Raw genomic sequence first — 122,755 nt, 5'->3', positions numbered from 1 at the left:
ACTGGGAATTCTTCCATTTTACCTTTTTATATCTTTAGTGTTTGTTTTTTATTTTATTTTTTTAATGAAGGTGTCATACCTATTTCAGTGTTTGGTTTTGGTTGCACTAACAGTTGCAAATTTACTTTTATTAGGCATGTAAAAGAAAAATTAAATAGGATCCTAAATGCTTTTTCACTTAAAGGTACTGTACACATTCAAAATGATTTCTTACCCAATATTTATCAAGAGATACATTAATTTTCTACATAGTGTCTGAGAAAAGATCAGCCTACATATCTTCTTCATCCATGGACAGATCACTCTTTACTTCCTCATTTGAGATTAAACAAACCCACAAAAAACTTCCTCCTGGGTCCTGACCTCTGGGGATAATAGTCTTCTAATTAAAGTGACAACATTTTTACAATTCAGACTAACATAAATTAATTGTAATCTTCATTTCTCTTTACTGTTTCATTCATTTTTATATATAAGGGTGTTAGTTATCAAAACATTTCTTCTCAGTTCTTCATATCCAATGTTCAATTTTCATCTTTTTATCTTCTGTTTTACTATAGTTGTCAAATATTGTTTTAATATAAGTTAAACTTGTTGAAATGCTGAACTATGTTTGTAAGGTAACACAAATTCATGTTCCAATCTGTCATTGAAGAACTAGAAAATGTCATAGTTTTTGTTTTAGGAAAATATAACTATTTTAAAAAATGTATGCATACTGTATATACATTTAAATACAGTCTTAGTTATTTCTCATATCATATTTCAATTAAAGCAGTACTGTCTCCTCATATTCACAGAAAACAATTTAATAGACTTGCTGGCATTTTTCTTGGTTAAAAGAGAGGGATGCAGCCTTGAAAATTGGCACAATCTGTGAGATAGGATTGCATTTACTGTATCTTACACCCCTACACACTATTCATATTTGCAACCTTGACTGTATGTACAACCTTAACAGGCGGAGTGGTGGCTCCGAGGGTAGGGATCTGCCCTGGCAATCGGAAGGTTGCTGGTTCAAATCCCGTAAATGCCAATAAGGACTCTGCTCTGTTGGGCCCTTGAGCAAGGCCCTTAACCTGCAATTGCTGAGCGCTTTGAGCAGTGAGAAAAGCACTATATAAATGCAAAGAATTATTATTATTATTATGAACTGGAATATTTTTGACCCTACCCTACCCATTTATAATTTGTCTGTGCATCACATTTGTAACTCCACATCTCTTTTGCAAATGTCAGTCTTTCATTAGTGCTTCAAATCCAGAATGAGTGGCCACTAGAGGGCGTATTAGAGCCACAGACACCACTATACAACATTTTCAAGTGAGATTTAATTTTAACAATTACCTTCTCACAGGCTTCATCTCTGGCAGAACTTCAACCACGTCCCGAGGGAGGTGGGGGACATTGAGTCCCAATGGACCATGTTCCGTGCCTCTATTGTTGAGGCAGCTGACCGGAGCTGTGGTCGCAAGGTGGTCGGTGCCTGTCGTGGCGGCAATCCCCGAACCCGTTGGTGGACACCGACGGTGAGGAATGCCGTCAAGCTAAAGGAGGAGTCCTACTAGACCCTTTTGTCCTGTGGGACTCTGGAGGCAGCTAATAGGTACCGACAGGCCAAGCAGAATGCGGCTTCGGTGGTTGCTGAGGCAAAAACTTGGGCATGGGAGGAGTTTGGGGAGGCCATGGAGAACGATTTTCGGACGGCTTCGAGGAGATTCTGGTCCACCATCCAGCGTCTCAGGAGGGGGAAGCAGTGCAGTGTCAACACCGTATATGGTGGGGATGGTGCGCTGCTAACCCCGACTCGGGATGTTGTGGGTCGGTGGGGGGAGTACTTCGAAGACCTCCTCAATCCCACTAACATGCCTTCCAATGAGGAAGCAGATCCTGGGGACTCGGAGGTGGGCTCCCCCATCTCTGGGGCTGAGGTCACCGAGGTGGTCAAAAAACTTCTAGGTGGCAGGGCCCTGGGGGTATTCCTCAAGGCTCTGGATGTTGTAGGACTGTCTTGGTTGACATGTCTCTGCAACATGGCATGGACATCGGGGACAGTGGCTCTGGATTGGCAGACCAGGGTGGTGGTCCCCCTCTTTAAAAAGGGGGACCGGAGGGTGTGTTCCAACTACAGAGGGATCACACTCCTCAGCCTCCCTGGAAAAGTCTATCCGGGGGTTCTGGAGAGAAGGGTCCGTCGGATAGTCGAACCTCGGATTCAGGAGGAACAGTGTGGTTTTCGTCCTGGTCGCGGAACAGTGGACCAGCTCTACACCCTTAACAGAATCCTGGAGGGTGCATGGGAGTTTGCCCAACCAGTCTACATGTGTTTTGTGGACTTGGAAAAGGCGTTCGACCGTGTCCCTCGGGGAATCCTGTGGGGGTGCTCCGGGAGTATGGGGTACTGGACCCCCTGATAAGATCTGTTCGGCCCCTGTACAACCGGTGTCAGAGTTTGGTCCGTGTTGAGGGTGTCCGGTTTGGTGGACTCAGGATTGGGTCACTGCTTTGCAGATGATGTTGTCCTGTTTGCTTTATCAGGCCGTGATCTTCAACTCTCTCTGAATCGGTTCGCAGCTGAGTGTGAAGCAGCTGGGATGGGAATCAGCACCTCCAAATCTGAGAGCATGGTCCTCAGCCGGAAAAGGGTAGAGTGCCCTCTCAGGGTTGGGGGAGAGATCCTGCCCCAAGTGGAGGAGTTCAAGTATCTTAGGGTCTTGTTCACGAGTGAGGGAAGAATGGAACGTGAGATTAACAGGTGGATTGGTGCGGCTGAGCCGTAAGGCAAAGCTCTCAATTTACCAGTCGATCTATGTTCCTACCCTCACCTATGATCATGAGCTATGGGTAGTGACCGAAAGAACGAGATCGTGAATACAAGCGGCTGAAATGAGTTTCCTCCGCAGGGTGTCTGGGCTTTCCCTTAAAGATAAGGTGAGAAGCTCAGTCATCCGGGAGGGGCTCAGAGTAGAGCCGCTGCTCCTCCGCATCGAGAGGAGTCAGATGAGGTGGCTCGGGCATCTGATCAGGATGCCTCCTGGATGCCTCTCTGGTGAGGTGTTCCGGGCATGTCCAACCGGGAGGAGGCCCTGGGGAAGACCCAGGACATGCTGGAGGGACTATGTCTTCCGGCTGGCCTGGGAACGCCTCAGGATTCCCCCGGAAAAGCTAGAAGAAGTGTCCGGGGAGTGGGAAGTCTGGGCCTCTCTGCTCAAGCTGCTGCCCACACGACCCGACCTCGGATAAGCGGAAGAGGATGGATGGATGGATGGATGAGGCTTCTTAAGACAATGCAATGCAATACTTTCTCGTTTTCTCTCTCTCTCCCCTCCACTTCTCTCTTGTGAGCAATGTTCTTCTCCTCTCCTGACTCCGAATTTCCCTGGGAGAGGTAGAGCAGCTGCTTTTATACTAGAACTGGGAGTTTGGCCAGTTCAGGAAGAGCAGCCATGAAAAAAGGGAATCCTCCCCTGCCAGCACCCTCTGGTGGCTCTCCAGGAACCTAACAAGACTGTCTTCCCAGCCAACAGTTCCCAATAACTCCTGCAAAAGGCCATACCAGAGGCATTTCAGAGGAGCACTGACACCTGGAGCAGGGGTCGCCAACTCTGGTCCTGGAGGGCCACCTTGGCTGCAGGTTTTCATTCTAACCCTTTTCTCGATGAGCGACCTGTTTTTGATGCTAATTAACTTCTTTTGAACTCATTTTAATTGACTTGTTCTTGAAGACTCAGACCCCTTAATTGATTCTTTTTCCTTAATTAGCAGCCAAACAATAATGAGATACAAAATGAACCAAAACAACTGGTGTCCATCACACAATATCTGAAAATAAAGAAAGATGAAGGTATGTCGATCTGCTCAGGTCCCCAAAACATTTTAGTAGTTGCTCTTAGAAAACAGAAAATCAACAATTTCTGAAATGTCTGCTATTACACAATGAGAGCACAACAAGCCACAAAATTAAAGAACGGGTTTAATTAACGACAAGAATCGGCGCCTAATTAAACAGCTGGTTGGAGTGAAATTGGATGGCGTTTGAATCCCTGACTTATTTGGTCTTCTGGTGGCTCCCTCACTTCACATTTAATTTCTGTTTGGGTGCCATTTAAGGAAAGAAATTAAGCAATTCAGAGGAATGATGAAGAAATTCAGGAGAACAAATCTTAAGAAAGTAATTCAATTAAAATTAACTCACGAGAAATTAGTTAGCTGCACAAGCAGGGCACCCATTAAAAAAAAAAAGTTAGAATGAAAACCTGCAGCCATGGTGATCCTCCAGGACCGGAGATGGCGACCCCTAACCTGAACTACTGAAGGAAAATTTGCTCCTGACAGCCTATGTCCATACATTAATCCTGTGTTGCACCTGAGACAGTGAACAGCACCCTTCCTGACCTGGATGCCCCTGGTAAGCAGCCAGGTAAGACAATTCCTTCCATCCCAGCAGAAAGGGAAGTACATCTGTGTCCATCACACTCCCTACTAGTTATGAGTGAAACAGGGAAGTTTTGATGTTCATACAAGTTCATGAAACTGCCAATAATAATTTTGCTGGCAATTTCAAAATTGCAAAACAGAAACCCAATTAAAAAAATGGCTTTGGAAGGTTTACAAGGTTTTTTTATTATTATTATTATTGGAGATAGAAAACAAGGAAAATTGCTCCCAAAAGACTCATTCACGTGATTCATATTTTCCACACAAAGACGCACCATCAGGCACAACATTGCGTTTTCATCCATCCATTATCCAATCTGCTATATCCTAGTGCAGGGTCACGGGGGTCTGCTGGTGCCAATCCCAACCAGCACAGGGCAAGAACAAACCCTGGGCAGGGCATACACACAACATGGACAATTTAGGATCGCCAGTCCACCTAACCTGCATGTCTTTGGACTGTGGGAGGAAACCCACGCAGACATGGGGAGAACATGCAAACTCCACGCAGGGAGGACCCAGGAAGTGAACCCAGGTCTCCTAACTTTGAGGCAGCAGCGCTACCCACTGCGCCACCGTGCTGCCACATTGTGTTTTCACAACGGTAAAACTCGACTGTATGGAAAGCCATTTGCTAAGCTCTTCTCTGTTACCTAGCAGCTGCCCTTTCCTTTTTCTTGATTCCTGCAGATGAGGGTTTATATACTGTAGTACAAGTGATATGGAGGTGAGAGTTTGATTTTTTTGTCTCGCTAAGATTACCATCATAAGTGGCAAAATGGGTGCAGTCTTACCAGTACAAAACAACATTTGTTTGATGGCCAAACAGAATGTCTACATGTGACATAAAATCTTAATAAAAATACTAAATGACAGGCAGAGACATGCAGAATTATTATGCTTCCACACAGGGCATACACAGTCTTTTTTCTTTGTTTCAAAGGTACGTATTTTGGCGAAAGTGAAATGCCATTTATTACACTTTTTTTTTGAGAAGTGAAGCTCTGATTTTTGTTGTGAAGTCAGTTTTGTGCAGCTCAGTTTGCTCCTCAGTATTCCCTTCTATTACCAGAAGAATTTTACTTTGAAATTTTACCATTATCTTGGCGTAAGTTGTTACACAAGAATACCAAAAGTATTGATTTGTTTTCATTTCTATTAGACAGTGTATTTCAGTAAGTACTCAAAAAATATCTAAAAAAGAAAATACATGTTTATACATGATTAAAATGAAATGGGTTTTCTTTACAGTTAGGATTGCAAGAACAATTTTGTTTTTTTAGTGTAATATCAAACAACACAAAGAGGTCAATCAATCAATCACTGAATAAATCAACAAGAGAATGAACATTTACTTTCAACAATTTCACTATTACACAAATGACACAATCCCACAACTAAAATAACAAAGTTTACACCCTGTAAGCAGTGCAGTAACTGAACACTTTGAATTTCTGGCCTTTATAAATACGTTTTCACGTTTACTGCAAGTTGAGCTGGCTTTGTGGTCCTCTTTACAAGACAGAAGTTGCATCTCCCCCTCGTCTCTCCCTTTTAAGTGGTTTCCTGTGTGACTTCAGTTCACTCACGAACTGCTGGGCAGGCCTCAGATGGTATGTGGGAACTGTGTGGCCATCTTTCCATGACACATGTTACTTGTGTCTTACTGAAAAACTGCTTCCTCCTGTTCCTGTTGCTTCCTTTCGAAGCGAGATTTAGTTCACTTCAGATGACAAAGAAACTGGAGGTGGAAACATCAAATATGTTAGATTATGACAAGCAGATATGGCAGCAATATGAGTGCAGGCAGTTACTGTATGACATAATCTGTGTATCTCAATTGATTGGTTTCCATTGTTGTGCTGTCTGAGTGTGTAGGCGAGTAAGAATATTAAAGGGTGCTGCTCCAGAGCTCCACTCCAGTGAGGAGGTTGTTGTTTTATATTATATACACTATGGGCAAGATTGGGATTGGGGGAGCCAAGTCAAGTAAACTGAAAAAAACCTGCAATCCAATTGACTCTCCAGAGGAGCTATGGAGGGTCAGCAGCTGGACACATCTCAAAAAAGGGCCAAAATAAGAGAGGTAGTCGAAACAAAACCGTTGCTCATAACCCGGAAAGATCATAGAACTATCATCAAAATCAAATGTGAATCAAAAATTAAAGCTGGATTCTTGACCAGGAAAGTTTTTTAAGAATCGCTAAACAAAAGTTGCATTTTGTTTGCAATCTCAGATGAAGGAGAGATGCCAGTCCATCAAATTAAAATGGAACATATTGAATCATCTAGCCTTATGGTTATGAAAGAGTTAACCCATTAGAGGCTCATGACTGTGTTTTTCTTATTTTTTCTTAATGCATGGAAAGCCACCATTATCTACCAGCCCTAGTCCAGTAATGTGAGAAGTGATTTAGTGGACTTGGAGGGAAGGTCACTCGATGTCTTGGCTTCAAAAATAAAGGTGACAGGTGGGGTCAAAAAAATTCTGATAAAGCATAAGAAAATCACGTGGTATTGGTAAACTTTACGAATGAAGGATTTGTGTTTCTGGAGTCGGATAATGATGAAAATTTTTCTAGTGCAAAAGAGATACTGGTAAGAATTGTAATAAAAGTAAGATTCGCCCAATGAAGGGCACTCACTTCATTGAACTGAGACGGCTTGTGCTTCTTTGCAATAAAGTCTGTTCTGCTTGCCCATCTCGTGTCTCTTAAGTGTTTACTTTGAAGAGAGAGTGGAGTCCATTCTCCACAACAACAGCAGCATCCTTATAGCTTGTCATGTTGATGAGGTCAAACACCACAACCTCCTATGACAACACCCTTGGTAACCATTAGCTGCATCCTGATGATGGATTTCTAAAATAGTGACAGAAACAGAGCAAAATATTTGAAATCTCTTAATTCTCAATTCCAAAAAACAGTTTGCTGGATTTGAATTTGTCATGCTTGAAACTCCTAAATGAATGCAAAATATCAAAGCAAAGCATCACAAAAAGAAACATTAAGAATGAAGTTAATTCATAACAGATGTCTGTCGCTATGGGAACCAAGTTAGTTGTGATGACAGTGTCCAGCTCTGCAGTTTCGAGGAACCCTTTACCTTTTCATTGTTTACACAAGGTATGAGAAACTTTACTGTTTCAAGGGGTTTCCCATGACTTTACAGCTTTATTATTTTAACCCCTCTGGTTAGTATACTTCAAATGACATTTCTGGCATTTCCACTAACTAACTTGAAATTCAAATTGATCAAATTTGATCCAAACAGGATGTCAGAATTATATATATATATATATATATATATATATATATATATAATACTTTTAAAAGCCACGCTTATATAAAGTTAAAAATTGTACTAAAAAGTAAAAAATAAGCCTCTCACACATCACTCATAAAATAAAAGCGTGGGCGCTTTTGCTAAGATTTTAAGAAATGTTTTTTAAATGTTGATTGATGAAAAGTACACACGCTTTTATTTTATGAGTGATGTATGAGAGAGGGGCGCCACGGTGGCACAGTGGGTAGCGCTGCTGCCTTGCAGTTAGGAGACCCGGGTTCGCTTCCGGGTCCGCTTCCCGGGTCCTCCCTGCATGGAGTTTGCATGTTCTCCCCGTGTCTGCGTGGGTTTCCTCCCACAATCCATAGACATGCAGGTTAGGTGGATTGGCGATCCTAAATTGGCCCAAATGTGTGTGTCCTGCAGTGGGTTGGCGCCCTGCCCAGGATTGGTTCCTGCCTTGCACCCTGTGCTGGCTGGGATTGACTCTAGCAGACCCCCCATAACCCTGTGTTAGGATATAGTGGGTTGAATAATGGATGGATGTATGAGAGACTTATTTTTTACTTTTTAGTACACTTTTTAACTTAATAAAAGTGTGGTTTATAAAAAGCATTTTTTTATAAATATGTTATTTTCAACTTTTTAGTCTCGGTGTTTGTTTTAGTATAATTTTGTAATCAATATTTTAACACTTCCTTTAATATGTCAATCCATTACAAGCGCCATCTATTGGTTAAATCTTTAAGTTCTTCATATGAAAATTTCATTTCTTAATTAACATGGATTAATTTATCAGTAAATGAAACTGATTGTTGATTCATGTATTGTCAGTGGAAATGAGTAAGTACGCAAAATTATAAGTTATTTGGACAATAGGAAGTGGATAAAATATTGATTACAAGATTTGTACCACACAACAAACAGGTTAAGTTAAAAGAAGCGTGGTACTTAAAACAGGAATGAAAGAAGCCAACAGCTTAATACATTGAACTCCTTATATTTCATATGGAAGGAGAGTAAAAGAGTGATATTTGAATAGTCTCTTAGGATTACTTAAGCATACTCTGTGCAAAATGGTGAATTTCTCCCACAATGTCAACGTCTCCTAAGCCAATTTTGTATGTTGAAACATCATCACATTGAAAAGTCCTCGTCAATAATTTCTTGCCAAACACCTCATCAATCAGCCATTCTTCAAAGTCACTGCAAATTCTTTATTAAGGCAAACACTAAATGAGTGCAAAAATATCAAAGCAAAACAAGAAGAATAAAGTGGATGGGAACAGCAAGCTTTGTTGGGATGAATGGCTTGTTCTCATCTCCGTTGTTCTAATGTTCTACTAATAAAAAGAAAAAAATATGTTTACAGTATATGTTTGTATATATGTTCACAGTTATTTTACGTAACTGCATTAAAGTAGTACTGTTAGGAAATCTGCACAGCAAACACGTGGTAATGCTGTTTTCAGATCAAACGGTTTTTCATCTTTTTAGCTGAACTGGTAAACACCATTCAGTCTGAAGTGATGCTGTGCAGCCTGAACTTATGCAAAACCAGTGAAGATGGTAGTAAGGTGACTCGGATTAAAACAAAATCATCAACAGAGAGTTTTCGCTGAGACCAAAACAGCTGAAGATACCTAAGGAGAGATTGAAAACAAAAGATTACAAAAATGTGTGAAAGCAAAGTTAGATTGGTTTTCTTGATGGTTGCAGTGCTTTCCTTCTATCCTAAATGGAAGTGTCTTTCCATCAACAAGAAACTCTTCTCTAAATGTTATCAGTCTTCCCAAGACATGCAGCTAGAGAGAATCCAAACCGGTTCATGCAACAAAACAAAAACTTCCTGAAAAAGAAGCTCCTTAATGTGAGCTGGATGCAACCGAGGATGGAGTCTATTGTCATTTTACAGAGGAGCCTATAGTAGCATATGAGAGACTGAATATTTTGACCTAAAAAGGCAAAGGCAGTGTTCAAGATTTTTTTAAAGTGTTTTTTTTTTTCTGTATCTATTGAAAGAAATCTGACAGCTAAGGAATGTCTAAAAAGCTAGACTGAGAGAATGCTGTGATCGGTCAATGCTCACATTACTCAATTACTCTTAAAACCAGTTACAGGAATCAGAGTATGCAGTTACTTTTCATTTTTTTTTATAAGATACAGGAAATGTAAGGCAGGTGACTAACACCCCACCTCCTGCACAGAGTTGCTTGTGGTCATTTGAGCGAGGCGGACAATGAGAGCTGATCACAGATCTCTGAGCGGATGGGCAATCTTTATCACACGTAAGTGTCAAACGAATTCTATGGGGCCCTTTTGAAAATGTTTTTGTTTAATCTAATGAGAGGCCGTCTGAGGAAGATAATGTAAATTTACACTGGCACTTAGAGTACCTGAAAAGAAGAGAAAAGGAAAAATTAGTTTTGAAAATTAAACATGGTGCAGGTGTGACGATGTTTAACAAGCAATTCAGAGATGCATAAATTTTATTGTCACGGCAATGGTAGTTTTGTATGAATATATATATATATATATATATGTATATATATATATATATATATATGTATATATATATATATATGTATATATATATATATGTATATATATATATATATATATACTGTATATGTATATAGATAGATATATATAGATAGATATAGAGATAGATATATAGAGATATAGATATAGATAGATAGAGATATTGATATACAGTATAGAGATAGATATATAGAGATATAGATATAGATATATAGATAGAGATATAGATATAGATAGATATACAGATATAGACAGATATATAGATAGATAGATATAGATATAGATATATATATATATATATAGATAGATAGATAGATAGATATACTGTGTATATATATAGAGAGAGAGATATAGAGTTAGATAAAAATGTAAATAAAACATGGATACAAACTTATGATATAAAAACAGCAGCAATTAGCATTTCCCAACAGCATTCATAGTACCAAAACATCAAAAACACACACTGAGATGTTTATGAAAATTTAGACGACTTTCAAGTTCAAGATGATAAGTCTGGATTTTATAACTTGTGGAAAAAATCAATATGGTACTCTGAATAAGCAAACTACCCTTTTCTTATAAATATTCTGATACTTCTTTCAGTTACAAATGGTAATGGTTGTATTAACAATTTTTAAATTAGGAGTACATCACATCCTAAAAGACTGCACAGCATAACAGACGGAAGTAGATCTAAAAAAAAATATATGTATCATATGTAGATCTGTGTCATTTTCTGGTGTACAAATTGCAATGATGAATATGTCAATTGATCATGAAAAGTCAAATCATGTTTAGGTGTGTCTTTAATATTAAAATTAGAAATGAATTACTTTTTTTGTTTTAATTTATATTAAGATATTTAATAGGGATACAATAAAAGAAGAGCAGCAGCACAGTATACATTGTTTTATTATTAGTGTATTTCAGAAATCACACACTACAAAATTGACCAAAAGGAGAGTAAGCTAAATTGTTAACACTAAGATGATCATTTAAAAAAAATGTATATTGATGATGTGTACATTAAGATACTTATTACAAACTAGCTGTGTAAGCCTGTGCTGTAAAAAGCCCAGGGTCCTAGAAACTATTGAAATCGTCAGAAAATAAACTGAAATGTAGACATGTCAGGTAATTAAAAGGAACTACTCTGGGCATCTCTCTCCTAGGAGGATTCATTTAGCCGACGTGCTCGCCTCGCTTGTGTATTAGCAGCAGGAGGAAAAGTAAAAAGGATGCTGGTTTGTCCATGTTAGCGGCTAAGTGACTTTGTCTTTCTTCTGTGGTTTTGTTTTTCTGATATGCTCACCTCGCCGGTGTTATTAGCGGCTAAGCAAATTTTCTGTTTCCTCGGACGCGGAGCCATTACCCCAACTCCACCTCTCATTTCCAGGACGGACAGACACACACACTTCCATGCGTTGACGTTTATATGTAAGATACTATTTTAGTATTCTGGGTTCAAAGCTTGCGGCAGGATGTTGTGAGTGAGGAGCTTACATGTTTGTCTGTCATTTTCTTTCTCATCTCCTCAGACAACTCTCTCCTTTGCTTTCTCCGGTACATGTTCAGTGTGGGATACACAATGATACTGAACAGCAAAGTGACTGATTTTCTCCATTTAAATAAGCTGAATGACTAATTACATGATTGGAGACACGTGTGATACGAATTCAATTAAATCACTCTCTTAAAAAATTACTCAAATCCAATTATTTAGGATCTATGGATCATTTTAGACGATCTTTGTAGAATAAGCTGTACTTGATCTCTTTTCACACTTGCTTTGCTGTACTCAATGACATGTCAAAAGTATGCGGATACAAAGAGGACAATTTCTTTTCATTTTATCAGGAGGTATACAGCAATTTTTCAATTAGCTGAAAGGGGACCAACAAATTTGTCCACGTCCATAATCTGTTTGATATTTAATAGCTGAAGATTATGACCTTGTATCTGATCCAAACACGATGGTCTCTGGCTATCCAGAATTTAGAGCAGGTATAGTTTTTACCCTAAATATTCATAAATCAGGTCAAAAATGTGCTTAGGGACATAGTCTATGATCTTCACCTGATCAAATGAGAGAGTTGTGCAAATTATGGCAACGATTGGTCCAATGGTGCAGTTTGTATACCGGGCATATATATGCATATGTATGCAAAGAGTTGCCAGTTTATCAGGTAAATCCCCCACCTTCACAAAAATTCTCCTTTCCAAGATGCTATCCATCATATGATAGAGGTGTTTGGTTTAAACGGGCAGGCAAGCTTTTCTGTCATCTGTTAGTGTTCAATTGCGAGTTGGAATGTGTGTAAATAATTACCTTAGTAATTTTGTTTTAAGTGACATGATAATTGTTGGTTGGGTTCTACCATCTACCAAATGTCTGTTGTCGTGGACTTTTCACACTTAACTACTTTAATGGTTTAACCAAGAACGGCACACAAAGCATTATACAGTGTGTGATATATCCAAAAAAAAAATGGTGCACCAAGGTAATTGGTTTCACATGTGAGTACAGTAATCCCTCGCTACTTTGCGGTTCACTTTTCACGGATTCACGACTTTGCGGGTTTTTAAATATAGTAGTAGTATTTCCTAGTCTAAGAACAACAAAACAAGTTCGGTGACAAAGTGCGTTGTAACACGGGCTGTGATTGGTACATGGGAGGGAGACGACAAATCACAGCTTCCCGCTTTCTAATCAGGCCCGTGATTGGTGCTTTGACTGATGCCCAGATCCCACAGCACCTCCCTTTGTCTCTCTGTCGCGGCCATTTCACTTCAAGCTTTCTCGCCGAGCGGTTTACTTTACACTGTACTGTGTGTGATTTTTTTGTGGTTTCTTTGTGTTGAACTTCGCTTTAATTTTCACCCCCTGCAATGGCTCCCAAATGTGCTCCTTCTTCCAAGGCTGGTGCTGAGCCTAAACACCAACGAAGAATGATGACGATCGCTGAGAAGGTGAAACTTCTGCATATGTTGAAGGAAGGGAAAACGTTCGCAGCTGTGGCTGCAGACTGGCTAAGGATCTGCAAGAGCGGTCACAGGAATGGGACGACGATATGGTTCGATCGGTCCAATTTTGCAACAAGGTCGACGACGTCATGACCTCCTACAAGCTGCTCTTCGACCGGAAAAAGAAGCAGCGGCAGCAACTGCCGATCACAATGTTTTTGCAGCCTCGAAAAAAGAGCCAGTTCTTACTACTACTACGGATACACCTTCAGAAACCGTGGAAGAGGTGCCCCAGGAAATGGCACTGCTGTCTGAAGAGACGTAAAATACACTCATCGGCTGCGCAGTAAAAGTCATCATCACCTTCATCGTCATCATTTTTACTTCACAGCATATTCATCACCATCATCACGTCATATATAGGTACGTGTACTTCGCTATACAGTAACTGTAAACTTATCTACCGATTTCATATTGCTTAACAGTTGTCCCAGTTGTAAACAGTATAGGGAGGGTTTAAAAACGTTCAAATACACGTTAAATAATTAAATAAATATGGTGTCCCTACTTTGCAGAAATTCAGTTATTGCGGCCGGCCTTGGAACCTATCTCCCGCGATAAACGAAGGATTACTGTAATTGTAATTATTAGTTCAGCATTACAACGGCTATTCCTGGAGCATTCCAGTGCAATCAACTATGAGCGGCAAGTGGCGGAATGGCGCAAATTGTATTAGAAAGTGGATAGGCTATAACCAGGTAAATCACATCCAAATTCAACATCATTTTGCACAAAGCAATTATCAGACTTATGTTGAAAGGCCTACAACAGCCAAAGACCATGATGTTTTCCTTGAAAATGAAGAAAGCACATCTTCAGTGGCCATAGAAATATCAAAACTAGACTGACAAAGACCAGAAAAGAAAGTGACAAACTGTGTTTCTTTTACATTACACATTTGGTTTTGGTACAAGCAACATGAGTTTATAGGGTCATCTTGTTTATCATCAACAGTACAGACCTGTGGTGGTATTCTGATGGTGCGGCTGTGTTTTTATGGCACACATCGATGACCATGATACTCATTCAAGAACATCTGAATAGCAAGGTGCATATTCCTGTTTGGTTAATGTTTATTCACACTCTGATGGAACATTCCAGCATGATAGTGCACCATATCATAAGGTATGTGTTGTCACCAAATGATTCTGGAAACTTACTAAGTATCTCTGAGATGAGGTGGAAATGGCTATTCACAGAAAGACTCTGCAAACCGCTGGTGTCTAAAACACTGGTAGACAGATTAACCTCTATGCGCCCTGAATTGCCAGTTTATTAGAATATATACAGTATGTTAATACTTTTTCCATTTATCTATCATCCAACCTGCTTAATGGAATGAACTGAAAGGGGGCACAGGAAGAAGCTCTGGTCAGATTGTCAGCCCATCAAAGGCCCATGTGTAGTGAGTCAGTGAGTAAAAATAGTGCAGTTTTCTATTGTCTATGTATGAGAATGGGCAGCAAAGGGAAATGTCACTTTTGGTATGGGTGAGAAACACATCTACTTAAAGGTTCACGTGAACAAAGTGAAGTACTGCTAAGACAGAAAAAACGCTGTCGTCAAAACAAGCAAGAGTCAGAATATTAGTAGAGCCAAAGAAACCAGGTACAGTATTCAGAAACCAAAAGGCAAGAGGAAATTGAAAATCAAATACAAAAAGCGATCAAAACCAGAACACTATTTTTACAGCTGCGGCCTACTCGGTTGTTGTGATGTGAAATTTTGCATACAGGTTGATAAATATTTTGTATGTTGATATTTGTAACTTAGAGAAAGTTATGTAATATTAGTGTTATATTATAGATAATAACAGCAATGGTTTGATGGTTTAAGAACCCCTTCCCCCCTTTAAGGTCTGAGTCTCTTTGTAATTTTACGACAGGGTTGGGGGACGTGCCTCAAACAAGTTTGACTAATATTTCTCTGCTAAAGTCTCTCAGTCAACCCCCACAGGAAAGCCAGACTCCCTAACTGGCAAGCTTCGCAAAGGTAGGTGTGAAGGTGTTCTCTCCCCTATTGGTCTGAAGTATGGCTGTTTGGAATTGGCTTGTAACAGAAGCCTTTAAGTACCACAACACCCTATTGGCTGTAGGGGTTGGACAGAAAACATATAAATTTGTTTGCTTTACTTCACTTTCTCTCTCTTACCAAACTGACGAAAGACCATCTTACACCATGAACTGAAAAGGACAACACAATGAAGAGCACGGCTCGGCAGCCATATTGAGACAGGCATGCGGCCTGTTCTGAAGAAAGCTGACCACAAATGAGGACTTAACTAGAGACATTAAGTAACAAACAAGTCTGTGTGCTACCTGAAACTACACATCAGCATTTATCAGGTTGTATAGTTGCCAATATTCAAATGTACTTTGCATATTGTTATTATTTATGAATATTATCAATAATACATTATTTAAATTGTAACTTAACTCCTGTTTGTCTTTTACTACACCTAATTGCCTGAGATAATAAATGTAGAAGGGAAGGTCGGGAGAAGTTATATAGTACAATACCTTATAAACAGTGGTAATTCTGTGAGATCTGAGTCATTCTGACAAAGGCTACATATTAATAATACAAAAGGGGAAAGCAGAGTAAAATATTACTCTACCAACACAAAACATTAGTTTAAAGCTAACTACTTTTTAGAAGAATAAGGATTTTTTTTGTATCTCCTTAGTAATAAATCAGTGTTAGTTTGTTGCCTTTTTATTTTGCTCCTTCTTGTGATGCAGTAGTTCTCTCTTCTTTGGTGCAAGCGAAGAGTAGAGAAGCCATTTCTACTTTTAGAAAACAACAGAAACTGTTCAAGGTCGAATCTTTCCTACTGTGATCGCAGACCACACCATGTTTCCACATGTGCACAGGGGAAAGCTTCACAGTCGACCCAAATAAAATGATCATAAAAGTGCAGATAATTATTGACTTTCCCTCGTAAGATGAACAGAGAAGAGCTCTGTTTAAAAGGCTAATAATGAATCATGGTTGAAAATCCATTAAAAAACAAGTAATTCTGAAAATATGAAGCTCATTTTTAAGATGACTTCAAAATTAGGTGACATGAAGCACACTGACTCTTTTTTGAAGAAACTGGTGGACACTTGAGGACAAGTCATTACTTGGAATTAAAGAATAAAGCAAGGTTAGTGGGACTCCCTTATGTTTAGTCTTAATAAAGAAAGTTCACAGAAGATAATACAGTCACTGTTTGCATACTCCTTCATTGTCTTTTCTAAAATACACTTTAATTATAGCATGATTAACCCGTTGAATGATTTCTAATAAATATATGTGGTCACGAGGGTGAAATACTGGTTAACCTTCTAGCTCATTGATCTCCCGCCTAATCATTTCTGTGTGGAGGTTTGCACATTCATGCTGTGTTTGTCTGTGTTTTCCTTCCAAATCCTCAAAGGCATGCATGCTGGGCTTATCGTTGATTCCAAACTGGCCCTTTGTGAGTGTGAGTTACTTTGCACATGCACATAAGAATTCTGCTGTACTCTGTACAGTAATCACCTCAAGTCCATTTGAACCTAATGAGTGTCCTTTGTGAGGGACTAACATCTACTGTAGTGTGCCTTTCATCCTAAAATGGATTAAAGCAGTTGGACTGGGGAAATTGAAGGTTTTAAGAGTAAAGCAATGGAATGGTCAGGAAAACAGGTAAACATTGGTATCAGAAAAGAATAAGGGAGTCTAAGGATCAAACCCAAACTTTGGGGCAAATGCTGAAATCTAAGTGACAAAAACAAGAGTGTTGTGTTTAAGCCAGATTTTCTACCCTGATTTATCTTTAATTTCTTTTTTGTGTCTTTTTTGTTCATTTTTCATTCTCTAATTATGTTATTTTCAGTTAATATAGTTGTTGTCATTTAGAAGAAGACGACTAGCATTGCCAGGGTAAATAATTTTAAATTCTGTTTATTTTGTCTGCTAATCTGGCTACAGTCTGTTCTGGTGTTTCACTTGCTCTGAGCCAAGTGGAGTCATTAAAACTCCATCCATCCATTATCCAACCCGCTATATCCTAACTACAGGGTCACGGGGGTCTACTGGAGCCAATCCCAGCCAACACAGGGAACAAGGCAGGAAACAAACCCCGGGCAGGGTGCCAGCCCACAGCAGGGCACGCACTAGGGACAATGCCAATGCACCTAACCCGCATGTCTTTGGACTGTGGGAGGAAACCCATGCAGACACGGGGAGAACGTGCAAACTTCACGCAGGGAGGACCCGGGAAGCAAACCTGGGTCTCCTAACTCCTAATTTTGTGTACTTTGAATCACAACACAATGGTCAGAAACAGCAACAGAAAAGTTTGCCACACAAAAATTTTAAAGATTGAACTACCATTTTGATTTATTTTAGTGCAGAAACTTGGAACACAATGTTAGGACTGGAAGCCACAAATCAAGTAAGTCCCAAAAATTGCCTTTAGGACTCCCAGTCCTAACATATGAACCACAGGAAAATAAAAAAATGCTAACTTTGCTGCCATAATGAGCAGAAAAGACTACAGTTTTAGAAGAAATATCTCAATGAGCATTCCTGTGTGCATTGTGAGGCCTAGTTTGCTTGCCTGGATCTGATGATACATGAAACCTGAAAGATGCTGAGAGCACGCCAGTGTCCATCAGGATCACGGGTATGGTGATGTCGAAGAAGGTCGAGGATGTGGAAGAGCATCTGAAAGTTACTGAAGCTCCTCCAGGGAAGGCCAAACTGAAGCTGAAGATACAGAGCCAGCACAACAACCTGAGGCTACAGGTATGGAGCCAGTGGCTTGGAATGCTACTGCAGATACTCCAGAAGAACAGCACCTGACCTGCTGCCTCATTCCCATGTGGGGACAGTATGCTACCCTTGACATAAGGGGGAGAGGATGCACAAGGCAGGAACAACCCCCCGGACTGTCAGCAGGTGTTTTGCCCTTTCGGTTTGCTCCGTTGGCGTCACCAAGAGGTGGCCTTCTCATTCAGTCTACCCTGCCTAGCTCAAGTCTTCTCATCTCATCTGCCCCACCTGCCTTACATCTTCACACTTCACCTTGTGACATGGACTTTTTGGACATTGTGATGGGGTTTGACTTGGGGTATCTAGAAGCCACCCTTTGAGAAGGGAGTTATTTCATGTTTCAGCTAGGGATCCTCCACTTACTGGGTTTTAAATTCTTGTTTAAGGTCCCTTTTGTTTGTTTTTGATTGTTTTATTTATGTTAATATGCTGCCATTGTTATTCTCCATGTGTTTTGTGGATGGTCCCCCAAAAGGCAAGGCCACCTGGCAATCACTGCCAGAAATTGCCCTTCACCCTATAAATCCAGAGGGTCTTCGAGTTCATTTCAATTGTGCTAGGTAGCTGGTGAGTTTACTTGTTTTTTTCTGTGCTCATGCTTTTTGACTTACTGGATTTTTGACCTTTTCTTCTGTATTTGACTTTGTATCTGGATAAAGGTATAGGGACTTTCTTTATTTTGGATTGCTTTCTTGTTTTGGGCAAATCCTTTGCTTCCTGTGCTCCACAGTGCTTCACTGTTATTGAAGAGCATTTTTGTGTAAATAAAACCCTTTCCTTTTTACGAAGTCTCTCAACTTATGTGCTTTGGGTCTGCCAGTCGTGACACACAACTACTGGTTTGTGGCATGCCCTCAAATGCTCAGTTGCATTTTAGCATGTCCTATATTTGTCCATGAGACTTTTTTACTGTGTTGGTTTTATCTAGCAATATTTTAATAAAATACACACGTTTTGCACATTATGAAAATGTAACTGGATGATTTTACATGAAGAACGAGATATTTTTTTGATAGACATTTTTGTATATTGTTTGCTGTTGTTCTGCATTAGTCACTATTGATACCTTCTCTATGAAAACCTGAAACTGCATTTTTTTTATCAGCCCCACTAAATGGGATGAGCAACATATTAAAAAAATGTTATTTTTGGATGAAGTATCTTTTTCAGAACATGCGTATACAACACATACATAGCTATACACATACACACAGACCCTAACCACAACAGTGTCCCATGAATGACACACACACACACTCTAATTAACCTGTAGCACTTTAAACCACACAAGTGCCTGTCACTCTCTCAGCACTTCAAAAGATTTACTTATTATCGGCACGAACAACATACGATGTTTTAATGATATCTCTGACCTAAATATTACTTTTGGTCTACAAGAATACATTTAAACATACCAAGGATCAGCACACTTGACTATCGGCCATTTATCAGCCAAAAGTGCCGTACTTTACGTACTGTTCCAACTATTGGGTGGAGCTCTCACCCACAGCCTTAATAAACTTCGCAGCACAAAGGTAATGGCAAATCTCTGGCTGCACCAGGTGCTCAAAGAATATTATTACAGGAATAATAATAATACCATGGGAACAAAAAATAATAGAAAATAGGTACTAATAGGAAAGTCCGAATATATATAGTCTTTAGAAAAGCTTAAAAAAAGTAGAAATGACAAGGATGAATGTCACAGGTGACTTGTGATCTAGCAATTGATGTTCATGATGCTTTTAACTGATGATTGGATGAAAACTGGTAATACGTGTCTTTGTTGTCTTCTCTGACGTCGCTCTTCCGTTGTTGCTGTTTCTCTTCTTCTTCTTTGCTTTCAAATGAGGCATATTTATTATAAAGTTTCATGCCGTGGTTTCACAACACATGAATGTTCCATGCCACTGATTGGCTGGCTGTCAATATGATGGATGAATTTTCCTCAAACTCTTTAATCTATCTTTTCCCAGATAATAAAGTTTTTTGATATTGCCTCATGTCCTCCTTTCCCAGGATGTAAACCAAATTGTTGTCCCAGATGTCCATCCATAAAGTAATGAATAGCCTGAGGCATGGCTCAATCTTCCTTTCCCAGGTTATAAAGTAATTGAGCCACCAGCATGTCTTCCTTTCTATGTTGGAACAGCTGTTTTACAAGTGAGGTGTAAGGGAAGAAAACCTGCTTTGATTTGCCCTAAATGTAGTTCATCTGTTGTCTTGTCTCGAACAAAATATAATGGAAAATTAAACCAAAATGTACAGATTTTGTACCCCACGATAGTTATTCATAAAATTTAAGTACTCATATGCTGTAAGTGACCAAAACAGTTCTGCTCCAACTTATTTCCCCTAAGTACAGGCTTTCTAAAACTGATTCTTTCAAATAATTTAAGTACATTCCTTTACAGTATGGATTGTTACCTTTTTGGATTTTTATCCATTCCTTTCTTCCTCAGGTATAGCTCTTGCTTCATCAGCTCATCATGTCATAACTCCACCATCACTCACCATCCTGCCTGGACAAATGGCATACTTCAACTGCACTGTAGTGGAAAACAGCAATTGTGAAGAAGTCAGCTTGTATTGGCGTCATAAGCGCCTGTTCCAGAATGGCTCAGAAGGAGATTCGAAAGATATTAAAAATGGAGGGAGATATTCCATTATTTATGGAGTTTTATTCAGCTTTTTGCAAATTAAAAATGTGGTCTTCTCTGATGAGGGGTTTTATTTTTGCTCAAATTTCTGCTTTGGAAAAAGGACCCGGATTATTGAACAGAAGTCACAGCTCTTGCTTGAAGGTATTAGCTTATTTTCTGTAGTAAAACTTGATTTGAATAAATATACTTCTTCAGTTACCAAAGGCTTTAAAGTTAAAAATTCTTTGTAACACTTACCTTTTAATATCTAGAAGTTATACATGACATAAAGAATATTCTCAAATTTAAAGGTTAATATTCTCAAATTGTCATATCCAAGTTAGAGGCAAAGAGGGTCAAAATGTATCTTGGCAATACTGGGTTCAAGGTAGGATCTAAACCAGTATTGAGAGCGAGTCTATTGCAGGACCCACTCCAGCACAAGACAGATTTGTACTGACAAACTAAGGTGAAACATATACCATGATCCAATACATGCAAATGCATTATCGACCCATTATATGACCTGCAGAATCTTCACATTTCTTTTTAAAGCTTTTAGAGCTTGACTCCTTACAGTTTATTTTCAGATTTTTTTTTCATTATGTCCATTAGCCCAGCCCCAGGTAAGCATCACTTCTTCCATATCACTTGATGCACCTGATCTCCTGATCCTGACCTGCAGCGCTGTGAGTTTCTACCCTTCTAATGTGTTCTTCACCTGGAATCTCACCTTTGTTGAAGTGCCCCACATCATCCAGCAGGGGTCACCCAATCTCCTCCAGAATGGCAGCTACAGCAGCAGCTCCACTCTAAAGATCAGAACCTCCCAGTGGAGCTCAGAAGTGGTGATTGAATGTGTGGTGAATCACAGTTCTCTGACTCAGTCACAGATCAAATACATCAGACATTCAGGTAAGCTGCTCTCTTTACCACTCCTCTAATAAAAGGTCTTCTTCTTACATAACCTTACTCAGTGACATGAACCTGTGAAGCATATAAGTATACTGTAAATTGGAGGTTGCATACCAAGACAATCCCACTAATCAGATAAAATAAACTTAAGTCTATGTTATTTCTTGTAAATGCATTTAATGAAATATTTGAAAATAGATTGTTAAAAGAAAGAGGCAGAGAAGTTGTTTGATTTCAACGTATGTTGGTTCACTAAAGGCCAGCATTGCTACCTCACCACTCGTAGACTCTGGTTCAGTTTCTGGCTGTGGTGTCTTCTTTGTGATATTTCATTTGTGCTTTTTAAGTTTAGGTTGTACTATGCCTGTTATGTTGGAATATGGTTTTCTTCCATGAAAGGTGATTGGTCAGGTAATGAGATTTTGTAGTGGGCAGGACTCAATCAGGGAAGGGTCACATAATAAGCATGAACCAATCAGAGTGTGATTAAAGTCTATGTTTTTTTAAAAAAACAAAGCATTTTCCATCATTCACACTGAAATGCTGACCTTGTGTTTTCTGAAGTATACGGCCCTACAGAGCGTTTTCAAAAGTATTTATTTTTGTGGGTTGAAAATTCTGGTGAGGTGTGGACGAAAGGTGAAAACAGAAACTAATGTTGGAGGACAAGTGTTACAGGACAAGGCTGCAAAACTGACCATCACAAGTGAAGAGATCAAAACAAAAATGCAACATTTAGTAATTCCTCGATTGGAAAAAACTGGCACCTAATGCCTGTTAGATGTTCACCAAGAAAGAGTGTCTTCAAATATGTCTTAAACATCTTTAAGGGAGTCAGAATTTAAAATGTAACTGGGCCGCTTGTTCCAATAGCTACACATGAAAAAATACTGGAGTGAGATTTGATGCCACAGAGAGGGCATCACAACAACAACAACATTTATTTATATAGCACATTTTCATACAAATAATGTAGCTCAAAGTGCTTTTTTCATCAATACTTCTGAGTGGTCAAGAAGGAGCATAGTGCCTCACAACTGTTTCCATGTATGTGGGTACTGACCTGTTGACTACTCTGTATGCAGGTGGCAAGGATCTGAACTTAATATGTTCCACTACAGGGAGGAAATATAGTAATCTGGAAAGGGGGGGAATTACGGTCATATGAAAAAGTTTGGGAACCCCTCTTAATTCTTTGGATTTTTGTTTATCATTGGCTGAGCTTTCAAAGTAGCAACTTCCTTTTAATATCTGACATGCCTTATGGAAACAGTAGGATTTCAGCAGTGACATTAAGTTTATTGGATTAATAGAAAATATGCAGTATGCATCATATCAAAATTAGACAAGTGCATAAATTTGGGCACCCCAACAGAGATATGACATTAATACTTAGTTGAGCCTCCTTTTGCTCCTTTCAGCCTCTAGACGCCATTCTTCCATACAAAATCTCTCCAGTTCAGTTAAATTTGATGGCTGCTGAGCATGGACAGCCTACTTCAAATCATCCCATAGATTTTCGATGATATTCAAGTCAGGGGACTGTGATGGCCATTCCAGAACATGATGGAACCTCCACCAAATTTGACAGTAGGTAGCAGGTGTTTTTTCCTGGAATGCGGTGTTCTTCTTCCACCATGCAAAGCACTTTTTGTTATGACCAAATAACTCAATTTTTGTCTCATCATTCCAAAGCACTTTATTCCAAAATGAATCTGGCTTGTCTAAATAAGCATTGGCATGCATCAAGCGACTCTGTTTGTTGCGCAAGTGCAGAAAGGGCTTCTTTCTCATCACCCTGACATACAGATGTTCTTTGTGCAAATTGCGCTGAATTGTAGAACGATGTACAGATACACCATCTGCAGCGAGATGTTCTTGCAGGTCTTTGGAGGTGATCTGTGGGTTGTCTGTAACCATTCTCACAATCCTGCTCATATGTCGCTCCTGTATTTTTCTTGGCCTGCCAGACCTGCTGGGTTTAACCGTAACTGTGCCTGTGGCCTTTCATTTCCTGATTCCATTCCTTACAGTTGAAACTGACAGTTTAAACCTCTGAGATCGCTTTTTGTAGCCTTCCCCTAACCACGGGTGTCAAACTCCAGGCTTTGAGGGCCACAGTGGCTACAGGTTTTCATTCTAACCCTTTTCCTAATCAGTGTCCAGTTTTCACTGCTAATTAACTTCTTTCCCCTCTATTTTAATAGCCCTGTTTTTAAGGATTCAATCTTCTGAGTTGATTCTTTTCTTCATTAAATGACAGCCAAACAGAAATGAGACATGAAACGAGCCAACAGATGACCAGCTTAACTGGGGCTTCAAACTCCAACCAGTTCCTTAATGAGAAGCTGATTCTTGCTGTTAATTAAACCCGTTATTCAATTCCATGGCTTGTTGCTGCTCTCTTTTTGCCACAGCAGACCTTTCCAAAACTGTTGATATTCTGTTTTTTTCTAAGAACTCCTAAAATGTTTTGGTAACCTGAGGGATCAACCTTACTGAGACCTTCGTCTTTATTTTCAGATTTTGTTTGATGGGTACAGGTGAGCTGGTCATGTCCTGCTTGTTTTATGTCTCATTACTGTCCAGCTGCTATTTAAGGAAAAAACAACTAAGGGGCCTGAGTCAAGCTAATTAAAGCTAAGGCTATAAAAGGTAATTAGCATCAAAAACGGGTTACTAATTAAGAAGATGGCTTAAATGAAAACCTGCAGCCACTGTGGACCTCCAGGACTGGAGTTCGACACCCCTACAACAACAACAACATTTATTTATATAGCACATTTTCATACAAACAGTAGCTCAAAGTGCTTTACATATTAAAGAATAGAAAAACGAAAGACACAATTATAAAACAAAATAAATCAACATTAACATCGAATAAGAGTAAGGTTCAATGGCCAGGGGGGACAGAAAAACAAAAACTCCAGACGGCTGGAGAAAAAATAAAATCTGTAGGGATTCCAGACCATGAGACCACCCAGTCTCCTACCCTAAACCAGGATACTGAACGATCTTTGTTTTCAGATCTTTTGAGAGTTGCTGTCTGTTACTCTTCAGAGGAGAGTCAAAGGGAAGCACAACTTGCAATTGACCACCTTAAATGCCTTTTCTCGTGATTGGACACACCTGTCTATGAAGTTCAAGGCTTAACGAGCTAATCCCACCAATTTGGTGTTGCAAGTAATCAGCATTAAGCAGTGACAGGCATTCAAATCAGCACAATCACAAGGGGACTCACATTTTTGCACAGCCAGTTTTTCACATTTGATTTAATTTCATACAACTAAATACTGCTTCACTAAAAATCTTTGTTCGGAAAACACCGCAGTACTCAGATGTTCCTAGGAAATGAAAGACATACCACTGTTATCTTTTTTGTTAAAAGGAGAGTCAATTATTATACAGGCTTATTATACAGGCTAAGAGGGGTTCCCAAACTTTTTCATATGACTGTACATGTGCCTGCCTCAGCTACCTGAACACCAAACATGCAACGTGTTCATGTTCATGCAAATGCTAGTCATAAATCAAACTAGAGTGCAAATGCAGTAGCTAGTCATTTAACCAATATAAAATCCCTATTATTTAAAAAAAAATGGAAAACTATAACAGCCTCTTCTGCCTTTGCAGGTCCATCTTCAGGTGTGGGTCTCTGTCAGCTGAAAATGGTTCTGCTGTCTTTGGGTTTGGTGTTGATGATGTTGACTGTCATGGGGGTACATGTGAAGTCCTGCAAAGGAAACAGTTGAGTATCCAGTCCAGGTCTGGAACTTATATCGGAAGAGGAAAGTGAGATACCTCCAGTGTAAGCTGCTATTTAGTCAGATGTAGGAAGCAAAAATGAACATGGCCAGGATAGCTGGCTTTGAAGGTGTAGATAAAGCAGTGATAAATCAGAGAATCAGAGATCTGGATATGACTTTCGTCTTACATGATAATTCATTTGCTTATTTCAATGGTACATTTACTGTCATAGTTGTACACGTTCTAGAATATTAACACAGGGGTGAAGCGCAAAACTCTGGGCCCTATACATAAGTAGTCTCTGTGCGCCCCTTCCTCTCGATTCATGTCTGTCACGTGCCCTTTTCATTTTAGGTTTTAAGTCCCCGCATCCCCACTGGGCCCTGGGTAATCATCACCCCAAACAATGACACTCATGGTTAACAGCAGGGGCAGTTATGTGGTGGAGACTAAAGCATTAGTCTTTTATTTTATAGTCCACTGTCCTATCTATTTTTTTAAATTCACATTTATTCAAAATTGATACAATAAGGATGTGCATAATTTTAGCTGTATTGAGTCTAACTCCAAATGGTGAGGACAACTAATCTAAATGAATCTGCTTAGATCTCACAAGGGTTTCCATTCAAAAATATGCTGCCAGGTGAACTTGCCATGATTTGCTATTAGTGTCTCTGGGTAGCTTGAGCCTATCTGCTCTTGGATAATACAGGTTAATTATTTAAGTTTGCTTGCTTTCAGGGTCTAAAGGTGAAAGACATTTTGAGGAAAGACTGAAGAAAATCTGAGGACTGGAGTAAAATGCATTGGGATACAAACAATTATAATTTTGTGTATTTTTTTAACCTATAAACTGTGTACTTTTACAGAACACTTCCCTCTGTGCTTGCAAAATGCTTATTATTTGTGCTATGCAAGGTTTCTACATAAATATTATTTATTCATATACCATATCCACATATTGTCTGTGTGTCTTTTTTCATGGAAAGTTTCCCTATGCCAATATGAATTCTTCTCTGTGTGCTCCTATTATTTTTCCCACATCCTGAAGATGAGCAGGTTAATGAGGTTAATTGATGACTCTTAGGTGACCATGTGTAAATGCGAGTTAGATTGTGTATACGAGTGGATGGACTGACACCTGCTGCCTGCCTTGATTCTGAACTGGATTTAGCAGCTTTAAGATTGTAACTTATGATGGTCACAGAAGGACTGGCCCTTTCACCTGGACGGAAGGTCATGTCTTACCCAGCCACCACACTGCTGTTATGAGTAGATACCTGAGATGGATAGGCTTTAACTGTACAGTTACTGTGTGATTTAAGAGGCATTTAACACAAATTGTAGGCAGTGTGTCCTAAAAAGCCATGCAAATTGGCTTGGTCAGAGTGTTGTGTAGAGCGGAGTGCAGACGAGTCGTCTGTCACTCGTAAATAAAGCAGCCAGTGGGATGTTGGGGGCGGGAAATTGTAAAGGAAGTCTTTTTTTTTTTTTTTTGGCTAAGAAAAGTACGGAAGTGAAGCGTATTAGGGCCACTTTAAAGAAAAAAAAAACTACTCTATATGTCGAAAATAAAGTCGCCATGTTGACTTTATTCTCGACATTTCCACTTTAATCTTGACATTTATGACTAGATTAAAGTCGACATTTCCACTTTATTCTCATAGTTTATTTTGTCATTAAAGTAGAATGTCATAAACTAAACTTCATCTTAAATGAATGTTTAATTTACTAGATTTTCTCAAACCGTGTCATAAATTAATATAGCACATTAAATGCTTTATGTTAAGTGTCCCCCGACCCAGTTGTTAATCGCTACGCGCTTCTTACTGACATTCTCTTGCACTGAGGAGGCGCAGGCAGCGATCGTCGCACAGAATCCGTTCACTTCATGATATTCCTGCTCTCTGAACATTTAGAATGCTAAGATAAATACTTGATATCATTTTCATGCATTAAAAATACATTAAAGCAGGTATTAAACATGCACGGTGGTGTGGGGGTAGTGCTGCTCCCTCGCTAAAGGGTCCACAGGTGTATGTTCAGTGTAGAGAACTTTATGGCAGGTGTGACGAGGCTCCAAAAAATGCTGGGTATCACACAGGTTTAACTTAAATACAGTATTGTGTAAATATTGGGTTTGTGATCTGGTGGTCGGAGACACGAACACAGAATTCAATGGATGTTCTTCTGAGTGGACTTTCTTTATTGCATGCGTGCTGTCTGTCTGACCTACCAAACCCCCATTTCCTATCCTTCCATTTTCTTTCTCCACATAACCAATCACTACACGATAAACGTCTTTGTGAAATTAAAGCTAGTTACAAACTTAGACCACGGTGTGTTCAGAACTTTAAAAAAAAATCTTATATACATTTTTAATTATGCCATCCATTCAGGGTTGCGCCCATCCCAGCAAGCATCGTGTGCAAGGCAGGAGCAAATCCTGAACGCCAGCACATCGCAGGGTGAATACGAGCAACACGCTGAGTAAACCCACCAGAAATACATGCCAAGTCAAGGCAGGGAGCACCCCGGACCCCATTTGCTGCGAGGCAGCAGTGCAACCTCTACACCGCCGTGCCCCCACATATTTAATAATGCTTTAATGCATTTCATTATGAAAAATTTAGTGTTGTGCTCAGTTGTAGTTTCTGCCAGAAAGCTTGAGGAATTCTTATAAAATGTGTTACCTGGATGTTGAAGGGATAGAAAAGGAGTCTAAAATAAAAGTAAGTCTTCTTGATTGGTGATCGTGCGTGCCTGTCGTAAAATAAAGTGAGTTAATATTCTGAGTAATCCATGGCTGGCTAATTATTTCACCCTGCTCTGGACATAACAAAATTGGCGACGAGATTCTCCTATTTATATTGTGCATGCTTGCAGTGAAAATGGCTGTTGCTAATGTGCCTTTTCCAAGTTTTTTTTCTTCTGATTCCGGGCGAGCCTGCAGTGCCTTTCGCAACGTGGCTTCAGATGTTCAATAACTATCTGCTTGTAATTGACGCTACTGGGGATGCTTGGCCTGACGCTAAGAAGAGAGCTGTACTACTTCAATGTCTCGGGACCGACGGTCAGCGAATTTTCTACACCCTGCCAAACACAGGTACAACGTTCGATACCGCCGTAGAAGCTTTGAAAGTATACTTTATACCTAAAGCTAACGTGGTCGTTGAGCACCATGCATTTCGTAAGAGGACCCAGGGATCACAAGAGACCATTTTTACAATACGTGACGGCACTACGTGAGCTTGTCGCAACATGTGAATTTGCCGAACGCGCGGACGAAATGATTCGTTACCAATTGACTAAGCATGCATCCGTGAAAGATTGCTGTTGGAGCCAGACCTTACGTTGGATAAAGCAGTAACTCTTGCTACTCTGATAGAAGCGGCTACAGATCAAGCTAAAATCATTTCTAGGAACTCCAGCGTCATGCCAGTACAGACAGTGCTGCATAAACAGAGAAATAAACCCAGACAGCGACAGACACCTGCTACTACTATGTCTGCTAACCCTGCTAAGGGGAAAGCGTGCTTCCGATGTGGATCACAGTCACACCTGGCTAACTCAGTGAGCTGCCCTGCCGCAAAAGCAACTTGTAGGCATTGCAAAAAGACTGGGCATTTTGCTAAAGTGTGTCCCTCTGCCCAACCCTGTACACGGGAAGTACGTGAGGTTGAATTGCCAGAAGTTACTGTACTATATACAAAAAATACAATACATACACCTGCTAAAATTACTTGTGCTGTGGAAATCTCAGCTCCAGGCTCACGTTCCTGCTCACTGGACCTGATTGTTGACACTGGCACATCAGTCTCAATATTATGTATTTACACCTGTCACTTCAGCAACATTCCTCTGACAAAACCTACAGTGAGACTTGTGATGTATTCAAAATCTCATATCCCCGTACTTGGGTGCCTATCTATAACTGTGTGTTTACATGGCCATACATTTTTCATTGTGGAAAATGGAACCCCACTAATGGGTAGAGAATTAATGTCACTTTTACATGTGCATATCGTGAACAATAAAGCTATGCCTTCTGATGCTGCAGCTTCCACTTTGCCTGTGCCAGTCTTACAGTGCGCTGCTGTGCCCCTGTCCATTGGCTGTGTTAAAAACTTCATCCACCGCATCAAGATCGATGAGACAGTACCTCCTGCTGCGCCGCTTACCTCTGTCGGTTAGAGATGCTGTGTCTGAAGAACTTGATCGCCTACTCACAGCTGGTGTCATAGAATGAATTGATGCTTCTGCTTGGGTCTCACCTATTGTAGTCACTCAGCGCAAATCTGGTAACATTCGCATGTGTATTGATCTGCGAGAGCCCAATAAAGCAGTTAATGTAGACTCTTTTCCCTTGCCACATATGGATGAACTACTTTCTGTACTCAGAGGAACTACGGTATTTTCTACCATTGACTTAGCCAGTGCCTACTACCAAGTGCCACTGCATGAGGGCCTCTTCAGGTTTTGTCGGGTTCCTTATGGGTTGGCATCTGCACCTTCCACCTTCCACCTTCCAGAAAATGATGACTGCTGTTCTTGCTGGCTTACCTGGCGTGAAGAATTACTTGGATGATGTAATAGTACATGGACCTGACCAGACTACCCATGACAAGACCTTACATTTTGTGTTATGCCGACTGGAAGCTGCTGGCCTGCAGCTAAACAATGACAAGTGCACGTTTCGTCAGTCCAGCCTACCCTTCCTTGGGCATATAGTGTCTGACGATGGCCTGCTTCCTGATAAGGCCCATGTACAAGCCATCATGAATGCTCCTGCACCCACAGATACTGCTACTTTGCATTCTTTCCTTGGGCTGCTGTCTTGGTACTCTAAATTTCTACCAAACCATGCTACTGTCATTGAACCAATGTGCGCATGCTTGAGACAACCTGCAGGTGCATTCCAGTGGACGGCTGATGCACAGAAGAGCTTTGAGCAGGTAAAAACGTTGCTAGTGGATAGCCCTGTTTTGACACTTTTTGACCCTACACTGCATACTGTAGTTTCCACTGATGCTTCTGACTACGGTCTGGGAGCCATTCTTTCTCAACTCGGTTCTGACAACGTAGAAAGAACTGTGGCATTTGCTTTGCAGACTCTTTCCACTACAGAGCGTAAATATTCAATAGTGGAGAAAGAAGCAGTAGCTTGTGTGTGGGCGGTACAGAAGTGGCGAACATACCTGTGCGGACGTTGTTTCACCCTGCGCACGGACCATCAGGCATTGACAACGCTGTTGACCACCAAGGGGATTGGTCGTGCTGGGATGCACATTGCGAGATGGCCTGCATGTCTTCTGTCATTTAACTATGATGTAATATATCGCCCAGGTTCTCAGAATGCTCCTGCTGACTGTCTGTCTCGTCTGCCCTTACCTGTTGCTCCTGCAGTTGCTGACGATGCTGAACCAGAGTTTGTTGCTCTCCTGTCTGTGGCACGTAAGACATTGTCTCCTGCTGATTTGGAGTCTGCTTGTGCTGAATGTCCAGACCTCACTAAGCTACGTACACAGATTGTGCGGAGCTGGCCTCCTTCTCCAAAGGCTTTGGATGCTGATCTGCTGCCATACTACAAGCTCCATCTGGAACTTTCTGTCAGTGACAACTTTGTGGTTCATGGTTCATGTCTGATGGTGCCAACTAGCCTTCGTTCATCATTAATTGCAATAGCACACGAGAGTCACCAAGGTGTAGTACACACCAAACAACGACTCAGAGAACTTTACTGGTGGCCAAAGATGGACACTGATTTTTGTACTGCCATTAGTTCTTGTCAGACATGCCAGATGAATGACAAAACAGCTCATCCACACCCCACTCCCTTACAGCCTTCACCTTTTCCAGATGGCCCATGGGAAAAAGTGGCTTTGGACATTGTAGGACCCTTTGACACTGCTGCACCGGACTGTAGATATGCCTTGACTCTGATTGACTACCACAGCAAGTGGCCGGAAGTAGCTTTCACCCCTTCCATAACTACTGCTAATGTACTCACATTGCTGTCTTCTATTTTCAATCACCATGGTAACCCCGCTATTCTGGTGACAGATAATGGGGTTCAGTTTACCTCTGCTGCTTTTGCTGCTTTTCTGGAAGAAAGCACCGCTCCTCACTGTATTACCCTGCTGCCAATGGTGCTGTAGAGCGATTCAATCGTGTACTGAAACATCCGATTCAACTAGCTATTCAAGAACACCGTCCCTGGAAAGCTGCCATTACAGACTTTTGCATGTCTACCGTGCTCCATTTGAACTCCTTCATGGTCGACAGATGCGCACAAAATTGACCATACTACCACCTACTTCTTCAGGTTTACAGTCTGCCAGTGATGTCTGTACCACAGTTGAGCAATACCAGAACAGAATGAAAGTCTACACTGATGCCAAACGGGGTGCTCGCTTACCTAATTTCAAAACAGGGGATAAGGTGAGGATCAGAAATCATCTGCATGTTCCAAAAGGACACCAGAAGTTCAGCAACCCTGTCACTATCAATAAGAAACTGGGTGCTCATACATACATTCTGAGTGATGGAAAATCCTGGAATTCATCTCATTTGGTTGCTTTTCCAGACTGTGCATCTACACCGGTCCAGAAGGAAGTCAAACCACCAGAGCTTCCTCAGTCACCCAGACCCATATGCAGTACTCACCCACCAAACTGGAAGAAGATGTTACTTAAAATAATAGTGCTGACCCTGTGTAATAATATACTTGCATTTGCTTATTTTGGTTGTGGAATATACATATCAGGTTCTTTTAACTTTAATTATTTCATTGCTTGATTACATGGAAGTTCTGGGAATTTTTGTTGTGTTAATCTCATTAGCAGGCAGAAGTAAAGCCTTTCTTTTTTTTAAAAAACGGAAAATGTTGTGTTCACTTGTAGTTTCTGCCAGAATGCTAGGGGGAGTTCTTATAAAATGTGTTACCTGTTGAAGGGATAGAAAAGGAGTCTAAAATAAAAGAAAGTCTTCTTGATTGGTGATCGTGCGTGCCTGTCGTAAAATAAAGTGAGTTAATGTTCTGAGTAATCCATGGCTGGCTAATTATTTCACCCTGCTCTGGACATAACACTTAGCATTCTAAATGTTCAAGGAGCAGGAATATCATGAAATTAATGTATTGTGTGTGGTGATTGCTGCCTGTGCCTCCTCTTAGTGCAAGAGGAAATCAGTTGAAGAAGCGCGTACCGATTAACATGGCTCGGGGAACACTTAACACAAAGCATTTAATATGCTACATAACTTATGACGGGGTTTGAGAAAATCTAGTAAATTAAACGTTCATTTTAAGATTAAGTTTAGTTTACGATGTTCTACTTTAATGACAAACTATGAGAATAAAGTCAACATGTCGACTTCAATCTCAACATAAATGGTGAGATTAAAGTGGAAATGTTGAGAGTAAAGTCGACATGTCTACTTTATTCTCGACAAAGTTTTTTTTTTCTTCACATATATAGATAGATAGATAGGTGTATGTATATGTGTGTTTATATATGTAGAGATAGATAGATAGATAGACAGATATATATATATATATATATATACTCATAACAGTGACAAAACAATTACATTGTCAATCATCTTACGTTATTTTTAAAATGTTTCCTTTTCTTTTTCATAACTTCTTTAACACACTACTTCTCCGCTGCGAAGCGCGGGTATTTTGCTAGTACACTAATAATGGCAATTATTAAATAATAATCTATACTAATAAAAGGCAAAGCCCTCACTGACTCACTCATCACTAATTCTCCAACTTCCCGTGTAGGTAGAAGGCTGAAAAGTTATGTTACAAAAGTTAAGCAGGTTTCATTTTGAAATTCTACACGTAACGGTCATAATGGTTGACAACGTCCGCCATGTTAAACTTTCTTATTTATGGCCCCATCTTCACAAAATTTGGTAGGCGGCTTCCCTGTGCTAACCGAAACCGATGTACGTACTTATTTCGGTGGTATGACGCCACTGTTAGCCTCCATATTGAACTTTCCAACGAAAACGACATGTCATGGTTGAGGGAGAGAACTATCCTGACACCAAGAAATGACATGACTACGACTATAAACCACATTTTACTTCAAGAACTACCTTCACAACCGAAAACATATCAGTCTGTGGATTCAGTTGTAGAAGTGGAAGACGCGGTGCACCTATCCAGTAGAGTTTGTCCACACTCTGAATCCTCCAGGCACTCCTGAGCATAATCTAATTTTGAAGGTTGGGGCAGCAATAATGTTACTGAGAAACTTACATCCACCGAAACTTTGTAACGGCACGAGACTTCAGGTCACGTGTCTGCAAAAGAACCTAATTGAGGCAACTATTTTTACTAGCAGTGGCTCAGAGGAGAGAGTTTTTATTCCTCACATCCCCGTTGTACCCTCTGATCTCCCATTTCAATTCAAACGCCTCCAATTTCCAGTAAGGCTCTGCTTCGCAATGACAATTAATAAGTCTCAGGGACAGACCATACAAAAGGTTGTCATTGATTTGAGGCAAGATTGCTTTTCACATGGCCAACTGTACGTTGCACGCGAAAGAGTAAGCTTAGCACACAGCTTGGTCATATTATAACCAACCGGAGGGCCGAACTGACAATGTGGTATACAAAGAGATCATTAACAAATAATTATTGGTATATTTTCCCTCAGTTTAAAAAGGTTTACTTTTCTTCTTGATACAAATTTTAAGGCAGTACTTCGCTTACAACTTCTTTAAAATTCTGCTGCCAGGATAATAACCTGCTGTTCTTAATCCACTGAACATATTACACCTATTCTCTCTCAACTTCACTGGCTCCCTGTTAACTACAGAATACGATAAAAAATACCGCTCTTAACATTTAAAGCTCTCCACAACCTCACTGATCTCCTACAGACTGACACTCGTCTCGCTCACTCAGATCCTCATCTGCAGCTCGACTTTCTGTACCACAGATTAAACTCTGTTCTATGGGAGCTCGAGTGTCTCTCATTGTGCTCCTCAACTCGGGAATTCTCTTCTCTCTCATATATGTCAGCTCGCGTCAATAACACATTTTAAAACTGCCCTCTTATCTTTTCAAACTGGCATACCAATTGTGAATTTTGCACTGTTACTGCCAGTTATCTTTGTTTGTTTGATAATAATTGCTTTTTGATTTATCATTCTCTTGTTTTCATTTTAACTAATGTTGTTACATTTTATTGTAAGGTGACATTGAGTGCTAGATTATAAAACGGGATTTTCTAATGGCCAAATATAACCAAAACAATTGTTCAGCCTTACCTATGAAATGTAATCCCCCGTGATCTGGTTTGGAGCGTACAGCGGTTTGCACAATCCCAAGCAGCACATGTGTGAGGCATTACTTCACTCCACATCAGTGCCACTCGCAATATGGCGGCGACGTTGACGTACGATACTGCTGGTCATGCGGCGTCTAGTAATATGCTCAAAACCCCCCCATCCGGCCGACTTACGTTAGCGTCCAAACTGGTACCTAATTTGCATAAACAGGGACGGCGTTTAATACGGTGACCGAGAGGTGCTGTATGGCCATCGTTAGGTTGGCACTGAGACCTGAGACGCATTTCCTTTTCAGCAACGTCAAAAACAACCAATCTTTTAACAATTTTTTTCTAAGCAAAAAGCTATAGCGCCACAAAACCCGAGCAGACCATTTACAAACACCATGGTGAAATACAGTTAGTTCCCATGCGACACATATTTTTAATAAGATAATGTCACAAACGCATACACATATTTAATAATTGGCGGACCTGAGAGGGACACGGGGCCGTAATATCAGGAGAAGCCAGCTATGCATTCCTTGTGTATCGCGTGTGGGGTAAAGCGTAGACACGGCGCTCAATGTGAGCACTTCGATCACGTCTCCCGGCTGCTAAAGCCCATCGACCAAAATGTGTAACTATTGGCGATCCTTGGATGTATTCCCTGACTTAGGTAGTGCCGGGCGACTTGTATGAACGGATAAAATGAACAAAGCACCAGGGGCCCATGTCGCCGATTAAGATCAAAGCCACATGGCCGAAACGAAACCACAACGGGACGGGCCTTTTTAGGACCACTCGCCAGCAATCGGCAAGAAGAGGCAAATTCCATTTCTCCGTCTTCCGCATCCCCATTATTACAACAGTTTATTTATTTATTTATTTAATACGATGCCAATGTTTACGTGTTGATTAAAATACGGAAGTAAGAATTAATTCTCTGTACTAGCTGTACACGGGACAAGAACAACCTTGTAAACTGCATTCAAACAAGGAGTGTCACTTATTATACCACAGGCTTTAAGCTTCCAATTGTCTTAAATTGTTTCTATACCTTTAAATACACGTTTAAAATACATGTGCGTTAAACAATTTTTGCTTTACCCCATGTTTGCAAAATATAGTTCAAATAGCAGAGTTACCACAAAAAAATTGTTTACTGTAGTTTTATGTTTTACTGTTTTATGGCAGTTTGGATACTCCACCCTGTCCTCACTACCTGCATTCTCTTCTTCACTGTACAGAGAGAAATTCCCTCATTCCATTTATGTTAAATTCCATCCATTATCCAACCAGCTATATCTTAACACAGGGTCACAGGGGTCTGCCGGAGCCAATCCCAGCCAACACGGGGTGCAAGGCAAGAACAAATCCAGGGCAGGGCGCCAGCTCACTGCAGGACACACACACACACACACACCCACGCCAGGGACAATTTAGGATCGCCAATGCACCTAACCTGCATTTCTTTGGACTGTGGAGGGAAACACACGTAGACACAGGGAGATATGTTAAATTCTTTGTGCCAATTCTAAGTTTGTAATGAATTTTATTAGTTCCTTATATTTAACAGTACTGTTATCTTCTTCCTCTAGATGATCCTTTGATGATATTGTATTCACCTTAATTTTTCAGATACCTTTTAATTAGTGTACACCTTTGACTTTATACAGAACACAGTTAAGTAACACATTAGATTGTTTGCTTTGAGCCACATTTTGCACACTTTCCATCTCTGTGGCAATCTGTTAGATCCAGTCCTTGATTTAAGGTACTACGGCCTAGCCTTAGCCTACTTAATGTTACTTCTGTGCTCCTTCGAGCTTCTTTGTGCTACAAGGCATTTTTTTCTGCAGGGAACAAAAAAACTTTTAATTTTATAAAGATTCTTCGTTTATCCTTTTGTCATGTAAGCCAAAGCTTGACAGATCCTTCCACTTGTAACGCTTTTTATAACAGTTTTTTTGTTTTTGTTTAAAAGAACTTGTAAATTCACCTCAGAATCTACTGCCCTAAAACAAAAAATGCACAGAATAATGCAAATAATGACATAAATAACAATAACACAAATTAATCAAACATGAGCAAAAAAGACATAAAACTGAATTTTGAACACCAGACATGGTAAGACCCCTAGCTGAAACATAAAAATACTTGCTCAAAGCTATTATGTTATTACTGTACATTTTTTTACACTTATTTTTTAATTCAGGGCACTAGAAATTCTATAATTTCTAAATAGGTAACAAGAAAATGAATCAAAATGTTGTGTTATTTGCTCACTAAAAGGTTTATTTTAAAAGGTTTTGGTTGAAGATCAGCTAAATGTTAATGGAAAAATGGATTCTATTGATTTCCAAAGTGAAATTCACTCTAAAAAGATTAATGAACTTATTGTATTACATTCACTGTAAAAAAAATGTAATTATACAGATAAAACATTTTTTCCAAGAGTTACACAACTCACCTGGTTTTAAGTGATTTCATATTTTAAAAGTATATAGAGTGCATACTATAGCTATAGTGCATACTATAAATCCCCTATGACTCAATGTTATATAATAATAAAATTTAAAGACCTCCAAGAGGCTGAGTACTTTTTATATGCACTGTAATATGTCTCATTTCTTTATGTGTTCATTATCCAACCTGCTTAAACCAAGACAGCAAAAAAAAATATTTGTCTGCTCTCAATTTGAAAAGCAACAGCCACAGATCTCAGGGGGCACGATTGGAACAGAAGAGAAAGGGTGTCAAGATGTAAACAGGGTTGCCAAGTTAAGATGGCTGCTCCCATTTTTGAGGAGAAAACAAGGCTATTTGAAGGGACAAAAATATAACTTGCAATGATTACGGAGAAACCCAGCTTCCACCCCTCTTCATACCTTCCCCACCACTAAAAGCTTGACAAAAGCCTCATGTAGCAATAACCAACTTACTGCTCATTACAACAGCCCCTGTCATTGCTCTGCCTGCTAATTTTGTAGCTCATGTATAACTAATTGTTTAAGAGTCAGAGTGGTTTGGGATTGATAGGCCATCTGACAGTGGCATACTTATCCCACCCCAGCTTGCACTGTTCCTGTTAATAATAATAAGAATAAGAATAATAATAAGAAGAAGAATAAGGTAATGTGCCTCATTCGGGACTCCATGAGCAACACAAAGTCAAATCAACGGTACCCAAGGATTTTCCGGAGAGACACGGTACCAAAGGAGTCCAGTCTTCATCTCAGGTCACTGGATAGCGTCCATGTCTCACAACCATATAGCAAGACTGGAAGCACCAGGACTCTAAAGACTTGGACCTTCGTCCTTTTGTATAGATATCGGGAGCGCCAGACACCCCTTTCCAGCTCTCCCAATCCGTGTACTGACTTCACAGGAAGAGTCACCAAAGACATGAATGTCACTGCCTAGGTAAGTAAACCTCTCGATAAGGTCGACATTCTTTCCTCAGACAAACACACTGCTGATGGCCATGCCCAAGATGTCCTTAAAGGCCTGGCTGTTGGTTTTTATCAGGACACTCGCAAGCCCAGACACTCAGACTCCTCACTCAGTCTCTCGAGCGCCCCGATCAGAGCCTCCATTGACTCCATGAAGATCACAGCATCATCAGCAAAGTCAAGATCCATGAATCTTTCTTCACCAACAGATGCCTCACAGCCGCTGGACCTCATGACCTTGTCCAACACCCAGTCCATACAGAGTAGGAGCAGAACACACCCCTGACGAACCCCAGAATCAACTGGGAAAAACACAGAGGTACTTCCTCCACTCTGCACAGCACTCACACTACCAGCGTACAGGCCAGCCATGATATCCAGCAACCTCATGGGGATCCCATGAACCCTCAGGTTGTCTGACAGGGCAGCTCGATCAGCTGAGTCGAACGCTTTGCGAAAATCGACAAAACTCTGCCGATATTCGCGTTTGCACTCCATGAGAACCCTCAGTGTCAGCATGCGGTCGATGGTAGACTTCTTAGGTGTAAAACCAGACTGTTCCAGTCGCTGGTAGGTGAGCAAGTGATCACGGAAACTGTTGAGGATGACGCTAGCAAGGACCTTTACCCGGCACCGAGAGCAGTGTTATCCCCCTGTAGGTGTTGCAATCCAGGCAATCACTCTTCCCTTTCCAGATAGGGACAAGTCCCGTCTTCCAGTCAGTTGGGATGATGCCAGTCTCCCAAATGGAAGCAAAGATTGCTTGCAATGCCAGGAGGACAGCCTTACCACCAGCCTGGAGAAGTTCACCCCAGATACCACAGATCCCTGCAGCCTTTCCCCCCTCTGCTGGTTCACCACCTCTGCAATCTCAGTGAGATTGGGTGGTTCACAGCTAATTGGAGGATCAGCCTCAAGAACCGCGGACCCAGAGATAGCCAACCTCCTAGCCTGAGGATCAGCTTTGAACAACTGCTCAAAGTAGCCAGCCCAGCGGGTCACAACTCCAGTGTCATTCATAAATGAATACTATCTTAAGCTATTCCATTTTAAAATTAACCTGTCAGAGGACAGAACATTTGTAGGTTTATAAGATATTTATATGCAGTAAATTCATTATTGTAATTGTTTATCAAGGTAAATATTTTTGGGTAAAAAGTGCTTATCATTTGTTAATATTCTCTATGTTATAATAAATTAAAGTATTTTAGTGCAATTGTAGTTCGGGGTAATCAGATATGCCAGAGTCAGAAAACCAAACCTGTGAAAGGCTAGTTAAGATTTAATTTTAGATTTAAGATTAAAATTTGTAAATATACCTAAATTGAGGAAGTTAGAATATCAGGCGGAGTTTCCCTTCTCTCCAGCAAAAAATAATTAAACAGATTCCTAAACATATAGTATCTTAAGATTTAAGTTGGCATTATGTTTTTATTTCAACATACATACATTCGTTATCTTGATATCCGTAGATCCTCCACAGTAAGCTTGTGTAAAACGCGGTCACCAAAAAATCATCAACATAACCATCACAAAGTGACGATAATCTCCGCCTAACAGTATATTAATGACACTCGGAACACTAACAGCGAAAAAATAATTAGATTCCCATCGTGTATTTTCATTTTGCTTTCTTTGTTTTTATTTTCCTAGGCCGATAATTATGGCGGACCATGTAGTGACACCGACAGGGCGTTGGCTGAATATACTTTTATGCGATCCACTGGAATGCGTGCAACAAACGTTTTGCGCATGCGCCCAAGATTCGGGCAAGGAACGAACGAAAAAGTACGAGACACGACGCTCAGTTTCGATGTTGATGTTGACGAAGTTCTTTCGAAAAGAATGAACCAACAAAGGTACCGAAGAACAAATGTACAAAGACTGGCGATCACCTTGAGAAATAATGTATTGTCACAAGAACGAAAGAAAACTAATGGTATGGGGAGGAAAATCCGACGCAAAAAAAGAAAGCAAGCCATATCAGACTGTGAACTAATGAGATCAGCTGATGAAATCCAGCAGTTCGTAGCAAATTAAAAGAATGTTGCATTGAATAAGAAAGCTCGGAATGATGGCTACGTAAGAGCGAGCACACAATATGGTAATATTCTGTTTGGGTGACATTTGTTTTACTAACACGCAACTCTTAGTAGACAATGGAAGTGTCTCTCATTCATCAGAAGGCGGAGTTTGCTGGATGATATGCTCAAGAACAGAATGAACGGACTATTTAAAGTAGGAGGAATATTGAGGACTCGGAACCTGCACAGATCATGATAGGTAAGACAAAAAGTATTTTGAAGTAGCAGAATGTTTTGAACTGGTGTTATACAGACTGAAGATTTATTTTAAATAAAGATAATTCATATCACGAGTTTAATGAAGAGACAAGAATGCATGTATGCTTAAAATTAGTTTGAGTAGTAATTGAAAATGTTACATTTTTACGAGGGGCCAAAAAGTATATATTTTTGTACGAAAACTATTGGTTTATGTGTGAGCATTATTGTCTTATGGATAATTACTATCGGTTTGCGTATGAACAACTTGTTTCATTCATATGAACTATATTGGTTTGTGTCCGTATATCGGTTTGTGCGTGAACTATATCAGTTTGAATATGCATAGCACTGGTTTGTATATAAACTATATTGATTCGCGTGTGTATATAACTGGTTCCAGTACGTTTGTTATTGGTTTGTGAGTGAACTGCATCGGTTTACGCTCGCATGTTATGGGTTTGCGTATGAATTATATTGGTTTGCGGTCTGTGCCGGTCTAACAATAGATTTGTGTATGCACTACAGTATATTGGTTTCATGCACGTCTTATACTGGTTTCATGTGGGTAACATCTCGATTTTGCTTTTGAACTCTTGGTTGTATGTGTGTACCATGTCGATTTCTCGTACGAAACATATTGGTTATGCGTGCGCACCCTATCGCAACTTTGTGTATGAACTATATCAGTTTTCCGTACGAACTATATTGGTTGTTCAAGTGATCTGCAGCTGAAATGGGAGGGGCATAAAACCAGGAACTCCTGGGGCCCGGCCCGGTAGATTCATGGAGCGTGTAGAGAAATCCGACGGGAGACGCATCAGGGTTCATTTTAAACACTGCAGTGTTTTTTCCGCACAATAGGTTTGCGAAAGGACTTGGTGGTAACTTATTACTATTTAACAGAATCTGCCATTGAGTCTGTAATGAATACAAGGCTGAAGTTAAGTACGTATTTGGTCGTCTTTTTATTCGCTTCCAGCTAAATGCTCGGTTGCAACCCACGACTGTGCTTTTTTACACAACTTTTGCAAACTACAGTAGTTATTCTAAAGGCAGAATATTCTACATTTACGACTGACACCTTTATCCAACATAACATTTAGCTACTACTGGTTAACATTTCTTATACTCAGCGATCCCGCACCGTGCTGCCTAGACAGGTGAAGTGACATGCCCATGGTCACACAGTGTCACTATCAGGACTTGAACCGACAAATGCAGGGTTTAGGACAAAGCCCAATGCCCGCACATCTGCAACGTGTATATTATTTGACATAATATAATCAATCGTGTCCATTCTTTGAAAAGCTAAATATTCCACATTTAGGACCCGTATGAGTTACATCATACTGGGCCACCTTACCTTTCACAGTTTGTTGACAAGGCATATGCGTTTTTTAAGATGCAGCCGAGTTTTGCCCTGCCCGGTACCAGTACCTGCGTATTTCCACTGCAATATCTGATAAATAGGATTTACTGAAATATTTAATGGGCACTGTAAAGTGTTAAATCACGTTGGGCCACCTTAATTTTCACAGTTTTGTGACAAGACAGATTCCTTTGTTAAATTAAAGTTGTGTTTAACATTTTTGACCTGTGCAGAACCAAAATGTGGAGTATTTATTTTTTTCAAATAATGGATCAGTTTGTAATGATACTGATTGATGTACATGTTGTACAATATTTTGCCATGCTGTTAAAATAGAATAAGAAGCTGCCTTGTGCCCTGTGTTGACTGGGATTGGCTCCAGCAGACCCCCGTGACCCTGTGCTTAGGATATAGCGGGTTGGATAATGGATGGATGGCTGTGCAAAAGCTGTGTGAATAAGTAGCCGACTGCAAGCATATACTGGATGTAGCTAGGAGTGAATAAAAAGTCAGCAGAATGTGCACCTAACTTGGCCACACCAGAACATTCACCTTTCTGTTGTTGAGCTATCCCAGTGTCACATTGGCCTAATGCTTGTGGACATTATCATGTTGAAAGATGAATCTTCTCCCGAGTATTCATAGCAGACTTAAACAAGTTCTCTTGCAAAATTGTGCAGTATTTGTGTCCATCAATTGTCCTTTCAACTCTGACAAGATTCTCAGTCCCAGCACGTGAAAAACATCCCCATAGCATGACACTGCCACCGCCATATTCCACTGTAGGAATGTTGTTTCTTGAGGCCTTGGCAATGTTAGTGTTATGCTTCACATGCCTCTTAAGTCTGACCAAAAACTTCTATTTTGGTCTCATCTGACCATAAAACCTTCTCCCACATTTGAACTGGGTCTTTCACATGCTTTGTGGCAAACACCATACATTCTTTTATGTGGACCATCTTAAGGAATGGCTTTTTTCATGCTACCCTCCCATAGAGGCCTGTTTTATGGATAGCTCTTGAAATTGTGGACCCCTGCACCTATACTCCAGCTAAAGAGCATTGTAGACGTCTGAGAGTGATGGTTGGATTTCTAGTCTCCTCTCTCACCAGTCACTCTGATGTTGAGTTTTGAGGGACAGTCTGTTCTAGTCAGAGTCTATGTACTCTGATGAACTTTCCACTTTCTGATGATCCAACAGTGTGCAATGGGACATTCAACCTCTTGATATTTTTATAACCATTCCCTGCTTTGTGCATTTCAATAGCTTTGTTTCTCACATCAGTAGAATGCTCCTTTGTTTTCATTTTTGCAGTGAATGTCCACCAAAGATTACAGCCCTTACAAAGGGGACTGTTTATATCCAGAGATAGAAAGGACTCACAAGTAGCACCTCATCATGTTTAATTATGACTGTTAAATGACTGTCACCTTTGTAATTAATTTCTCATTGGTGTAAAGATGGAGGTTGCAAAGCACAGAGGTTTAAATAGGCCTACCTATGCAAACATTAATTTGGGTGTTTTTCTTCTTCAGTTAAATGTCTACAGAAAATGGTTCATTTTGACTTTGGAAATGTTTTGTCACATAAAATGCTGAATGAATAAATATGTGTATAAATCTTTTGTCTTGCAGAAAATTATGACTTTCAAGGGGATTGAATACTTTTGTATGCCGCTTAATGTTTGTAAAAGGGCTTGGTGGTGATTATTTTTAACATTTGAAATGATCACAGGACTAAAGTTAGGTACACATTCAGCTGGCTTTTTATTCACTCCCAGCTACACATATGCTTGTAGTCAGCTACTTATTCACAAACCAGCTTCTTCTTCCATGTTAAGAGCAAGGCAAAATATTCTACAGCGTGTGCATTAATCAGCAAACTGATACATTATTTGAAAGAATAAATATTCCAGATTTAGGACTTGAACGGGTTGAAAATGTTAAACTCAACTTTAACAAATTAATCTGTCCTGGTCAAGTTTATATTATGTCAAATAATATACACGTAGATGTGCAAGCATTGGAGCACTGTGGTTAGGGCTTTGTCCTCTAAACCCTGCATTTGTCGGTTCAAGTCCTGATAGTGACATTGTGTGACTGTGAGCATATCACTTTACCTGTCTAGGCGGCACGGTGCGGGATTGCTGGGCATAAGAAATGTAACCAGTAGTAACTAAATGTTATGTTGGATAAAGGTGTCCATCATAAATGTAGAATATTCTGCCTTAAGAATGAGTAACTAGTTTGCAAAAGCTGTGTGAAAAAGTACAGTCGTGGGTTGCAAGCGAGCATGTAGCTGGAAGCAAATAAAAAGACGACCAAATACGTACTTAACTTCAGCCTTGTGTTCATTACAGACTCAATGGCAGATTCTGTTAAATAGTAATCATTACCACCAAGTCCTTTCGCAAACCTATTGTGAGGAAAAAAATACAGCGCTGTTTAAACTAAACCCTGATGCATCTCCCGTCGGCTTCTCTACAAGCTCCATGACTCTACCGGCCCCTGAGTACCTGTTTTTTGCCCCTCCCATTTCCGCTGAAGATCACGTGAACAACTAATATAGTCATTGCTTGGGCACACTGTCCTTATATATATATATGGACATTAGGGGTTGCTGTTGCCCCTTAAACCCAACAGATAGATACACAGAACACAGGTTAAAAGCACCCAGATGATATTTATTAAATATCTTCTTTTCCAGTGCTCCCTAAGCACCACATCCACCAAAACACAATTAATAAACACAATTCTCTCTTTTTAACTCCTCCACACCTCCCAGCAAGTGTTATCCACCTCCTCCCGACTCTGGCTGGCTTACTCGGTGCTCCACCAGTCCTTTTAAATAGTCTTTGACCCGGAAGTGCTTCCTTCCATCTTTATGACTTGCCAGTGGTTCCAGGTCAGTTGGAGAACTTTAGTTTTCTTGTCAGCCCAGAAGTACTGCTGGGTTTCTGACCACATGATCCCCTTGTAATTCCGGGCAAAGTGAGCTCTTAGACTCCCACCATCTTCCCACAGCATCCCTTGCGGTACCCACAGATCCTAGCAGGGCTGTGTTACCGAACTCCATGCCTCCTAGTGTCCGGTGGGAACCTGGCACATCGCTGCAGTCCAGGGGATCTGCCATCTAGTGCCTTGGGGGAAGCAGTGTCTTAGGAAAGCTGCCTTCCCCCATCTTTTCCTTCTCAGCGCATCCCGGCCGGCTGTATATATGTATTATATTATGTATATTAATATATATGCATATGGCCTCCCTTAGTGAGTATTTGGTAGAACTATCTTCTGCTTTAGTTATAGCCTTGAGTCTATTGGGATGTTTCTCTGCTAACTTTGCACATTCAGACTGCATAATATTTGCCCACTTTTCTTTATAGAACTGTTCAAGTTCAGTCAAATTAGCTGGTGACCGTTGGTGGACTGCAAACTTCAAATCATACTACAAATTTTAAGAAGGGTTTTAAGTCTGGACTCTGACTAAGCCACACAAGGACATTCATATTTTTCTCCTTAAGCCACTGTGTGGTCAACTTTGCTTTATGCTTCGGGTCGTTGTTATGTTGAAAAATGAACTTTCTTCCTGTCTTCAATCTTCTGGCAGCGAGCAGCAGATTTTTGGTTAGAATAAACAGCAGCGGTAGTTTTAACAACAACAACATTTATTTCTATAGCACATTTTCATACAAAAAGTAGCTAAAAGTTCTTTACGTAATGAAGAAAAGAAAAATAAAAGACAAGATAAGAAATTAAAATAAGACAACATTAGTTAACATAGAAAAGGAGTAAGGTCCGATGGCCAGGGTGGACAGAAAAAAACAAAAAAACTCCAGACGGCTGGAGAAAAAAATAAAATCTGCAGGGGTTCCAGGCTACGAGACCACCCAGTCCCCTCTGGGCATTCTACCTAACATAAATGAAACAGTCCTCTTTGTATTTAGGGTTCTCACGGAGTCACTTGATGTTGATGGTCATACAGACTTCTGGCTTTTAATCCATTCATCATTGTTGGAACATCACGGTGCTTTGAGTAGATGGTGGTGGCGCAAGCCAGTGTAACCAGTGTAGTGACATCAAAACTGGAGAAATGTGCTCGGATTTTCTTTTTCTAGTTAGGGTTCTAGCAGCTCGTTGCAAATGATTTATGTCTTTTTTGGGTAGTCCTGAGAGGAGTGAGTTACAGTAATCTAGTCGACTGAAAACAAAGGTGTGAACTAATTTCTCAGCATCTTTCAGTGATATAAGAGGTCTAACCTTAGCTATGTTTCTTAAGTGAAAAAATGCCTTTTCAGGCATTGCATCAAATGCTTTAATAGATGTATGTGTGTCTGTGGTATCTAAGCACAAATAATACATAACTGCTAGTAGAGAGCATATATAAACATAAAACAATCACACTTTCAAAGCTACAACATTATAGATTACCCAAGAAGAGTAATAAGAACCATTAAGTTTCAGTTTCATTAAACTTGAAATCGTATCCTTCAAACCAAGGAACAAATGGCACTATTGCCACAATTTCCAAATATAGGCACTGTGTGAGGCCCGGAACAGTGTTCATATACAGAAGAAAATATGCGTAACATTTTACACTGTCTGCAATATATATATCTTTGTTTTCTTCCAATTATCAACCTGGCATTTAGAGGGCATCTTCTGATATGAACAAAGAATAATAACCAAAAAATCTGGACTTTTGAAAATGGGGAGAATCCTGTATTTCTTGTCAACTAATGTTACCAAAGGTTCTTGTCACCTCTCTATGTTTACAGTTTGTTGTATTTATTCTTCTCTCTCCGTTACGTTGCCTGAAGTGCATATTAAATGTCAGTGTGCTTATTCAGTTACCGTTGCAGCCAATTAAGAAGTGTAGTGGAAACGCTGAGAGCGAGCAGAGGGTTATGTGGAAGAAATGCTATAAGATGGATGGAACACTAACAAGAACCTTAACCAAATATTGCAGTTTTCAGTAGATCAGAATGCTTTACTGGATGCGAGGGAGGCAGGAAAACATCCATCCATTATCCAACCCGCTATATCCCAACTACAGGGTCATGGGGGTCTGCTGGAGCCAATCCCAGCCAACACAGGGCGCAAGGCATGAAACAAACCCCGTGCAGGGTGCCAGCCCACTGCAGGACATGTACACACACACACACACACCAAGCACACACTATGGACAATTTAGGATCGCCAATGCACCTAACCTGCATGTCTTTGAACTGAGGGAGGAAACTCACGCAGACACGGGGAGAACATGCAAACTCCATGCAGGGAGTACCCAGGAAGTGAACCTGGGTCTCCTAACCGCGAGGCAGCAGCGCAACCCACTGAGAGGCAGCAGTGCTACCCACTGTGCCACCATGCCGCTGAAACATATTACAAAATATGTCATTTCTTTTTTTTTTTTGTGTGTGTTTTTAAACAGCTTTGTCATGAAGATGTTTTTAAGTTACGAGCTGAACCTGACCTTGAAAACCATTTTCTGACCTATTTGATGTTTGGGTGGCTTTACTGACATCTCACAAGAGGAACGGTGACCTGATGCTATCCTGACATTTACAAGATAACAATGCCCAACAATTTTATCAAAAGGTATTAATGCTTCAGTTTGTAAATATTAAATTGTTGCAACTGCCTATTGATGGAAAGTGAAAAGCATCAATACTGGGGTAGTGAGGTAATATGGGATATTTTTGTGTTATATTCATACAATGTGTATCCTAGCTGTAAAGATCAATGTGTGACCAAAGTACAGAATGTCTGTTTTTTTCTGGGCAGTGTTCTATGTATAACATTTAACATTCATTATCCAACCCGCTATACAAGAGGCTGTATTTTTATCGGCTTGCCGTAACCGCTGTTTAATGTTGTAGTAGGCTGCACGTTTAGTAGTAGTTGCGGGAGAGAAATCAGGGAAGATACAAATGTGGTTATTTTCATATATAATCTGTTGCTTGTGTCTGAGGAGTGCTATCACCTCTATCTTAAATAATAATCCCTCGAAGCGAATAATAAAAGATCTAGGTCTAACGGTATTTGACCCGGCGTAAGCGATAAGCCGCTGCTATCTCAGAATCTGCTTTAAAATCCTCTCCAATTATTTTAGAAAATAGTTCAGCTGCGAATTTCGCTGGGTTTGGACTTTCTGGATTCTCAGGTAGACCTTCAATTCTAATATATTTCCTTCTGCTTCCATCTTCCAAAGCAGCAAGTCTGTCTCTTGAGTTTTTTGCATTCGGAGTTGGCAGTTGTTGCTTTTTCTTCAGCACTGGCAGTTAGATTTTTGGCTGTTTCAGTCCAAGTTGTGAATGTCTCCTTCACATCCTCCAGTTGATCAGCAAGTGTGCTCAGTTTAGACAAGGTTTCCTGAATGTACTCTTCAATTTTACCCAGCATATCTTTAAAGACTGCCTCAAAGCGAATACATATGCGTTTCTCCTAGTCTTAATTATCCTGTTGCCGCTCCTGTCGACGGTTCTCATTTGCCTTTTCCCTTGCCTTCTACCATTATATGAAAATTAATTGAAATTTAGTTGAAAAGAAAAACTTGGCATTTTTACTATGTAGCTCATATTTGCTGAATTGCCATAACCTGAGAGCAGTCTGGTTAAAATTGTTGGTGTGCTTACACAGCTATGCTTGCACATCAGCTTTCATTCATTTCTAGATAAGCAACTAAGTAAACTTAGTTGGTACAGTGTCAAGCAGGATGAGAAGTGAGCTGATGTCACGGTGGTTTGCTCGTGCCAGTCATGCAACTCTGCTGCTTTTTCACAACTTGGAGATTTGTTAGGAGCAGCTAGATGAGTTAAAGAATAAAATATACAAAACAAACAATTTAACCTCTCTCTAGTTTAATTTGAAATGTTTAACTAAACTATATTTTAATGTCATAACCAATGATACAATGCATCCAAATGGGGTTTTTTGAAATTCTAAAGTGTGTTTTTGTGAGATATGGCTAGATCCAGGATTGGACAGGGAGCCCGGCTGTTGCAAGGCCCACTTAAATATACACCAACTTCCACACTCGCACAGGGGCCATTTTGGAATTCAAATATAGTGTGTGTGTGTATATAAAATATACTTTTGCAAGTCACCTTGCAAAAAAAAAAAAAAATCCTGGAGTAGTTACAGTATGTCATTTTATTTGCAGGGTCCGTAAAGATGTACTGTACACAACAATGATGCATTTTTTTTAATATGTTATGTACCCCAGGTAGTTTATAGTGCTAGTCAAGAAAAAATTTTAAACTTATCTTTTCATACAGAACGAGAGAAAAAAAGTTTGATATAATACAGGCCAATTACTACTTATGATGTATGATGGAAAAAGATGTGCAAAACCTCCAGGAAAAAAAGAAAATTCATCTATTATCCATTTATATGATCAAAATATTCAAAACTCTTGCATATTTGGCTGAAATATTATTAGTAGTTACTTCCAGAATAGATAAAGTAGATAGATAGATACTTTATTAGTCCCCAAGGGGAAATTCACATACTCTAGCAGCAGCATACTGATAAAAAAGCAATATTAAAGACTGATAACAATGCAGGTATAACAGACAATAAATTTGTATAATATTAACGTTTAAGTGTGTGGAAGGAACAGTCTCCTCAGTCTGTCAGTGGAGCAGGACGGTGACAGCAGTCTGTCGCTGAAGCTGCTCCTCTGTCTGGAGATGATCCTGTTCAGTGGATGCAGTGGATTCTCAATGATTGACAGGAGTCTGCTCAGCGCCCGTCGCTCTGCCACAGATGTCAAACTGTCCAGCTCCGTGCCTACAATAGAGCCTGCCATCCTCACCAGTTTGTCCAGATGTGAGGCGTCCTTCTTCTTTATGCTGCCTCCCCAGCACACCACCGCATAGAAGAGGTATAATAATAGTTAATTGCTGCCTAATATGAACAGCAAAGGCCTTCCCATAATACTTTGCTTTTTCATTCATTTAAAAATTGTTCTCGGCCATCACTAAAACCTACATAGGGTAAGTGACCTATACAAATTCGTTTTTGGGTGGAGTATTCATTTAAAGTTCTTTACCTGGATGTACTTGTATGTTTCAGTTCTGCTTTTCTTGATGCTACAGCTATTGGTCACTATCTTGACTCTTCATTGCCAGGCTGGAACAAACCTGACCTTTGGAGTTTTCATGAGTATTAACCTTTCACAGCTGTTTAATATTTATATTACTTCTGAAATGGCCAAGGCAAAGGAGGGGTCAGCTTGGGTGTAATGTGAGCAAAATGAAAAGTCTAATGATTTCATCCTTTTTGTTTTTTCCCCCTTAATCAGGTTTGTGCTTCATGTCTCCCTCCTTATAGTTACTGCGTTATGTAAGTATTATTCTTTGTGTGTGTGTGAATGTTGTTTGTTTTATTTGGTTGGGTTTTTTAAATAATAGATTTATCTTTTTTGATTCAGTACTTATGTATTCACAAGTAACCATGCAATTTGTCTTTCAGCACAAACCTTGTGCAAGGGTGAGACTACAGTGACGACCAAGTTACAGAGCATCGCAATGCTTGAATGTTCAACAGCTAAGGCTGGTTCAATAAAACAGATAACTTGGACCTTGAATGGTGCTACAATACAGGATTCACAAAAGCCTCATCCTGACAATCATAGATATGAAATTATTAAAGAAGGATCTGACAAACAGACAATTTATCTTAAAATTTCTAATGTTCACTTGACAGACATTGGAACATATGTATGTTATTTAAAATTTGAAGAAGCAGTAAAAGAATATAACATTACACTAGTGTTGTCTAAGAATACACCAGTGAAAGGCGAGACAGCTGAAAGGAGTCTGAATTTGATTTGTTTAGGTGTGTGTGTGGTGGTTTTTTTTTTAATATTGATGCTTAAATGATGATACACCAGAATAAAAATGGAAAAAGCACACACGTGTACATAACCCTGCATAGCCTACTTACAATACAATACAATACAGTTTATTTTTGTATAGCCCAAAATCACACAGGAAGTGCCGCAATGGGCTTTAACAGGCCCTGCCTTTTGACAGCCCCCCAGCCTTGACTCTCTGAGAAGACAATGAAAAACTCCCAAAAAAACCTTGTAGGAAAATGGAAGAAACCTCGGGAAAGGCAGTTCAAAGAGAGACCCCTTTCCAGGTAGGTTGGGCGTGCAGTGGGTGTCAAAAGTAGGGGGTCAATACAATACAATACACAGAACAGATGTGTTTGTAACCTTTTTATTTATTTCAGTATGGAATTTAACTTTATTTTCCCCTTTTTCTAAATATACTAGTACCACTTAACTTGTGACACAGTTCGTTTTGTCTTAATCAGAATATGCCCACACTTAGTTGATATTATATGAACCAAAGCTACTCAAGTGCCTGAATGCTGCTCTGAGCAGTACAACATTTAAAGCATTATTTGTTATCTACACTAATGAAGAATAATAGTAATAAAATAAAAACATTCCATAAATTTATAAAGTGAAGTGGACTTGAATGAAGCCAGCTGACACTGAGCATTACTTGTGTTTATTTATTGAAAGCATTATTGAAAAGTAGATTGCTAGTTTTGCTATAAGTTACTTTCATATTAGTTTTAAGCATTAATGTGAAGTTTGCCCCCAGAAGGAGGTAAAAGAGCTGCTTTTCAGTGTTTTGTATTACTCAAAACACAACAGAAAACTGAAATATAGATTTTTAGATTCGTTTTAAGCACTTCAGGGACATCAGGTTATTTTTCTTTATTTTTTTCATCCTTCCCTCTGTGCCTTTTCAGCTCTTTATAATCATGGCTGTGAAGCAAAATCATTTATTTAGCTATTTTTTAACAGTTAGCTGGATTTTATGTATTCATTAAGGGTTAAATTAAGTTCCTGTGCAATTGTCAACACGGATTGTCTATTTTCAGTTTAGTCTTTTGGTGCAGTTGTGACAGTTTGATATTCATGCCCAAGCCTTAATTTCTAAAACTGTCCGTACTCCTTGTAAATCCTGTTAACCTCTTATTTTTGTGTGGTTTCCTCTTTTTTACAATATGAATTGTTCATTAAAACTGAACAGGTATATACTAAATTAATAATGATTAGATTTTGTTAAATGAAGGAATTTTGTCCATCTTCCTTCCTAAATGAAATCTGGTACTGTATGTGAAAAAAGTAAAGACTGGTGAGAAAACCATTTATTTCCACAGACATTGCTGTTTTCTTCTATAATATCTATCAAGACAAACTTAAATTCATTTTTAAAACCAAATTGTTTTTAAAGTATTCAGTAGGAAAAAGTGCAAAGAATATTAACATTATGAATAACCCTAATCAAATTTAAGACCTGTTTAAATCCATGATTGAATGTTTAAAACTACACTTTACAAATAATGAAACGGTTGTATCTGTGATATCAAATCTGTTTATGTAACGTCTGCAAAAAAAAAAAAATTCCTTACGAAGCAGATCCCCATCCCAACCAAATGCTGCTGCTGAGTTGTTTATCACATCAATACTTTGTAATAATGATCCTGTACACAGTAGTTTGAAAGTTTTGTTGTTAAGAAGGTTGTCTTTTTTTCTTTTTTTAATATTCTAATCATTGAAGGATACGTTTTTTGTAATTTTCAGGTCAAAGTTGTTTCTTCATAATCATGGCATATATTATTTTGCCACATTAAATTATGTTCTAAAGTGATAGATGTATATTTTATAAAATATATATATATATAACTAGGTTTCTCTTTTGCCCTTTTTATGAATGTATTTGTACAGAATTTAAGCTGTTGGCTTTTTAGTCTTTGATCTTTGCACAAGTCACTTGATATATTGACCTTTTATATTCCAAAGCATGGTGTTTATTCCTTTTTAGTAAAAGACATGGTAAAACAATTATTGCAAAATAATATTTTGTATATGGGGAAATTTAGTGCCTTTAAAGTAACATGAGAGAAATATCTTTCTAAATTCAGATTCAGCTGCAGAGACTCTTTGTATTTTGTCTTCAGTATGCGCACTTCTTCCTGTCGTACATAATGTGTATTAAATTTATAAGATACTTTATGCCTGTTGTGCAAGGTATTACATGAAACTGTCCTAAATTAAAACTGAATGAATTTTGATTTGTAATATGTAATTGGTACTGTTATAACTTCCACGCAACCATTAAATCTTTTGAAGGCTGCATTTTCTGTTTGGTGTGTTTTTATTTTGTTTGTCCTCTTATTCACAGACATGCATTGACTTGACGGGCCTGCTAGGAGTGACTGAACATAATTATGCACAGTGTCCTGTTAGCATCCTATAACTCCAAGGCTGATTTTCTGCTTCCTCTCTGCCCCTGCCTAGAAAAGCCTTAATTCTGATCACCATGGGCCTCATGTATAAACGGTACGTACGCACAGAAATGTTGCATAAGAACCTTTCCACGTTCAAATCGCGATGTATAAAACCTACACTTGGCATAAAGCCACGCACTTTTCCACGGTACCTCATGCCTTGTCGTACGCAAGTTCTCCGCTCGGTTTTGCAGACTGGCGGCACCCAGCGTCAAAGCAATGCTACCTTCCTGTGTGGTTACTCTTTATTTTCCTGACGCGGCTTTATAAATACACTGAAACTAACCGCATATTGTTTATTAGTGTAATGCATCTGATTGTAATTAACTTGTAACAATATAATGGTCCAGGGAACAGCCATAGTATTCTAAATACCATAACTGCTTTAGCGTTGTTACTCTCACTTCTTCTTCTTCTTCTTTTTCTTCTTTCAGCTCCTCCCGTTAGGAGTTGCCACAGCGGATCATCTTTTTCCATATTACGCTCACTGCACCACTCGGAGTATTTATATCATTGTATCTGAGTGTGAATCACAGCAGCAGCTGATTGGAAAGAGAATTATCGGTATTACAGCTTCAAGGACACGCTGTCTCAGCCACGGCAAAATGCTTCAGAGTCTTTCCTGTACAGACCTCGCGGTTCAGAAACAGTTTCATCCCAAGAACTTTAAACAATCAATCAGTCCATCAACTGCTCCTTGTAGAACTGTTTGTACTTATAAGTACAATTACCTCACTGTAAACTCACACTTCAGTTATAATATCGCACAACCTGAGCCACTTTATAAAGCGCGTATTTACATATGATGATGATATCATTTTTAAGATGAAATGCAGCAAAATATGTTGATTATATTATAAAGATAAAACTTTAACTTAATTTAAATAATCTTTATTGTTAATAATTAAACATGCGAGGACACAGTGTTGCAGCACTAGCTAGTTCATGGATTGATCCTGATTGATTGCTGTATGCTGGAAGGATAGATGAATAGAATAATTTAACACGTACTATGAAGATATTTCAATGTTCCTTAAAAGTTTTGAAGAATCGTCGTTATAAGCTTACAGATGGCTTAACGTCCATTACAGAGCTGATTGTGTGGCGATTGGTTATTTGGAGAAAGAAAAGTATGGACAGTACCGCCACCGTGTTCCCATGTTTAATAACGTGCTTTAACTCCTATCATCATGAAAAAGATATCACGTATACATCTCAGTATTTTAATTATTCAGAGAGCTGTAATATCACGACTGTAATGGATTCTGTGTCCTGTCGGAGGAAGAGAAAGCCGGTTTAAGAACCATGTAGTGATTCACACACATAGAGCACATAGAAGATCAAATACAAAACAAAGTATTTAATGTGTTACTTAAGTTACAATGGGATTTGAGAAACTAGTAAATGAATCGATTTTAAGATGAAGTTTATGATGATCTACTTTAATGACAGAATAAACTATGTGATTAAAGTGGAAATTTCAAGATTTAAGTTGTCATTTCCTGCTTTTTTCCCCACTGTGTGCTTATTTTTTTTTTCTCTGTACCCTAATAAGCTTTCATACGATACTCAGATAGTGGGCTACAACTCGCCTTTTCACGGCGACTTGGATATGTGACAACTTCTTTTTTATTTTGGGTACTGTGTGACTTGGTGGCGTTGAGCTTTCGAGTTTCTCCAACACTCTATGTCGCTCGATCAACTTCCTTTTGTTGTTTATGCCATTGTTTAAAGTCCAGGGGTCTCAAACTCCAGGCCTGGAGGGCCGCAGTGGCTGCAGGTTTTCATTCTGACCCTTTTTCTATTCATTGACCAGTTTTCACTGCTAATTAACTCCTTTTCCCTTCATTTTAATAGCCCTGTTTTTAAGGATTCAGGCCTCTGAATTTATTCCTTTCTTCATGAAATGGCAGCCAAACAGAAATGAGACGTGAAACGAGCCAACAAATGAGCAGCTAAACTGGGATTTCAAACTCCAACTAATCTATTAATGAAAAGCTGATTCTTGCTGTAAGCCCGTTATTTAACTTTGTGGTCTGTTGCTGCTCTCATTCTGCCACAGCAGACATTTCCAAAACTGTTGATTTTCTGTTCGTCAAAATGTTTTGGTGACCTGAGAGATCAACCTTAATGAGACCTTCACCTTTCTTTATTTTCAGATATTGTGTGACGGGCACAGGTGAGCTGGTTGTGTGGCAGCTCGTTTTGTGTCTCATTATTGTTTGGCTGCTAACTAAAAAAAGAGACAACTAAGGGGCCTGAGACAAGTTAATTAAAACTAAAGCAAAAGAAGTTAATTAACAGCAAAAACTGGTCACTAATGAAGAAGATGGTTAGAATGAAAACCTGTAGCCACTGCGACCCTCCAGGCCTGGAGTTCGACACCTGTGGTTTAAACCAACAAATACAGTGGAACCTCGGTTTACGAGTAACTTGGTTTACGAGTGTTTTGCAAGACGAGCAAAATTTATTAATAAATTTTGACTTGATAAACGAGCGATGTCTTGCAATACGAGCAGTATGGATACACTTTGTCTGCTGAGTGTCATGTGATCACAACTGAGCTGATGGTGGTTCTCTCTCTCTCTCTCTCCTTATCTCTCTTGCTCGCAAAGCGTCTTTTCTCCTTATCTCGCTCGCTCACAGTGCAGTCTCTCTCTCTCTCTCTCTCTTCTCTTGAGGGCATTTGTCTCCTATTCTCCGTCTGAGTCTGTTTGCCTCACTCATATAGTCATCATCTGTACGAGCGTATACTGTTTACTACAGCATTGTGACTGTGTGTGTGTGTGCACGCTGTGAAGTGCGAGTCCCCATCTTGCGCCCCAAAACAAGAAGCTGAGTCTCATTACTTTAACAACACCAGCCGCCTTCAGCTTGAAACAGCAACAGCGCTGTTATTTATTGCAGCAGGATCTTTATAATGTTTCATGTATCGCCCATTGACGGCAGGCGCTTATAGCATGTCTGTGATCTTTTTAAATGTGCTTATACGGCGAACTGCTACAGCGCTGGGAGACTGCGATTGCTTTGGGACGCTCTTCCGCGTGTCGTCCCGTTGGGTGGAATCCCACATGAGTTTAGAAACTCACTCACACCAGCCAAGATTCTTTTTAAAGGTAAAGTGCAGGTTAATTTGTTTTATGTGTTTTTACTTTATATTTTGTATTAATCATTTTTATATGAATAGTTTTGGGTTGTGGAGCGAATCATCTGAGTTTCCGTTATTTCTTATGGGAAATTCGCTTTGATATACGAGTGCTTTGGATTGCGAGCACGTTTCCGGAACGAATTATGCTCGCAAACCGAGGTTCCACTGTAGTAAGTTTTTCTTTGCCTCCACTTGGTATTCGCTGAAATTCTTATATTTTCCCCCGTATTTTTCCCATAGTCTTTTCACAGAAGGGTGAGCTTAAGGGCTATCTATATTGATTTGCATATTCATAGAAGCGTAATTCTGGGAGGAGTTGGGGCGGGACAGCCGGCGCGTGCACAAGCGTTACTTTTCACGCTGACCGGGATTTATGTATAGGAAGAATGTGGAAGTTGGAGTACGCACAGATTCCTGCATCTAGATTTTTCTGTGCATAAGCTTTTGTGCTTACGTCATGTTATAGTGCGAATTCTATATTATGCATGAGGCCCCTGGTACTTTTGAAAGCAACGTCTTTGGAACCATTTTTTTTGGCTACGTGGAGGTACAGATATGATCAATCCATGCTGATGCAATAAAGAGTACAAACAAACTACAAAAGAATAGTCTAAATAAAATATATATATATACTTTTATATATATATATATATATCCTTTTAAAACACACTTATATAAAGTTAAAAAGTGTGCTAAAAAGTAAAGTCTCTCATACATCACTCGTAAAAAAAAATTAAAGGTGGTTGCTTTTGCTAAGATTTTATGAAGTGTTTTTTGAATGTTGATTGATGAAAAGCACCCACGCTTTTATTTTAGGAGTGATGTATGAGAGACTTATTTTTTCACTTTTTGTACACTTTTTAATTTAATATAAGCATGGTTTTTAAAAGTATTTTTTTATATATATATATATATATACAGTATATGTTATTTTCAACTTTTTAGTCTTGGATTTGTTTTAGTGCCATCTATTGGTGAAATCTTGAACTATTCTTCATATGAAATTTCATTTCTTAATTAACATGGATTAATTGATCAATTAGTGAAACTGATTATTGATTCATGTATTGTCATTGGAAGTGAGTAAGTGTGCAAAAGTTCAAGTCATTTGGACAATAGGAAGTGGGTTAAATATTGATTAGTGTGGTAATAATAATAATAAATAAAAAGGCATGCAAAAGGTTAATGCTAGAAGGTTAAAAATGAATTAATTCTAAATTCTTTACATTTATATAGCCTTTTTCTAACTAGTCAAACCACTATTCATAATGAGTTGGGAGCCACTAATGTGCAGCATTTGCCTGGATGATGCAATGGTAGCCATTTTTGTGCTAGCACGCTCGTCACACTTGATTTATTAGGTGGTAAACTCTACAAAGAAAGCCTAGGTATCTTTCATGACCACGCAGAGTCAGGACCTCAGTTTTATGTGTAATCCAGGAGATAGCGCCATTTATAAACCATAGTATCCCCATACAGAGCAAGATGCAGAGGACAGAAAGATATGGAAGAAGATGATCCACTGTGGCAACCCCTAACGGGAGCAGCCGAAAGAAGAAGAAGTATCCCCATCAGTGCAATGGGGCATTGGATTCCAAATATGGACCATGGGGTAAGCACCCCCTGCTGCCCTCACCTACACTTCGTTCACTAGCAACCCAAGCTTTTTCCTAGTTGGACTCCCATCCAAGTACTGTTTGGGCCTGAGAATGCTTAGTTTCAGGCGGATGACCTGTTTTGAAGTGCATGTGGTATGGGTGCTGGCAAGAAATAAATAAAAAAAAAAATACTTTAACAGAAATAAAATCAAAATACTCTGTCTACCTTAAGTTCCTTACCAAAAAAAAAAAAAATTGCAAATCAAGAAAGACTAATTTAAGTATTTGGCCATAATCTTTGACTTTGAGTTTGCCATGCCATCATTTTTGCACAGATCACAAAGCCTCTTTGGAAAAAAAAAGAATATAATAATTTTGCTTGTGTCAAGAGTTGATTCTTAAAAGTCATCTGCCTGTGCAGCCAAAAAATAATTTTGGCAGGACTTCCTCTAAATAAGCAAAAAGAAATACCCATAAGAAATAATAAAAAGAAATCTCTTAATCAGAGAATTTCAACACAGATTAACAATAAGCAGCCTATGAAGGTTGGTTGTGTAGTCAAGACAATCTCAGATGGTCTGGTCCCAGACGCATGTGATTGTAGGTTTTTCCCTCTCATACTGGAATTTTTTTTTTTCCTTCCAAATTTTTCTTGAAATTAGACCTCACATAACTCAAGCAGTTGTCTTGGATTAAGAAAAGTAATCTTGAATACACAATGCTGTATGATATATTTTTACATTGCCTGTGGGGCAATGAGATCTATTCTCTCAAGATACATGTATGCTTGTTGAGGTATCACTGTTTACAGTGTGATAACATTGTGTGGTAGCCACAGGTCTTATTATATACAATATGGATAGAAAAATTGCAAGTAAGATGGCAATTCCTACAATTGAAAACAAACTAAAATGGCAGTGTGAGGCTGTCACCATCATAATGGTAAATAAACCAATAAAAAATTTGATCTTTAATGTGTTAAATTATTCTACAAAATCAGATATCATAAAAAATATTCATGGCAAAATCACAATGGCTACTTGGGTGTTGTTCAGCAACAATTAATATTTTTTAACAGAGTAATTCAACTTCATTTGAATTTCTGGCTATTTTCTGAGTGAAGTTTGCATTTTCTCCCCATGTTTATTGTAGGTTGTTCTGTGTTGTGTGTCTTCTTCTGCAGTCAAAGACAAAAGTCATTTTCATGCTAAACTGACATTTGACTGGTGAATTTGCGCATATGACAGGTCAGTCCTATAAAGGGATTGGTTCTTGATGGCTACTTTATGACTTCATACAAACTAGGGAATCCATAAAGAGTTGATGGGGAAACAGCAGCCATTTACTAAGTGTATGATGAACTTAAATTTCAAGAAGCTTTTGAACCAATACCTTCACTCCTCTCTAAATTAGAGCAATTCTGTCGCTGGATCATTCGATGACACTCCTGTTCTAGCAAATATCCCTTGCAGAGAAGGCAGCAAGGAACTTTATGATTTCCTTTTGTATATAAATTTATATATGTGAGGTAAGATCAAAACATTTTTAGCCTGACTAATTGAGAGAAACAAAACTAAAACTAAAGAAGTTTAATTTTTCAATATAATCCACTTTGACACTAAGTTGTTAAACTTTTAATAAAGCTTTCCTGTGTCACTGATGTAAACTTCTGGTTTTTGATTGGATGTCTTCCTCATTACCATATCATCGGTAATCCGTTAACTTCCATTCAGATAATGTACTCTTAAATGGCATTCTTCACTGAAGAAAAGGTCAAATTGTATGCATACTGCACCTCTGATGAAAGTGTAACAGAAAACTTAAAAGAACCTTGAAAATTGATCCCAATAGCGTCACATTGTAGCGTTGCCAAATGGGGAGTTTCATTTTTTGTAGGTTTTTGTCCCATTTGGTGATTGTTAAATGTTAATGACAACAGTGGTTGCTCAGATCCCTCATTGTACGTATTTGGTCTGTGTTTTTAAATGGATTTGTACGGATGCGGAAGGGCTTGTGAGATTTGTGGTTTATGGGCACGGTATACATAAACCCAGAAGAGAATGATGTGTTGGAACCTTTTGACTTATTCATTTTTCGATCCACTTCATCGGCAGTACCTAAAACCCTTTATGCACTGGACATTCGTGGCGGAGGAAGATTTTGCACGACCACTGGATAGGATTTTCCTATTCCTGTCTGTAGTTGCTCTTTGTGAAGAGGTGCACCTCAGAAGATCGTTCACCTCCTGGACTATGATGGTAGGACTGTGTTCTCTTTACATGTTCCGGGTAGGACTTGCCTTCATCGCCTACCGTAAAGACCACCAGGACTGTAATATTTCTTTGTCGTGTTTCTAAATAGTTATTATAGTTTATATGTGTGTGTGTGTGTTTGCTACTGAATATATTTAATCTATTTGGACATTGAAAATGATGCAGGGCTTAGGTGTTGGCCTGATTCTATCTGTCCCTCATTTTCGCTACGCAAATCTGGTGGCAACCTCCGTGCTTGTGTAGAAGTGGGGGGTTCGCTACAAATGTATCATATGGGTTAAAAGAGTAGCTGGCTGAAAATGTACATTCTGCACTACAAACTTTCTCATGTAGAAATGCTTCCCGAAGAACTATCTCCATAGTAATGTGCTCCTATGTTTACTATGTGGGATAAGTACCTTTGTCCCTCAAAGTAAAGTCTACTACAAGAGTTCCCAAACTTTTTTTGGCCGCAGACCCCTTTACCAAAAACATTTAAAACCATCGACCCCGTAGTCATTTACTTTACTTACTCAAATTAATAAATTTGTACAGTACTCGATATTAAATATTTCACTAGATATTAAACTTTTCATTTTAATCATTTGTAAATAATGATTGAAAAAGATAAAAGGACTATAGAATATGGCATTATCTTGTGCAACATTTACTACTGAAAACTTGCACTAATGAAAATTAAAGCAAAAAAATATGAGTTTTTTACATTTTTGACATTTATGAAATAAATATGTAAATTCAAAATAAGTACAAATAGTCCAAGCTGTACTGTCTGCATTTCTTTTTTGGTTCAGTCATATTATTATCTGAAGAAATAAAAACTTTTATTAATAAACAATTTCAACAGCCCCTGTGATAAAAAAAACCAAAAAAAACCAAACAATAAAGTAGAATACAGGCAGTCCCCAGGTTACGTACGAGATAGGGATTGTAGGTTTGCACTTAAGTTGAATTTGTACGTAAGTCTGAACAGGTACATTATTTTAATAAATGCTATTTTTGACCGACTGTAACCAAGTGCTTTGCCAATGAATGATGGAGTTTCAAATCTTTTTGACCGTTTTATTATTTCTTTATTTTCAATGGTGATGGTTTTTCTCTCCTTTACTGTATCACCAGCACTTGCATCAGAATTGTGTTTCAGAGACATTGTTGGTGAAGACAAAAGGTTAAGATGAGCTCTTCTTCACAGCACTGTACACGTTATCACAGCAGGAAGGCACCCGTCGTCAACACGTCTGATGTATAGGGTGGGCCAGATATAATTATGCAATTTTCATTACGCTATAACTTATTCAGTTTATTACCTAGAAAATCATCCGAAAAATCCCAGACCATTGAGAAGTGTGCGAACTGACGACATGAAGAATCGTCTTCGTGCTGAACTGGAATCGTCCCTGCATAAATCAAAGTCATTCAGACAATCTGGATCTGCATAATTAGATCTGGACCACCCTGTACTGACAAAAGACAACTTCCTGCTCTGTGCGTAACAGTACAAGCAGGCTTGCTATTGAGAATGAATGGGGGCAGCGACGGGCGGTTCATCAACAGCCCAGTTCACAGTCACCTCCACTACAGTATGCTGCCTGCAGTGTCCACTGCACCACCACCCCCATTCAAAACGCAGCCATCCGAGGCACACTACAATGCTACCCCCCACTGCCCTGTTCACCCTCAATGGCATCTGTTCAGCCACAACCGGGTCACTGCTTGCAGCATTACCAGCCACCCACCAAGAATGAATGGGCAGCCGTGTGTGGTGGGCAGGCACTGAAACTGCTTGCCACCGGGAGCCGCCTGAGGGACGCTACACTGCTCGAGCAGCGAAATCGCCCCCTCCAGCTACCGCTTGCAGAGTTCCCAGGCCGAAGATGATGGAGTGGCAGTTACTAAGGCGCATGCGTCACAGCTGCGGCCTTATTTGTATGTCGTAGGTTGGATGTCCATAAACAGAGGACTACCTGTACTTACTTGAAACAGAAGATTTTTGTTCAAACTCGAATAAATAAACTGTATCCTCTGATTTTCTTTTTCGTAGTACTGCTCCTCAATAAATAATTATATTCAAAGTTCAATCACAAATAAGTACATATCACATCAAATGAACCAATTTATAGTGTTTTATGAAAGCATGACCGTACAAGACTGATAGATTCTGCTAATATCGAATATCCGTCGTCTAGTCTCACCGCGAGCAAGTGCGGACATGCAACGGTTTTTCATGTCCGCACCTGCTTTGATACGTTCGATAAGACAATGCACAGACATGTTTGTGCTGCATGTATTTTCATGCATTCTTACATGTGACACTTTTGATGACACATGTTACCTTTTCGTTCGCAAGTTTGGTAGGTAATGTGTTTTTATCAAAAAAGTGTTTTTTTGAATTATTTTACTTCTTAATTAACCTATTGGAATCATAGATATTTTGAAGTAACAAACAAATAGCAGTAGTAAGGGGGTCTATTTTTGCTGTCGTCGACCCCCAAATTTTTTAATTGAAACTATTGACTCCTAGAAAGTTCAAATTGACCCCAGGGGTTCGATATCGACCACTTTGGGAACTGGGAACTCTTGGTCTACTACAATATAACACAAAACAGCAGGAATCAGGCTGGTTCCCAGTGTTAGTAGAAAAGCAACATTACTGTGGTCTTGATTGCTAAGAGAAAAGGAAGAACTGGCATGAATGTATTATTGCATTCATGTTTTTTTATGAGGTAAAATATGTTGGTTGTGCCTTATTTTTAACTGGGGTTGTGAGAAGGCCCTGCTTTGCATCAGTCCACCCACCGCATCAAGAACCACCTCACAATCCCAAATTAAGACAGCCGTGCAACTGGTGACACCTCAGCACCATACTAGTTTGAATGGAATGGAACCGTGTGAGGTTTTTCACAGTGGCTGGAGTGCCAATCTTGCCACCAACTCACAAATTTTCCCCTCCAAGTTGGAGGATCCGGATGCAGCTTAATGTCATACCCAGGACAGAGCAATTGCAGGTTAAAGGCCTTGCTCAAGAATCCCAACAGAGTGGATTCATTCATTTGTGGCATTTAGGAGCTGGCACAGATCCCTAGCCTCAGAGCTACCATTCCGCCTATTTTGCTATATTACTGATGATATTATTTGTGTTAAATGTCCTTTGACATAGTTTGTGGTAACACACCTACCCTGTTTTATGTAACATATGGAGCAAAGACTAAGCCAGTAGCCTCAGCTAAAAGGAAAGAGCCAACTGTTCATGAATAATTTGCAAAACTTTTCTTTATTTGTTTTAACAACTCCTTCTGTGAATCATATGAATTGATTCGTGACCACAAATGAATTAGTTCTTTAGAGCTCAACGGGAGTACTAAAGAGCATGTGTGTCCTGTGTGATGTTGTCTGTGTCTTTCATTTCAGACACGGATAGATAAATCTTCACTCTCGACTTACTTGATTCTCGATTCTAATGATTCTTGTTTATTTGGTTTCCAAACTAATCATTACAAGTTGCAAATTTTCATTCACTTGTGATTTTGTAACACAATTAAAATATATCTTCATTATGCATCTAAAATGTGTTATGATGCTTTCTGTACTGAAACTGGACAATGTCATATGAATTATTATGTTAAGTATATAGTTAATTATACATACATATTTACATATTTGTATACACATACATTCATAAATATCAAAATAATGCACAATTAATTAAACTATTTATTTGTGATGCGATTAGACTCCACATATACACCAGACTCTAAATAAATCAAGTGCATCATAAAAATCAATACATTTAAATGAGTAGTTCAATAGAATCAAATCAGTAAAGTGAATTGAAATGCCACTCACTAGGGCCAACCCTGTACTGGGCACCTTTTCATTGAAGGATACACTCACACTCATGGGCGTCATTTATAGCCTCTAATCAAATAAATACATGTCTTTGGGATATATGAGGAAAAGCAGAGTACCAAGAGAAAGACCAATGCAAACAAGAACAACTTGTAAATACTATGCCCCTGGGCTGTCCAAGTTTAATAACACAATACTAGTGATACTGAAAGGGCTAAGTATGTTTGTTACTTCATTGTTTTAAATCAAAAATGCCAAAGTAGTCGATATCGACCCCCTGGGGTCAATTTGAACTCTTTAGGGGTCGATAGTTTCAATAAAGAAATTTGGGGGTTGACGACAGCAAAAATAGACCCCCTTACTACTGCTAGTTGTTTGTTACTTTGAAATATCTATGTTTCCAATAGGTACCTAATTATGAAGTAAAATAATAAAAAAAAAAACACTTTTTTGATAAAAACGCATTACATACCAAACTTGCGAACGAAAAAATAAAATGTGTCATTAAAAGAGTCACACGTAAGAATGGATGAAAATACATGTAGCACAAACATGTCTGTGCATTGTCTTATTGAACGTATCAAAGCAACTGTGGACATGAAAAACCGTTGTATGTCCGCACTTGCTCGCGGTGGGACGAGACAACGGATATTCGATATTAGCAGAATCTATCAGTCTTGTACAGTCATGCTTTCATAAAACACTATAAATTGGTTCGTTTGATGTGATATGTACTTATTTATGATTTGAACTTTGAATATAATTATTTATTGAGGAGCAGTACTATGAAAAAGAAAATCACAGTTTACTTATTCGAGTTTGAACAAAAATCTTCTGTTTCAAGTAAGTACATACTTTATTTTATTTTTTTTTTATCACAGGAGCTGTCAAAATTGTTTGTTAATAAAAGTTTTTATTTCTTCAGATAATAATATGACTGAACCAATAAAGAAATGTAGACAGTACACCTTGGACTATTTGTACTTATTTTGAATTTACATATTTATTTCATAAACGTCAAAAATGTAAAAAACTCTGCTCATATTTTTTTGCTTTAATTTTCGTTAGTACAGGTTTTGATATTAAATGTTGCACAAGATAATGTCATATTCTGTAGTCCTTTTATCTTTTTCAATTATTAATTACAAGTGATTAAAATGAAATGTTTGATATCTAGTGAAATATTTACTATCGAGTACTGTACAAATCTATTAATTTGAGTAAGTAAAGTAAATAACTACGGGGTTGATGGTTTTAAAAGTTTTTGGTAAAGGAGTCTGTGGCTGAAAAAAGTTTGGGAACTCTTGTTTTACATGCTCACTAAGAGGGTTTGCCAATATAGCCCACCAAAAATATGATTTTTATTTTCCACCGAGGCTTTAAGTTAGTTTTTAGTTAAGTGACTTGTTCACCTTTTTGATGCTCAGGGTTAAGTCGTCTGGTGCATTGTATTCCTGGTAGGGTCTCCTTTGGCAAACAGGTTTGGGTTGAAAGGTCAGACAAAGAATGGTTGACAGTGACCCTCATGAAGATACAAAATAAAAAAGTGCTCCCTGCCTGGGTAAGGTTACAAGGACCCACTTGTGGAGCGAGGCCTTAGGGTGACATTCACTGGCAAGTACATGGTGGTCAAGCAGCCCACATAACCTGATGGGGCTCAGTCTAAAACTGTGATGTGGAGCCATCTTGTGGGCTGACCACCTGCAAGATAAAGGGTGATGGTCGGTTTTGATGCCAATTTAGTGGCAGGAATAAGCAGGAAAGACCTAGACCCTGGTAATGCAAACTGGTTTTGAAAACTTGGAACATTACCTTTCTGGTAAGGAAGGAACCTCAGCTGGTGTGGGATGTGGAAAAGTACCAGTTAGATGTTGTTGGTATCCCCTCCACACATAGCATGGGTTCTGGAACTAGACTTCTTGAACAGGTGTGGTGTCTCTCCAATTCTGGAGTTTCAATGTGGGCAGGTATGGGGATACTTACAAGTCCCCAACTGTGTATCTGGAGTTTTCTCCAGGACAAGAGTGATTGCCTCAATGTAGCTATGAGTTCCAGAGAATAAAAGTCTGACTGTTGTTTGTGCATTTGTGGTGGGTGAGGTGCTTGAAAGGGTGCCATTCACTGACTCGGTAGACTCTGTGAACTCAATTGTCACGTTGTGTATGACAGCAATACCAGGAGAGGCACGATTAGGAGAAATGGTATATAAAATTTGAACCAAGATGATGAGTTGTTATTGGATTTCTGTGCTAGTCATTGATTGTTCATAACAAACACCATGTTCAACAACAAGAAGGCTAATAAGTGTACCTGATACCAGAGCATCTTAGGCTGAAGGTCAATGATAGACTTTTTAGTTGTGTCATCTGACATGACGCCATATGCTATTAACTGATCACCACTTGGCAGTGAGTTGGATTCAAATTGAGAGGTTTAGGCTAGATGGACAGGGGAAGACTAGATTAGCAATTAGGGTTTCCTGGGAACATCTGGCTGAGGTTTCTGTTCAAAACTAGATCAGTTCCTATTAAGTTCTCCCATTGTAAAGAATGAGGGTGGGAGCATTGAGTCTTAATAGATGCAGTTCAAGACCTCGGATGTGGAAGTAGCTGCCGAAAGTTGTGGTATTAAGGCAGTCAGGACATCTCAAGAAGGCACCCCTAGGACCTTATATTGGACACCAGAGGTGAGGGAAACTATCACACCGAAAAGTGTGGCCTTCAAGGAAATGCTCTCGGTGGGATCTCTTGGCTCAGCTGAGAGGTACCAACAGCCTGAGAGGACTGCTGCAAAAGTAGTTGTGAAAGCAAAAGTTCCAGTATAGGTGTAGTTTGAAGAGGCCATGGAGAAAGACTGTTGGATGTCCTCATGGCTACTCTAGCAAACTGTTTGACACCTCAGGAGGGAGAGGCAAGATCTTATTCAGACTGTGTTAAGCAGGGATGGAGAAGTTCTGCCAAACAATGGAAAGAAAACTTTGAGGAACTACTCAACACAGTTGACATGTCCTCCTACCAAGCGGCAGCATAGGACACATCCAATGACTGGGATTCCATTACTGCTGCCAAAGTCATTATGGTGGTCCATAGACTCTGCCATGGTAAAGCTGCTGGTACTGGATATGTTAAAAGTGTTGAACATTTTTCTGACTGTGTTGTTACCATATTTTAAAAATGTTGAGTAGAAGATCTGTAAAGAATCCTTGGAATGGCAGACTGGTGTAGTGGTCCTCACATTTAAGAAAGGTGACCAAAGGGTTTGTTTGTTACAATTACAGAAGGATGCTGGATGGGAGAATCTGTCTGATAGTTAAGCCAAAGATGCAGAAGGAACAATGTGGATTGTATTCTGGCTGTAAAACAACAGACTAGCTCTTTTCCATGGCACGGTTTAATGCAGGGTGCATGGCAGTTTGATGACTCAGTCTAAGTGTGTTTTGTAGATTTGGGCAAAAGCATATGACCATGTCCCTCGGCCACTTTGCATAATAAAACTCAATTTTGTTACATATGTACTTATCCCAAAGCAGTGCAGACTGGCTTATCTGGCTGTGAGAAAATAAGCAGCAAATTTCAACCTCTTCATTCCTACAAAGACTACTGGATTTGCCTCCATTCTTTAGAAGTCTGAACTAGATGAAAACAAGTTAATTAACTGATGGAGAAGTGGATGGGAAGCCATGTCATGTGGTGGATGCTTAACATTTCTAAACCCAGCCCACACAATGTCTGCTTTTATCTGAGAATTCCATTTGCATTTTTATGTCCCAAACAGGTGAGTTCTTGGCTAATTGGTGGAATGAGATTTCCCAGTTATGAGCAAGTGTGCTGCACAATTTACAGGTGTCCTATCTAGGGATAACTTCTCTTTTGCCCCCGATATTGCTAGGATAGGCTGTGGCTCCACATGACACTAAACTACAATTAAATTGGATTTGAGGATGGATGGATGGGTTTTCTTTCTGGGTTATTTGTTAAACATTTGTAAGTATCAGAATGCCAGCTTTCACTATTGGAGCCTCCTGTGAGTGTGTTAAAATTTAGTAAAGTTGTGAAAGTGCCATGTTAAGCATAAGAGAGAGAGGCGGTTAGGAGCAGGCACTGATACAACACATTTCTGCACCCACCACACAACAAAACAAATCAGGATCCAGATTAGAACCCAAGTGCAGCCATGCAACGGGTGACACCTCAGTACCACACTAGTTTAGATGGAGTGGAACAGTGTGAGTTTTTTTTTATGGTGGCTGGAGTGCCAATTCTGCCACCAACCCCCAGGTTTTTCCCTGTAGGTTGAAGGGCCTACATGCCGGGCTGGATGCAGATTAACGTCATACCCAGGATGGAGCAATTGCAGGTCAACAAAAAAATAATAATAATAATTTTAAGTGGATTAGAAATTGGATGGGACTGTTAGATGGACCAAAGTTACCTTACCTCTGCAGGAAATTATGATGATTAATAATCAATAAGAAAGCTGCCCAGGAGGATACCATAATAATGTGGTATTAATCCAATAATTCAGCAAGGCTCCTACTTTATTTTTCTTACTTTTCTCCATTGTAGGAAGCAAGTCTCTGGCCTTTAGACTTATATCAAGGTAACTGAGGCACACTTGTTTCAAGAAACAGAATAATAGAATTTATTAATAAACATAATGATTATAGCTCTGCGGTGGACTGGCGCCCTGCCCGGGGATTGGTTCCTGCCTTGTGCCCTGTGCTGGCTGGGATTGGCTCCAGCAGACCCCCGTCACCCTGCGTTAGGATGTAGTGGGTTGGAAGATGAGATAATGAGAATGATTATAGAAGTTTCATAATTGCATATATATATATATATTGACATATAAGACTGGACACAGACACACAAACATAAAACATATAGGCTAGCTGCTTACTGGTATTTATAGTTATACTTTATCTTGGCACAGATCAATAGTTTTACAATACTAAGTCTTTATGGATGATGTCCAATGTTGTATGGAGTCAATGCTCCGGGTTCAAGTGGAGGATTCTTCATGCATTGGAGTGCACTCATTCTTTTTGCTGAATGATCCCTGCAAGTGGTGTGCTGTGCTGCTGCTTCATCAGTCTGTCTTCTGTTGTCATTTGCCACTTCTTTGATAAAAGGCATTACTGTACTCATTCTGGCCTGAGAATTTAGGTGCTGAAGTTCCCTTCTCAAGTAATAATATCTCAGCCTTGTCAGACTTCTGGTTCACAGCTTTGGCTTGACAGCCTGGGTCTCAGCTTATGGTCCACAAAAATAAGCATTTGTCGAATTCATCACCCCAAGAAGAGGCTCATCTTTGTTGTCATCCCTTGAATTATAGGTCTTTGCTCTTGCTTGAGTCCATTTTGTGCCTTCCGGCTCAAGAGGTCTGCAGAAGGACCACTCTGTGCAACTCCTGATTTACACCTTTGTTATCAGATGAAGTCCAGGCAGACCCTGGTGCAAGATGAAGTTCAGTCACTTAGTTTGGAATGCAAGTGGGGGTTTTGTGCAGCTGGATGCCTGGATTCCGCTAAAATTTCCATTCTAAGCAGGCCTGGTGTGCCATAAAAGCCTAGGAGAATGGGCAATGCCAACTTTGTCTTACACCTTTTATCTGCACCCAGGGTTCCTTTTTCACCCTGTTGAGATGACAGTGTTCTGTCTTTCCTTTCTGTTTTTGTTGATTTTGTTTTCTTGTTCTATTTTTATTTTGTAACTTTTGTTTATTAATCATATTTTTTGTTATATGTTGTCTTCATTTTGGTTACATTTTCTGTTCCTTGTACACTTCCTTGTACTCACATGCACTGATTCTTTAATTTCTTTAAAAGACCCATCTTAAAACAAAGCTTTTTTGTAAGTCTTTTTTAATTAAAATCTTATTTGTGCATTGATTGTGTTCTTGTATGTTTCTTCTTATTATACTTATTCTTACTATACAATCTAAGCCTTCTAACTTTTTTGTTTATTACTTTTAATTACAGTTTAGATTACAGACTTGTGATGTTTTATTTATTATTTTGCTAATTTTTATCAGTGATTTTTTTCATGTTTTATCCCCTTTAATTCTGAATTATGTCCAATGATTGAAGCATTTTTTTGCCAATTAATCATACCCTGTCATCCACAAACAATACTCTAAAAAACAAAAATGGCAAAGTGATGCCTTTACCGTGTTTTTGTCATGTCCGCTACAATGGACACCACGACTGAGAAAGAGATTCATGTGGGCTGTTTCCTTTTGCTTATTGAGTAACCCTGTTTAATTTGAAAATTATATACAACTGGGCATACAAACTGATTAATTATTTAAAGAGTTGGTTGCATTAAAAAAAGAGAGTTTGTTTAATGTATTTATATTAAAATTTTTACCAGCTATTGCCACTGTTAGACCAGTGAATGTAAAATGCAAAAAAACAATGAAAATTTTTTTTTTTTTCATTCATTCCAACCAAATTGCAAGAAACAATTACACAGTACCCTCCATAATTTTGGGACAAAGACATATTTTTCCTTGATTTCCCTCTCTGCTCCACAGTTTAAATAATTAAACAATTCAGACCTGATTTTTTGATGCACATTGCAGACTTTCATTTTAGGGTCTTTGCAGACATTTCAGTCACACAACACTTTTTCTACATGGTCCCCATCCCATTTTAGGACACAATAATGTTTGGCACAGGTGTGATTCCTCAGGTGTGTTTAATGGCTTCATAAGGAACCTCGGCTTGCTTATACGTTTGGAGTCTGCAGTTGCCATTGTTCAACATGAGGACAAGAGCTGTGCTAATGAAAGTCAAAGAAGCCATTATGAGGCTGAAAAACAAGATTAGGGCAGTCCTGTGGTGCAGTGGTAGTGCTGCTGCCTTGCAGTAAGGAGACCTGGGTTCACTTCCCGGGTCCGAGTTTGCATGTTCTCCCCGTGACTGCGTGGGTTTCCTCCCACAGTCCAAAGACATGCAGGTTAGGTGCATTTACAGTCCTAAATTGTCCCTGATGTGTGCTTGGTGTGTGTGTGTGTGTGCCCTGTGGTGGGCTGGCACCCTGCCCGGGGATTTGTTCCTGCCTTGCACCCTGTGTTGGCTGGGATTGGCTCCAGCAGACCCTCGTGACCCTGTAGTTAGGATATAGCGGGTTGGGTAATGACTGACTGACTGAAAACAAGAATAAAACCTTTGGAGACATCAGCAAAACCTTAGGATGGCAGAAATCAACTGTCTGGAATACCATGAAGAAGAAAGAACACACTGGTGAGCTCACGAATCACAAAGGGATTGGTAGGCCAAGGAAGATCACCACTGCTGATGACAGAAGAATCCTCAATGTGGTGAAAAAAATTCCCCAAACGCCTGTCCAACAGATCAGAAACAGTCTTCAGGGGTCAGATATATGCGGAAGACTTCATGCACAGAAATACTGAGGCCACACTGCAAGATGCAAGCAACAAGTTATCCACAGAAACAGGATGGACTTATTACAGATTATGAAAAAGGACTACAAAGAAGTAGAATTCTATAAAAGGGTCTTGTGGATGGACGAGACAAAGATGAACCTGCATCAGAGTGATGACCAGCAAAGAATGGAGATGAAAAGGAATTACCCAAGATCCAAAGCAGACCACCTCATCTGTTAAACATGATGCTTGGGCATGTATGGGTGACAGAGGTCCTGGCACATTTCTCTTCATTGATGATGGAACTTCTGATGGCAGTGGTATAATGAATTCTGAGCTGTAGAGAAAAATCTGATCTGCTCAAGTTCCAGTAAATGCCTCCAAACTCATCAGATGGAGTTTTATCCTACATCAAGATGATGATCTAAACATACTACTGAGACAACACAGGAGTTGGTCAAAGCTGAAAAATGGAAAATTCTTGAATCGCCAATCCAGTCACACAATTTCAATCCAATTGACAAGCCCCCTAAACAAGCAGGAGCTGAAGATGGCTGCATTAGAGGCTTGGCAGAGCATCACCAGAGAAGAACTTCAGCACGTGGTGATGTCTATGAATCACAGACTTCAAATAGTCATTGCATGCAACAAAATCTTAATTATGACAACGGCTTTATTAGACCAGCCATTGCTGTGTGCCCTGAATTGGGGGGAACGAGTAGAAAAAGTGTTATGACTGAAATAAATGCAAATCCCTTTAAGTGAAGGTCTGCAATGTCTACTCTACTTTAATCACGTCTGAATTATTTGATTTGGAATTTTAAACTGTGGAGTAGACGTGTAAATCAATGAAAAATGTGTCTTTGTCCCATATGTTACGGAGGGCAATGTATATTTTTGAACTTTGAAATCATTTTATTGATTACTTTGAATTAAATACAATTTAGATAAACCTGAATGGTCTTTTTTTTCCAGGGGCATCCAAAGCAAACTTTATAATGGCCTATAAACCCTGACTGCCATCATTTAAATGGACAGGTTTTATGAGCTGTATCAATTTACAATGACATGTTTTGAAAAAGTTTCTGCTTGGCACAAAGCACAGGTTATGCTTTCTTTGTTGCATTAGACCTGCATCTTTCCTGAGTATAGTACTCTTTTGCATCTTGTTGCTTTTTTTGTCATCACAGTTGGGTATGTGGTACACCATGTCAAGCTGAACATCCTGCAAGGGCCTTATTTCCTGAAGATGTTAGTGCAAAGCCTGTTTCACCACAGCTTGTTCTGAATACCTGCTCGGTCTGCTTCATCTTGTCTGTGCTACTAGTTTCTGCATTCTCATCAGACCCTGAGCAACACTCATCTCGAAGAGGAGAAAATCCAAAACATTATTGTTTGGACATTGGCATCTTCTGCATCCTTTTTGTATTCAGGCCAGCTGTTAACAAGAGCAAGGTCACCAGTCAAACTTTTCTGAAAACATTTTTTCACTTTCTTAATATGGGTTACTGAGGGTAGATTAATGGGCAAACAATGCACATTTATCCATTTAAAAATAAAACTACATAATAAATTGTGCAGATGGTGAAGGGATCCAAAAAGTTTCTAAATCTCCAGTATTAACAATCAGAGCAGAGTCATTAGTCTGGTCACATTTAGACAAAACATTTACAAATGTTGGCATGAGGAGAAGAATGCTTTTGTGATGTCAGTTGTGTGACCAGATCACCAGTTTATCAATAACATCCCATAAGCACACAGAACAGAAACAAACTTGCTAATTATCTTTAACTTTCTTTCCTGCTTACCAGAATTGTGGGAATCACTAGAATAATTTTCATCTTTATCAAAAAGGGTGTATTTCCATATTGCAAAAACCATCTTTATGCAAATATAGAATTCTCTGCCAACACAATTACCCAATATATATAGCAATGTCCACAAACCTGCTCAATAGTCAAGAATAATCAGTCTGGAGTGTAAGGCAATTCATTCTATGTTACAGCAAGTTAATATGCCTGTGCCTTGGGAAAAGAGTCAAATAAAAAGTAAAGACTGAAAAACATTAAGCATTGTTGTCTTGGATGGAAGGAAAGGTTGCCTTTGTGATGTGCTGATTTCATTTCAAACTTGTTTATCTTCAGCTAAAACTTACATCTCCCAGGATGCACTGCATTTTCTCTCCAATTAGCTTACCATAAACATGCATAACTCTGGGTAATTTCCTAGAATGCATTGCAGCATCATCAAGGATGCCTCACACACCCTCCTTCCATCAGGGAGGCACTACAGGAGCCATCGGTCCTGCAACAGCAAGCTCAGGAACAGTTTCTTTTATAACACCATCACCATTCTGTATATATATATATATATATATATATATATATATATATATATATATACACACACATATATATATATATATATATATACACACACACACACATATATATATATATATATATACACACACACACACACATATATATATATATATACACACACACACACACATATATATATATATATATATATATATACACACACACATACATATATATATACACACACACATACATACATATATATTATACATATATATATATATATATATATGTACTCTTCCTTGTGTATACTACTACCAGTACAATCAAATGTCATAGATGGATATTCACATTTGTATGCTGCCTTCTTGCACCTTACTGTCTATGTAAACTTTAATGTACTATTTGCACTCCCTGCCTATTGCACCTTACTCTACTAATTACACTTTCTGGTTAGATGCATTTCATTGTACCTGTACAATAACAATAAACTTGAATCTAATTTAATGTAATCTAAAGAATGTATTGCATTTAACAGTAAAATACCATAAACTAATAAAACAGTACTTTTACTGTGAAAAATTTCTGTAAATTTATGGAATTGTTTTTTATATACTTGGGAGCTGTGCCCCCTAATTGCTTGGCTCGCCCACCCCACAACCCCCACCCCCGGGGGTGCGCTTCACACTAGCCACTTCACGTCTCTGCCACTTGCGTTGTGAATGCTTGCTGAACGCACACTAAGGAGATGCAGACGGATCAGCTGCTGGCTGTCTGCTAGCTGCTACTGAGCTTCATGATCTGCATGTCACGCTTTTGTCTCATTTCCATGTCTCACAGGACGTTAAAGTGTCTCCAAGAAAATGTTTGTAAGTAGGGCGTGACGTGCAAGAAGTCTCGCGGGACTTCAAAGTGTCTCCCTGAGATGATCATGTCTTGAGCCCAAAATTTTTTTTATATTGTAGATAGTTATATATATTACAGGTTGTCGCTAAAAGTAAAGGTGAGCCTGTGAACAACTTCTGCCATGGCCTGAGCTGGTGGTAAATGAGATGCCAACACAATTCAATGACAAGGATAGAAAGTAGTAATTTCCGTTGCCAGTGGAACAGCTCTATATTGGTCCATTATTTAATCCATTGGCAATCTGTTTTACAAGAGGTACAAAATGCTGCTGGACCCCAAACACAGTGGAGCACCAAAGCTGATGGTTGCTTGACACTGGAAAGTCTGTGTCCTGTATCCTTCCAAGCTCCAAAATGTCTGTTCCTCCAACCACATCTAGAGTAAACAATTTTTTTCCAGCACCATGATTAGTGATTATAATTACCATACCATGAAACTTCTGTCCTCCTCACCTGAAATAACTAAGTGAGCCAATAGTTGCAGCAGATTTTTCCCCTCAAAATGGATTAAGGTGTCTGATGATGTTAACATGCATCCTTTATTGCTTAGTTCTTTATTGTTTAATGCTTTTATTTAATTGTCTCAAAGGAATTAAAATTTAAAATTCTTGGCACTACTGCAAAAGCCAAAAAACCCAAAAAAACAAAAGAGTGTTCACAACTTGCAGCTCATGGAAACTAACTTAAGATTTTCTGTGACTATATGGTTGATGTTGTGGCTTTGAGGCTGCACATTTTCCACAGTGAACTTTTCCCAGCGCAGCAACTAACCCACCCATGGAGTGAATGCTCCCTGCCAGACACAACCCCTTCAACTCCATCCAGCCAAGTTAGATTTTGATAAAACATCACGACTGGTCTAACCTTGCAAGATGTTTCTCTATAGGTGTCATTTTATGCAGAGTATGCTACTTCGGTTTCTCTGCTTTAGGGGAAGTACAGGAAATCAAAGACCAGGCTAGCTGCATTTACACATCCCTCTCATTTCTGTTTTTAGTTTTTCGACAGTGAAGAACAATGAGACCGGATAAAAGACTCCAGTGCAGAAGTACCTTCTTCATCACATGTAAGTGTTAAAGTAACAGTTAAAAAGAGGGCCTCAACACTAGTAACTGTTATGTGTCCAGGTTTATAATGTCACGTGAGACCCTCAGAATAATAAAAAAACAGTTATTATCAAATAAATTTATATTACAAACTACAGTACAGCAATATAATCAGTTGCTGTACTGTAGTTTGTAATATAAATGTATTTGATAATAATTGTTTTTTTTTATTTTGGGTCAGATACGATGGACTACAAGTCAGAAATAGTGCTGAACGGTTTGCCATTTCTAAACTACACTCTGCAGCACCTGTTTCTCAAGAGTTGCTAAAATATACTTTTTCAAATATTCTAATGCATACTTTATTTCATTTTACATTTTATAGTTCTGTAATCAATGGTTACATGAAGTTTAGCATCATTTTAATATCAAGTATATTTCAATTTGGAGTAGATGGCAAAGATTTTAATTTAGAATAAACTCACTTTCTGGTTTGGTACAAAAATAAATGAATTATAATCATTTTTATTTTACTTTGCTCTTGAATTTGCTCAGCCAGTAAGTGTATAATGTGATCCGGAAATCATGTAGACAGAAACCACTAAAGTGAACCACATTTGAGTTTTACTAGTAAATGTTAATAGTTTTTTTAAAATTTAAAACAAAATTCTGAACCACAGTTCATTGTGGGCATAGACATTTTGTGTGCTTAATGAGGAATGTTACACTCTTTATTATTGGAGCATTTTTAAAGAACTGATAATTTATTGCCACTAGTGATAAACAATTAAAAAACTCTCATATTGCTTTTAGGAGACCTGAGTTTAAATACAGGCCAATATAAATTGTACTAAGTAGTAGTAGCAGTACATGTAGCGTTGTGTACAGTGAAATTAGTCAAGCCTCTTGTACGTACGCATGAAGTGTGCTGATTTTAGAGTCATATATTACAGAGGCTTCAGAATTACTTAAGGCAGGTAACATGAGCCTCAAGTAGTGGAGGTGTTATCCCAGACACCCAATGGCTTTTTCCAGAGTTTAATGTTGTGGATTGATGACTACTAACTATTTTCTGACTCTTCTGAACTTAGCTTATAGCCAAGTTGACTTCATTCAAATGCATTTTACATGCTGATGTTCACTTAAATTCTTGTACATGTGGAAAGGTGCTATAAAAAAAATGTCTTATTAGTAGTAGTAATGCATTCACTTGGGCAGAGCTCACTCTACACTTTTAAATATCTTGGTTCTTTAATCACACTTAATGGTTCTTTTCTGGGCTGTGTGGTTTCTCGTAGAACTATTGCTTGACAAAGCACCATTTCATTCAGGGAATAGTTCTTCACATATGATGTTGGTTCTTTGTGCTTTGAAAAAGTTTCTAATATGTAGAAAAAATAAAAACCAAATGAAATATTTAATGCATGATGGGTTACAGGAGGACACTAACAGATCTAGAAAACCTGGACTATCCATGACCCTTTGGTATTTCACATAGCTGTTATCATCTATTCATGCTTATTTACTGTCTGTTGCAGATCTAAATAAATACAGATTCTTTCTAGAACCTTCATATAGATGGGTCTTTTGGGAACCAAAGATAGTTCTTCAATGGCATCGCTCTGAAGAACCACTCTGGCACCTTCATTTTTGAAAGTGTAAATCAGTGCTTTCCAAACTCGATCCTGGGGACCCCCTGTGGCTGCAGGTTTTTGTTCCAACAAACTTCCGTTTTTCATTAAACTCTTAGCCTAATTAAGGGAGTCGTTATTTCCCAGTTGCGATGTTTTGGAATCAATGTAAAAATTACATACTAAGTTTGGTAGATTTTTATTAAAATGTAATAAGCAATTTTATGGGGAATATGTAGTTTTTTTTTTTTTTAAGTTGTTAACAGTATTTTCTACTTACTTTTCATTCTGCTTTTCGAGGGGTTCTGTTTTTTTAATTAATTATTTACTAATTAGAGAGTCTGACAATGAAGTCGTTGCTACTTTCATCATCCCGGGTGTCTGCTGTCTGCTGTGCTGGTTGTTAATTGTCACTATTAGGGTTAAATGAAGAGAGCAAACTACACAGGAAAAGGGGAGAATAACAGGAAACCAGGAAAAGAGAGTTAAGCATTTAAAGCTTTACAAAAACTAATACAAATGTTTCTAAATCTATAATAATAAAAGGCAAAGCCCTCACTGACTCACTCACTCACTCACTCACTCATCACTAATTCTTCAACTTCCCATGTAGGTAGAAAGCTGAAATTTGGCAGGCTCATTCCTTACAGCTTACTTACAAAAGTTAAACAGGTTTCATTTCAAAATTCTACACGTAACGGTCATAACGGTCGATAACGGTCGACAACGTCCGCCATGTTGAACTTTCTTATTTATGGCCCCATCTTCACGAAATTTGGTAGGCGGCTTACCTGTGCTAACCGAAACCGCTGTACTTACTTATTTTGATGGTATGACGCCACTGTCGGCCGCCATATTGAACTTTCCAATGTCACCAATTTTCAAACTTCCCTTGTAGGTAGAAGACTGACCCCATCTTCACGAAATTTGGTAGGTGGCTTCCCTGCGCTAACCAAAACTGATGTACGTACTTATTTCGGTGGTATGACGCCACTGTCGGCCGCCATATTGAATTTTCCAAACATCACTAATTCTCCAACTTCCCGTGTAGGTAGAAGGTTGAAATTTGGCAGGCTCATTTCTTACAGCTTACTTACAACAGTTAAGCAGGTTTCATTTCGAAATTCTACGCGTAACGGTCATAACGGTCAACAACGTTCGCCATGTTGAACTTTCTTATTTATGGCCCCATCTTCACGAAATTTGGTAGGTGGCTTCCCTGCGCTAACCGAAACCAATGTACATACTTATTTCGGTGGCATGACGCCACTGTCAGCCGCCATATTGAACTTTCCAACATCACTAATTCTCCAACTTCCCGTGTAGGTAGAAGGCTGAAATTTGGCAGGCTCATTCCTTACAGCTTACTCACAACAGTTAAGCAGGTTTCATTTCGAAATTCTACGCGTAATGGTCATAATGGTCAACAACGTACGCCATGTTGAACTTTCTTATTTATGGCCCCATCTTCTCGATATTTGGTAGGCGGCTTCCCTGAGCTAACCGAAACCAATGTACGTACTTATTTCGGTGGTATGACGCCACTGTCAGCCGACATATTGAACTTTCCAACGGTCTTTGTTACTTATAGGCCCATCTTTAAGAAATTTGGTACGCGGGTTCCCAGCGCTAACTGAATCCTACTTACGTACATATATGCGTCTATAGCCTGCAGCTCGGTCACTGTGTGAGGCGCCGTTGGGTCCCCCATCCCAATGCCTCCCACTTTGTTGGCTGCCTGCCTGTATAAGGCTGTCCGTCGCTTCAGTCTCTACATTCCCTTCCTTGCTTGCTTCGCCACGGGATTCACGTCTCCCTGCTGATAACTACAGCCTTTTTATTTAATCCATGGCTTCTCAGCTGTTTTATTGTTCATTTATTACAATTATAGTTATTGTGTAGGTATTTTAGACTTACTTTACATTGTTCAGGTACCCATTTCCTTTATCGTTCCAACCGTACCCCCATTACCATGTCTATCGAGATGATCACTATCGATCAAAGAACTGTCACTTACCAAGTGGTTTCCATGCCCGGAGATCGCACCTACCTTTTCCATTCTCTTTGTTACATATTGCACGGCCATATCAGGCTCACTCTTGATATCCGGAGGAACATTCTGTCTTATGTATTGAATGACTGGGACAGGTTCAAGGTGTGGACTGATGACGGTACAGGAGATAATTAGACTACAGAGGAGCACTAGAAGAGTGAAATGCTTAAGCCCTTCACCTATGGTCCTGCATGTGAGTTGATGGCTGCCGCTGAATTGTTCAGTTGTTGCTTTCAAGTGTACCGAAATTGCCAAATATTTTACACCTTTGGACAACCGCCAATGCCTCTTAAACATCTTAGATTGACAGGTGACGATTTGAGTAGTGGACTCTTTGATGTTTATGAATGTTTAAACTCTCAAAAGCTGGATGTGAAGTTATCGATGAAATCGGTTGTGTGCTTACAACGCTTGACAGATGCCGAATGTCACTTCAACACAAATCCTGCAAATACTGTCGTAATTGAAACAAACCATGAAACTCAAACCGATTATGACAGCAGCAATCCAAGCTGTGAGATTTGAGACAAGATTACTGTTCACATGGCCAACTGTACGTTGCATGCTCAAGAGTAAGCTCAGCGCACAGCTTGGTCATATTACAACCAGAAGGCCGAACTGACAATGTGGTATACAAAGAGATCCTTAACAAATAATTATTGGTATATTTTCCCTCAGTTTAAAAAGGTTTAATTTTCTTCTTAATAAAAATTTTAAGGCAGTACTTCGCCACTGCGAAGCGGTATTTTGCTAGTGTCTTATAAATGTAAAAACCATACTGTTGTGTTTTTCTGAATACAGAATAAGAGAAGAGTTAAAATTATCAGCTAATTAAATGGGATCAGTTGTTATCAATTATTACCACTGATTATGAATCTGGTTGGAACAAAAACCTGCAGCCACAGGGGGTCCCCAGGATCGAGTTTGGGAACCACTGGTGTAGATGATTGCATATGTTGAGGCATGATGCATGATGCAATGGGAATAATACACACCAAGCAGCAGTAAGCTAGCACATAGAATATATGCAGGATTTTTATACAGCAGTACCGGAGATAAACACCTTCTTAGAAAAAAAATATTTTTTGACTGTTAGGCAGCATTTGAGTTTGTTTCAATACCACCCTCTAAAGACCACAACTGACTTCTGTTGTACAGTATCTAACTGATAAGGAGGTGCTGGACGTACTTACTTTCCTTCTCAGTAAAACTGTCAGAATAGGTTCCTACATTTAGCCATGATGTCATGATAAACTGCATTTTATTAATTAGACTAAACAAATCAGCTTACCTGATGGTCAGTTATGCTCCTAATACATGAATCTCTTTTCTAAAAGACAAAATTTAGCAGGGCTCTGAAGTAGAACCTAAAGTGGTGACAAAGAGATAATACAAATAGTCTAAGATCATGGATATTCAACTCATTTGGGTCATCTTCTCAATTCATTGTTATTCAGCAGTTCATTAGGGTGACATGGCGATTGAACACTGCAACCTCACAACTCCAATGTTCTAGGTTTGTGTCCCAGACCAGTCACTGCTAGAGTTGATTGTTGAGATTCAGCAAAGTGTTTTTCTTAGCAAACTGTCTGGGTTCACCAGTGACCTTGTTTGTCAGTTTGTTTCCTGAAAATTTGCCATATGGCCAGCTTAGGGAAGCTTTTTTATTTTCCTCAGCACCCCCATGATGATTCATGAGGCATAACATCACAGAGTTGTAGCAGCCAATGCTGCCATGTAGTGCTGGGAGTTGAAGAAAATAACTGTTGATACTCCCTGTGGTGTCAGATTTTTTTATTTTCCTTGTGACGTGCTATACACAATACATACCTATATCTTTGCAAATTGTTGAGGAATTTCCTCCTTGGGGAATTGAGCATGTTGTGCTAATACACACCAGTACACATACATTAAGTGCAGATACTCTGAAGCTCAAACAAATCAATCATTGTTGCCAAGTATATAACACTGACCCCTTGAATCACAGGGTCTGTGGGTGTTAGTTGGTCACAGTGATTGGACATCACAAAATGCAGACAGAAATAAAGGATTCAGTATTGTTCTGTGCTATTGTGATTTCATTTTTTGTAGCTGTTAACAGTTGCTGTTTATTATATGTTATAAGGGATGGCCGGCATACTTACCCAGTTGGGGTACCCATGAGGTGGAAAGATGGGGGAAGGCAGCTTCTTTAGGGCACTGCCGCCCCAGGAATGCTAGATGGTAGACCGCCTGGGTTGCAGTGGTACCCCAGAATCCCACAGGTCATCATGGTCCATGGAGTTCTTCATCTCAGCATTGTTGGGTTCCGTGGGTGTCGCCAGACGGTGCTGTGGGAACTGGCGAGTCCTACCTTGTTGGGTTTTCATCTCACCCAGAAGTGCTCCCGGGCTAATTCTTTAGGACACTGGAATTAGTTCTGAGTAAGCTGTCTACCTCACATTGACGAGCCAGAGTCAGGAGGAGGGTGGACAATGCTTGCAAGGAGGAGTGGAGGAGGTATTGAGAGACGGAGAAAGGAAAACAAAGAGTTGTGTGTTACATAGTGCTTTATTATACTTGTGGCTGTGATGGTGGGAAACGCTTATTCAGAAGAGTTTTCCCACGAATAAAGACTCTGTACTTTTTCACTTGTGTTCGTGCCTGCTTGTGTTGGGTGTTTGGGGAGCTGGAGAGCCCCCTGGTGTCTATGATATATAAAAAGTACGTCCTCTGTGTTTATGGATACTAGTATGAAATTAAACTTTTTTTTTGTTTGAGGAATCTGTTTCTCTTATCAAAATTATGTTTTGTTTCATTTGTATTTTATATGTTTATCTTGAAGCATTTCTGCTATTATTTTGCCTTTCACGGGAGTTGCTATTCTGTGTACCCATTGTTTGGGATTCCATTGCTGTTACTGAGAGGTGGGGTTACATTATTCTTGACCCCTGTACTAATTCACAAAAGGTCCCATTTTCTATGCTTCCATATCTGTGTTGTGGATAAACTCTATCTTTGCATGCAGCTTTGCTATTTAAAAAATCCATTTGAAATTCCCGGTATTGATCTTGAGTTCTGAACTTTTTGACTTTGATTTTTGTCACTCCATTCAGCTTTGGTTGCCTATGTTCCAGTCTCTTGGTTTGTGTTATCTTCTGATCAGTCTCTGTCCCTGCTATTTAAAGGCAGAATGCTGCCTTCCAAAAATACTACAAAATAGTGACTATCACGGTAGAAAACCAAGGATACAAGGATAAAATCAACAAAGTAATGGGAAAAAAACAAACAAAAAAATGCCCAAATGACATGAATTTATACTACATTTTTTTTACTATTACATAAACAGTACTTACAGTGGTGCTTGAAAGTTTGTGAACCCTTTAGAATTTTCTATATTTCTGTATAAATATGACCTAAAACATCATCAGATTTTCACTCAAGTCCTAAAAGTAGATAAAGAGAAACCAGTTAAACAAATGAGACAAAAATATTATACTTGGTCATTTATTTATTGAGGAAAATGATCGAATATTACATATTTGTGAGTGGCAAAAGTATGTGAACCTTTGCTTTCAGTATCTGGTGTGACCCCCCAATAACTGCAACTAAACATTTCTGGTAACTTTTGATCATTCCTGCACACCGGCTTGGAGGAATTTGAGCCCATTCCTCCGTACAGAACAGCTTCAACTCTGGGATGTTGGTGGGTTTCCTCACATTAACTGCTCACTTCAGGTCCTTCCACAACATTTCGATTGGATTAAGGTCAGGACTTTGACTTGGCCATTCCAAAACATTAACTTTATTCTTCTTTAACCATTCTTTGGTAGAACGACTTGTGTGCTTAGGGTCGTTGTCTTGCTGCATGACCCACCTTCTCTTGAGATTCAGTTCATGGACAGATGTCCTGACATTTTCCTTTAGAATTCTCTGATATAATTCAGAATTCATTGTTCCATCAATGAAGGCAAGCCATCCTGGCCCAGATGCAGCAAAACAGGCCCAAACCATGATACTACCACCACCATGTTTCACAGATGGGATAAGGTTCTTATGCTGGAATGCAGTATTTTCCTTTCTCCAAACATAACGCTTTTCATTTAAACCAAAAGTTCTATTTTGGTCTCATCCGTCCACAAAACATTCTTCCAATAGCCTTCTGGTTTGTCCACGTGATCTTTAGCAAACTGCAGAGAGCAGCAATTTTTTTGGAGAGCAGTGGCTTTCTCCTGCAACCCTGCCATGCACACCATTGTTGTTCAGTGTTCTCCTGATGGTGGACTCATGAACATGAACATTAGCCAATGTGAGAGAGGCCTTCAGTTGCTTAGAAGTTACCCTGGGGTCCTTTGTGACCTCGCCGACTATTACACGTGTGCCTTGCTCTTGGAGTGATCTTTGTTGGTTGACCACTCCTGGGCAGGGTAACAATGGTCTTGAATTTCCTCCATTTGTACACAATCTGTGGATTGGTGGAGTCCAAACTCTTTAGAGATGGTTTTGTAACCTTTTCCAGCCTGATGAGCATCAACAACTCTTTTTCTGAGGTCCTCAGAAATCTCCTTTGTCTGTGCCATGATACACTTCCATAAACATGTGTTGTGAAGTGTTTTTTTAAATAACACAGGGTGCCCACTCACACCTGATTGGCATCCCATTGATTGAAAACACCGACTCGAATTTCACCTTCAAACTAACTGCTAATCTTAGAGGTTCACATACTTTTGCCACTCACAAATATGTAATATTTGATCATTTTCCTCAATAAATAAATGACCAAGTATAATATTTTTGTCTCATTTGTTTAACTGGTTTCTCTTTATCTACTTTTAGGACTTGAGTGAAAATCTGATGATGTTTTAGGTCATATTTACGCAGAAGTATAGAAAATTCTAAAGGGTTCACAAACTTTCAAGCACAACTGTATCTCTTAAATAGAACTAATAAAAAAAATAAAATTTCTGCAATTGCCTAAAGAAAGCATGATTAAAAGATTCAAAAATGAACTTCAAGAATGTAATCCTTTAGAAAGATTAATTGTCAAAGGATAAATCTAAACTCAATTCTAAATTATTTCAAAACTCCTGTGACAGAAGAATCATCAAATCAGATGTGCAACAATACAGTATAATAACCATTTAACCAGATGAAATTTGAAACAGATCCTAATGCATTAAGCTTAAACATAAACACCAATGAAGAAATCCTCACAACTTCCCATTTACACAACATCGTTTTGGAATATGAACAGACTTCATGTTTTTTAGGTTTGGCCCTCACTTCAGCAGCTCATCATGTCATAACGCCAGTGACTCTCACTCTACTGTTTGGACAGAGGGCACACTTCAACTGTACTCTGGTGGAGAAAGGCAACTGTGAGGAGGTGAACTTCTACTGGCGACACAAGTGTCTGTTCCAGAATGGCACAGAAGGAGACTGGAATGATATTAAAAATGGCGAGAAGCACCGCATTATTTACAACAAACTATGGAGCTCTCTGGAAATTACAGATGTGATTGTCTCAGATGAAGGCTGGTACATGTGCTACAACTTCTGCTTTGGGAAGAAGACTCGCTTAATTGAAGAGAAGGCGAAGCTCATTCTTGAAGGTATTGCTTATGTATTACAGTATATGAAAAATATATAGTAGATTTCAGAAAGTATTCCAATCCTTTCACTTTTTTGCACACTTTGTTTTAGACTGAAATTTGAATGGGTACTTCTGACATTTTTGCCCATCAATCTAGAGTCAATAACCCACAATTACATGTTTTTAGAAACATTTGCAAATTTGTTAGGCTCTAGTGCCCCTAAAATTTAATTAAGGAGTTTCAATATATAGATCCATTTTGTTAAAATTATGTACACTGTACATTCAATTGACCTAAGAGAGTCAGGCTACAGACCTCCACTAGCAGACCTGTTTGTTGCTGCTCCAGCCACAGGACCCTGTGACATCATTTGTGCCTGTGGCTGGAGGTGGAAGTGATGTAGTTTTGTAACACCTGCCTTCTGGTCATAGTGGAAGTGACATTCATGTCACTGCCTGATCTGGTGTCTACTGCTGGAGGTCTACAGTCAGACTCTTCTCAGTTGACTACCAAAATATACCGACAAGAGCTTTTCTGCAGAAATTCCAATATGTATATGAATCATAAATCCAGGTTTATATATCGTACAGTACTCTAAACTTGCTTTTACGTCCAATTTTCTAAGGAATTACGTTTCTGAGGTGTTGCAAAGTGTTGTTGAACTGAAAAGAGAGAGCCCATTGTATAATATGACACTCTCTTTGCCATAATTAGAAGGTAGAAGATCATTTGCCCACTTGGTGATTGCGAGAGGTGCTCCATTATAGCTCAACTCATTAAAATGGTCCTTTCTGTTTTCAAGGCCCCCAAGTTTTCAATGAATAATGGACTGGTACCCCATCCAGGGTTTGTTTCTTATCAATATTTCCAGATAGGCTTAATCTCCCCTTGACATTAACCTGGAGTAAGAGGGCTTGAGGATGTTTTATTTTATTCTTTTATGTCTTTTTTTTTTTGCTTCTATTAGCCCAGCCTACAGTGAGTGCCACTTCATCCACATCATCTGAAGCATCTGACCTCCTGCTCCTGACCTGTAGTGCTGTGGGTTTCTACCCTATCAGTGTGTCGTTTACTTGGCTTCACTCCTTTCCAGGGGGACTCCACACCAGTTCTGAGGTGATACCCACTGTCCTCGAGAATGGCACCTACAGCAGCAATTCCACTCTACAGATCAGCACCGCCCAATGGAACTCAGAGACGGAGATCAAATGTGTGGTGAATCACAGTTCTCTGACGAAACCACATATCGAATACTTCAAACAGTCGGGTAGGCCACTTTTTTTATGGTGCATCTTGTGCAAAGCCTTATGAGAAGTAAATAATTATATCAAAAGTAGCATGCTAAAAATATGACCCCACATGAAATAAACCAGACTTATTTGAACTGTGTCTTTCCAGGTTATGTATTTTTCACATCACTGCATTGAACATCTCCTTTGACAACAATCTGAGATAAAAGACCAAAGATAAAGTTGGTGTTTGTCAATAAATGGCTGTTTAGGCTTTAAATGAATTGACTCACTTAAGACCACCACAGTGCTCAATGAGTAGCACAGCATATGGAGGTGGGCTCAGTTAGAATAAAATTATCCTGGTGTGAGTGACTTTCTATTTGTGACAGTGGATTGGAATCACACCCAGGATTAGGTCCTGCCTTATGCCTGATGCTTCCTTGTGTGATCACCATGGGCCATAGCAGCACCCCAAACCTCTCAAACACAACTATACAGCACAATCCTGGGTTCAAATAATAGATCTTTATTTTTTTTACCTCCACCATTTTCCAAATTCTCTTCCGCAATAATACAATTATCAGAATATTTTTTTTCCTCTTTCCACACCTCCCTTAGTGTCACCTCTACACTCCTACTGGCTCTGACTGCCCATACAGGAAACTCTGCTGCTTTTAAGTTAGATGCTGATCTCAGAGCTGCTTTTGTGAGACTGGTTCATCTGCAGACCTCCGCAGCTGCAAGATTCAGTAGCTCCACTGGACAGCCAATTGGATAGCAGATTTTTGTCACTTGGCTTACTTGACTTGAGTCAGATAACCCCACCCCCAACCCTTTTTAGTGTAACCAGGTGTTATAATTCACATATAATATAAAGCAAAAACCTCCTCAATGGAGTGGAGCTCTGGAGGTCTGCAGCTCGAGTCTATTGGATTTTTAACCATCTTCTCTGATAGTCCTGCCCCATTGGACAGTTGAGCACGTGTATGAGATATAATGTGTGTGTGGTTAGTTAAACAGTGGTGTGCCTTGTGATGGCTTTGGTTACAAAAAGTGAGCCAACACAGAAAAACATTTGGGAGAAACTGGTCTAAGTGAAGGCAGCCTTGATTCATAACAAAATGTTGAGTGACCGATACAGAATTAGCTGACAGTTAACAACGGTACAGTGAGAGGCTTATAGTTATTAGAGACTGTATAAAAAATGTGATCCCTCTTGTGTCAGTGGTATAGTTATGGCCATTTAATATGACCTAAATAATTATAAAAATTGTGTTCTCTCTATTATGTAAAAAAAAATCCTGGGACGAGAAGTGACTTTATCAGAGACACTTTCAAGTCCTGCAAGACGAGACTTTGTGCCAAGAGATCTAACCAGGCCCGCAGCTGGAAATAAAAGACAAAGAGTAGATGACAAAGTAGAAAATCTTAAAGAGGTTTAAAAATGTTGACACATGGAAAGCAGGTTAGAGATAATGAAAGTGCTAAAATTCGTAAGTCTCAAAAAAATGATAGTAAAGATCACATTAGCGCAAACAAATGGAAATTATTACTCCGTAAAAAAACGGAACAGCAAAAAGAGAACGAATATATTGTTCAGATTTAAACTTTAAGTCAGAGACTTGTAGATTGTCTAATTCGTGTTGCCATCAGGGAAAAGTATTGTTTCTTCCCAATGAAGAGGCGTATCCACGAGAATTAAAAGATTTGTTGTTTGGTGAAAGTGAAATCCACATAGACGAGCGGCAGAGATGTGAAGTGGTTGGCGTGTAGCGCAGGCTGGGAGGTTGGCAAGCAAAGTGAGCAGGTGGTGAAGCCCCCTAGTATTTATATAATGAAGTAACTTAATACACCCTGCCACCTTTGTGTGTTTCTGGTTATTATGCATATTAATCAATAATCTTTTTATTTATATGACACATTTCTCGCTACTCAAATTGCTTTACATAGAGAATGTGGAACCACTTCAACCACCACCAATTTGTTGGACCCACCTGGAGGATATGACAGTATCATCCATTTTGCGGCAGTACGCTCACTGCATATTAACCTTTAGCGGGATAGACAAACATTTAGGGACAGGGGATGATTAGAGAACCAGAATAACTAGGTCTCGATGGGCAATTTAGCAGATTTTATAATACCACAGTAACCCAATCAGGTGCCTTTGGACTGTTCCTGTAAACCCCCCACACCATGTTTCATCTACATGGTTTAGTAAAACAACATAAATGTAGAAGAAAAATAATATCATGGAATAAAAAACACCAAATAAAAATCAAGTGAAGAACAGTGAATGCCACAAATCAAACCAAAATACAGTGACTGTCGAGCCCAAACCTGAAGGAAACAGAACAGATCTCACTTTGTAAGCACAACTATGAGAATAGAAGATTATCAAAGCAAGCAGAATCTCACAAATAACAAGCAGCTGGCAATGCATTGCTCCCTGGGTACCCCATCACATGACTAATGCTGTTTTTCACTTCCACACTGACCATGGCTTGTCATAGTTACATTTAGCTGAATTCCAATGTTACATGACTCCATCCATCCATCCATCCTCTTCCGCTTATCCGAGGTCGGATCGCGGGAGCAGCAGGTTGAGCAGAGAGGCCCAGACTTTCCTCTCCCCGGCCACTTCTTCTTGCTCTTCTGGGAGAATTACAAGGTGTTTCCAGGCCAGCCGGGAGACATAGTCCCTCCAGCGTGTCCTGGGTCTTCCCCGGGGCCTCCTCCCAGTTGGACGTGCCCGGAACACCTCACCAGGGAGGTGTCAAGGAGGCATCCTGATCAGATTTCCAAGCCCCCTTATCTGACTCCTCTCGATGTGGAGGAGCAGCGGCTCTACTCTGAGCCCCTCCCGGATGACTGAGCTTCTCACCTTATTTTTAAGGGAAAGCCCAGACACCCTGCGAAGGAAACTCATTTCAGTCGCTTATATTCGCAATCTCATTCTTTCAGTCATTACCCATAGCTCATGTCCATAGGTGAGGGTAGGAACGTAGATCGACTGGTAAATTGAGAGCTTTGCCTTACGGCTCAGCTCCTTTTTCACCACGACAGACCGATGCAGAGCATGCATCACCGCGGATGCCGCACCGATCCGCCTGTTGATCTCACGCTCCATTCTTCCCTCACTCGTGAACAAGACCCCAAGATACTTGAACTCCTCTACTTGGGGCAGGATCTCTCCCCCAACCCTGAGAGGACACTCCACCCATTTCTGGCTGAGGACCATGGTCTTGGATTTGGAGGTGCTGATTCCCATCCCAGCCGCTTCACACTCAGCTGTGAACCGATCCAGAGAGAGCTGAAGATCACGGCCTGATGAAGCAAACAGGACAACATCATCTGCAAAAAGCAGTGACCCAATCCTGAGTCCACCAAACCAGACCCTCTCAACACCCTGGCTGCACCTAGAAATTCTGTCCATAAAAGTTCTGAACAGAATCAGTGACAAAGGGCAGCCCTGGCGGAGTCCAACTCTCACTGGAAACGTGCTCGACTTACTGCCGGCAATGCGGACCAAGCTCTGACACCGGTTGTACAGAGACCGAACAGCTCTTATCAGGGGGTCCGGTACCCTATACTCCCAGAGCACCGCCCACAGGATTCCCCGAGGGACACGGTCAAACGCCTTTTCCAGATCCACACAACACATGTAGACTAGTTGGGCAAACTCCCATGCACCCTCCAGGATTCTGCTAAGGGTGTAGAGCTGGTCGACTGTTCCGTGACCAGGACGAAAACCACACTGTTCCTCCTGAATCTGAGGTTCGACTATCCGATGGACCCTCCTCTCCAGAACCCCCGAATAGACTTTTCCAGGGAGGCTGAGGAGTGTTACATGACTGACTTAACCAAATAAGTGTAATGGAACGCTGTTCTTGTTTTCACCTTCAAGACTCTCTGGCAGCAATTATGGTAGAATTGTACTGAATGAATGGCTGCCCCTCAGGACATGGTGAGTGGGTGCAGAAATGACAATAGAGAAGTACCCCTTGAGATAATAATTCTTAATTGTATTATAAGCCTTCTAATTAATGAGATGTTCAGCTGACAGAAGGAGATGACCTCAAATTAAGAAATGTGTTAAAATGAAATCTTGCCGCTGCTACAAGCCTCCTGGCCAAGGTCTGATAGCCATGTTCAAAACAAATCAGCCATACATTTTCTTAATTTATTTTTTCCAACACCAGGATCAGAACTACATCTAAGCAGCACTGAGGACAAGGAATGAAACAATTCTGAATTACGTCTATCAGAGGGCACATATTCACTCAGTTGATATTTGCTGGGATTGCTGAGGGAAGCCCACAAAAACACACACTAATGCATGTTAATTATATGTAACCTCTGTATTGTTACTTTTTGGTTTGATTACTTAATTAAAAATATGTTTAGATGAGCCAAAAATGCATTTAGGCAAGCATAGTGAGTTATGAAGCATAGTACATCCTAACAGCCCCTTTTCTTCCAGGAGGTCTGTCATCTGGTGTGTCTCGCTGTCAGCTGAAAATAATTCTTCTGTCTTTGGGTTTGATGCTGATGATCTCTGCTGTCACAGGAGTCCATGTGACGACACACAGAGGAAACAGTTGAGTATCAACTCCAAACTTTGAACGTCTGCTCCTTACCAGAACGGCAGGTATATCTATAACAGAATAAGGAGTGTAGTCAGAGAAATCCCAGGACAGCACATGTTTCCGTAGTTCTGCAGAATACTATTGAGGCTCTGACAGTTTAAAAGTAGGACCAACTGATGTGGTGGCAACTGAGTTGGTAGCCATGTGCTTTAAAATTCAGTTCTCTATCCAATTTAGTGGGCCATTGATTGAATTCATTCTGGTTTGTATTTATTACAAAAGGTTACTTTATGGCAGCATTCTATACTGTACATTAAATATTTCTGTGAACATAGACTTAAATGGACAGTGGATTGTGAACATTTTCAGACCACTTCACTTTCTGCATACTTTATAGTTCTGCACGTTGAAATTTAAGTGGATAAAAATAATAATCCATAATGACAAAATGAAAGTATGTTCAGAAATGGTTTGCCATTTCATTAAAAATCAAAAACAGAAATTTGTCAGTTATACTGTACATATGCAGAAAGTGAAGAGGTTGGAGTGCACTCTGAATTCGCTGTATCTGCTCAAACGTTACTACTCTTCCATTCATTATTATGGGTAGGTGCCCTGCCCAAAGAACACGCTGACAGGTTACTCAGTCACACTGTTTTGACTGTTTGACCTTGTCACACAATGCCATCTCATTCCAGGGGGGGATCCTGCCTCGAGCTCATTCCGCTTGGTGTACTTTCATACTCCTTGACAATGCTGCAACACAATAGGTTTATATTTTACATTTATTTAATTTCAGAATCTCATCAAGGCAAGTCTTTTGAAGAAAAAACTGAAGAAAGCTGAAGAAATGGAGTAAAATATGTAAGGATATACAGCGACAAGGAAGTTCATGTATTATACATTAATTTTGTGCCAGACTTTTGAATGGTGGAAAAAATATTTGAAGAGAGCAAACAATCTCTATTTTCTAGAATGCCATTTACAGCCTTGGTTTACAAAGCACTTTACATAATTAATCAGCCCGCGTTTACTTTTACAATGTTCTGCTATATATTGATATATAAAAAAATATATTTTAACTTACTGTGTAAATTTTAACATTCTTGTGTTTTATGTACACTTATGAGCCAAAACATTCTGAACACAGTCATATGAAGCAAATGACATCAACTCTCTCTTAACAAGAGCACATGTCAATGCCAGGGATATATTAGATGGCAAGCTGACATTAGGTACTTGTACATGTTGAATGAATAAGATATGGGCAATTGTGAAGACCTGAGTGACTAGTAAGAAAAGCGCTATATTAAAAATTAAAAGCAAAGAATATTATTAAATATATATATATATATTATATTAAAAGCAAAGAATTATTATTATTATTATTATTATTATTATTAATTCAATATGGCCAGTCAGCTGGGTCAGAGAATTTCTGAAATGGTGAGGCTGGCAGGGGGCTCATGGTCAGCCATGATGAATGCCTAACAACAGTGGCACAAGGAGGGGAAAACCAAGAATCACTCACAATGTGTTGGGTGGTCAAGACTCATCAATGCAAGAGGTCAACAAAGGCTATGATGTCCAGTACAAACTAACAAAAGGGCTACTGTAGCAAAAATCACAGCTCATTTTAATGATGGTTATGCAAGTGATGTGATGTGAAATATGGTGCATTGAACCCTGCTCTGTATGGGACTGAGTAGCTGGAGGCCGGTCAGAGTGCTTCATCTACTATCAAGAGCACCCACATGGGCATTTGAGTTTCAGAAATGGACCTTTACTTTGGATATGATCCTAGATTTGAATTCCAGACAGTAATATTTGGTTAATGTTCCAGTTTTAATGGTAGTTCTCTTGTCTTTTTGGTTTTGACTTGGTTTCTGACAATATATCATCTCCTGGTCCCTCTCTTGAAATGTTGCTACTTTCCATCTCTAGTACACAACAATAACATTCATGTAGAGGTGAAAGGGACACTTCTACCAATGTGCTTCAAGTGGATTGGCTGCCAAAAAGTGGTGACAGTGGTACTTTTAAGGTGCAATACAGGATTTGGATTCATGATGAAACGTTGTGAAGGGATTATGTAATCAGTCACTTTTGATAGATAGATAGATAGATAGATAGATAGATAGATAGATAGATAGATAGATAGATAGATAGATAGATAGATAGACAGACAGATACTTTCTGCCACATATTGAATGTTGGACACACATGCAAATGAAGGATCAGGAGATGAAATTGTAACCAAGAAGAATAGGTGAAGTCAAAACCAAAAGGACTGAAGAACCAAGTGACTAAATTCAATAAGGACCCAAAATCAGTGATTGAAGAACTTGGCAAAAAAGTCAGAAAGCTGAGGGATTTTTTATCTAATTATATGCAAAAGGTTTTGTTCAGGAATCCACAATTTGGGACAATGACTGACTCACAATGATGACGTCACACAACATGACTCCCGAGGACATACCAATGACAACAGATGAACAACATAAGAACACAAAATGGAGGTGCCTAATAAAAAAGCAAGATAGTGTCACGGTAAAACAAAAAACTAACATTCAATTGAAATTCTAAGTCTTAAACTACAAAATGATTATGTTAAACTTGGTTGAAGTAAAGGCTAGAAAGTAAAGCAGGCCCCAGTCATCAGGAAACTTGCTATAGGAGTCCCAAGGGTAGAATGTGTGAGGTAAAGCATGAAGAATGAGACAGGTAAGAGGTTACGGGCAACAGATACATACCTATTGTGACAGTTCTTCATATCACACCATCTAACAAAGAAACTGAGAGGTTAAATAAGGATAGATAGATAGATAGATAGATAGATAGATAGATAGATAGATAGATAGATAGATAGATAGATAGATAGATAGATAGATAGATAGATAGATAGATAGATAGATAGATAGATAGATAGATAGATAGATAGATAGATAGATAGATAGATAGTGTGAAAAAGGCTCTTGTGTCTTTAAGGCCCTGAGGCACATTCACGTGAAAGCCGCAGAGTGTGCAGTGAGCAGGTGAGTTTGAGAGACGGTACCACGTGAAAGTCTGAACTACTGGAGCTGCCAGAGAAAGAGAGAAAGTTTAAGTTGGTTTGTTTGTTGACAAAATGTAAGTTCTTATGTATGTATTTAAAAGTGGTAAATGTTAGAGAGAAAACTGTTCTCAATTAATAGTCATGTTAATATTTTACGTTACTTAGTGTTTATTATTATTACCATAAGCACTATCGATATCATTCTGTAAAATAGAGGATGTTTGTACTCTGTTTAATATAGACTCACTCTGTAAATTAATTAGTATATTGCATGAAATCTCTAAGAGATGTTGTGTATTAATCTATACTAATAAAAGGCAAAGCCCTCACTCACTCACTCACTCACTCACTCATCACTAATTCTCCAACCTCCCGTGTAGGTAGAAGGCTGATCCCATCTTCACAAAATTTGGTAGGCGGCTTCCCTGCATTAACCGAAACCAATGTACGTACTTCTTTCGGTGGTATGATGCCACTGTCGGCCGCCATATTGAACTTTCCAATGTCACTAATTCTCCAACTTCCCGTGTAGGTAGAAGGCTGAAATTTGGCAGGCTCATTCCTTACAGATTACTTACAAAAGTTAAACAGGTTTCATTTTGAAATTCTACGCGTAACGGTCATAATGGTCAACAACGTCCGCCATGTTGAACTTTCTTATTTATGGCCCCATCATCACGAAATTTGGTAGGCGGCTTCCCAGCGCTAACCGAAACCAATGTACATACTTATTTCAATGGTATGACGCCACTGTTGGCCGCCATATTGACCTTTCCAATGTCACTAATTCTCCAACTTCCCGTGTAGGTAGAAGGCTGACCCCATCTTCACAAAATTTGGTAGGCAGCTTCCCTGCATTAGCCGAAACCAATGTACGTACTTCTTTCGGTGGTATGACGCCACTGTCAGCCGCCATATTGAACTATCCAACGTCACTAATTCTCCAACTTCCTGTGTAGGTAGAAGGCTGAAATTTGGCAGGCTCATTTCTTACAGCTTACTTACAAAAATGAAACAGGTTTCATTTCGAAATTCTACGCGTAACGGTTGACAACGTTCGCCATGTTGAACTTTCTTATTTATGGCCCCATCTTCACGAAATTTGGTAGGTGGCTTCCCTGCGCTAAGCGAAACCAATGTACATACTTATTTTGGTGGTATGATGCCACTGTCAGCCGCCATATTGAACTTTTCAACGGTCTTTGTTACTTATGGGCCCATCTCAAAGAAATTTGGTACGCGGGTTCCCAACGCTAACTAAATCCTACTTACGTACTGTGATGGATGGCCGGCCGTTTATCCCGGCCAATACCCCCAAGCCGCCAGGTCGAGCCCTCCTTGCAGTATGGAGGTCCCCAGAAGACCAGCAGGGCATCATGGACAATGTAATTTTTATCCGCAGCCCTGCTGGATGCCATGGGGGCCACTAGGGGACGCTGCAGGGAGGAATAACGACTATTTTCACTACGCCCCGGAAGCACACGTGGACAAGAGGAATGACGTGCTTCCGGGGTGAAGAAAAGAACTTGTACCTTGACCGGAAGGGATAGAGAATCACATGGACTGGGGATTGGGAACACTTCCAGGTCAGGATATATAAAAGGACTGTGGGAGCTCCCAGGCGGCAAGCTGAGCTGGGTGGAAGGGTGGCAACGCGTCTGGGAGCTGGAGGATTGGTTTATTATTGTGATTATTGTGATTTATATGAGTATTGTGGTGGAGAGTGTGCTTTCTGCACTGTGGCGATTGAATAAAGTCAATTTGAGGATGTTTACCTGGTGTCTGGAGTCATGGACAGGGGTTCAAGGGAGCGAGAGCGCCCCCTATCTACCACAGTACATATATACGTCCATAGCCTGCAGCTCGGTCACCGTGTGAGGTGGCGTTGGGTCCCCCATCCCAACGCCTCCCACGTTGTTGGCTGCCTGCCTATATAAGGCCGTCTGTCGCTCCAGTCTCTACATTCCCTTCCTTGCTTTGCCACGGGATTCACGCCTTCCTGCTGATAACTACAGCCTTTTTATTTAATCCACAGCTTCTCCGCTGTTTTATTGTTCGTTTATTACAATTATAGTTATTGTGTAGGTATTTTAGACTTACTTTACATGGTTCAGGTACCCATTTCCTTTATCATTCCAACCCCCATTACCATGTCTATCGAGATGATCACTATCGATCAAAGAACTGTCACTTACCAAGTGGTTTCCATGCCGGAGATACCACCTACCTTTTCTATTCTCTTTGTTACATATTGCACGGCCATATCAGGCTCACTCTTGATATCCGGAGGAACATTGTGTCTTATGTATTGAATGACTGGGACAGGTTCAAGGTGTGGACTGATGACGGTACAGGAGATAATTATACTACACAGGAGCACTAGAAGAGTGAAATGCTTAAGCCCTTCACCTATGGATCTGCATGTGAGTTGATGGCTGCCGCTGAATTGTTCGGCTATCGCTTTCAAGTGTACCAAAATGGCCAAATATTTTACACCTTTCGACAACTGCCAATGCCTCTTAAACATCTTAGATTCACAGGTGACGATTTCAGTAGTGGACACTTTGATGTTTATGAATGTTTAAACTCTCAAAAGCTGGATGTGAAGTTATCGATGAAACCGGTTGTGTGCTTACAACGCTTGACAGATGCCGAATGTCACTTCAACAAATCCTGCAAATACTGTCGTAATTGAAACAAACCATGAAACTCAAACCGATTATGACAGCAGCAATCCAAGCTGTGAGATTTGAGACAAGATTACTGTTCACATGGCCAACTGTACGTTGCATGCTCAAGAGTAAGCTCAGCGCACAGCTTGGTCATGTTACAACCGGAGGGCCGAACTGACAACATGGTATACAAAGAGATCCTTAACAAATAATTATTAGTATATTTTCCCTCAGTTTAAAAAGGTTTAATTTTCTTCTTAATAAAAATTTTAAGGCAGTACTTCGCCGCTGCGAAGCGCGCGTATTTTGCTAGTATGAATATAAACCTGTTATGTTGCCGCAAATTGCAAATACCTTATATTGATAGTGTGTAGCTATAGTGGACATTTTCTAAATTGCATAGTGAATCAACATTTATATATATATAGGGTGGTCCAGATCTAATAATGCAATTTTCATTACGCTATAACTTATTAAGTTTATTACATAGAAAATCACCTGAAAAATCCCGGACCATCAAGAAGTATGTGAACTGACGACATGAAGAATCTTCGCGACAAACTGGAATCGTCCCCGCATAAATCAAAGTCATCCAGACGATCTGGATCTGCATAATTAGATCTGGACCACCCTGTATGCACTTTTTATTTTGTTGTTTGCCTTTTTAGAACCACACACTCACCTACCTGAACCTACTGGCATATTTGTTCTACCTCATGTGTATTTCTGGCTTTTCAACATTAAAGCAGTGTTCCTACAATGGCTGGGTTAGTTCCTGTGTTGTAACCGACACACTTTAGCGACTACAGCAAACTGCAAATCTGCCTTCTCAACTTCCTTTCCAATAGACAGATAGATAAAAAATAAAGCATTCTCCTGACTTGTTGTTGGGTGTAGAGTGAGTTTTATGTCAGACTTGCCATTTTAATTTGCTTGCTAATCAGTGGACCTTTCCTGAAGTGATGTTACTCAAAACTACTACTTTCCTGAAATAACTAGTTGTTATGCTCATTCTTAATTAGCCAAAGTACCCGGCATTGCTCAGGTATATTTATAGAATGGTTTAAGGACAGAAACCAAAGGTTTACATTGCTTTTTAAATGGTAGCCCTGTTGTTATTGCTAGCTGCCCCATCCATCACCCACACTGTCTTTCTATCAGTGTATCTGCTCTTGTAAGTCGAGAATTTGTTCTTTTTAGGTCTGATTGGATTCCAGGATTGTAAACATGAATGTTGTCACTTTCAACTCATCCTCTAAATTCAAGGTGATCAGTTAGTTATGCTTCATGAAACAACCCTTTTCGTTCTAATGTTGTGCTGTGACGCACTTCCACCATCGATTAAGCCTCACCCAGCAGCTTGCAGATATTTCTTTGACATCTTGTAAAGCACTTTGAGCTACAGTACATCTTTTGTATGAAAACTGTGGTTACCTTGCTATTTAACATAATACGGCAGTCTTATGAATACATTGATTTATTGTCAGTATAAGTCCAGTATAAGTAAGAATTATCAGAAATGTGTGCTGCTCAAAATTTAGGAAATGGTTTATCACTTTCTTTGTGTTGGGGTTGAGTCAAACAAGAATTAGAGTACAATTGGCATACCAGAAGACAGTGTAAGTCAAGTTTTTAAACACGTTGCCTTCTGTATGTTCACCTAAAATTGGTAAAATGCTAAAAATTAAGTCTTAAACTTGTTTATGGCAGCTGTGTAAATGTGCCTAAGTGCCTGTCATTCACACAGTGCTGTACGGTATGTTCCAGTTAGGGGAACCCAAGGTGAATCCAGGTTTATTCAGAGCAGTGCATAAGGTATGGCCAAAATTTGCAAATTACCCACATCTCCTTATTTGGCTGGCTAATTTTTTGCAGCTACGTATTCACTTTCAGAGAGCTACATAATCTCACAGCTTGTGCAAACCAGTTGCTAATTCAGAATTAACAGCAAGACAGATTCCTTTGATAAATGGCAGTTGAGTTTTGCCTGACCAGGTGAGGTTCCATGGATCAAATTCATAAGTGAAGTTGGCACACTCTATTATCTAATGAATGGCACTATGATATTTACTGGGCAATATATAGAGTGGTATGATTTTTGTTGGATGGCATGGTGGCACAGTGGTAGTGCTGCTGCCTCACAGCTAGGAGACCCGGGTTCGCCCTGAGTGAAGTTTGCATGTTCTCCCCGTGTCTGCGGGGGTTTCCTCCCACAGTCCAAAGACCTGCAGGTTTGGTGTATTGGTGATCCTAAATTGTCCCTAATGTGTGCTGTGTGTGTGTGTGTCCTGTAGTGAGTTGGCGCCCTGTGCTGGCTCCAGCAGACCTCTGTGCTAGGATATAGTGGGTTGGAGAATGACTGACTGACTGATTTTTGTCCACCCTAATTTTCACCATTTTGACCATTTTTACCAGATTGTCATGATGCAGTTGAGTTTTGAAAATCTGGGAAGACCAAAGCTATTTAACCATTTATAGTGCCAATTAAATATCAGCTAATCCCATTTGTTAGATTTCCATTTGACCCAGTTACCCACATTGGGCTGCGCAAACCTCAACTGCATCTTAACAACAGCATCTGCTTTTTCTCAAAACTGTGAAAATTACAGTACTGCAACACCACTTAACCCTTTAATGTGGCAATTAAACATCACAGTAAATCAAACTCATCAGATCCATTTGACTCTGGTACCAATGCTGAGCCAAGCAAAACTGAGCTGCAACTTAACACAGATATCTATCTTTTCTTTGTAGTAGAAATTAATAAATTAATTAAAGAAACTTATCCTCTACCAGGACAATTTTGTTCAAACCTTCAAGTCAGTAATCAGACAGAAGAAAAGGTTGTTGGGCGAGGAAAAGCTCAACATTATTTTAACAAGGACATATCTCCTGCTTCATTGAATAAGTAACTGGTTTGAACACTGAATATATATATATATATATATATATATATATATATATATATATATATATATATATATATATATATATATATATATATATATATATATATATATATATATATATATATATATATATATATACAGTATTATTCAGACCCCTTCAATTTTTCACTCTTTGTTATATTGCAGCCATTTGCTAAAATCATTTAAATTAATTTTTCCCTCATTAATGTACACACAGCACCCCATATTGACAGACAAAAAAAGAATTTTTGAAATTGTTGCAGATTTATTAAAAAAGAAAAACTGAAATATCACATGGTCCTAAGTATTCAGACCCTTTGCTCAGTATTTAGTAGAAGCCCCCTTTTGAGCTAATACAGCCATGAGTCTTCTTGGGAAAGATGCAACAAGTTTTTCACACCTGGATTTGGGGATCCTCTGCCATTCCTCCTTGCAGATCCTCTCCAGTTCTGTCAGGTTGGATGGTAAACGTTGGTGGACAGCCATTTTTAGGTCTCTCCAGAGATGCTCAATTGGGTTTAAGTCAGGGCTCTGGCTGGGCCATTCAAGAACAGTCACAGAGTTGTTGTGAAGCCACTCCTTCGTTATTTTAGCTGTGTGCTTAGGGTCATTGTCTTGTTGGAAGGTAAACCTTCGGCCCAGTCTGAGGTCCTTAGCACTCTGGAGAAGGTTTTTGTCCAGGATATCCCTGTACTTGGCCGCATTCATCTTTCCCTCGATTGCAACCAGTCGTCCTGTCCCTGCAGCTGAAAAACACCCCACAGCATGATGCTGCCACCGCCATGCTTCACTGTGGGGACTGTATTGGACAAGTGATGAGCAGTGCCTGGTTGTCTCCACACATACCGCTTAGAATTAAGGCCAAAAGTTCTATCTTGGTCTCATCAGACCAGAGAATCTTATTTCTCACCATCTCAGAGTCCTTCAGGTGTCTTTTAGCAAACTCCATGCGGGCTGTCATGTGTCTTGCACTGAGGAGAGGCTTCCGACAGGCCACTCTGCCATAAAGCCCTGACTGGTGGAGGGCTGCAGTGATGGTTGACTTTCTACAACTTTCTCCCATCTCCTGACTGCATCTCTGGAGCTCAGCCAAAGTGATCTTTGGGTTCTTCTTTACCTCTCTCACCAAGGCTCTTCTCCCCCGGTAGCTCAGCTTGGCCGGACGGCCAGCTCTAGGAAGGGTTCTGGTCGTCCCAAACGTCTTCCATTTAAGGATTATGGAGGCCACTGTGCTCTTGGGAACCTTAAGTGCAGCAGAAATTTTTTGTAACCTTGGCCAGATCTGTGCCTTGCCACAATTCTGTCTCTGAGCTCTTCAGGCAGTTCCTTTGACCTCATGATTCTCATTTGCTCTGACATGCATTGTGAGCTGTAAGGTCTTATATAGACAGGTGTGTGGCTTTCCTAATCAAGTCCAATCAGTATAATCAAACACAGCTGGACTCAAATGAAGGTGATCTCAAGGATGATCAGAAGAAATGGAAAGCACCTGAGTTAAATATATGAGTGTCACAGCAAAGGGTCTGAATACTTAGGACCATGTGATATTTCAGTTTTTCTTTTTTAATAAATCTGCAACAATTTAAAAAAATTATTTTTTTGTCTGTCAATATGGGGTGCTGTGTGTACATTAATGAGGAAAAAATTAATTTAAATGATTTTAGCAAATGGCTGCAATATAACAAAGAGTGAAAAATTGAAGGAGGTCTGAGTACTTTCTGTACCCACTGTATATATATATATATATATATATATATATATATATATATATATATATATATATATATATATATATATATATATATATATGTCAAAAACATCCATTTCTTCCCTAAAATCATTATATATCTGAGAATAAGGATAATATGTTTTTTAAGGATGAAAAGCATGATGTAATAACTGTAATTTATTATCATTGCAACCACAAATTTCAACATTACTGGCAGTGTTTCAACATTATCAAATGATTTCCAAAAGCTGATCACAAAGTCCATGACAGAAACAGCGCACTGCTTTTTTCACAGCCCACAATAACATAACAGACAGCACTGCTGATCATCACCGCCCAAAACAGCAGGTAAGAAAATGACAGTACATTGCTGATCATTTTTCACAGTTCAAAACAGAAAATTGTTCTACTCAAACAATGCAGGAACTGCTTCTTTCTTCAACAGTCGCCGCCCTGGCTCACGAAAATCCCCTTTAAAAAAAAATATATATATATATATATATGCTACAAACTCGGGTATGGGGAATAACTGAAAAGCGCTCTCTCCCGATAGCGGCGATCCATTTAGAGCACCAGAGGGAAATGTATGAAAACCAAGTACCTTGTTGTACTTACTAGAAGCGCGACATAAAGGTACGCAACAATGTTAAGTTGTATGCTGAATATGCTGAAACTTAAAACTTATTTTTCTCCGACATTTTCGCCACTAACCAAAAATCACAACTGCATTATATGACTTATGTTTCCGAATGAGAATGAAATTAAACCTGCTGACTATGTTATTTTGTTATTACTTGTATTTTTTTAAGATTTGCATTCTGAAATAGGAGTTTAAAGAGCCGCAACTTGCCTTTGAATAGCAGCATGCGGCTCGTTAGCCTCGGGTACAGAACAGTTTCTCGATAAGAAGCTTCTGCTTTACAGTAGATACCCTGCTCACCTGCTTTCCATAACTTTCCTTTTTATTTTTTGTACTTGTACTGTACTTGGAATTGTACTGTAGGAAAGGTAAAATGACACCTCATTATCACGTCATTATGGGCAGCCAATCAAAATGAAAGATTGATAAACTAACTTTGTTGATATGGGATGCGAGAACATCGAAGATGACATATTTGAAGCACGTTCAGATTTGTATGGGATCCGCACATGAAAGTTTTCTTCGTCTATAATTTCTTGACTGTTTTTTACTTGTTACAAGATACCAAGAAGATACACCCAGACTGGTTTTGTAATGTAAGTATTATTGATAAGCAGTGTGCTGTTACCTCTTATTTAAGTTACTATTATTATTACCTTATTATAATTATCTTATTTAAGTTATTTATTTAAGTTATTCTTACTTCTCAGCGTTATTTTGTTTTTGGTGCCTCGCTATGAACCCTAAACTCTGGAGGGGTTAAAGCTCTGTCCATAGATCGACGCCTGCTTTGTGCTCGGCAAACCTCTAGTGTGTAACCTTAAATAGAATGAATCCATCCGGCGAAGAGATGGATGCCGTTTAATGAAATCCTGTATTATAACAGTTTTAAATTTAAAGTCTAAATTTTGCATAATTAATGACTCATTAGGGATCTCTTCTGTTTATTCTGTTAACTGGTGGCATTTTTCTGTTCTTATTCATAGCCCAATTTAATAGCGCGACTGCACGGAGGACACGTTTGACCCACGATCTATAGGGTCGTGGAATCGAACTGAGAGCCCAGCTTGTGGACGTTGCATTTCTCATCGTGTGTCCGTGGGCTTTTCCTTCGAGTACGAGGGATTTCCCCCTGCGTCTCAAAAGTTGTGCAAGTTAGGTTAGTGGGCGCCTTTGAACGGATAGGCCTACTTGTTGTATTTATTTTTCGGAAATGTATTAATACGTGTGTATGCAAAGATATAGTCGCGTAGGCCTACTATAGGTTCTATTTAGATAACCCGTAACCATTGTTTTATTTTCGAGCATGCACATATTTATGCAACGTCTCATTTCTTGAATCTCGCGATATCAAGCATTGCAAACAGGACAGTACTAGCTCTGACTGGCCTACACTGGACTGCTTCCTGCCTTGCGCCCTGTGCTGCCAGGATAGGCTCAGTAACACTGCGCTGGATTAAAAGGGTAAGAAAATGCCATGTTGGTATTGCCGCACCGTGATGATGCCAGGTTTGTTCGGATTTTAATTATTAAAAAAAAATCGTTTGCGTTCTTGAAACGTATATTTTTACCGACGCTTTCGGCAAAAAGTTTGTAAAGTACTTTGAAAATAACTCAGTTGCCGCAAAATTACTGTATAACCTTGCCAATAACACCTTACATAGAATTAAAGTTATTGTGTATTTACTGTAATCAGCTAAACAACCGTTTATTTGTAGAATAGAATTTTGAATTTGAAAGACACAAAAGGTAAATTAGAACCTGCTTGCCACATTAATTTGAAAAAGATAATGCTGAATATGCTGTTATCTGCTTGTCAACAGTGGCCATCAATAGTCAAAACATGCCCAACAGACTAATTGAACTGAGTTGTGGCTGTTTCAGGTAATTAAGTTTGATTAGCTTATCCGTGCTGGTGTTTTCATCAATGAACACAAAACTCATCTGAATATGAAGCGCTTCCATAATAACAAAGTATTTCCTATTCATCCACATGCAGGCTTCGCCTCACCCCTGTGACTCAGAACTGGTGTAACCAGTTCTGAAAAGTTTATTACAGTCTATAGTAAGGGCAAATTTCTTTACAGCTCTGTATTTCCGATATATTTGTCTTGTAGCACTTTGCAAGGCCATTTTAACATATGGGCACTGGCCGGGTGCCCCAGGACCACAATGTTTCTGATGCCCATGTATGTTTCTGTTTTCCTGTCAAAACAAGGGTCCCAGCCCACTATTTTGCCCCGGGGGCCTGTGACAGCTGGTAAGACGGCCCTGTGCACTGGCATTTTCAACAGTTCATCGAGTGTGACTCAGCAGTTATGTTTGCTGCTCCTTGGTTCCATAAGACAAATTCACTTTAAACTGGCTTTCATGTTTACATTGGCGCCAGCAGACCCCCGAGACCCAGGAGTTAGGATATAGCGGGTTGGATAATGGATGGATGGATGGATGAATGAGTGTGCCCTGGGTGGAACTAGCCTCTTATTCCTAAAACAAATGCTATTACGGTAAGTTCTGACATGAATAGGAAATTGCTTGACATGTTTTTTTTTTTTTAATTTGACAAACAAAACCTAACTACATAATAAATAAATTACAAAACATGGAAGAAACTTTATACAATGTAAGTACAATTATTATAGTTAAACATCCTCCAGACAGAATACAGTACACACCTAATATAATGAAGTTTACTGCCATTAATTTTGTTATCATTTACATTCACTGTCCCATCCAAAACATTTCCATCCTTCTTTGCCAGCAGAATATCCCAATAATTTTTAGTCACATTTCACTTTCAAACTGATTGCTTTCTTCACCCTTTTGACCCTAGTCTCTGCTGTTGTTAATTTGCAGTGTTTGACCAAATTTCTGACCTCACTACATGCAAAAATGAAACAATTAGGAATCATGTCCTCCTTACTGGATAGGTCCATAGACCTACAAAGGTGAGAGCATCATGTCAGAAGTCAAAGTCAAGTTTAACTCACACTTGCTTAACAGGATTTGAGTTGCATCCCACACCAAACCCACTCACTGATAATACCATAAAGATACCTAATGGACTCACTGCACTTCTCTAAGATGGCATTGCTGTCATTACCACATTAGGATGACTGTGTAACTTGTATATGTGACTGTTTTTAAGATTAAACCATTTTAAACCATATGTGTTTAGAGGAAAATCTAATCGGTAAAAATCCATTCCCAAAATGTTAGATTGGCAACCAAACTCTGCCTACTTGTGTAACATGTTTCAAGCAGGCATAAGATTTTTCAAAAGATGGCTAACTGACTTTAAAAGCTGGAATGTGTTCAGCAGCTTTTATTTGTTTAACATCAGTGCCACAGTGTGGCAAAACAGGTGTACTGCACGTGTGTATAGCCTGGGAATGTTTAGCCTTGATATACTCAAACAAGTACAACGTTTTTATACTAAACTAGATGTCCCCCGCGGCTTCGTCCGCGTAGAAGTGAAACATAACAGGGAGGAGGATCCTCCCCAGTTCCCTACTCCTGACGTCACGCTCCCCCCTCACCTTGGCCAATAATACGCGAATAAATCGCTGCTGCAAACGAACTGTTTCCTAGCGCGATGAGAGAACTCGCAAAATCAACCGTAATGTTCACACAAATTATATATATAAAAAAACAAAACAAAAAAACAATCTGAATCTGTTAGATAGTTCCCTCGTGAAAAGGGGACATACAGACAGACAGACGACGGACAGACAGACGTGGGATTTTATATATAGAGAAATATTCAAATCTCCATGTGCTTCAATTACAGTAATACTCATATATATATATATACAGTACAGGCCAAAAGTTTGGACACACCTCCTCATTCAATGTGTTTTCTTTATTTTCATGACCATTTACATTGGTAGATTCTCACTGAAGGCATCAAAACTATGAATGAACACATGTGGAGTTATGTATTTAACAAAGAAAAAAAAAGGTGAAATAACTGAAAACCTGTTTTATATTCTAGTTTCTTCAAAATAGCCACCCTTTGCTCTGATTACTGCTTTGCACACTCTTGGCATTCTCTCAATGAGCTTCAACAGGTAGTCACAGGTAGTCACCTGAAATGGTTTTCACTTCACAGGTGTTCGAGAGAATTTCAAAATGGATTAAATTAATTTTTTCCTCAGAATTCTACACACAACACCCCATAATGACAACGTGAAAAAATTTACTTGAGGTTTTTGCAAATTTATTAAAAATAAAAAAACTGAGAAATCCCATGTACGTAAGTATTCACAGCCTTTGCTCAATACTTTGTCGATGCACCTTTGGCAGCAATTCCAGCCTCAAGTCTTTTTGAATATGATGCCACAAGCTTGGCACACCTATCCTTGGCCAGTTTCGCCCATTCCTCTTTGCAGCACCTCTCAAGCTCGATCAGGTTGGATGGGAAGCGTCGCTGCACAGCCATTTTAAGATCTCTCCTGAGATGTTCAATCAGATTCAAGTCTGGGCTCTGGCTGGGCCACTCAAGGACATTCACAGAGTTGTCCTGAAGTCACTCCTTTGATATCTTGGCTGTGTGCTTAGGGTCGTTGTCCTGCTGAAAGATGAACCGTCACCCCAGTCTGAGGTCAAGAGCGATCTGGAGCAGGTTTTCATCCAGGATGTCTCTGTACATTGCTGCAGTCATCTCTCCCTTTGTCCCAACTAGTCTCCCAGTTCCTGCCGCTGAAAAAATCCCCACAGCATGATGCTGCCACCACCATGCTTCACTGTAGGGATGGTATTGGCCTGGTGATGAGCGGTGCCTGGTTTCCTCCAAATGGGACACCTGGCATTCACACCAAAGAGTTCAATCTTTGTCTCATCAGAACAGAGAATTTTGTTTCTCATGGTCTGAGAGTCCTTCAGGTGCCTTTTGGCAAACTCCTGGCGGAGTATTTCTTCATTTTCTTTGCAGCACTGGTCTTGTTATTTTGTGATTGGCCATTGTAGTGAGATTTCTGTCTCTATATATTGTCTTTGTTTACATTTATTTGTACAATTTTTTATTTGACATTTTTTCTTTCAGGGGAAGAGTGTGGATTTACCCTTTCATTCAGTTTTTTTCTTTTCTTTTTGGAATTTGTAAGTGATCTTTTAAATATGTTTCCTTATCATGATCATTTTTAAATTGTTTGTTAAGTAATTCTGAAAGGAATTAAAATAGGAAATGTTTATTAATGCTTAAAAGAAGGAAGAATGAAAAACTAGAAATATCTTTTTTGTGTATTCCAGAATGGAGCTCTGTTGAACATCAGGGTCAGGAGGCAGGTGTAGGCCCCTGACCTTTAAAATGGTATTGTAAGAAATAGAGATATCATTTCTTTTAAAGATCACCAGTAGGAATCTGTCCAGGGATTGCAAACTGAAAGAGAAATAAAGGGGTGCAAACTCAATGACCTAAAGAGTAAGAAGCGTAGAAGTAAAAGAAAGACATTCTGGAGGAAATAGGCAAGCTACTCTATTGGAAAGGCAGTGGACCGAGCATATGTTAGACTGGTTTTCAGAACAGATGAGTAACAAACAAATACACTTTGGACAGTTGTGGAAGCTACCAACAGTTCTCTGAGAATAGAAATCATGAATCTAATTTAAGTATAGGCACTTGTCTACCACCTTCTGTTTAAAAAAAACCCTTTTCAGCCACCTACACACTAAATATCAATTAGTGTAAGCTTCTTTACACATAATATTACTCCTCATTATCAAAGCCAGTTAATCCATGTCAGGGTTACTGAATGCCAGATCCTATTCTGGAAGACAGGTGACAACCTTGGATGGGGAGCCAGGCCACACGCACACACAAGCTGGGATATGGGAGGAATGTTGGTGTTCTTGGAGGAAAACCCATGAAGACACTTGGCATACAAGCTCCACACAGACCACATCCTGTTGCTGGACTTAAATCCAGGATCATGCATGAAGTAGTAACACTAACCATTACACTACTATACTATACATACAATATATTAAATGTAAACGATTTATAATCTTTCTGTGACACACTGTCGTTCAGCACTTTCAGCCCAGAAATTATGCAGCAGATGCATGTCAAGAAATGCTACTGAGGCTCCTTTATACCAACTGCAATACACCAGCATAGTGCCTCACTGTGACCGCTCTCTTGTCTTTAGCCAAGTCAGAAGTTTACTTATTTATGTAAATCTTTTATGTATTTGAGGAGGATGCAATTTGTTTTAATATTTCTTGAGCTTCTGTAAAAAAGCTAAAATTTCCCCCTGGGAACAAATATCTATCTATCTATCTATCTATCTATCTATCTATCTATCTATCTATTATATAGTGCCTTTCACTCTATCTATCTATCTATCTATCTATCTATCTATCTATCTATATAGTGCCTTTCACTCTATCTATCTATCTATCTATCTATCTATCTATCTATCTATCTATCTATCTATCTATCTATTATATCTATCTATTATATAGTGCCTTTCACTCTATCTATCTATCTATCTATCTATCTATCTATCTATCTATCTATCTATTATATAGTGCCTTTCACTCTATCTATCTATCTATCTATCTATCTATCTATCTATCTATCTATCTATCTATCTATCTATCTATTATATAGTGCCTTTCACTCTATCTATCTATCTATCTATCTATCTATCTATCTATCTATCTATCTATCATGTGCAACTTTCCAAGCACCCAAAGTCAATAATATACCAAAACTCGCTGAATGACAATTCATTTTGTCACTTCAGTTGATAAATTACCCAGCTGTTTTATTTAGTTTTATAATTTTGTATGAAGTGGTCTCATATAAAGCAATACTTTCTAAAAAGTATCACACTTTTACTCCCTGGCCTTTAACCCAGTATGATACGTTGACTGTCTGTGTACTTTTTATTTTGAATCTCTTCAGCTCTTATCTCTTTGTGTTTCTTTTATCCTTTGGTTATTGTGTGTCTGATATGTTGGATTTTTATTGTACAGCACTTTGGTCAGCCTTGATGTTGTTTTTAAAGTGCTAAATAAATGTCTTTCAGAAATGCAGACCTGAGGTGTTGAGTATGTTGGTATGTTATACTCTGGTTGCTGACACCCCATGGCTGAATTTCTCAATTGTTTTCTGTCTCTTTTGTGTTCCACTGCTGCACTTGCAGAATCATTTTTAAAGAACGCACTTCCTGGGTCATGACTTCATATTACAGAAATGGAGGCCAAAACAAAATTAAATAGAAAGAAGTAAAAACACAAAAGTGGCACATTGTTACCCTCAATATAAATATTTTCTATTTAAACATGCTGTATTTCTACTAAATGCAAGCTTTAAAATGAAATGTATTAAAATTAGGTCCTACAGGGTTCTGGCTTGTAAGTGTTCTCAGACAAGCCTGTCTTTGGCCTGAGGTTTATAATAATGTTGATATATTGTAGACTGGAGCTCATATTAAGGAAATATTTCTTCAAATTGCTCAGTAATCTATTCTAATAAAAGGCAAAGCCCTCACTGACTCACTCACTCACTCACTGACTCACTCACTCATCACTAATTCTTCAACTTCCCGTGTAGGTAGAAGGCTGACATTTGGCAGGCTCATTCCTTACAGCTTACTTACAAAAGTTAGGCAGGTTTCATTTCGAAATTCTACGCGTAATGGTCATAACTTAAACCTACTTTCGTCCATATACTGTATATGGCCATAGTCTGCAGCTCGGTCGCCGTGTGAGAAGGAGTTGCGTCTCACATCATCACGCCTCCCATGTAATTGAGTGCCTGCCCATATAAGGTAAATATTCACGGGTGAAGGACTGTGCTTAGCATATTCATAAGTGTAGCTACTGCGGAAACCCTTCCTCAGCGAAAGTGCGAAAGAAACTTTTAAGTGCCGGGTCTAAGCTAAAATTAAATAAACCCGTGGACATCGCAAGATCGCACAAGATAATCGCGAGATACAAGTTTAATGAGAAGGCGCAAGGTATAAAGCCTCGATGCTAAAGACCTGGTGAAGTCATGGAGAACATGGAAGGACGAGTTCACATTATACACAAAACTTGCAATGCCGTAGGCAGAGGAAAACACTAAGGTCAGATTATTCCGTTATCTTATTGGAGAGAGCGGCAGAGAATTGTGTCAGGCACTGACCGGTGATGTAAGACCAGATGAGTTAACCATGAGCTTGAGTGGTGGGCCGTCAGGGCCTGCAAGGCCTTCTCTGCTGGCCTAAAAAAATATCTGAATCACAAACTGATGTTAATTATATTTTGTCCATGAATACTTATTAAATAATTCCAAGTAGTCTGTCCACTTCCTTTCATAGCTTTTCTGATGGTTGTGCTGCTTCCAGACATGTATTTTCACATTAAAGCATTTAACCAATCACATTTCAGCCGCCATTTGTTACCAAGCAGAGAGGCCTTCACAATCCATTCTGCAGGCCCTCTAACATAGAATAAATGTAGATTAACCTGTTGCTTCAACCAATCAGATTTTGAGTTGGTGTCAGTAGGGCCCTCTAGCAGGCGTACGGCAACGTCACCGTATTCAGACCCATTGATTGAATAGAAGCTGATATGAGGAACTCTACGAGGCCACTGAACGCACCGCAAGAGCTCCGAGCGTCCTCGCACGCACTACCGCCATCCCCATGGCAGGATTCTGGACAATATTATTTGCCAGACAGACCAGATTTCAAGACCACAAAAACCTGGTTTGTCACGCTCCTCGAGCCCCAGATGTTTTTGAGGAAAGAGAGGAGGATGGATTTTATTTACAAATAATCCAAATTTTTGGTGAGTAAAATGTTGCGATTTTCCTAAATAATATTGCAAGTTTATGAGTTATTATTGATGTTTTTATGTGATGTCGTGGCTGTAGCTGCAGTAGAAAGGAACTTGTTCACCCCTGGTTTGTCTATTCAATAAAGGCATTTATTGTGGCTACAGGAGTTATCTATCTGCAATGCAGCGGCTCTTTATACTGTATTTCTGCATATTAAGATGGTTTTTATAGACCAATAAATTAGTTTTTGAGGGGCGGGTTGATTCAGACGGAGCACTACTGAAGGCCTAGGTGTGAAATGCACGGTTCGCCACTGGACCAGATGATACGTAAATTTAAGGAACATTACAACCCGAAAATAAACGAAACTGTAGAGAGGCTCAGATTATACTTCTCCCATTGCGTCTCCCTAAATCCTCCGTGCGAGAACATTATCATAAGGTTAACAATCTTATTGTTACACCTTCTACGTGCACCGAACCGTCCTTATTACGAAGTCTTCCTTGCTTTACCGCTGGCTGCTTCTTTCCATTCACCTTCCTAGCTCTTTATTTAAACAGTTTTCCTTCTCACTTTTCCGCTCCTTCGCTGTCTTCTCCTTTTCGTTCAAAATACGCGCCTCCTTGCCTTTTTACAGTCAGCTCCCCTTACGTTACACCATGGTACGTTTAGCACAAGTTAATACCGGGAATGTCTGTTAAACATCTTACATTCATGAGTGGCAATTTGGGTAGTCAACACTTCGATGAATGAAACCTCTTATCTTTACAACGGTTGACAAACACGGAATGTAACTTGAACACAACACGTCCTCCAAATACGAATCTGATTGAAAGAAATAATGATAATCAAATCCTTGATGACAGCAACACTCATTACAGTGACAAAACAATTACATTGACAATCAGGTTATGTTATTTTTAAAATGTTTCCTTTTCTTTTTCATTACTTCTTTAACACACTATTTCTCCGCTGCGAAGCGCGGGTATTTAGCTAGTATCTAATAACTTGCAAAACCCTTATAGTAAACATTTTGGATGTAGCACCATTTGAGTTGAACTGTTAATTTCTAAATATTGTGTCTTCTACCTTCAAGTGGCAGAAGATATGAAGTGTGATTACCACCCAAAGAACATCATCAAGGACGGCCAAGTTGTGCTATGTTGTTACACTTCTGCACTGATTGATAATGATATGAAACACCTCATCTGCAACAAAAATAATGAAACCTTTCTTCACATTTCTGCCAATCATTTGGGCAATAAACAAAAAAAATCACCAAAATATGAAGTGAATAAAGATGAAATCAAGCGTGGATACATTTACATAACCATCAATAATTTTAATGAATCTGACTTTGGGAAATATTGCTGTATTATAAAGTTTCCAGAAAGTTTCCGTCAAAACTGTGGAGAAGGTGATGTCATTATACAGGACAACAGTGAACAAGACCAAGAAAGATGTACAAAGTCTGATGCTTTAATCACCAGCAGCACATGTGAAGTGGTCCAGGAGTGTAATAGAAACAGGAATAACAACAAAGCTTCACTCGCAGATCCACAGAATAACAGTACTAGTAAGTATTTCTCTCTTCTTTTTGTCTTTTTGATTGGCGAATAAAAATATTTTTCATTAAACAACAGGAGGAAACAGCAGTACAAGTATGCGTCCTGACTTTCATTCCAACTTTGCCAGTGTAATTCATTACCTCACCCTCTTATAAGCGTATTTGAATGTCACTAATTTATGGTTGAAGTGGATTTTGAAGCCTGTGTTTATAAACTCCTCTGAAACGTTTAATCTTTTTTGTCCCAATAAATAAATTATTACTGTGTATTTAAGTGAAGTATCTTAAACATGGCAGCACAGTGGATAGCTCTGCTGCCTCTCATCTCCAACAGTTTGTGAGTTTGTGGACTTTGCACATTCTCTGCATAACCTTTCACTTACATTTTCAAAGACCGGCATGTTAAGCTAACCATTGACTCTCAAGCCATTGTCACATTATATGTCGAATCTGACAACTGCATTTGCTAATTTTGTCAATTTAGTGTTGTACCAGACTGAGCCAGCACTGTATGAAAACCTAACAGGATTGAATGGTTCAGCCACAATCTCTGCCTTTTTTTTCCATTCGTTCATGGTATGTTTTAAAAAAAAAAAAAAATAAATAAAGAGAGAGAGACATCATCCAAGCATCTGCTCTGTTTGTGAGGTCCAAAACACTTGTATTCTTTGTTCCTCGTTGCTGCACTGCATGCATTGTACAATCCGAATGTGCATTCATTGGTTGTTAGCTTTCATGCACAGAGAGCTCACCCCTAAAGTTAAAGAGTAAATGGGTAAGTCACATTAGGCGGCTGGCTTCAGGGTAGCACGCAGCCAACTACCTCAGACTTGGTAAGATTATATAAATGAAAGCTGCAACTGAAAATCACTGGAAAAATCGTGTACTATGACATGGCCTTAAAACAGCCATGCTGGGCATTTCTATAAATATGTAATTTCATTTCATCCTAGGCTGATTTCCATACTGCACCTGAAAAGTTTTGTTTCTCTGCAAGCTCCTGATGGAAAAGCGGGTTTATATAATGTAAGGCTGTGTTGTTGCAAAGATTTGAACACAAATAATCATGTTGTTTAAACTGCAGAGAAAGACAGCATAACCTTCAGGAGAAAACGAGCCGGCTTACACGTAACACATGGACCAAAAAGGAGCTAGCCTGAACGGTGTCTTGTTCTCCTTCTTCAAAGCCTGTAAAGATCAACCACTTCATGTAGGCCTGTGGAGCTACATCTCTAATGAGATGCCTAATTTCCTAATAGGCAGAAGCTAAGAGGGTATAAACAGGTATCAAAACCTCATCCATACAGATACAGAACATTTGTGTACTTTGAGGATGCCAACTCAGAATGTAATGGGAATGACCTACCATCAAAATGTAAAGTAAGCTACAGAACGGCCACAAACTCATCAAATTAGAAGACAAAGTTGGACAAAATACCACAGCATGACACTCATGTTTTTCTGTGTTTGTTATCATGTCACCTGTTAAGTTTACACAGATTTGTATTGCGTACTCCATTATGCTGATCTTGTGTCTTTTTTTATGCTGCAGAAGAGAAGAGAAATCTTTCTGCTGCCACAATACTGTGCATCGTGCTTCTGCTCATTCTTTTCTGAAAGGATGAAATGATGAAGGTAAGTAAAATAAAAGTCTTCACACACCCACCTTACACTTTTATTGTCCAATGAATGCAGTCCTCGACAATCTCTTCATTGTCAAAGTAATGTATATAAATACAATCGTAATGTCTTCTGTCTGTTGAAGTTTTCAGTTGATTGATGTTATGTATCCATTTTGCACCTAAGGACCTCATTTCAACCCTCAGGTTGCATCTTTTATAACTTTTTTATATCTGTCTGCTTATTCACCAATCATGCAAAAATGGCTAAATCAGTTTTAATGAAATCTTTCATGTAGGTTGTCATAGATCCAACTTGTTATTGGAAATGTGTCTACACACAACACATAGATCCATTGGTTTCAGATTTCTGGGATCTGCCGACTGTATACATTATTGAATTCTCATCTGGTCTTGAAACTCTTTTGCTATCTGTTTGACAAGCAACTTAAATTGTTTTCAGTCCATGTTCAGGATTATCATCCACATGAGATAGGTTGTCTTTCCTGCCTGTCTCCGGACTGTGGTCAGGAAGGCTCCAGGGAGCTCCTTGTTCAGTGTTTCCAGTCATTCAAAGCTCCAGGGACAGAGTGTCATGCTTTGGGTAAAACCCTGTCCTGGAGCTCCCTTGTCTTTAGTTTACAGCAAGAGCAACACACAAGGCTTGAATGCTCCAAAAATAAGCTTTCACATTGCTTTTTCAAGCTCAACAAAGAACATAACATTAATAGAAACGAACCGACTGACCGAAAAAATGAACTCTTGACCTGTAAATTTACTTGAACTCCAGCCACATCTCACCTTCAGAATGATCTCTGGATATTAGGCTTGCTTTTTCACACTCCCATTCCAATAGCGATGAATGTACAATACTTCTTATTTCCTGGCTTTTGGCTGAATGTAATCCGCTGTACCGCAGAGTCTTAAACTTTACAATCCTTGCACATTACGTGGCTACCAATGTGGTTTACAGTATGCCAGAAGGATGTACCGTGTTTAGCTTACACCAAACATAACATAGTCCTGTAGTATCATCAGACCATAAAGCTTTAGCTTATATTGATGTGGCTGATTTTTTTCTTATATTCCTACTGAGCCAAGTTCACTAAGTTGTTCTGAAATTATGTAACAGTCTGTGTTTTTTTCCAACCTCAGTCAAAGACTTCTGAAGTAGATTGGCTTGTAATCTTTAATAATAATAATTCATTACATTTATATAGCGCTTTTCTCAGTACTCAAAGCGCTATCCACACAGGGAGGAACCGGGAAGCAAACCCACAATCTTCCACAGTCTCCTTATTGCAAAGCAGCAGCACTACCACTGTGCCACTTTAGAATTGCAGTGACCCGTATCTTCAGGTTCTACTAAATGTTCTCCTAACAGCAACCTAAGAGACAATCTTTTTTTTTATTTTAACCTTTCTGCCTAATTTGCTTTTCAGTAAATTCATTCTAGAATTCTCTTGGCAGCTACTTTTTGTTTTTCCTTTGGTCCAGTACCATTCATTAGTGTGGAATTGGTGGAAGTGTTGTGACGTACTGATTATATCATGGGCTGTTGTCTAAAAGTTATTTAAGTGCACTATGAAAAAGAGTTTAATGGCTTATCGTATGCATTTCATGTGCAGGTATATTAATATAAATACTTCTTAATTACTTTTTAATGATTTGTATAAACTAGGTGCACACTATTTGCAAATCCTAGGCTGATCAATACTTCTTATGTCCATTTCCTTTACCAGTACCCATTTTTTAGTTTCATACTATTTTGTTTACTTTTTTATATGCCAATTTCCAGTATGTTTGTGTTTGAATTGGTTGTATCTTTGAGCACACACTAGTTGAGTGAGAAACCTTTTATTATTATTATTATTATTATTATTATTATTATTATTATTATTATTATTATTATTATTATTTTACTTACCACACTTCTTTTAACTTCACCTGTTTATTGTCTGGTACAAATCTTGTAATCGATATTTAACCCACTTCCTTATATCCAAATGACTTGAAATTTTGCACACTTACTCACTTCCGATGACAATTCATGAATCAATGATCAGTTTTACTAATTGTTCAATTAATCCATGTTAATTAAGAAATGAAATTTTCATATGAAGAATAGTTAAAGATTTCACTAACAGATGGCACTAGTAATGGATAGAAATATTAAAGGAAGTGTTAAAATATAGATTACAAAATTATACTAAAACAAACCCAAGACTAAAGAGTTGAAAAAAAAATATATATATATATATATATATATATATATATATATTGTGGTGGATGGTCGGCCATTTATCCTGGCCAATACCCCCAAGCCGCCAGGTGGAGCCCTCCTTGCAGTATGGAGGTCCCCAGAAGACCAGCAGGGCATCATGGACAATGGAGTTTTTATACGCAGCCCTGCTGGATGCCGTGGGGACCACTAGGGGATGCTGCAGGGAGGAATAACGAGTATTTTCCCTACGCCCCGGAAGCATACGTGGACAAGAGGAATGACGTGCTTCTGGGGTGAAGAAAAGAACTTGTACCTGACCCGGAAGTGATTGAGAGTCACATGGACTGGGGATGGAGAACACTTCCGGGTCAGGAGATATAAAAGGACTATGGGAGCTCCCAGGTGGCAAGCTGAGCTGGGTGGAAGGGTGGCAACGCGTCTGGGAGCTGGAGGATTGAGAATTATTGTATTTGTGATTTGTATGAGTATTGTGGAGGAGAGAGTGCTTTGTGCACTGTGGCGATTAAATAAAGTCAAGTATTGGACTTTTACCTGGTGTTTGGAGTCTGGACAAGGGTTCAAGGGAGCGAGAGCCCCCTATCTGTCTCTATATATATATATATATATATATATATAATGCTTTTTAAAAACCACGCTTATATTAAGTTAAAAAGTGTACTAGAAAGTAAAAAATAAGCCTTTCATACATCACTCGTAAAATAAAAGGTTTCTGCTTCAACTCCATGTCCTGGTAGTTTGTTTCAGAGTCCCACAACTTTTTTCATAAAGAACTGCTTTCTGGCTTTAGTCTTAAATGCATGTCCCCTTAATTTTCACTGATGTCCTTGAGTATGCGATTCACCCTTAAGCTGAAAGAATGTTGCAAGGTCTACTGTATAAATGCCTTTGAGGATTTTAAATACTTGGGTTAGGTCCCCACGCAGTCTTCTCTGCTTGAGACTAAACATATTTAATTTTCAGAGTCTGTCACAGTAGGACATGTCCTTAAGTCCTGGGATGCACTTGGTTGCTCTCTGCACAATGCTCCTATTTCAGTCCATCCATTGTCTTAACCTGGATATCCAGGGCAAGAGCATGTGACAGCTGAAGAATATTCCAGCAACACTTGGACAAACGCACCACACACAAGGGCCAATTTAGCATCGCCTGGGACTTAAACCCTGGTCTTCTAGTTTAAAGATAGCAAATTATGTACATTTGTTGTTCCAAGACTGTCAGAGACAATGGTGTGTGTGTGTCTGTGTATACCCATATTTTAAGGACATAAGAACTAAATCTGATTTGTTTAAAAAAGGTGTAATGATTCCTTCAAAGTAGCCATTAAGGAGAGCACCAATCTCTCCAGTATTGGTTAAGCAATTGCTGAAAGAGTTTTCCACAAACTACATAGAATTGGGGTCTATTAGACTTTTCTTTATAATAACTGTGAAAGAAAAGGGCTAGAAGACAGAGCTGATCAAAGTCAGTCAAAAATTAAGCCTAATTAAGATGCATATGTCTGACTATCAAGAGAAGTAAACCAAAATAAATCTCAATGGCAGCACACAAACCAATGTCATAGTCCAAGGAAGAAGCAAAGGTCCTAACACTTACTTATCTTTCTTACTCTCACCTAAACTAATGCAGTTTTTTTTAGAATTCTTTTTATGCATTTCATCCAGTAATCAGAAAACAATTAGCTGTAAGTTGCCATTTAATTTAAGGGAAAGGCTACTGAACATGTCAGGTGTTGCAGTCTCCTCACAGCAAATAGAAACTACTTGGCTGTGGCCTTGCATACACAAACAGAAGATGTTGTCACCCAAATACCCAAATGTCATGCTAATTTTACTAAACCATTTAATCCAGACCAGGGTCATGTGGGGAAATGGAGTCAATCCCAACCAGTTTAGGGCACAAGGCAGGAACAAACTCAGTGCTTAACAGACAAGAATAATGGTAATATGAATAAACTCATTAAAAACCTCAAAATGAAAAAGCATTTAACCAGAAGGTCACAAAGTTGAGATTAATACTGCTTGGAAGTCCTCTAACTGTGGGCACTTTTAGCAAGTAAAGACTATGAAGTAAAATCTTATTTATTTATGTATTTATGTGTTTGTTTTGTATCTATTTATTACAGGTTATAATCATGCTTTTTAGAACGAAAACAAGCAACTAAATTGAACTACATTGTGGATGTTAAAACGAGATGCTGAGGATACTCTGAATTGAAGGACCTGTCATTGTTTCATAAAGTACACAAAACTCATGTGGAGGAAATTCAGATATTTCTACTGACTTCCAATGAATTAAAGCTCTGAAGGTGGTAACTTGTGCATTTTTTGAAAGTAAGCACGCAAACATATATACATACAATCAGTGGTGAAGTATGAAGTAAACACATCTTTCACTTGTGCTACATTCTCTACTTTGTAAATGGGTGATGTTTCTCATACAGTTTTAGACACTTTACAGACTGATACACGGTATATATTATGTTATTAAGTTTATGCCAGTCACAATCTAATAAGTAGACCACAAATAATTCTCATGTAGTGAGCTGCTCTTAAGTGGTGTTCAGATCTTCTGCCAAATCCTCTTTGGTGCTCAGGATGCTAAGACAAAGGAAGCCTGTGAATGACCAGTGTGGCTACCTGCTCCTGCCCTTAATTGTATCTTTTATTCCTGTGAACTTCTGTAGCATTTAGTGTTCTTGGGCTGTCCCTGCTTGTTCACTTTTACAATATGGAGTCTTCTGAATGGTATGACTGTAGCATTAACATCTGAACACACTTGCCCTCTTAAGCATTATACGTTTTTTGGGTCCATATTGTCACATGTACATAGTACGGTGAAATTCTTACTTGCATGTATTAATCAACATGAAACACGATATGATTAGTGAGTATAACCACCTTACCTTGGAACCTCTCTCTTCTTTATTTGGAAAAACTCTGAGCAATATTTTGCTGTGTACATGTGCCAACTCTATTATTAACACTTTGTGTATGCTGTGAAACTGTTTTTAATTACCTTGTTTAATTACTCACTTCTCTGTTATTTAATTGTCCTCCTGTTTGTAATTGCTATCACAGTTTATTGGATGTTACATGTTTTACTTGTACTACTCATATGGAATAAGGATTGATTGGCTGGCCAACACGTTACATACACTAGTCTGGGATGCTTTTGTAAAGCACTTAGAGTGAAATATCCATCCATTTTCCAACCTGCTGGACAATTTAGGAATGCCTATGCACCTAACCTGAATGTCTTTGGGAGGAAACCCATGCAGACACGGGGAGAACATGCAAGCGAACCCAGGTCTAGTTTTAGGATTGTAGCCAGTTACCTGCTTAACTATTAGCTTGTATAACACACTTAAAGTATAAGTCATAAAGAAAATAATATTCTTGGAGAAATTCAGCTATGAAAACACAGATTCAGACCTTCCTCTCTGTCTTCAAAAGAATCGCTAATTCTGTCAAATCTCATTGGGTATTTATTAATATTTCCTGCCCAAAAGGGTTTGGAAACTCTAATATTTTAGTCAAGTATTGTTCCACCCAGCACTTTTCCTTCAGAGATGGTTTAATGACCTCTTTTTGAAATAAACAGTTTCTTCTTATTTCTAAAAACTTATAACACATACAGTCATATGAAAAAGTTTGGGAACCCCTCTCAGCCTGCATAATAATTCACTCTACTTTTAACAAAAAAGATACCAGTGGTACGTCTTTCATTTTTAGGAACATCTGAGTACTGCAGTGTTTTCTGAACTAAGATTTTTAGTTGAATGAAATTAGATCAAATGTGAAAAACTGGCTGTGCAAAAATGTGGGTCCCCTTGTCATTGTGCTGATTTGAATGCCTGTCACTGCTCAATGCTGATTACTTGCAACACCAAATTGGTTGGATGAGCAGTCATGAGTGGTAAAAGGTATTTAAGATGGTCAACTGCAAGTTGTGCTTCCCTTTGACTCTCCTCTGAAGAGTGACACCATGGGATCCTCAAAGCAACTCTCAAAAGGTCTGAAAACAAAGATTGTTGAGTCTCATGGTTTAGAAGAAGGCTACAAAAAGCTATCTCAGAGGTTTAAACTGTCAGTTTCAACTGTAAGGAATGGAAGCAGGAAATGGAAGGCCACAGGCACAGTTGCTGTTAAACCAACTCAGGTCTGGCAGGCCAAAAAAAATACAGGAGCGGCGTATGAGCAGAATTGTGAGAATGGTTACAGACAACACACAGATCACCTCCAAAGACCTGTAAGAACATCTCGCTGTGGATGGTGTATCTGTACATCGTTCTACAATTCAGCGCAATTTGCACAAAGAACATCTGTATGGCAGGGTGATGGGAAAGAAGCCCTTTCTGCACTTGCGCCACAAACAGAGTCACTTGTTGTATGCCAATGCTCATTTAGACAAGCCAGATTCATTTTAGAAAGTGCTTTGGACTGATGAGACAAAAATGACGTTATTTGGTCATAACAAAAGCACTTTGCATGGTAGAAGAAGAGCATCGCATTCCAAGAAAAACACCTGCTACCTACTGTCACATTTGGTGGAGGTTCCATCATGCCGTGGGGCTGTGTGGCTAGTTCAGGAACTGGGGCCCTTGTTAAAGTCGAGGGTCAGATGAATTCAACCCAATATCAACAAATTCTTCAGGATAATGTTCAAGCATCAGTCACAAAGTGTCTGAATATCATCGAAAATCTATGGCAGTGGTTCTCAATCTGTTGGGCGTGCCCCCCTGGGGAGGCGCTGAAGCTGTACAAGGGGGGCATTGAATAAATTAACAAGACATCAAAATTAATTTTTTACATATTAATTTCAAATTTAAATTTGCCAGCATATAATCACAACGAATGCATTATAACTAAAATTAAAATAAAACATTTCTAAGGCATAGATCTAATGCGTAGCCAATATTGCCAAATTGAGCTAAATAACTTACTGTGTATTGTGTTATTTTCATGATACAACTAACAGCGGTATAATATTTGTCGGACGAAATACATTTGTGTTGCACAGATTGACTTCATCGGTGTCCTTGTTTACGAGATTGTTAAAAATTAAAACATATTTAATCGTTTCTTTACATAAAAAAAATTAAATAAGAGTAAATAATTTATTCTTTGTTTTTGGGATTAGAATTACTACCAAAAACCACACAAGGCATTTTAACAGTTATTAAAGCACTTAAAAAAATTGCAAATATTTCATCGAAGTTAGCCGAACACATGCAAATCTTATGGAAGTAAAAATGATAGGATACCGCGACACTGCACGAGTATCATACCTTTGTTAGTTGTATCATGGGTTATTCTCATCTATCTTATATTATGCAGGGGGTGCAGAATTATTCCATGTAGAAAAGGGGGGGCGTGAAATACGAAAGTTTGAGAACCGCTGATCTATGGGATGATTTGAAGCAGACTGTCCATGCTCGGCAGCCAACAAATTGAACTGAACTGGAGAGATTTTGTATGAAGAATGGTCAAAAATATCTCGATCCAAAATCCATACACTCATCAAAGGCTATAGGAGGACAGCGTCTGGAGGCTTAAAGGAGCAAAAGGAGGCTCAACTGAGTATTGATGTCATATCTCTGTTGGGGTGCCCACATTTATGCAACTGTCTAATTTTGTTATGATGCATATTTCATATTTTCTGTTAATCTAATAAACTTAATGTCACTGCTGAAATCCTACTGTTTCCAAAAGGAATGTCGTATATTAAAAGGAAGTTGCTACTTTGAAAGCACAGCCAATGAGAAACAAAAATCCAAAGAATTAAGAAGGGTTCCCAAACTTTTTCATATTCTTTGCAAAAATAATATTTCCTTATATCTAGTTACATGTACCATAAGCTTCACACTTACTGTTATCTAAAAAAGCATTAATATGAAAAGCAATCAGTCACTGGCTTCAAAACATAATTTTTGAGTAATTAAACTTCTTGGTTCAAAGGTGCAATTTTCTGTGCAGCACTTGACAGAGGTTTTAACTGATACCCTTATTCTCGTACTCAGCTCATTGCTTAATTTTCAAATTTCCCATCATAACAGTCACATCCTGATATTCCATCGTCAGTCTTTCATGATCTGAATCTTTCCAGTCCCATTCTCACCCAATTTGGTTTTAGCTGTGGGCTAGGGTGGTTCGCTTTCTTGATACAACATCAGCATTGCAACAAAGCTGGTCACGAGAATGACAAAGGACACCATTGCTAATGACAACATGGCTGTGATCTTGAAAAACTGTCATAAAATAGCAACAATTTGAAAAAAAAAGAATTAAGAAATTGTCGATTTCACAAATTATGAAATAATGATAAAAAAAATAAATAGAAATAAATCATAATAATAATTCAGTAGCAGATAATCCAAAATATAATGTGGAGTCCTAGAGGTTTAGCTTTTCTGAACCACAACATCCTTTGTGTTTCTTTCCTGTCTTGGCACTTCACTTGTAGCACACAACGTCTTGTCATATAATTGTTATGTTCGTACATTAATCCAATATTTTCATGAGTCCCTCTTCCTGTATATTTACTTGGTTTTGTGTTATTTTGAATTTTTAAACTTCTTTCAACAAAATCCACCTTACAAAAATTAACCGATTAAGATATTTGAAAACGGAAACCGATCTTATATAATTTTTTTCTTGCTTATTATAAATTATTTTATGTGACACCCCATGTCATGAAGCTATGGGCCAATGGCTTTTACAGTTTTATTAGATTTGGAGTGGAGGTATGGGCAAGCAAAAGTGAGACTTGTTGACAGTTAATATGGGGGACTGGGTAATTAGTTACGCACATGCAATTAAGGGATT

General features: G+C 39.1%; 3 protein-coding genes and 1 long non-coding RNA gene across 7 annotated transcripts; all 4 read left to right on the top strand.

The window, feature by feature from the left end:
• Positions 1–9,950: 9,950 nt before the first annotated feature.
• On the top strand, positions 9,951–26,331 carry LOC120536741. 2 transcript variants are annotated; one of them, XR_005635175.1, is made up of 5 exons: positions 9,951–10,010; positions 20,553–20,894; positions 21,348–21,647; positions 25,281–25,455; positions 26,136–26,331. XR_005635175.1 is itself a non-coding variant. In XM_039765211.1 (5 exons), exons 1-5 carry the CDS (start codon positions 9,962–9,964, stop codon positions 26,180–26,182), a joined length of 852 nt encoding a protein of 283 aa, XP_039621145.1. In that variant the 5' UTR covers positions 9,951–9,961; the 3' UTR covers positions 26,183–26,331. The 2 variants fall into 2 exon arrangements, 1 of the variants encoding a protein (XP_039621145.1); XM_039765211.1 differs by having other exon boundaries at positions 25,281–25,394.
• A 13,570-nt stretch (positions 26,332–39,901) lies between these two features.
• On the top strand, positions 39,902–50,519 carry LOC120536758. 2 transcript variants are annotated; one of them, XR_005635183.1, is made up of 4 exons: positions 39,902–40,419; positions 47,219–47,385; positions 50,093–50,133; positions 50,263–50,519. It is a non-coding gene; the product is annotated as an uncharacterized LOC120536758 (long non-coding RNA). The 2 variants fall into 2 exon arrangements; XR_005635182.1 differs by lacking the exons at positions 39,902–40,419; positions 47,219–47,385 and having other exon boundaries at positions 49,598–50,133.
• Positions 50,520–50,892: 373 nt separating this feature from the next.
• LOC120536740 (SLA class II histocompatibility antigen, DQ haplotype D beta chain-like) lies at positions 50,893–92,001 on the top strand. 2 transcript variants are annotated; one of them, XM_039765210.1, is made up of 7 exons: positions 50,893–50,934; positions 52,998–53,155; positions 75,578–75,646; positions 84,560–84,901; positions 85,851–86,150; positions 90,599–90,715; positions 91,504–92,001. In XM_039765210.1, exons 3-7 carry the CDS (start codon positions 75,598–75,600, stop codon positions 91,548–91,550), a joined length of 855 nt encoding a protein of 284 aa, XP_039621144.1. In that variant the 5' UTR covers positions 50,893–50,934; positions 52,998–53,155; positions 75,578–75,597; the 3' UTR covers positions 91,551–92,001. The 2 variants fall into 2 exon arrangements, with proteins under 2 accessions (XP_039621144.1, XP_039621143.1); XM_039765209.1 differs by lacking the exon at positions 50,893–50,934 and having other exon boundaries at positions 50,984–53,155.
• A 10,187-nt stretch (positions 92,002–102,188) lies between these two features.
• LOC120536748 lies at positions 102,189–119,080 on the top strand. The gene is made up of 5 exons (XM_039765229.1): positions 102,189–102,326; positions 106,775–106,830; positions 111,597–112,076; positions 113,620–113,702; positions 118,054–119,080. Coding segments are annotated over exons 1-4 (603 nt in total). The 5' UTR covers positions 102,189–102,324; the 3' UTR covers positions 113,685–113,702; positions 118,054–119,080.
• The last annotated feature ends 3,675 nt before the right edge of the window (positions 119,081–122,755 follow it).

This window comes from Polypterus senegalus, chromosome 10 (genome assembly GCF_016835505.1).
Source record: "Polypterus senegalus isolate Bchr_013 chromosome 10, ASM1683550v1, whole genome shotgun sequence".
Classification (NCBI taxonomy): domain Eukaryota; kingdom Metazoa; phylum Chordata; class Cladistia; order Polypteriformes; family Polypteridae; genus Polypterus; species Polypterus senegalus.
Note: the sequence above shows the minus strand (reverse complement) of the source record. Positions and strands in the feature narration are given on the sequence as shown.

Bases quoted from the DNA above. Each gene is read 5' to 3' on its own strand.
- LOC120536741 (XM_039765211.1), top strand. From the start codon at position 9,962: ATGAGAGCTGATCACAGATCTCTGAGCGGATGGGCAATCTTTATCACA. The intron at 21,648-25,280 runs GTAAGCTGCTCT...CTGCCTTTGCAG, and splicing joins CAAATACATCAGACATTCAG to GTCCATCTTCAGGTGTGGGT. The intron at 25,395-26,135 runs GTTGAGTATCCA...GCTTGCTTTCAG, and splicing joins GAAGTCCTGCAAAGGAAACA to GGTCTAAAGGTGAAAGACAT.
- LOC120536748 (XM_039765229.1), top strand. The intron at 106,831-111,596 runs GTAAGTGATCTT...TCTACCTTCAAG, and splicing joins TTCTTTTCTTTTTGGAATTT to TGGCAGAAGATATGAAGTGT. The intron at 112,077-113,619 runs GTAAGTATTTCT...TTTATGCTGCAG, and splicing joins TCCACAGAATAACAGTACTA to AAGAGAAGAGAAATCTTTCT.
- LOC120536740 (XM_039765210.1), top strand. From the start codon at position 75,598: ATGAGACCGGATAAAAGACTCCAGTGCAGAAGTACCTTCTTCATCACA. The intron at 75,647-84,559 runs GTAAGTGTTAAA...CATGTTTTTTAG, and splicing joins AAGTACCTTCTTCATCACAT to GTTTGGCCCTCACTTCAGCA. The intron at 86,151-90,598 runs GTAGGCCACTTT...CTTTTCTTCCAG, and splicing joins CGAATACTTCAAACAGTCGG to GAGGTCTGTCATCTGGTGTG.